The following is a 144,179-nucleotide window of genomic DNA, read 5'->3' as shown; positions in this document are numbered from 1 at the left end:
TTCAGGCGTTGACTTCTGAGGCCGCAGCTATTCGATGTGGTGGAAGAACGCCATAGAGTGAAGCCTAGGTTGCCCGAAACGTAGAAATGACCATAACTTTCATACTGGTTGCAATTATTCGTTTTATATGATGGAAGATCTGTTGTATTTATATTGTATTTTATGCTGCTGGCGTTCACTTCTTAGGCCCTAACAATTCGATCTGGTGGAACAACGCCCTAGAGTGATGCCTAGGTTGCCTGGAACGTACAAATGACCATCACATTCACAAGGGTTGCAATTATTCCTGTTATAGGATGGAAAGACTGTTGTATTTTTATTGTATTTTATGCTTCTGGCGTTGACTTCTAAGGCCCTAACTATTCTATCTGGTGGATCAACGCCCTAGTGTGAAGCCTAGGTTGCCCGGAACGTAGAAGTGACCATAACTTTCACAATGGTTGCTATTATTCGTTCTATAGTTGGAAAAACTGTTATATTTATATTGTATCTTATGCTTCTGGCGTTGACTTCTTAGGCCCTAACAATTCGATCAGGTGGAACAACGCCCTAGAGTGAAGCCTAGGTTGCCTGGAACGTACAAATGACCATCACTTACACACGGGTTGCAATTATTCCTGTTATAGGACGGAAAGACTGTTGTATTTTTATTGTATTTTATGCTTCTGGCGTTGACTTCTAAGGCCCTAACTATTCTATCTGGTGGATCAACGCCCTAGTGTGAAGCCTAGGTTGCCCGGAACGTAGAAGTGACCATAACTTTCACAATGGTTGCTATTATTCGTTCTATAGTTGGAAAAACTGTTATATTTATATTGTATCTTACGCTTCTGGCGTTGACTTCTTAGGCCCTAACAATTCGATCAGGTGGCACAACGCCCTAGAGTGAAGCCTAGGTTGCCTGGAACGTACAAATGACCATCACTTACACACGGGTTGCAATTATTCCTGTTATAGGACGGAAAGACTGTTGTATTTTTATTGTATTTTATGCTTCAGGCGTTGACTTCTGAGGCCGTTGCTATTCGATGTAGTGGAAGAACGCCATAGAGTGAAGCCTAGGTTGCCCGGAACGTAGAAATCACCATAACTTTCATACTGGTTGCAATTATTCGTTTTATACGATGGAAAAACTGTTGTATTTATATTGTATTTTATGCTTCTGGCGTTGACTTCTAAGGCTCTAGCTATTCGATCTGGTGGAGCAACGCTCAAGAGTGAAGCCCAGGTTGCCCGGAACGTAGAAATGACCATCACTTTCAAACTGGTTGCAATTATTCCTGTTATAGGATGAAAAGACTGTTGTATTTTTACTGTATTTTATGCTTCAGGCGTTGACTTCTGAGGCCGCAGCTATTCGATGTGGTGGAAGAACGCCATAGAGTGAAGCCTAGGTTGCCCGAAACGTAGAAATGACCATAACTTTCATACTGGTTGCAATTACCCGTTTTATATGATGGAAGATCTGTTGTATTTATATTGTATTTTATGCTGCTGGCGTTCACTTCTTAGGCCCTAACTATTCGATCTGGTGGAACAACGCCCTGGGGTGAAGCCTAGGTTGCCGGAACGTAGAAATGATCATAACTTTCACACTGGTTGCCATTATTCGTTTTATACTATGGAAAAACTGTTCTATTTATTTTGTATTTTATGCTTCGGGCGTTGACTTCTAAGGAACTAACTGTTTGATCTGGTGGAGCAACGCCATAGAGTGAAGCCTAGGTTGCCCGGAACGTAGAAATGACCATAACTTTCATACTGGTTGCAATTATTCGTTTTATACGATGGAAAAACTGTTGTATTTATATTGTATTTTATGCTTCTGGCGTTGACTTCTAAGGCTCTAGCTATTCGATCTGGTGGAGCAATGCTCAAGAGTGAAACCCAGGTTGCCCGGAACGTAGAAATGACCATCACTTTCAAACTGGTTGCAATTATTCCTGTTATATGATGGAAAAACTGTTGTATTTATATTGTATTTTATGCTTCGGGCGTTGACTGCGAAGGCCCTAACTATTCAATCTGTTGGATCAACGGCCTAGAGTGAAGCCTAGGTTGCTCGGAATGTAGAAATGACCATAACATTCACACTGGTTGAAATTATTCGTTTAATACGATGGAAAAGCTGTTGCATCTTTATAGTATTTTATGATACTGGCGTTGTCTTCTAAGGCCCTAACTATTCGATCTGGTGGAGCAACGCCCTAGAGTGAAGACTAGGTTGCTCCGAATGTAGAAATGACCATAACATTCACACTGGTTGAAATTACTCGTTTTATACGATGGAAAAACTGTTATATTTATATTGTATTTTATGCTTCTGGCGTTGATTTCTTAGGCCCTAACTATTCAATCTGGTGGAACAACGCCCTAGAGTGAGGCCTAGGCTGCCCGGAACGTAGAAATGACCATCACTTCCATACTGGTAGCAATTATTCGTTTTATACGATGGAAAAACTGTTGTGCTTATATTGTATTTTACGCTTCTGGCGTTGACTTCTAAGGCACTAACTATTCGATCTGGTGGAGTACCGCCCTAGAGTGAAGCCTAGGTTCCCCGGAACGTAGAAATGACCATCACTTTCAAACTGGTTGCAATTGTTCCTGTTATAGGATGGAAAGACTGTTGTATTTTTATTGTATTTTATGCTTCAGGCGTTGACTTCTGAGGCCGTAGCTATTCGATGTGGTGGAAGAACGCCATAGAGTGAAGCCTGGGTTGCGCGGAACGTAGACATAACCATAACTTTCATACTGGTTGCAATTATTCGTTTTATATGATGGAAAAACTGTTGTATTTATATTGTATTTTATGCTTCTGGCGTTGACTTCTAAGGCACTAACTATTCGATCTGGTGGAGCAACGCTCTAGAGCGAAGCCTAGGTAGCTCGGAATGTAGAAATGACCATAACATTCACACTGGTTGTAATTATTCGTTTAATACGATGGAAAAGCTGTTGCATCTTTATTGTATTTTATGATTCTGGCGTTGACTTCTAAGGCCCTAGCTATTCAATCTGGTGGAACAACGCCCTAGAGTGAGGCCTAGCTTGCCCGGAACATAGAAATGACCATCACTTCCATACTGGTAGCAATTATTCGTTTTATACGATGGAAAAACTGTTGTGTTTATATTGTATTTTATGTTTCTGGCGTTGACTTCTAAGGCACTAACTATTCGATCTGGTGGAGCAACGCCCTAGAGTGAAGCCTAGGTTCCCCGGAACGTAGAAATGACCATCACTTTCAAACTGGTTGCAATTATTCCTGTTATAGGATGAAAAGACTGTTGTATTTTTACTGTATTTTATGCTTCAGGCGTTGACTTCTGAGGCCGCAGCTATTCGATGTGGTGGAAGAACGCCATAGAGTGAAGCCTAGGTTGCCCGAAACGTAGAAATGACCATAACTTTCATACTGGTTGCAATTATTCGTTTTATATGATGGAAGATCTGTTGTACTTATATTGTATTTTATGCTGCTGGCGTTCACTTCTTAGGCCCTAACTATTCGATCTGGTGGAACAACGCCCTGGGGTGAAGCCTAGGTTGCCGGAACGTAGAAATGATCATAACTTTCACACTGGTTGCCATTATTCGTTTTATACTATGGAAAAACTGTTCTATTTATTTTGTATTTTATGCTTCTGGCGTTGCCTTCTTAGGTCCTAACTGTTCGATCTGGTGGAACAACGCCCTAGAGTGAAGCCTAGGTTACACGGAACGTAGAAATGACCAGTACTTTCACACTGTTTACAGTTATTCCTGCTTTACGATGGAAAAACTGTTGCATCTTTATTGAATTTTATGCTTCTGGCGTTGACTTCTAAGGCCCTAACTATTCTATCTGGTGGATCAACGCCCTAGAGTGAAGCCTAGGTTGCTCCGAATGTAGAAATGACCATAACATTCACACTGGTTGAAATTACTCGTTTTATACGATGGAAAAACTGTTATATTTATATTGTATTTTATGCTTCTGGCGTTGATTTCTTAGGCCCTAACAATTCAATCTGGTGGAACAACGCCCTAGAGTGAGGCCTAGGTTGCCCGGAACGTAGAAATGACCATCACTTCCATACTGGTAGCAATTATTCGTTTTATACGATGGAAAAACTGTTGTGTTTATATTGTATTTTACGCTTCTGGCGTTGACTTCTAAGGCACTAACTATTCGATCTGGTGGAGTACCGCCCTAGAGTGAAGCCTAGGTTCCCCGGAACGTAGAAATGACCATCACTTTCAAACTGGTTGCAATTGTTCCTGTTATAGGATGGAAAGACTGTTGTATTTTTATTGTATTTTATGCTTCAGGCGTTGACTTCTGAGGCCGTAGCTATTCGATGTGGAGGAAGAACGCCATAGAGTGAAGCCTGGGTTGCGCGGAACGTAGACATAACCATAACTTTCATACTGGTTGCAATTATTCGTTTTATATGACGGAAAAACTGTTGTATTTATATTGTATTTTATGCTTCTGGCGTTGACTTCTAAGGCACTAACTATTCGATCTGGTGGAGCAACGCTCTAGAGTGAAGCCTAGGTTGCTCGGAATGTAGAAATGACCATAACATTCACACTGGTTGTAATTATTCGTTTAATACGATGGAAAAGCTGTTGCATCTTTATTGTATTTTATGATTCTGGTGTTGACTTCTAAGGCCCTAACTATTCAATCTGGTGGAACAACGCCCTAGAGTGAGGCCTAGGTTGCCCGGAACATAGAAATGACCATCACTTCCTTACTGGTAGCAATTATTCGTTTTATACGATGGAAAAACTGTTGTGTTTATATTGTATTTTATGTTTCTGGCGTTGACTTCTAAGGCACTAACTATTCGATCTGGTGGAGCAACGCCCTAGAGTGAAGCCTAGGTTCCCCGGAACGTAGAAATGACCATCACTTTCAAACTGGTTGCAATTATTCCTGTTATAGGATGAAAAGACTGTTGTATTTTTACTGTATTTTATGCTTCAGGCGTTGACTTCTGAGGCCGCAGCTATTCGATGTGGTGGAAGAACGCCATAGAGTGAAGCCTAGGTTGCCCGAAACGTAGAAATGACCATAACTTTCATACTGGTTGCAATTATTCGTTTTATATGATGGAAGATCTGTTGTATTTATATTGTATTTTATGCTGCTGGCGTTCACTTCTTAGGCCCTAACAATTCGATCTGGTGGAACAACGCCCTAGAGTGATGCCTAGGTTGCCTGGAACGTACAAATGACCATCACATTCACAAGGGTTGCAATTATTCCTGTTATAGGATGGAAAGACTGTTGTATTTTTATTGTATTTTATGCTTCTGGCGTTGACTTCTAAGGCCCTAACTATTCTATCTGGTGGATCAACGCCCTAGTGTGAAGCCTAGGTTGCCCGGAACGTAGAAGTGACCATAACTTTCACAATGGTTGCTATTATTCGTTCTATAGTTGGAAAAACTGTTATATTTATATTGTATCTTATGCTTCTGGCATTGACTTCTTAGGCCCTAACAATTCGATCAGGTGGAACAACGCCCTACAGTGAAGCCTAGGTTGCCTGGAACGTACAAATGACCATCACTTACACACGGGTTGCAATTATTCCTGTTATAGGACGGAAAGACTGTTGTATTTTTATTGTATTTTATGCATCAGGCGTTGACTTCTGAGGCCGTTGCTATTCGATGTAGTGGAAGAACGCCATAGAGTGAAGCCTAGGTTGCCCGGAACGTAGAAATCACCATAACTTTCATACTGGTTGCAATTATTCGTTTTATACGATGGAAAAACTGTTGTATTTATATTGTATTTTATGCTTCTGGCGTTGACTTCTAAGGCTCTAGCTATTCGATCTGGTGGAGCAACGCTCAAGAGTGAAGCCCAGCTTGCCCGGAACGTAGAAATGACCATCACTTTCAAACTGGTTGCAATTATTCCTGTTATATGATGGAAAAACTGTTGTATTTAAATTGTATTTTATGCTTCGGGCGTTGACTGCGAAGGCCCTAACTATTCAATCTGTTGGATCAACGCCCTAGAGTGAAGCCTAGGTTGCTCGGAATGTAGAAATGACCATAACATTCACATTGGTTGAAATTATTCGTTTAATACGATGGAAAGGCTGTTGCATCTTTATAGTATTTTATGATACTGGCGTTGACTTCTAAGGCCCTAACTATTCGATCTGGTGGAGCAACGCCCTAGAGTGAAGCCTAGGTTGCCCGGAACGTAGAAATGACGTTAACTTTCATACTGGTTGCAATTATTCGTTTTATATGATGGAAGAACTGTTGTACTTATATTGTATTTTATTCTGCTGGCGTTCACATCTTAGGTCCTAACTATTCGATCTGGTGGAACAACGCCCCGGGGTGAAGCCTAGGTTGCCGGAACGTAGAAATGATCATAACTTTCACACTGGTTGCTATTATTCGTTTTATGCGATGGAAAGACTGTTCTTTTTATTTTGTATTTTATGCTTCTGGCGTTGCCTTCTTAGGTCCTAACTGTTCGATCTGGTGGAACCACGCCCTAGAGTGAAGCCTAGGTTACACGGAACGTAGAAATGACCAGTACTTTCACACTGTTTACAGTTATTCCTGCTTTACGATGGAAAAACTGTTGCATCTTTATTGAATTTTATGCTTCTGGCGTTGACTTCTAAGGCCCTAACTATTCTATCTGGTGGATCAACGCCCTAGAGTGAAGCCTAGGTTGCTCGGAATGTAGAAATGACCATAACATTCACACTGGTTGTAATTATTCGTTTAATACGATGCAAAAGCTGTTGCATCTTTATTGTATTTTATGATTCTGGCGTTGACTTCTAAGGCCCTAACTATTCAATCTGGTGGAACAACGCCCTAGAGTGAGGCCTAGGTTGCCCGGAACATAGAAATGACCATCACTTCCATACTGGTAGCAATTATTCGTTTTATACGATGGAAAAACTGTTGTGTTTATATTGTATTTTATGTTTCTGGCGTTGACTTCTAAGGCACTAACTATTCGATCTGGTGGAGCAACGCCCTAGAGTGAAGCCTAGGTTCCCCGGAACGTAGAAATGACCATCACTTTCAAACTGGTTGCAATTATTCCTGTTATAGGATGAAAAGACTGTTGTATTTTTACTGTATTTTATGCTTCAGGCGTTGACTTCTGAGGCCGCAGCTATTCGATGTGGTGGAAGAACGCCATAGAGTGAAGCCTAGGTTGCCCGAAACGTAGAAATGACCATAACTTTCATACTGGTTGCAATTACTCGTTTTATATGATGGAAGATCTGTTGTATTTATATTGTATTTTATGCTGCTGGCGTTCACTTCTTAGGCCCTAACTATTCGATCTGGTGGAACAACGCCCTGGGGTGAAGCCTAGGTTGCCGGAACGTAGAAATGATCATAACTTTCACACTGGTTGCCATTATTCGTTTTATACTATGGAAAAACTGTTCTATTTATTTTGTATTTTATGCTTCGGGCGTTGACTTCTAAGGAACTGACTGTTTGATCTGGTGGAGCAACGCCATAGAGTGAAGCCTAGGTTGCCCGGAACGTAGAAATGACCATAACTTTCATACTGGTTGCAATTATTCGTTTTATACGATGGAAAAACTGTTGTATTTATATTGTATTTTATGCTTCTGGCGTTGACTTCTAAGGCTCTAGCTATTCGATCTGGTGGAGCAATGCTCAAGAGTGAAGCCCAGGTTGCCCGGAACGTAGAAATGACCATCACTTTCAAACTGGTTGCAATTATTCCTGTTATATGATGGAAAAACTGTTGTATTTATATTGTATTTTATGCTTCGGGCGTTGACTGCGAAGGCCCTAACTATTCAATCTGTTGGATCAACGCCCTAGAGTGAAGCCTAGGTTGCTCGGAATGTAGAAATGACCATAACATTCACACTGGTTGAAATTATTCGTTTAATACGATGGAAAAGATGTTGCATCTTTATAGTATTTTATGATACTGGCGTTGTCTTCTAAGGCCCTAACTATTCGATCTGGTGGAGCAACGCCCTAGAGTGAAGCCTAGGTTGCTCCGAATGTAGAAATGACCATAACATTCACACTGGTTGAAATTACTCGTTTTATACGATGGAAAAACTGTTATATTTATATTGTATTTTATGCTTCTGGCGTTGATTTCTTAGGCCCTAACTATTCAATCTGGTGGAACAACGCCCTAGAGTGAGGCCTAGGTTGCCCGGAACGTAGAAATGACCATAACTTTCATACTGGTTGCAATTATTCGTTTTATATGATGGAAGAACTGTTGTACTTATATTGTATTTTATTCTGCTGGCGTTCACATCTTAGGTCCTAACTATTCGATCTGGTGGAACAACGCCCCGGGGTGAAGCCTAGGTTGCCGGAACGTAGAAATGATCATAACTTTCACACTGGTTGCTATTATTCGTTTAATACGATGCAAAAGCTGTTGCATCTTTATTGTATTTTATGATTCTGGCGTTGACTTCTAAGGCCCTAACTATTCAATCTGGTGGAACAACGCCCTAGAGTGAGGCCTAGGTTGCCCGGAACATAGAAATGACCATCACTTCCATACTGGTAGCAATTATTCGTTTTATACGATGGAAAAACTGTTGTGTTTATATTGTATTTTATGTTTCTGGCGTTGACTTCTAAGGCACTAACTATTCGATCTGGTGGAGCAACGCCCTAGAGTGAAGCCTAGGTTCCCCGGAACGTAGAAATGACCATCACTTTCAAACTGGTTGCAATTATTCCTGTTATAGGATGAAAAGACTGTTGTATTTTTACTGTATTTTATGCTTCAGGCGTTGACTTCTGAGGCCGCAGCTATTCGATGTGGTGGAAGAACGCCATAGAGTGAAGCCTAGGTTGCCCGAAACGTAGAAATGACCATAACTTTCATACTGGTTGCAATTACTCGTTTTATATGATGGAAGATCTGTTGTATTTATATTGTATTTTATGCTGCTGGCGTTCACTTCTTAGGCCCTAACTATTCGATCTGGTGGAACAACGCCCTGGGGTGAAGCCTAGGTTGCCGGAACGTAGAAATGATCATAACTTTCACACTGGTTGCCATTATTCGTTTTATACTATGGAAAAACTGTTCTATTTATTTTGTATTTTATGCTTCGGGCGTTGACTTCTAAGGAACTGACTGTTTGATCTGGTGGAGCAACGCCATAGAGTGAAGCCTAGGTTGCCCGGAACGTAGAAATGACCATAACTTTCATACTGGTTGCAATTATTCGTTTTATACGATGGAAAAACTGTTGTATTTATATTGTATTTTATGCTTCTGGCGTTGACTTCTAAGGCTCTAGCTATTCGATCTGGTGGAGCAATGCTCAAGAGTGAAGCCCAGGTTGCCCGGAACGTAGAAATGACCATCACTTTCAAACTGGTTGCAATTATTCCTGTTATATGATGGAAAAACTGTTGTATTTATATTGTATTTTATGCTTCGGGCGTTGACTGCGAAGGCCCTAACTATTCAATCTGTTGGATCAACGCCCTAGAGTGAAGCCTAGGTTGCTCGGAATGTAGAAATGACCATAACATTCACACTGGTTGAAATTATTCGTTTAATACGATGGAAAAGATGTTGCATCTTTATAGTATTTTATGATACTGGCGTTGTCTTCTAAGGCCCTAACTATTCGATCTGGTGGAGCAACGCCCTAGAGTGAAGCCTAGGTTGCTCCGAATGTAGAAATGACCATAACATTCACACTGGTTGAAATTACTCGTTTTATACGATGGAAAAACTGTTATATTTATATTGTATTTTATGCTTCTGGCGTTGATTTCTTAGGCCCTAACTATTCAATCTGGTGGAACAACGCCCTAGAGTGAGGCCTAGGTTGCCCGGAACGTAGAAATGACCATAACTTTCATACTGGTTGCAATTATTCGTTTTATATGATGGAAGAACTGTTGTACTTATATTGTATTTTATTCTGCTGGCGTTCACATCTTAGGTCCTAACTATTCGATCTGGTGGAACAACGCCCCGGGGTGAAGCCTAGGTTGCCGGAACGTAGAAATGATCATAACTTTCACACTGGTTGCTATTATTCGTTTTATGCGATGGAAAGACTGTTCTTTTTATTTTGTATTTTATGCTTCTGGCGTTGCCTTCTTAGGTCCTAACTGTTCGATCTGGTGGAACCACGCCCTAGAGTGAAGCCTAGGTTACACGGAACGTAGAAATGACCAGTACTTTCACACTGTTTACAGTTATTCCTGCTTTACGATGGAAAAACTGTTGCATCTTTATTGAATTTTATGCTTCTGGCGTTGACTTCTAAGGCCCTAACTATTCTATCTGGTGGATCAACGCCCTAGAGTGAAGCCTAGGTTGCTCGGAATGTAGAAATGACCATAACATTCACACTGGTTGTAATTATTCGTTTAATACGATGCAAAAGCTGTTGCATCTTTATTGTATTTTATGATTCTGGCGTTGACTTCTAAGGCCCTAACTATTCAATCTGGTGGAACAACGCCCTAGAGTGAGGCCTAGGTTGCCCGGAACATAGAAATGACCATCACTTCCATACTGGTAGCAATTATTCGTTTTATACGATGGAAAAACTGTTGTGTTTATATTGTATTTTATGTTTCTGGCGTTGACTTCTAAGGCACTAACTATTCGATCTGGTGGAGCAACGCCCTAGAGTGAAGCCTAGGTTCCCCGGAACGTAGAAATGACCATCACTTTCAAACTGGTTGAAATTATTCCTGTTATAGGATGAAAAGACTGTTGTATTTTTACTGTATTTTATGCTTCAGGCGTTGACTTCTGAGGCCGCAGCTATTCGATGTGGTGGAAGAACGCCATAGAGTGAAGCCTAGGTTGCCCGAAACGTAGAAATGACCATAACTTTCATACTGGTTGCAATTACTCGTTTTATATGATGGAAGATCTGTTGTATTTATATTGTATTTTATGCTGCTGGCGTTCACTTCTTAGGCCCTAACTATTCGATCTGGTGGAACAACGCCCTGGGGTGAAGCCTAGGTTGCCGGAACGTAGAAATGATCATAACTTTCACACTGGTTGCCATTATTCGTTTTATACTATGGAAAAACTGTTCTATTTATTTTGTATTTTATGCTTCGGGCGTTGACTTCTAAGGAACTGACTGTTTGATCTGGTGGAGCAACGCCATAGAGTGAAGCCTAGGTTGCCCGGAACGTAGAAATGACCATAACTTTCATACTGGTTGCAATTATTCGTTTTATACGATGGAAAAACTGTTGTATTTATATTGTATTTTATGCTTCTGGCGTTGACTTCTAAGGCTCTAGCTATTCGATCTGGTGGAGCAATGCTCAAGAGTGAAGCCCAGGTTGCCCGGAACGTAGAAATGACCATCACTTTCAAACTGGTTGCAATTATTCCTGTTATATGATGGAAAAACTGTTGTATTTATATTGTATTTTATGCTTCGGGCGTTGACTGCGAAGGCCCTAACTATTCAATCTGTTGGATCAACGCCCTAGAGTGAAGCCTAGGTTGCTCGGAATGTAGAAATGACCATAACATTCACACTGGTTGAAATTATTCGTTTAATACGATGGAAAGGCTGTTGCATCTTTATAGTATTTTATGATACTGGCGTTGTCTTCTAAGGCCCTAACTATTCGATCTGGTGGAGCAACGCCCTAGAGTGAAGCCTAGGTAGCTCCGAATGTAGAAATGACCATAACATTCACACTGGTTGAAATTACTCGTTTTATACGATGGAAAAACTGTTATATTTATATTGTATTTTATGCTTCTGGCGTTGATTTCTTAGGCCCTAACTATTCAATCTGGTGGAACAACGCCCTAGAGTGAGGCCTAGGTTGCCCGGAACGTAGAAATGACCATAACTTTCATACTGGTTGCAATTATTCGTTTTATATGATGGAAGAACTGTTGTACTTATATTGTATTTTATTCTGCTGGCGTTCACATCTTAGGTCCTAACTATTCGATCTGGTGGAACAACGCCCCGGGGTGAAGCCTAGGTTGCCGGAACGTAGAAATGATCATAACTTTCACACTGGTTGCTATTATTCGTTTTATACGATGGAAAGACTGTTCTTTTTATTTTGTATTTTATGCTTCTGGCGTTGCCTTCTTAGGTCCTAACTGTTCGATCTGGTGGAACAACGCCCTAGAGTGAAGCCTAGGTTACACGGAACGTAGAAATGACCAGTACTTTCACACTGTTTACAGTTATTAGTGCTATACGATGGAAAAACTGTTGCATCTTTATTGAATTTTATGCTTCTGGCGTTGACTTCTAAGGCCCTAACTATTCTATCTGGTGGATCAACGCCCTAGAGTGAAGCCTAGGTTCCCCGGAACGTAGAAATGACCATCACTTTCACACGGGTTGCAATTATTCCTGTTATCTGACGGAAAGACTGTTGTATTTTTATTGTATTTTATGCTTCAGGCGTTGACTTCCCGAGGCCCTTGCTATTCGATGTAGTGGAAGAACGCCATAGAGTGAAGCCTAGGTTGCCCGGAACGTAGAAATGACCATAACTTTCATACTGGTTGCAATTATTCGCTTTATACGATGGAAAAACTGTTGTATTTATATTGTATTTTATGCTTCTGGCGTTGACTTCTAAGGCACTAACTATTCGATCTGGTGGAGCAACGCTCTAGAGTGAAGCCTAGGTTGCCCGGAAAGTAGAAATGACCACAACTTTCATACTGGTTGCAATTACTCGTTTTATATGATGGAAAAACTGTTGTATTTATTTTGTATTTTAAGCATCGGGCGTTGACTTCTAAGGCCCTCACTATTCGATCTGTTGGAGCAACGCCCTAGGGTGAAGCCTAGGTTGCCCGGAAAGTAGAAATGACGTTAACTTTCACACTGGTTGCTATTATTCGTTCTATACGATGGAAAAACTGTTATATTTATATTGTGTTTTATGCTTCGGGCGTTGACTTCTAAGGCCCTAGCTGTTTGATCTGGTGGAGCAACGCCCTAGAGTGAAGCCTAGGTTGCCCGGAACGTAGAAATGACCATAACTTTCACACTGGTTGCTATTATTCGTTTTATACAATGGAAAAACTGTTCTATTTATTTTGTATTTTATGCTTCGGGCGTTGACATCTAAGGCCCTAACTGTTTGATCTGGTGGAGCAACGCCCTAGTGTGAAGCCTATGTTGCCCGGAACGTAGAAGTGACCATAACTTTCACACTGGTTGCTATTATTCGTTCTATACGATGGAAAAACTGTTATATTTATATACTATCTTATGCTTCTGGCGTTGACTTCTTATGCCCTAACAATTCGATCTGGTGGAACAACGCCCTAGAGTGAAGCCTAGGTTGCCCGGAACGTAGAAATGACCATAACTTTCACACTGGTTGCAATTATTCGCTTTATACGATGGAAAAACTGTTGTATTTATATTGTATTTTATGCTTCTGGCGTTGACTTCTAAGGCACTAACTATTCGATCTGGTGGAGCAACGCTCTAGAGTGAAGCCTAGGTTGCCCGGAAAGTAGAAATGACCACAACTTTCATACTGGTTGCAATTACTCGTTTTATATGATGGAAAAACTGTTGTATTTATTTTGTATTTTAAGCATCGGGCGTTGACTTCTAAGGCCCTCACTATTCGATCTGTTGGAGCAACGCCCTAGGGTGAAGCCTAGGTTGCCCGGAAAGTAGAAATGACGTTAACTTTCACACTGGTTGCTATTATTCGTTCTATACGATGGAAAAACTGTTATATTTATATTGTGTTTTATGCTTCGGGCGTTGACTTCTAAGGCCCTAGCTGTTTGATCGGGTGGAGCAACGCCCTAGAGTGAAGCCTAGGTTGCCCGGAACGTAGAAATGACCATAACTTTCACACTGGTTGCTATTATTCGTTCTATACGATGGAAAAACTGTTATATTTATATACTATCTTATGCTTCTGGCGTTGACTTCTTATGCCCTAACAATTCGATCTTGTGGAACAACGCCCTAGAGTGAAGCCTAGGTTGCCCGGAACGTAGAAATGACCATAACTTTCACACTGGATGCTATTATTCATTTATACAATGGAAAAACTGTTCTATTTATTGTGTATTTTATGCCTCGGGCGTTGACTTCTAAGGGCCTAACTGTTTGATCTGGTGGAGCAACGCCCTAGTGTGAAGCCTAGGTTGCCCGGAACGTAGAAGTGACCATAACTTTCACACTGGTTGCTATTATTCGTTCTATACGATGGAAAAACTGTTATATTTATATACTATCTTATGCTTCTGGCGTTGACTTCTTAGGCCCTAACAATTCGTTCTGGTGGAACAACGCCCTAGAGTGAAGCCTAGGTTGCCTGGAACGTACAAATGACCATCACTTTCACACGGGTGGCAATTATTCCTGTTATAGTACGGAAAGACTGTTGTATTTTTATTGTATTTTATGCTTCAGGCGTTGACTTCTGAGGCCGCCGCTATTCGATGTGGTGGAAGAACGCCATAGAGTGAAGCCTAGGTTTCCCGGAACGTAGAAATGACCATAACTTTCATACTGGTTGCAATTATTCGTTTTATATGATGGAAGAACTGTTGTATTTATATTGTATTTTATGCTGCTGGCGTTCACTTCTTAGGCCCTAACTATTCGATCTGGTGGAACAACGACCTGGGGTGAAGCCTAGGTTGCCCGGAACGTAGAAATGACCATACTTTCATACTGGTTGCTATTATTCGTTTTATACGATGGAAAAACTGATATATTTATATTGTATTTTATGCTTCTGGCGTTGCCTTCTTAGGCCCTAACTGTTCGATCTGGTGGAACAACGCCCTAGAGTGAAGCGTAGGTTGCCCGGAACGAAGAAGTGACCATCACTTTCAAACTGGTTGCAATTAATCCTTTTATACGATGGAAAAACTGTTGTATTTTTATTGCATTTTATGCTTCGGGCATTAACTTCTAAGGCCCTAACTATTCAATCTGTAAGAGCAACGCCCTAGGGTGTAGCCTAGGTTGCCCGTAAAGTAGAAATGACCCTAGCTTTCATACTGGTTGCAATTATTCGTTTTGTATGATGGAAAAACTGTTGTATTTATATTGTATTTTATGCTTCTGGCGTTCACTTCTTAGGCCCTAACTGTTCGATCTGGTGGAATAACGACCTATGGTGAAGCCTAGGTTGACCGGAACGTAGAAATGACCATAACTTTCACACCGGTAGCAATTATTTGTTTTACACGATGGAAAAACTGTTCTATTTATTATGTATTTTATGCATCGGGCGTTGACTTCTAAGGCCCTAACTATTCAATCTGTTGGAGCAACGCCCTAGAGTGAAGCCTAGGTTGCCCGGAACGTAGAAATGACCATAACTTTCACACTGGTTGCTATTATTCGTTTTATACAATGGAAAAACGGCTCTATTTATTTTGTATTTTATGCTTCGGGCGTTGACTTCTAAGGCCCTAACTGTTTGATCTGGTGGAGCAACGCCCTAGAGTGAAGCCTATGACGACCGCAACGTAGAAATGACCATAACTTTCACACCGGCAGCAATTATTCGTTTTACACGATGGAAAAACTGTTCTATTTATTTTGTATTTTATGCATCGGGCGTTGTCTTCTTAGGCCCTAACAATTCGATCTGGTGGAACAGCGCCCTAGAGTGAAGCCTAGGTTGCCTGGAACGTACAAATGACCATCACTTTCACACGGGTTGCAATTTTCCCTGTTATAGGACGGAAAGACTGTTGTATTTTTATTGTATTTTATGCTTCAGGCATTGACTTCTGAGGCCGTTGCTATTCGATGTGGTGGAAGAACGCCCTAGAGTGAAGCCTGGGTTGCCCGGAACGTAGAAATGACCATCACTTTCACAAGGGTTGCAATTATTCCTGTTAAAGGACGGAAAGACTGTTGTATTTTTATTGTATTTTATGCTTCAGGCGTTGACTTCTGAGGCCGTAGCTATTCCATGTGGTGGAAGAACGCCATAGAGTGAAGCCTGGGTTGCCCGGAACGTAGAAATGACCATAACTTTCATACTGGTTGCAATTATTCGTTTTATATTATGGAAACACTGTTGTAATTATATTGTATTTTATGCTTCTGGCGTTGACTTCTAAGGCACTAACCATTTGATCTGGTGGAGCAACGCTCTAGAGTGAAGCCCAGGTTGCCCGGAACGTAGAAATGACCATCACTTTCACAAGGGTTGCCATTATTCCTGTTAAAGGACGGAAAGACTGTTGTATTTTTATTGTATTTTATGCTTCAGGCGTTGACTTCTGAGGCCGTAGCTATTCCATGTGGTGGAAGAACGCCATAGAGTGAAGCCTGGGTTGCCCGGAACGTAGAAATGACCATAACTTTCATACTGGTTGCAATTATTCGTTTTATATGATGGAAAAACAGTTGTATTTATATTGTATTTTATGCTTCTGGCGTTGACTTTTAAGGCACTAACTATTCGATCTGGTGGAGCAACGCTCTAGAGTGAAGCCTAGGTTGCCCGGAACGTAGAAATGACCATCACTTTCAAACTGGTTGCAATTATTCCTGTTATAGGATGGAAAGACTGTTGTATTTTTATTGTATTTTATGCTTCAGGCGTTGACTTCTAAGGCCGCAGCTATTCGATGTGGTGGAAGAACGCCATAGAGTGAAGCCTAGGTTGCCCGGAACGTAGAAATGACTATAACTTTCATACTGGTTGCAATTATTCGTTTTATATGATGGAAGAACTGTTGTATTTGTATTGTATTTTATTCTGCTGGCGTTCACTTCTTAGGCCCTAACTATTCGATCTGGTGGAACAACGCCCAGGGGTGAAGCCTAGGTTGCCGGAACGTAGAAATGACCATCACTTCCATACTGGTAGCAATTATTCGTTTTATACCATGGAAAAACTGTTGTGTTTATATTGTATTTTATGCTTCTGGCGCTGACTTCTAAGGTCCTACCTATTCAATCTGTTGGAGCAACGCGCTCGGGTGAAGCCTAGGTTGCGCGGAAAGTAGAAATGACAATAACTTTCACACTGGTTGCAATTATTCGTTTTATACGATGGAAAAGCTGTTGCATCTTTATTGTATTTTATGCTTCTGTCGTTGACGTCTAAGGCCGTAGCTATTAGATGTGGTGGAGCAACGCACTAGAGTAACGCCTCGGTTGCCCGGAACGTGGAATGACCATTACTTTCGCAATGTTTGCAATTATTCATTTTACACGATGGAAAAACTGTTGTACTTATATTGTATTTTATGCTTCTGGCGTTAACTTCTAAGGCCCTAACTATTCGATCTGGTGGAGCAACGCCCTAGAGTGAAGCGTAGGTTGCCCGGAACGAAGAAGTGACCATCACTTTCAAACTGGTTGGAATTAATCCTTTTATACGATGGAAAAACTGTTGTATTTTTATTGCATTTTATGCTTCGGGCATTAACTTCTAAGGCCCTAACTATTCAATCTGTAAGAGCAACGCCCTAGGGTGTAGCCTAGGTTGCCCGTAAAGTAGAAATGACCCTAGCTTTCATACTGGTTGCAATTATTCGTTTTGTATGATGGAAAAACTGTTGTATTTATATTGTATTTTATGCTTCTGGCGTTCACTTCTTAGGCCCTAACTGTTCGATCTGGTGGAATAACGACGTATGGTGAAGCCTAGGTTGACCGGAACGTAGAAATGACCATAACTTTCACACCGGTAGCAATTATTTGTTTTACACGATGGAAAAACTGTTCTATTTATTATGTATTTTATGCATCGGGCGTTGACTTCTAAGGCCCTAACTATTCAATCTGTTGGAGCAACGCCCTAGAGTGAAGCCTAGGTTGCCCGGAAAGTAGAAATGACCACAACTTTCATACTGGTTGCAATTACTCGTTTTATATGATGGAAAAACTGTTGTATTTATTTTGTATTTTAAGCATCGGGCGTTGACTTCTAAGGCCCTCACTATTCGATCTGTTGGAGCAACGCCCTAGGGTGAAGCCTAGGTTGCCCGGAAAGTAGAAATGACGTTAACTTTCACACTGGTTGCTATTATTCGTTCTATACGATGGAAAAACTGTTATATTTATATTGTGTTTTATGCTTCGGGCGTTGACTTCTAAGGCCCTAGCTGTTTGATCGGGTGGAGCAACGCCCTAGAGTGAAGCCTAGGTTGCCCGGAACGTAGAAATGACCATAACTTTCACACTGGTTGCTATTATTCGTTCTATACGATGGAAAAACTGTTATATTTTTATACTATCTTATGCTTCTGGCGTTGACTTCTTATGCCCTAACAATTCGATCTTGTGGAACAACGCCCTAGAGTGAAGCCTAGGTTGCCCGGAACGTAGAAATGACCATAACTTTCACACTGGATGCTATTATTCATTTATACAATGGAAAAACTGTTCTATTTATTTTGTATTTTATGCCTCGGGCGTTGACTTCTAAGGGCCTAACTGTTTGATCTGGTGGAGCAACGCCCTAGTGTGAAGCCTAGGTTGCCCGGAACGTAGAAGTGACCATAACTTTCACACTGGTTGCTATTATTCGTTCTATACGATGGAAAAACTGTTATATTTATATACTATCTTATGCTTCTGGCGTTGACTTCTTAGGCCCTAACAATTCGTTCTGGTGGAACAACGCCCTAGAGTGAAGCCTAGGTTGCCTGGAACGTACAAATGACCATCACTTTCACACGGGTGGCAATTATTCCTGTTATAGGACGGAAAGACTGTTGTATTTTTATTGTATTTTATGCTTCAGGCGTTGACTTCTGAGGCCGCCGCTATTCGATGTGGTGGAAGAACGCCATAGAGTGAAGCCTAGGTTTCCCGGAACGTAGAAATGACCATAACTTTCATACTGGTTGCAATTATTCGTTTTATATGATGGAAGAACTGTTGTATTTATATTGTATTTTATGCTGCTGGCGTTCTCTTCTTAGGCCCTAACTATTCGATCTGGTGGAACAACGACCTGGGGTGAAGCCTAGGTTGCCCGGAACGTAGAAATGACCATACTTTCATACTGGTTGCTATTATTCGTTTTATACGATGGAAAAACTGATATATTTATATTGTATTTTATGCTTCTGGCGTTGCCTTCTTAGGCCCTAACTGTTCGATCTGGTGGAACAACGCCCTAGACTGAAGCCTAGGTTACCCGGAACGTAGAAATGACCAGTACTTTCACACTGTTTGCAGTTATTCCTGCTATACGATGGAAAAACTGTTGCATCTTTATTGAATTTTATGCTTCTGGCGTTGACTTCTAAGGCCCTAACTATTCTATCTGGTGGATCAACGCCCTAGAGTGAAGCCTAGGTTGCTCGGAATATAGAAATGTCCATAACATTCACACTGGTTGAAATTATTCGTTTTATACGATGGAAAAACTGTTATATTTATATTGTATTTTATGCTTCTGGCGTTGATTTCTTAGGCCCTAACTATTCAATCTGGTGGAACAACGCCCTAGAGTGAGGCCTAGGTTGCCCGGAACGTAGAAATGACCATCACTTCCATACTGGTAGCAATTATTCGTTTTATACCATGGAAAAACTGTTGTGTTTATATTGTATTTTATGCTTCTGGCGCTGACTTCTAAGGTCCTACCTATTCAATCTGTTGGAGCAACGCGCTCGGGTGAAGCCTAGGTTGCGCGGAAAGTAGAAATGACAATAACTTTCACACTGGTTGCAATTATTCGTTTTATACGATGGAAAAGCTGTTGCATCTTTATTGTATTTTATGCTTCTGTCGTTGACGTCTAAGGCCGTAGCTATTAGATGTGGTGGAGCAACGCACTAGAGTAACGCCTCGGTTGCCCGGAACGTGGAATGACCATTACTTTCGCAATGTTTGCAATTATTCATTTTACACGATGGAAAAACTGTTGTACTTATATTGTATTTTATGCTTCTGGCGTTAACTTCTAAGGCCCTAACTATTCGATCTGGTGGAGCAACGCCCTAGAGTGAAGCGTAGGTTGCCCGGAACGAAGAAGTGACCATCACTTTCAAACTGGTTGCAATTAATCCTTTTATACGATGGAAAAACTGTTGTATTTTTATTGCATTTTATGCTTCGGGCATTAACTTCTAAGGCCCTAACTATTCAATCTGTAAGAGCAACGCCCTAGGGTGTAGCCTAGGTTGCCCGTAAAGTAGAAATGACCCTAGCTTTCATACTGGTTGCAATTATTCGTTTTGTATGATGGAAAAACTGTTGTATTTATATTGTATTTTATGCTTCTGGCGTTCACTTCTTAGGCCCTAACTGTTCGATCTGGTGGAATAACGACCTATGGTGAAGCCTAGGTTGACCGGAACGTAGAAATGACCATAACTTTCACACCGGTAGCAATTATTTGTTTTACACGATGGAAAAACTGTTCTATTTATTATGTATTTTATGCATCGGGCGTTGACTTCTAAGGCCCTAACTATTCAATCTGTTGGAGCAACGCCCTAGAGTGAAGCCTAGGTTGCCCGGAACGTAGAAATGACCATAACTTTCACACTGGTTGCTATTATTCGTTTTATACAATGGAAAAACGGCTCTATTTATTTTGTATTTTATGCTTCGGGCGTTGACTTCTAAGGCCCTAACTGTTTGATCTGGTGGAGCAACGCCCTAGAGTGAAGCCTATGACGACCGCAACGTAGAAATGACCATAACTTTCACACCGGCAGCAATTATTCGTTTTACACGATGGAAAAACTGTTCTATTTATTTTGTATTTTATGCATCGGGCGTTGTCTTCTTAGGCCCTAACAATTCGATCTGGTGGAACAGCGCCCTAGAGTGAAGCCTAGGTTGCCTGGAACGTACAAATGACCATCACTTTCACACGGGTTGCAATTTTCCCTGTTATAGGACGGAAAGACTGTTGTATTTTTATTGTATTTTATGCTTCAGGCATTGACTTCTGAGGCCGTTGCTATTCGATGTGGTGGAAGAACGCCCTAGAGTGAAGCCTGGGTTGCCCGGAACGTAGAAATGACCATCACTTTCACAAGGGTTGCAATTATTCCTGTTAAAGGACGGAAAGACTGTTGTATTTTTATTGTATTTTATGCTTCAGGCGTTGACTTCTGAGGCCGTAGCTATTCCATGTGGTGGAAGAACGCCATAGAGTGAAGCCTGGGTTGCCCGGAACGTAGAAATGACCATAACTTTCATACTGGTTGCAATTATTCGTTTTATATTATGGAAACACTGTTGTAATTATATTGTATTTTATGCTTCTGGCGTTGACTTCTAAGGCACTAACCATTTGATCTGGTGGAGCAACGCTCTAGAGTGAAGCCCAGGTTGCCCGGAACGTAGAAATGACCATCACTTTCACAAGGGTTGCCATTATTCCTGTTAAAGGACGGAAAGACTGTTGTATTTTTATTGTATTTTATGCTTCAGGCGTTGACTTCTGAGGCCGTAGCTATTCCATGTGGTGGAAGAACGCCATAGAGTGAAGCCTGGGTTGCCCGGAACGTAGAAATGACCATAACTTTCATACTGGTTGCAATTATTCGTTTTATATGATGGAAAAACAGTTGTATTTATATTGTATTTTATGCTTCTGGCGTTGACTTTTAAGGCACTAACTATTCGATCTGGTGGAGCAACGCTCTAGAGTGAAGCCTAGGTTGCCCGGAACGTAGAAATGACCATCACTTTCAAACTGGTTGCAATTATTCCTGTTATAGGATGGAAAGACTGTTGTATTTTTATTGTATTTTATGCTTCAGGCGTTGACTTCTGAGGCCGCAGCTATTCGATGTGGTGCAAGAACGCCATAGAGTGAAGCCTAGGTTGCCCGGAACGTAGAAATGACTATAACTTTCATACTGGTTGCAATTATTCGTTTTATATGATGGAAGAACTGTTGTATTTGTATTGTATTTTATTCTGCTGGCGTTCACTTCTTAGGCCCTAACTATTCGATCTGGTGGAACAACGCCCAGGGGTGAAGCCTAGGTTGCCGGAACGTAGAAATGATCATAACTTTCACACTGGTTGCTATTATTCGTTTTATACGATGGAAAGACTGTTCTATTTATTTTGTATTTTATGCTTCTGGCGTTGTCTTCTTAGGCTCTAACTGTTCGATCTGGTGGAACAACGCCCTAGAGTGAAGCCCAGGTTACCCGGAACGTAGAAATGACCAGTACTTTCACACTGTTTGCAGTTATTCCTGCTATACGATGGAAAAACTGATGCATCTTTATTGAATTTCATGCTTCTGGCGTTGATTTCTTAGGCCCTAACTATTCAATCTGGTGGAACAACGCCCTAGAGTGAAGCCTAGGTTGCTCCGAATGTAGAAATGACCATAACATTCACACTGGTTGAAATTATTCGTTTTATATGATGGAAAGACTGTTGTATTTATATTGTATTTTATGCTTCTGGCGTTGACTTCTAAGGCACTAACTATTCGATCTGGTGGAGCAACGCTCTAGGCGTGAAGCCTAGGTTGCCCGGAACGTAGAAATGACCATAATTTTCACACTGGTTGCTATTATTCTTTCTATACGATGGAATAACTGTTATATTTATATTGTATCTTATGCTTGTGGCGTTGACTTCTTAGGCCCTAACAATTCGATCTGGTGGAACAACGCCCTAGAGTGATGCCTAGGTTGCCTGGAACGTACAAATGACCGTCACTTTCACAAGGGTTGCAATTATTCCTGTTATAGGATGGAAAGACTGTTGTATTTTTACTGTATTTTATGCTTCAGGCGTTGACTTCTGAGGCCGCAGCTATTCGATGTGGTGGAAGAACGCCATAGAGTGAAGCCTAGGTTGCCCGGAACGTAGAAATGACCATAACTTTCATACTGGTTGCAATTATTCGTTTTATATGATGGAAGAACTGTTGTATTTATATTATATTTTATTCTGCTGGCGTTCACTTCTTAGGCCCTAACTATTCGATCTGGTGGAACAACGCCCTGGGGTGAAGCCTAGGTTGCCGGAACGTAGAAATGATCATAACTTTCACACTGGTTGCTATTATTCGTTTTATACGATCGAAAAGCTGTTCTATTTATTTTGTATTTTATGCTTCTGGCGTAGCCTTCTTAGGCCCTAACTGTTCGATCTGGTGGAACAACGCCCTAGAGTGAGGCCTAGGTTGCCCGGAACGTAGAAGTGACCATCACTTTCAAACTGGTTGCAATTAATCCTTTTATACGATGGAGAAACTGTTGTATTTTTATTGCATTTTATGCTTCCGGCGTTGACTTCTAAGGCGCTAACTATTCAATCTGTTGGAGCAACACCCTAGGGTGAAGCCTAGGTTGCCCGGAACGTATAAATGACTTTAACTTTCATACTGGTTGCAATTACTCGTTTTATACGATTGAAAAACTGTTGTATTTATATTCTATTTTATGCTTCTGGCGTTGACTTCTTATGCCCTAACTATTCGATCTGGTGGAACAACGCCCTGGGGTGAAGCCTAGGTTGCCGGAACGTAGAAATGATCATAACTTTCACACCGGTTGCCATTATTCGTTTTATACTATGGAGAAACTGTTCTATTTATTTTGTATTTTATGCTTCGGGCGTTGACTTCTAAGGAACTAACTGTTTGATCTGGTGAAGCAACGCCCTACAGTGAAGCCTAGGTTGCCCGGAACGTAGAAATGACCATAAGTTTCACACTGGATGCTATTATCCGTTCTATACGATGGAAAAACTGTTATATTTATATTGTATCTTATGCTTCTGGCGTTGACTTCTTAGGCCCTAACAATTCGATCTGGTGGAACAACGCCCTAGAGTGAAGCCTAGGTTGCCTGGAACGTACAAATGACCATCACTTTCATACGGGTTGCAATTATTCCAGTTATAGGATGGAAAGACTGTTGTATTTTTATTGTATTTTACGCTTCAGGCGTTGAATTCTGAGGCCGTAGCTATTCGATGTAGTGGAAGAACGCCATAGAGTGAAGCCTAGGTTGCCCGGAACGTAAAAATGACCATAACTTTCATACTGGTTGCAATTATCCGTTTTATATGATGGAAGAACTGTTGTATTTATATTGTATTTTATGCTGCTGGCGTTCACTTCTTAGGCCCTAACTATTCGGTCTGGTGGAACAACTACCTGGGGTGAAGCCTAGGTTGCCCGGAACGTAGAAATGACCGTAGCTTTCACACTGGTTGCTATTATTCGTTTTATACGATGGAAAAACTGTTATATTTATATTGTATTTTATGCTTGTGGCGTTGCCTTCTTAGGCCCTAACTGTTCCATCTGGTGGAACAACGCCCTAGAGTGAAGCCTAGGTTACCCGGAACGTAGAAATGACCAGTACTTTCACACTGTTTGCAGTTATTCCTGCTATACGATGGAAAAACTGTTGCATCTTTATTGAATTTTATGCTTCTGGCGTTGACTGCTAAGGCCCTAACTATTCAATCTGTTGGATCAACGCCCTAGAGTGAAGCCTAGGTTGCTCGGAATGTAGACATGACCATAACATTCACACTGGTTGAAATTATTCGTTTAATACGATGGAAAAGCTGTTGCATCTTTATTGTGTTTTATGATTCTGGCGTTGACTTCTAAGGCCCTAACTATTCGACCTGGTGGAGCAACGCCCTAGAGTGAAACCTAGGTTGCCCGGAACGTAGAAATGACGTTAACTTTCATACTGGTTGCAATTATTCGTTTTATACGATGGAAAAACAGTTCTATTTATTTTGTATTTTATGCTTCAGGCGTTGACATCTGAGGCCGCAGCTATTCGATGTGGTGGAAGAACGCCATAGAGTGAAGCCTAGGTTGCCCGGAACGTAGAAATGACCATAACTTTCATACTGGTTGCAATTATTCGCTTTATACGATGGAAAAACTGTTGTATTTATATTGTATTTTATGCTTCTGGCGTTGACTTCTAAGGCACTAACTATTCGATCTGGTGGAGCAACGCTCTAGAGTGAAGCCTAGGTTGCCCGGAACGTAGAAATGACCATCACTTTCAAACTGGTTGCAATTATTCCTGTTATATGATGGAAAAACTGTTGTATTTATATTGTATTTTATGCTTCGGGCGTTGACTGCTAAGGCCCTAACTATTCAATCTGTTGGAGCAACGACCTAGGGTGAAGCCTAGGTTGCCCGGAACGTAGAAATGACCATAACTTTCACACTGATTGCTATCATTCGTTTTATACGATGGAAAAACTGTTATATTTATATTGTATTTTATGCTTCTGGCGGTGCCTTCTTAGGCCCTAAGTGTTCGATCTGGAAGAACAACGCCCTAGAGTGAAGCCTACGTTGCCCGGAACGTAGAAATGACCATCACTTTCACACTGGTTGCAATTATTCGTTCTATACGATGGAAAAACTGTTATATTTATATTGTATCTTATGCTTCTGGCGTTGACTTCTTAGGCCCTAACAATTCGATCTGGTGGAACAACGCCCTAGAGTGATACCTAGGTTGCCTGGAACGTACAAATGACCATCACTTTCACAAGGGTTGCAATTATTCCTGTTATAGGATGGAAAGACTGTTGTATTTTTATTGTATTTTATGCTTCTGGCGTTGACTTCTAAGGCCCTAACTATTCTATCTGGTGGATCAACGCCCTAGTGTGAAGCCTAGGTTGCCCGGAACGTAGTTAGTGACCATAACTTTCACACTGGTTGCTATTATTCGTTCTATAGATGGAAAAACTGTTATATTTATATTGTATCTTATGCTTCTGGCATTGACTTCTTAGGCCCTAACAATTCGATCTGGTGGAACAACGCCCTAGAGTGGAGCCTAGGTTGCCTGGAACGTACAAATGACCATCACTTACACACGGGTTGCAATTATTCCTGTTATAGGACGGAAAGACTGTTGTATTTTTATTGTATTTTATGCTTCAGGCGTTGACTTCTGAGGCCGTTGCTATTCGATGTAGTGGAAGAACGCCATAGAGTGAAGCCTAGGTTGCCCGGAACGTAGAAATGACCATAACTTTCATACTGGTTGCAATTATTCGTTTTATACGATGGAAAAACTGTTGTATTTATATTGTATTTTATGCTTCTGGCGTTGGCTTCTAAGGCACTAGCTATTCGATCTGGTGGAGCAACGCTCAAGAGTGAAGCCCAGGTTGCCCGGAACGTAGAAATGACCATCACTTTCAAACTGGTTGCAATTATTCCTGTTATATGATGGAAAAACTGTTGTATTTATATTGTATTTTATGCTTCGGGCGTTGACTCCGAAGGCCCTAACTATTCAATCTGTTGGATCAACGCCCTAGAGTGAAGCCTAGGTTGCTCGGAATGTAGAAATGACCATAACATTCACACTGGTTGAAATTATTCGTTTAATACGATGGAAAAGCTGTTGCATCTTTATAGTATTTTATGATACTGACGTTGACTTCTAAGGCCCTAACTATTCGATCTGGTGGAGCAACGCCCTAGAGTGAAGCCTAGGCTGCCCGGAACGTAGAAATGACGTTAACTTTCATACTGGTTGCAATTATTCGTTTTATACGATGGAAAAACAGTTCCATTTATTTTGTATTTTATGCTTCAGGCGTTGACTTCTGAGGCCGCAGCTATTCGATGTGGTGGAAGAACGCCATGGAGTGAAGCCTAGGTTGCCGGAACGTAGAAATGATCATAACTTTCACACTGGTTGCTATTATTCGTTTTATACGATGGAAAGACTGTTCTTTTTATTTTGTATTTTATGCTTCTGGCGTTGCCTTCTTAGGTCCTAACTGTTCGATCTGGTGGAACAACGCCCTAGAGTGAAGCCTAGGTTACACGGAACGTAGAAATGACCAGTACTTTCACACTGTTTACAGTTATTAGTGCTATACGATGGAAAAACTGTTGCATCTTTATTGAATTTTATGCTTCTGGCGTTGACTTCTAAGGCCCTAACTATTCTATCTGGTGGATCAACGCCCTAGAGTGAAGCCTAGGTTGCTCCGAATGTAGAAATGACCATAACATTCACACTGGTTGAAATTACTCGTTTTATACGATGGAAAAACTGTTATATTTATATTGTATTTTATGCTTCTGGCGTTGATTTCTTAGGCCCTATCAATTCAATCTGGTGGAACAACGCCCTAGAGTGAGGCCTAGGTTGCCCGGAACGTAGAAATGACCATCACTTCCATACTGGTAGCAATTATTCGTTTTATACGAAGGAAAAACTGTTGTGTTTATATTGTATTTTACGTTTCTGGCGTTGACTTCTAAGGCACTAACTATTCGATCTGGTGGAGTACCGCCCTAGAGTGAAGCCTAGGTTCCCCGGAACGTAGAAATGACCATCGCTTTCAAACTGGTTGCAATTGTTCCTGTTATAGGATGGAAAGACTGTTGTATTTTTATTGTATTTTATGCTTCAGGCGTTGACTTCTGAGGCCGTAGCTATTCGATGTGGAGGAAGAACGCCATAGAGTGAAGCCTGGGTTGCGCGGAACGTAGACATAACCATAACTTTCATACTGGTTGCAATTATTCGTTTTATATGATGGAAAAACTGTTGTATTTATAGTGTATTTTATGCTTCTGGCGTTGACTTCTAAGGCACTAACTATTCGATCTGGTGGAGCAACGCTCTAGAGTGAAGCCTAGGTTGCTCGGAATGTAGAAATGTCCATAACATTCACACTGGTTGTAATTATTCGTTTAATACGATGGAAAAGCTGTTGCATCTTTATTGTATTTTATGATTCTGGTGTTGACTTCTAAGGCCCTAACGATTCAATCTGGTGGAACAACGCCCTAGAGTGAGGCCTAGGTTGCCCGGAACATAGAAATGACCATCACTTCCTTACTGGTAGCAATTATTCGTTTTATACGATGGAAAAACTGTTGTGTTTATATTGTATTTTATGTTTCTGGCGTTGACTTCTAAGGCACTAACTATTCGATCTGGTGGAGCAACGCCCTAGAGTGAAGCCTAGGTTCCCGGGAACGTAGAAATGACCATCACTTTCAAACTGGTTGCAATTATTCCTGTTATAGGATGAAAAGACTGTTGTATTTTCACTGTATTTTATGCTTCAGGCGTTGACTTCTGAGGCCGCTGCTATTCGATGTGGTGGAAGAACGCCATAGAGTGAAGCCTAGGTTGCCCGAAACGTAGAAATGACCATAACTTTCATACTGGTTGCAATTATTCGTTTTATATGATGGAAGATCTGTTGTATTTATATTGTATTTTATGCTGCTGGCGTTCACTTCTTAGGCCCTAACTATTCGATCTGGTGGAACAACGCCCTGGGGTGAAGCCTAGGTTGCCGGAACGTAGAAATGATCATAACTTTCACACTGGTTGCCATTATTCGTTTTATACTATGGAAAAACTGTTCTATTTATTTTGTATTTTATGCTTCGGGCGTTGACTTCTAAGGAACTAACTGTTTGATCTTGTGGAGCAACGCCCTAGAGTGAAGCCTAGGTTACCCGGAACGTAGAAATGACCAGTACTTTCACACTGTTTGCAGTTATTCCTGCTATACGATGGAAAAACTGTTGCATCCTTATTGAATTTTATGCTTCTGGCGTTCACTTCTAAGGCCCTAACTATTCTATCTGGTGGATCAACGCCCTAGTGTGAAGCCTAGGTTGCCCGGAGCGTAGAAATGACGTTAACTTTCATACTGGTTGCAATTATTCGTTTTATACGACGGAAAAACAGTTCTATTTATTTTGTATTTTATGCTTCGGCCGTGGACTTCTAAGGCACTAACTATTCGATCTGTTGTAGCAACGCCCTAGGGTGTAGCCTGGGTTGCCCGGAAAGTAGAAATGACCACAACTTTCGTACTGGTTGCAATTACTCGTTTTATATGATGGAAAAACTGTTGTATTTATATTGTATTTTATGCTTCAGGCGTTGACTTCTGAGGCCGTTGCTATTCGATGTAGTGGAAGAACGCCATAGAGTGATGCCTAGGTTGCCTGGAACGTACAAATGACCATCATCTTCACACGGGTTGCAATTATTCCAGTTATAGGATGGAAAGACTGTTGTATTTTTATTGTATACTATGCTTCAGGCGTTGACTTCTGAGGCCCTAACGATTCTATCTGGTGGATCAACGCCCTAGTGTGAAGCCTAGGTTGCCCGGAACGTAGAAATGACGTTAACTTTCATACCGGTTGCAATTATTCGTTTTATACGACGGAAAAACAGTTCTATTTATTTTGTATTTTATGCTTCAGCCGTGGACTTCTAAGGCACTAACTATTCGATCTGTTGGAGCAACGCCCTAGGGTGTAGCCTGGGTTGCCCGGAAAGTAGAAATGACCACAACTTTCATACTGGTTGCAATTACTCGTTTTATATGATGGAAAAACTGTTGTATTTATATTGTATTTTATGCTTCTGGCGTTGACTTCTTAGGCCCTAACAATTCGATCTGGTGGAACAACGCCCTAGAGTGAAGCCTAGGTTGCCTGGAACGTACAAATGACCATCACTTTCACACGGGTTGCAATTATTCCAGTTATAGGATGGAAAGACTGTTGAATTTTTATTGTATTCTATGCTTCAGGCGTTGACTTCTGAGGCCGTAGCTATTCGATGTGGTGGAAGAACGCCATAGAGTGAAGCCTAGGTTGCTCGGAATATAGAAATGGCCATAACATTCACACTGGTTGAAATTATTCGTTTTATACGATGGAAAAACTGTTATATTTATATTGTATTTTATGCTTCTGGCGTTGATTTCTTAGGCCCTAACTATTCAATCTGGTGGAACAACGCCCTAGAGTGAGGCCTAGGTTGCCCGGAACGTAGAAATGACCATCACTTCCATACTGTTTGCAGTTATTCCTGCCATACGATGGAAAAACTGTTGCATCTTTATTGAATTTTATGCTTCTGGCGTTGACTTCTAAGGCCCTAACTATTCTATCTAGTGGATCAACGCCCTAGAGTGAAGCCTAGGTTGCTCCGAATGTAGAAATGACCATAACATTCACACTGGTTGAAATTATTCGTTTTATACGATGGAAAAACTGTTATATTTATATTGTATTTTATGCTTCTGGCGTTGATTTCTTAGGCCCTAACCATTCAATCTGGTGGAACAACGCCCTAGAGTGAGGCATAGGTTGCCCGGAACGTAGAAATGACCATCACTTCCATACTGGTAGCAATTATTCGTTTTATACGATGGAAAAACTGTTGTGTTTAAATTGTATTTTATGCTTCTGGCGTTGACTTCTAAGGCACTAACTATTCGATCTGGTGGAGCAACGCCCTAGAGTGAGGCCTAGGTTCCCCGGAACGTAGAAATGACCATCACTTTCAAACTGGTTGCTATTATTCCTGTTATAGGATGGAAAGACTGTTGTATTTTTATTGTATTCTAGGCTTCAGGCGTTGACTTCTGAGGCCGTAGCTATTCGATGTGGTGGAAGAACGCCACAGAGTGAAGCCTGGGTTGCCCGGAACGTAGAAATGACCATAACTTTCATACTGGTTGCAATTATTCGTTTTATATGATGGAAGAACTGTTGTATTTATATTGTATTTTATGCTACTGGCGTTCACTTCTTAGGCCCTAACTATTCGATCTGGTGCAAGAACGACCTGGGGTGAAGCCTAGGTTGCCCGGAACGTAGAAATGACCATAACTGTCACACTGGATGCTATTATTCGTTCTATACGATGGAAAAACTGTTATATTTATATCGTATTTTATGCTTCTGGCGTTGCCTTCTTAGGCCCTAACTGTTCGATCTGGTGGAACAACGCCCTAGACTGAAGCCTACGTTGCCCGGAACGTAGAAATGACCATCACTTTCACACTGGTTGCAATTATTCGTTCTATACGATGGAAAAACTGTTATATTTATATTGTATCTTATGCTTCTGGCGTTGACTTCTTAGGCCCTAACAATTCGATCTGGTGGAACAACGCCCTAGAGTGATACCTAGGTTGCCTGGAACGTACAAATGACCATCACTTTCACAAGGGTTGCAATTATTCCTGTTATAGGATGGAAAGACTGTTGTATTTTTATTGTATTTTATGCTTCTGGCGTTGACTTCTAAGGCCCTAACTATTCTATCTGGTGGATCAACGCCCTAGTGTGAAGCCTAGGTTGCCCGGAACGTAGTTAGTGACCATAACTTTCACACTGGTTGCTATTATTCGTTCTATAGATGGAAAAACTGTTATATTTATATTATATCTTATGCTTCTGGCATTGACTTCTTAGGCCCTAACAATTCGATCTGGTGGAACAACGCCCTAGAGTGGAGCCTAGGTTGCCTGGAACGTACAAATGACCATCACTTACACACGGGTTGCAATTATTCCTGTTATAGGACGGAAAGACTGTTGTATTTTTATTGTATTTTATGCTTCAGGCGTTGACTTCTGAGGCCGTTGCTATTCGATGTAGTGGAAGAACGCCATAGAGTGAAGCCTAGGTTGCCCGGAACGTAGAAATGACCATAACTTTCATACTGGTTGCAATTATTCGTTTTATACGATGGAAAAACTGTTGTATTTATATTGTATTTTATGCTTCTGGCGTTGGCTTCTAAGGCACTAGCTATTCGATCTGGTGGAGCAACGCTCAAGAGTGAAGCCCAGGTTGCCCGGAACGTAGAAATGACCATCACTTTCAAACTGGTTGCAATTATTCCTGTTATATGATGGAAAAACTGTTGTATTTATATTGTATTTTATGCTTCGGGCGTTGACTGCGAAGGCCCTAACTATTCAATCTGTTGGATCAACGCCCTAGAGTGAAGCCTAGGTTGCTCGGAATGTAGAAATGACCATAACATTCACACTGGTTGAAATTATTCGTTTAATACGATGGAAAAGCTGTTGCATCTTTATAGTATTTTATGATACTGACGTTGACTTCTAAGGCCCTAACTATTCGATCTGGTGGAGCAACGCCCTAGAGTGAAGCCTAGGCTGCCCGGAACGTAGAAATGACGTTAACTTTCATACTGGTTGCAATTATTCGTTTTATACGATGGAAAAACAGTTCCATTTATTTTGTATTTTATGCTTCAGGCGTTGACTTCTGAGGCCGCAGCTATTCGATGTGGTGGAAGAACGCCATGGAGTGAAGCCTAGGTTGCCGGAACGTAGAAATGATCATAACTTTCACACTGGTTGCTATTATTCGTTTTATACGATGGAAAGACTGTTCTTTTTATTTTGTATTTTATGCTTCTGGCGTTGCCTTCTTAGGTCCTAACTGTTCGATCTGGTGGAACAACGCCCTAGAGTGAAGCCTAGGTTACACGGAACGTAGAAATGACCAGTACTTTCACACTGTTTACAGTTATTAGTGCTATACGATGGAAAAACTGTTGCATCTTTATTGAATTTTATGCTTCTGGCGTTGACTTCTAAGGCCCTAACTATTCTATATGGTGGATCAACGCCCTAGAGTGAAGCCTAGGTTGCTCCGAATGTAGAAATGACCATAACATTCACACTGGTTGAAATTACTCGTTTTATACGATGGAAAAACTGTTATATTTATATTGTATTTTATGCTTCTGGCGTTGATTTCTTAGGCCCTATCAATTCAATCTGGTGGAACAACGCCCTAGAGTGAGGCCTAGGTTGCCCGGAACGTAGAAATGACCATCACTTCCATACTGGTAGCAATTATTCGTTTTATACGAAGGAAAAACTGTTGTGTTTATATTGTATTTTACGTTTCTGGCGTTGACTTCTAAGGCACTAACTATTCGATCTGGTGGAGTACCGCCCTAGAGTGAAGCCTAGGTTCCCCGGAACGTAGAAATGACCATCGCTTTCAAACTGGTTGCAATTGTTCCTGTTATAGGATGGAAAGACTGTTGTATTTTTATTGTATTTTATGCTTCAGGCGTTGACTTCTGAGGCCGTAGCTATTCGATGTGGAGGAAGAACGCCATAGAGTGAAGCCTGGGTTGCGCGGAACGTAGACATAACCATAACTTTCATACTGGTTGCAATTATTCGTTTTATATGATGGAGAAACTGTTGTATTTATATTGTATTTTATGCTTCTGGCGTTGACTTCTAAGGCACTAACTATTCGATCTGGTGGAGCAACGCTCTAGAGTGAAGCCTAGGTTGCTCGGAATGTAGAAATGTCCATAACATTCACACTGGTTGTAATTATTCGTTTAATACGATGGAAAAGCTGTTGCATCTTTATTGTATTTTATGATTCTGGTGTTGACTTCTAAGGCCCTAACGATTCAATCTGGTGGAGCAACGCCCTAGAGTGAGGCCTAGGTTGCCCGGAACATAGAAATGACCATCACTTCCTTACTGGTAGCAATTATTCGTTTTATACGATGGAAAAACTGTTGTGTTTATATTGTATTTTATGTTTCTGGCGTTGACTTCTAAGGCACTAACTATTCGATCTGGTGGAGCAACGCCCTAGAGTGAAGCCTAGGTTCCCGGGAACGTAGAAATGACCATCACTTTCAAACTGGTTGCAATTATTCCTGTTATAGGATGAAAAGACTGTTGTATTTTCACTGTATTTTATGCTTCAGGCGTTGACTTCTGAGGCCGCTGCTATTCGATGTGGTGGAAGAACGCCATAGAGTGAAGCCTAGGTTGCCCGAAACGTAGAAATGACCATAACTTTCATACTGGTTGCAATTATTCGTTTTATATGATGGAAGATCTGTTGTATTTATATTGTATTTTATGCTGCTGGCGTTCACTTCTTAGGCCCTAACTATTCGATCTGGTGGAACAACGCCCTGGGGTGAAGCCTAGGTTGCCGGAACGTAGAAATGATCATAACTTTCACACTGGTTGCCATTATTCGTTTTATACTATGGAAAAACTGTTCTATTTATTTTGTATTTTATGCTTCGGGCGTTGACTTCTAAGGAACTAACTGTTTGATCTTGTGGAGCAACGCCCTAGAGTGAAGCCTAGGTTACCCGGAACGTAGAAATGACCAGTACTTTCACACTGTTTGCAGTTATTCCTGCTATACGATGGAAAAACTGTTGCATCCTTATTGAATTTTATGCTTCTGGCGTTCACTTCTAAGGCCCTAACTATTCTATCTGGTGGATCAACGCCCTAGTGTGAAGCCTAGGTTGCCCGGAGCGTAGAAATGACGTTAACTTTCATACTGGTTGCAATTATTCGTTTTATACGACGGAAAAACAGTTCTATTTATTTTGTATTTTATGCTTCGGCCGTCGACTTCTAAGGCACTAACTATTCGATCTGTTGTAGCAACGCCCCAGGGTGTAGCCTGGGTTGCCCGGAAAGTAGAAATGACCACAACTTTCATACTGGTTGCAATTACTCGTTTTATATGATGGAAAAACTGTTGTATTTATATTGTATTTTATGCTTCTGGCGTTGACTTCTTAGGCCCAGCAATTCGATCTGGTGGAACAACGCCCTAGAGTGAAGCCTAGGTTGCCTGGAACGTACAAATGACCATCACTTTCACACGGGTTGCAATTATTCCAGTTATAGGATGGAAAGACTGTTGAATTTTTATTGTATTCTATGCTTCAGGCGTTGACTTCTGAGGCCGTAGCTATTCGATGTGGTGGAAGAACGCCATAGAGTGAAGCCTAGGTTGCTCGGAATATAGAAATGACCATAACATTCACACTGGTTGAAATTATTCGTTTTATACGATGGAAAAACTGTTATATTTATATTGTATTTTATGCTTCTGGCGTTGATTTCTTAGGCCCTAACTATTCAATCTGGTGGAACAACGCCCTAGAGTGAGGCCTAGGTTGCCCGGAACGTAGAAATGACCATCACTTCCATACTGTTTGCAGTTATTCCTGCCATACGATGGAAAAACTGTTGCATCTTTATTGAATTTTATGCTTCTGGCGTTGACTTCTAAGGCCCTAACTATTCTATCTAGTGGATCAACGCCCTAGAGTGAAGCCTAGGTTGCTCCGAATGTAGAAATCACCATAACATTCACACTGGTTGAAATTATTCGTTTTATACGATGGAAAAACTGTTATATTTATATTGTATTTTATGCTTCTGGCGTTGATTTCTTAGGCCCTAACCATTCAATCTGGTGGAACAACGCCCTAGAGTGAGGCATAGGTTGCCCGGAACGTAGAAATGACCATCACTTCCATACTGGTAGCAATTATTCGTTTTATACGATGGAAAAACTGTTGTGTTTAAATTGTATTTTATGCTTCTGGCGTTGACTTCTAAGGCACTAACTATTCGATCTGGTGGAGCAACGCCCTAGAGTGAGGCCTAGGTTCCCCGGAACGTAGAAATGACCATAACTGTCACACTGGATGCTATTATTCGTTCTATACGATGGAAAAACTGTTATATTTATATTGTATCTTATGCTTCTGGCGTTGACTTCTTAGGCCCTAACAATTCGATCTGGTGGAACAACATCCTAGAGTGAAGCCTAGGTTGCCTGGAACGTACAAATGACCATCACTTTCACACGGGTTGCAATTATTCCTGTTATGGGATGGAAAGACTGTTGTATTTTTATTGTATTTTATGCTTCAGGCATAGACTTCTGAGGCCGCCGCTATTCGATGTGGTGGAAGAACGCCATAGAGTGAAGCCTAGGTTTCCCGGAACGTAGAAATGACCATAACTTTCATACTGGTTGCAATTATTCGTTTTATATGATGGAAGAAGTGTTGTATTTATATTGTATTTTATGCTGCTGGCGTTCACTTCTTAGGCCCTAACTATTCGATCTGGTGGAACAACGACCTGGGGTGAAGCCTAGGTTGCCCGGAACGTAGAAATGACCATAACTTTCATACTGGTTGCTATTATTCGTTTTATACGATGGAAAAACTGATATATTTATATTGTATTTTATGCTTCTGGCGTTGCCTTCTTAGGCCCTAACTGTTCGATCTGGTGGAACAACGCCCTAGACTGAAGCCTAGGTTACCCGGAACGTAGAAATGACCAGTACTTTCACACTGTTTGCAGTTATTCCTGCTATACGATGGAAAAACTGTTGCATCTTTATTGAATTTTATGCTTCTGGCGTTGACTTCTAAGGCCCTAACTATTCTATCTGGTGGATCAACTCCCTAGAGTGAAGCCTAGGTTGCTCGGAATATAGAAATGACCATAACATTCACACTGGTTGAAATTATTCGTTTTATACGATGGAAAAACTGTTATATTTATATTGTATTTTATGCTTCTGGCGTTGATTTCTTAGGCCCTAACTATTGAATCTGGTGGAACAACGCCCTAGAGTGAGGCCTAGGTTGCCCGGAACGTAGAAATGACCATCACTTCCATACTGGTAGCAATTATTCGTTTTATACCATGGAAAAACTGTTGTGTTTATATTGTATTTTATGCTTCTGGCGCTGACTTCTAAGGTCCTACCTATTCAATCTGTTGGAGCAACGCGCTAGGGTGAAGCCTAGGTTGCGCGGAAAGTAGAAATGACAATAACTTTCACACTGGGTGCAATTATTCGTTTTATACGATGGAAAAGCTGTTGCATCTTTATTGTATTTTATGCTTCTGTCGTTGACGTCTAAGGCCGTAGCTATTAGATGTGGTGGAGCAACGCACTAGAGTAACGCCTCGGTTGCCCGGAACGTGGAATGACCATTACTTTCGCAATGTTTGCAATTATTCATTTTATACGATGGAAAAACTGTTGTACTTATATTGTATTTTATGCTTCTGGCGTTAACTTCTAAGGCCCTAACTATTCGATCTGGTGGAGCAACGCCCTAGAGTGAAGCGTAGGTTGCCCGGAACGAAGAGGTGACCATCACTTTCAAACTGGTTGCAATTAATCCTTTTATACGATGGAAAAACTGTTGTATTTTTATTGCATTTTATGCTTCGGGCATTAACTTCTAAGGCCCTAACTATTCAATCTGTAAGAGCAACGCCCTAGGGTGTAGCCTAGGTTGCCCGTAAAGTAGAAATGACCCTGGCTTTCATACTGGTTGCAATTATTCGTTTTGTATGATGGAAAAACTGTTGTATTTATATTGTATTTTATGCTTCTGGCGTTCACTTCTTAGGCCCTAACTATTCGATCTGGTGGAATAACGACCTATGCTGAAGCCTAGGTTGATCGGAACGTAGAAATGACCATAACTTTCACACCGGTAGCAATCATTTGTTTTACACGATGGAAATACTGTTCTATTTATAATGTATTTTATGCATCGGGCGTTGACTTCTAAGGCCCTAACTATTCTATCTGTTGGAGCAACGCCCTAGAGTGAAGCCTAGGTTGCCCGGAACGTAGAAATGACCATAACTTTCATAGTGGTTGCAATTATTCGTTTTATATGATGGAAGAACTGTTGTACTTATATTGTATTTTATTCTGCTGGCGTTCACATCTTAGGTCCTAACAATTCGATCTGGTGGAACAACGCTCTAGAGTGAGGCCTAGGTTGCCCGGAACGTAGAAATGACCATCACTTCCATACTGGAAGCAATTATTCGTTTTATACGATGGAAAAACTGTTATATTTATATTGTATCTTATGCTTCTGGCGTTGACTTCTTAGGCCCTAACAATTCGATCTGGTGGAAGAACGCCATAGAGTGAAGCCTAGGTTGCCCGGAACGTAGAAATGACCATAACTTTCATACTGGTTGCAATTATTCGTTTTATATGATGGAAGAACTGTTGTACTTATATTGTATTTTATTCTGCTGGCGTTCACATCTTAGGTCCTAACTATTCGATCTGGTGGAACAACGCCCCGGGGTGAAGACTAGGTTGCCGGAACGTAGAAATGATCATAACTTTCACACTGGTTGCTATTATTCGTTTTATACGATGGAAAGACTGTTCTTTTTATTTTGTATTTTATGCTTCTGGCGTTGCCTTCTTAGGTCCTAACTGTTCGATCTGGTGGAACAACGCCCTAGAGTGAAGCCTAGGTTACACGGAACGTAGAAATGACCAGTACTTTCACACTGTTTACAGTTATTAGTGCTATACGATGGAAAAACTGTTGCATCTTTATTGAATTTTATGCTTCTGGCGTTGACTTCTAAGGCCCTAACTATTCTATCTGGTTGATCAACGCCCTAGAGTGAAGCCTAGGTTGCTCCGAATGTAGAAATGACCATAACATTCACACTGGTTGAAATTACTCGTTTTATACGATGGAAAAACTGTTATATTTATATTGTATTTTATGCTTCTGGCGTTGATTTCTTAGGCCCTATCAATTCAATCTGGTGGAACAACGCCCTAGAGTGAGGCCTAGGTTGCCCGGAACGTAGAAATGACCATCACTTCCATACTGGTAGCAATTATTCGTTTTATACGATGGAAAAACTGTTGTGTTTATATTGTATTTTACGTTTCTGGCGTTGACTTCTAAGGCACTACCTATTCGATCTGGTGGAGTACCGCCCTAGAGTGAAGCCTAGGTTCCCCGGAACGTAGAAATGACCATCACTTTCGAACTGGTTGCAATTGTTCCTGTTATAGGATGGAAAGACTGTTGTATTTTTATTGTATTTTATGCTTCAGGCGTTGACTTCTGTGGCCGTAGCTATTCGATGTGGAGGAAGAACGCCATAGAGTGAAGCCTGGGATGCGCGGAACGTAGACATAACCATAACTTTCATACTGGTTGCAATTATTCGTTTTATATGATGGAAAAACTGTTGTATTTATATTGTATTTTATGCTTCTGGCGTTGACTTCTAAGGCACTAACTATTCGATCTGGTGGAGCAACGCCCTGGGGTGAAGCCTAGGTTGCCCGGAACGTAGAAGTGACCATAACTTTCACAATGGTTGCTATTATTCGTTCTATAGTTGGAAAAACTGTTATATTCATATTGTATCTTATGCTTCTGGCGTTGATTTCTTAGGCCCTAACAATTCGATCAGGTGGAACAACGCCCTAGAGTGAAGCCTAGGTTGCCTGGAACGTACAAATGACCATCACTTACACACGGGTTGCAATTATTCCTGTTATAGGACGGAAAGACTGTTGTATTTTTATTGTATTTTATGCTTCAGGCGTTGACTTCTGAGGCCGTTGCTATTCGATGTAGTGGAAGAACGCCATAGAGTGAAGCCTAGGTTGCCCGGAACGTAGAAATGACCATAACTTTCATACTGGTTGCAATTATTCGTTTTATACGATGGAAAAACTGTTGTATTTATATTGTATTTTGTGCTTCTGGCGTTGACTTCTAAGGCTCTAGCTATTCGATCTGGTGGAGCAACGCTCAAGAGTGAAGCCCAGGTTGCCCGGAACGTAGAAATGACCATCACTTTCAAACTGGTTGCAATTATTCCTGTTATATGATGGAAGAACTGTTGTATTTATATTGTATTTTATGCTTCGGGCGTTGACTGCGAAGGCCCTAACTATTCAATCTGGTGGAACAACGCCCTAGAGTGAGGCCTACGTTGCCCGGAACATAGAAATGACCATCACTTCCATACTGGTAGCAATTATTCGTTTTATACAATGGAAAAACTGTTGTGTTTATATTGTATTTTATGTTTCTGGCGTTGACTTCTAAGGCACTAACTGTTTGATCTGGTGGAGCAACGCCATAGAGTGAAGCCTAGGTTGCCCGGAACGTAGAAATGACCATAACTTTCACACTGGTTGCAATTATTCGTTTTATACGATGGAAAAACTGTTGTATTTATATTGTACTTTATGCTTCTGGCGTTGACTTCTAAGGCTCTAGCTATTCGATCTGGTGGAGCAATGCTCAAGAGTGAAGCCCAGGTTGCCCGGAACGTAGAAATGACCATCACTTTCAAACTGGTTGCAATTATTCCTGTTATATGATGGAAAAACTGTTGTATTTATATTGTATTTTATGCTTCGGGCGTTGACTGCGAAGGCCCTAACTATTCAATCTGTTGGATCAACGCCCTAGAGTGAAGCCTAGGTTGCCCGGAACGTAGAAATGACGTTAACTTTCATACTGGTTGCAATTATTCGTTTTATATGATGGAAGAACTGTTGTACTTATATTGTATTTTATGCTGCTGGCGTTCACTTCTTAGGCCCTAACTATTCGATCTGGTGGAACAACGCCCTGGGGTGAAGCCTAGGTTGCCGGAACGTAGAAATGATCATAACTTTCACACTGGTTGCCATTATTCGTTTTATACTATGGAAAAACTGTTCTATTTATTTTGTATTTTATGCTTCGGGCGTTGACTTCTAAGGAACTAACTGTTTGATCTGGTGGAGCAACGCCATAGAGTGAAGCCTAGGTTGCCCGGAACGTAGAAATGACCATAACTTTCACACTGGTTGCAATTATTCGTTTTATACGATGGAAAAACTGTTGTATTTATATTGTACTTTATGCTTCTGGCGTTGACTTCTAAGGCTCTAGCTATTCGATCTGGTGGAGCAATGCTCAAGAGTGAATCCCAGGTTGCCCGGAACGTAGAAATGACCATCACTTTCAAACTGGTTGCAATTATTCCTGTTATATGATGGAAAAACTGTTGTATTTATATTGTATTTTATGCTTCGGGCGTTGACTGCGAAGGCCCTAACTATTCAATCTGTTGGATCAACGCCCTAGAGTGAAGCCTAGGTTGCTCGGAATGTAGAAATGACCATAACATTCACACTGGTTGAAATTATTCGTTTAATACGATGGAAAAGCTGTTGCATCTTTATAGTATTTTATGATACTGGCGTTGTCTTCTAAGGCCCTAACTATTCGATCTGGTGGAGCAACGCCCTAGAGTGAAGCCTAGGTTGCCCGGAACGTAGAAATGACGTTAACTTTCATACTGGTTGCAATTATTCGTTTTATATGATGGATGAACTGTTGTACTTATATTGTATTTTATTCTGCTGGCGTTCACATCTTAGGTCCTAACTATTCGATCTGGTGGAACAACGCCCCGGGGTGAAGCCTAGGTTGCCGGAACGTAGAAATGATCATAACTTTCACACTGGTTGCTATTATACGTTTTATGCGATGGAAAGACTGTTCTTTTTATTTTGTATTTTATGCTTCTGGCGTTGCCTTCTTAGGTCCTAACTGTTCGATCTGGTGGAACAACACCCTAGAGTGAAGCCTAGGTTACACGGAACGTAGAAATGACCAGTACTTTCACACTGTTTACAGTTATTCCTGCTTTACGATGGAAAAACTGTTGCATCTTTATTGAATTTTATGCTTCTGGCGTTGACTTCTAAGGCCCTAACTATACTATCTGGTGGATCAACGCCCTAGAGTGAAGCCTAGGTTGCTCCAAATGTAGAAATGACCATAACATTCACACTGGTTGAAATTACTCGTTTTATACGATGGAAAAACTGTTATACTTATATTGTATTTTATGCTTCTGGCGTTGATTTCTTAGGTCCTAACTATTCAATCTGGTGGAACAACGCCGTAGAGTGAGGCCTAGGTTGCCCGGAACGTAGAAATGACCATCACTTCCATACTGGTAGCAATTATTCGTTTTATACGATGGAAAAACTGTTGTGCTTATATTGTATTTTACGCTTCTGGCGTTGACTTCTAAGGCACTAACTATTCGATCTGGTGGAGTACCGCCCTAGAGTGAAGCCTAGGTTCCACGGAACGTAGAAATGACCATCACTTTCAAACTGGTTGCAATTGTTCCTGTTATAGGATGGAAAGACTGTTGTATTTTTATTGTATTTTATGCTTCAGGCGTTGACTTCTGAGGCCGTAGCTATTCGATGTGGTGGAAGAACGCCATAGAGTGAAGCCTGGGTTGCGCGGAACGTAGACATAACCATAACTTTCATACTGGTTGCAATTATTCGTTTTATATGATGGAAAAACTGTTGTATTTATATTGTATTTTATGCTTCTGGCGTTGACTTCTAAGGCACTAACTATTCGATCTGGTGGAGCAACGCTCTAGAGTGAAGCCTAGGTTGCTCGGAATGTAGAAATGACCATAACATTCACACTGGTTGTAATTATTCGTTTAATACGATGGAAAAGCTGTTGCATCTTTATTGTATTTTATGATTCTGGCGTTGACTTCTAAGGCCCTAACTATTCAATCTGGTGGAACAACGCCCTAGAGTGAGGCCTAGGTTGCCCGGAACATAGAAATGACCATCACATCCATACTGGTAGCAATTATTCGTTTTATACGATGGAAAAACTGTTGTGTTTATATTGTATTTTATGTTTCTGGCGTTGACTTCTAAGGCACTAACTATTCGATCTGGTGGAGCAACGCCCTAGAGTGAAGCCTAGGTTCCCGGAACGTAGAAATGACCATCACTTTCAAACTGGTTGCAATTATTCCTGTTATAGGATGAAAAGACTGTTGTATTTTTACTGTATTTTATGCTTCAGGTGTTGACTTCTGAGGCCGCAGCTATTCGATGTGGTGGAAGAACGCCATAGAGTGAAGCCTAGGTTGCCCGAAACGTAGAAATGACCATAACTTTCATACTGGTTGCAATTATTCGTTTTATATGATGGAAGATCTGTTGTATTTATATTGTATTTTATGCTGCTGGCGTTCACTTCTTAGGCCCTAACTATTCGATCTGGTGGAACAACGCCCTGGGGTGAAGCCTAGGTTGCCGGAACGTAGAAATGATCATAACTTTCACACTGGTTGCCATTATTCGTTTTATACTATGGAAAAACTGTTCTATTTATTTTGTATTTTATGATTCGGGCGTTGACTTCTAAGGAACTAACTGTTTGATCTGGTGGAGCAACGCCCTAGAGTGAAGTCTAGGTTGCCCGGAACGTAGATATGACCATAACTTTCACACTGGATGCTATTATTCGTTCTATACGATGGAATAACTGTTATATTTATATTGTATCTTATGCTTCTGGCGTTGACTTCTTAGGCCCTAACAATTCGATCTGGTGGAACAACGCCCTAGAGTGAAGCCTAGGTTGCCTGGAACGTACAAATGACCATCACTTTCACACGGGTTGCAATTATTCCAGTTATAGGATGGAAAGACTGTTGTATTTTTATTGTATTTTATGCTTCAGGCGTTGACTTCTGAGGCCGTAGCTATTCGATGTGGTGGAAGAACGCCATAGAGTGAAGCCTAGGTTGCCCGGAACGTAAAAATGACCATAACTTTCATACTGGTTGCAATTATCCGTTTTATATGATGGAAGAACTGTTGTATTTATATTGTATTTTATGCTGCTGGCGTTCACTTCTTAGGCCCTAACTATTCGATCTGGTGGAACAACTACCTGGGGTGAAGCCTAGGTTGCCCGGAACGTAGAAATGACCATAACTTTCACACTGGTTGCTATTATTCGTTTTATACGATGGAAAAACTGTTATATTTATATTGTATTTTATGCTTCTGGCGTTGCCTTCTTAGGCCCTAACTGTTCGATCTGGTGGAACAACGCCCTAGAGTGAAGCCTAGGTTACCCAGAACGTAGAAATGACCAGTACTTTCACACTGTTTGCAGTTATTCCTGCTATACGATGGAAAAACTGTTGCATCCTTATTGAATTTTATGCTTCTGGCGTTGACTTCTAAGGCCCTAACTATTCTATCTGGTGGATCAACGCCCTAGAGTGAAGCCTAGGTTGCTCGGAATGTAGAAATGACCATAACATTCACACTGGTTGTAATTATTCGTTTAATACGATGCAAAAGCTGTTGCATCTTTATTGTATTTTATGATTCTGGCGTTGATTTCTAAGGCCCTAACTATTCAATCTGGTGGAACAACGCCCTAGAGTGAGGCCTAGGTTGCCCGGAACATAGAAATGACCATCACTTCCATACTGGTAGCAATTATTCGTTTTATACGATGGAAAAACTGTTGTGTTTATATTGTATTTTATGTTTCTGGCGTTGACTTCTAAGGCACTAACTATTCGATCTGGTGGAGCAACGCCCTAGAGTGAAGCCTAGGTTCCCCGGAACGTAGAAATGACCATCACTTTCAAACTGGTTGCAATTATTCCTGTTATAGGATGAAAAGACTGTTGTATTTTTACTGTATTTTATGCTTCAGGCGTTGACTTCTGAGGCCGCAGCTATTCGATGTGGTGGAAGAACGCCATAGAGTGAAGCCTAGGTTGCCCGAAACGTAGAAATGACCATAACTTTCATACTGGTTGCAATTACTCGTTTTATATGATGGAAGATCTGTTGTATTTATATTGTATTTTATGCTGCTGGCGTTCACTTCTTAGGCCCTAACTATTCGATCTGGTGGAACAACGCCCTGGGGTGAAGCCTAGGTTGCCGGAACGTAGAAATGATCATAACTTTCACACTGGTTGCCATTATTCGTTTTATACTATGGAAAAACTGTTCTATTTATTTTGTATTTTATGCTTCGGGCGTTGACTTCTAAGGAACTAACTGTTTGATCTGGTGGAGCAACGCCATAGAGTGAAGCCTAGGTTGCCCGGAACGTAGAAGTGACCATAACTTTCATACTGGTTGCAATTATTCGTTTTATACGATGGAAAAACTGTTGTATTTATATTGTATTTTATGCCTCTGGCGTTGACTTCTAAGGCTCTAGCTATTCGATCTGGTGGAGCAACGCTCAAGAGTGAAGCCCAGGTTGCCCGGAACGTAGAAATGACCATCACTTTCAAACTGGTTGCAATTATTCCTGTTATATGATGGAAAAACTGTTGTATTTATATTGTATTTTATGCTTCGGGCGTTGACTGCGAAGGCCCTAACTATTCAATCTGTTGGATCAACGCCCTAGAGCGAAGCCTAGGTTGCTCGGAATGTAGAAATGACCATAACATTCACACTGGTTGAAATTATTCGTTTAATACGATGGAAAAGCTGTTGCATCTTTATAGTATTTTATGATACTGGCGTTGTCTTCTAAGGCCCTAACTATTCGATCTGGTGGAGCAACGCCCTAGAGTGAAGCCTAGGTTGCCCGGAACGTAGAAATGACGTTAACTTTCATACTGGTTGCAATTATTCGTTTTATATGATGGAAGAACTGTTGTACTTATATTGTATTTTATTCTGCTGGCGTTCACATCTTAGGCCCTAACTATTCGATCTGGTGGAACAACGCCCCGGGGTGAAGCCTAGGATGCCGGAACGTAGAAATGATCATAACTTTCACACTGGTTGCTATTATTCGTTTTATGCGATGGAAAGACTGTTCTTTTTATTTTGTATTTTATGCTTCTGGCGTTGCCTTCTTAGGTCCTAACTGTTCGATCTGGTGGAACAACGCCCTAGAGTGAAGCCTAGGTTACACGGAACGTAGAAATGACCAGTACTTTCACACTGTTTACAGTTATTCCTGCTTTACGATGGAAAAACTGTTGCATCTTTATTGAATTTTATGCTTCTGGCGTTGACTTCTAAGGCCCTAACTATTCTATCTGGTGGATCAACGCCCTAGTGTGAAGCCTAGGTTGCCCGGAACGTAGAAGTGACCATAACTTTCACACTGGTTGCTATTATTCGTTCTATAGGTGGAAAAACTGTTATATTTATATTGTATCTTATGCTTCTGGCGTTGACTTCTTAGGCCCTAACAATTCGATCTGGTGGAACAACGCCCTAGAGTGAAGCCTAGGTTGCCTGGAACGTACAAATGACCATCACTTACACACGGGTTGCAATTATTCCTGTTATAGGACGGAAAGACTGTTGTATTTTTATTGTATTTTATGCTTCAGGCGTTGACTTCTGAGGCCGTAGCTATTCGATGTGGTGGAAGAACGCCATAGAGTGAAGCCTGGGTTGCGCGGAACGTAGACATAACCATAACTTTCATAGTGGTTGCAATTATTCGTTTTATATGATGGAAAAACTGTTGTATTTATATTGTATTTTATGCTTCTGGCGTTGACTTCTAAGGCACTAACTATTCGATCTGGTGGAGCAACGCCCTAGAGTGAAGCCTAGGTTACACGGAACGTAGAAATGACCAGTACTTTCACACTGTTTACAGTTATTCCTGCTTTACGATGGAAAAACTGTTGCATCTTTATTGAATTTTATGCTTCTGGCATTGACTTCTAAGGCCCTAACAATTCTATCTGGTGGATCAACGCCCTAGAGTGAAGCCTAGGTTGCTCGGAATGTAGAAATGACCATAACATTCACACTGGTTGTAATTATTCGTTTAATACGATGCAAAAGCTGTTGCATCTTTATTGTATTTTATGATTCTGGCGTTGACTTCTAAGGCCCTAACTATTCAATCTGGTGGAACAACGCCCTAGAGTGAGGCCTAGGTTGCCCGGAACATAGAAATGACCATCACTTCCATACTGGTAGCAATTATTCGTTTTATACGATGGAAAAACTGTTGTGTTTATATTGTATTTTATGTTTCTGGCGTTGACTTCTAAGGCACTAACTATTCGATCTGGTGGAGCAACGCCCTAGAGTGAAGCCTAGGTTCCCCGGAACGTAGAAATGACCATCACTTTCAAACTGGTTGCAATTATTCCTGTTATAGGATGAAAAGACTGTTGTATTTTTACTGTATTTTATGCTTCAGGCGTTGACTTCTGAGGCCGCAGCTATTCGATGTGGTGGAAGAACGCCATAGAGTGAAGCCTAGGTTGCCCGAAACGTAGAAATGACCATAACTTTCATACTGGTTGCAATTACTCGTTTCATATGATGGAAGATCTGTTGTATTTATAGTGTATTTTATGCTGCTGGCGTTCACTTCTTAGGCCCTAACTATTCGATCTGGTGGAACAACGCCCTGGGGTGAAGCCTAGGTTGCCGGAACGTAGAAATGATCATAACTTTCGCACTGGTTGCCATTATTCGTTTTATACTATGGAAAAACTGTTCTATTTATTTTGTATTTTATGCTTCGGGCGTTGACTTCTAAGGAACTAACTGTTTGATCTGGTGGAGCAACGCCATAGAGTGAAGCCTAGGTTGCCCGGAACGTAGAAATGACCATAACTTTCATACTGGTTGCAATTATTCGTTTTATACGATGGAAAAACTGTTGTATTTATATTGTATTTTATGCTTCTGGCGTTGACTTCTAAGGCTCTAGCTATTCGATCTGGTGGAGCAACGCTCAAGAGTGAAGCCCAGGTTGTCCGGAACGTAGAAATGACCATCACTTTCAAACTGGTTGCAATTAATCCTTTTATACGATGGAAAAACTGTTGCATTTTTATTGTATTTTATGCTTCGGGCGTTGACTTCTAATGCCCTAACTATTCAATCTGTTGGAGCAACGCCCTAGGGTGAAGCCTAGGTTGCCCGGAACTTAGAAATGACCATAAGTTTCATACTGGCTGCAATTATTCGTTTTATACAATGGAAAAACTGTTGTATTTATATTGTATTTTACGCTTCTGGCGTTGACTTCTAAGGCCCTAGCTATTCGACCTAGTGGAGCAACGCCCTAGAGTGAAGCCTAGGTTGCCCGGAAAGGAGAAATGACCATTACTTTCAAACTGGTTGCAATTAATCCTGTTATACGATGGAAAAACTGTTGTATTTTTATTGCATTTTACGCTTCTGGCGTTCACTTCTTAGGCCCTAACTATTCGATCTGGTGGACCAACGCCCTAGAGTGAAGCCTAGGCTGCCCGGAACGTAGAAATGACCATAACTTTCACACTGGTTGCTATTATTCGTTCTATACGATGGGAAAGCTGTTATATTTATATTGAATCTTATGCTTCTGGAGTTGACTTCTTAGGCCCTAACAATTCGATCTGGTGGAACAACGCCCTAGAGTGAAGCCTAGGTTGCCTGGAACTTACAAATGACCATCACTTTCAAACTGGTTGCAATTATTCCTGTTATAGGATGGAAAGACTGTTGTATTGTTATTGTATTTTATGCTTCAGGCGTTGACTTCTGAGGCCGTAGCAATTCGATGTGGTGGAAGAACGCCATAGAGTGAAGCCTAGGTTGCCCGGAACGTAGAAATGACCATAACTTTCATACTGGTTGCAATTATTCGTTTTATATGATGGAAAAACTGTTGTATTCATATTGTATTTTATGCTGCTGCCGTTCACTCCTTAGGCCCTAATTATTCAGTCTGGTGGAACAACGCGCTAGAGTGAGGCCTAGGTTGCCCGGAACTTAGAAATGACCATAAGTTTCATACTGGTTGCAATTATTCGTTTTATACAATGGAAAAACTGTTGTATTTATATTGTATTTAATGCTTCTGGCGTTGACTTCTAAGGCCCTAGCTATTTGACCTAGTGGAGCAACGACCTAGAGTGAAGCCTAGGTTGCCCGGAAAGAAGAAATGACCATCACTTTCAAACTGGTTGCAATTAATCCTGTTATACGATGGAAAAACTGTTGTATTTTTATTGCATTTTACGCTTCTGGCGTTCACTTCTTAGGCCCTAACTATTCGATCTGGTGGAGCAACGCCCTAGAGTGAAGCCTACGTTGCCCGGAACGTAGAAATGACCATCACTTTCACACTGGCTGCTATCATTCCTGATATACGATGGAAAAACTCTTGTATATTTATTGTATTTTATGCTTCGGGCGTAGACTTCTATGGCCCTACCTATTCAATCTGGTGGAGCAACACCCTACAGTGAAGCCAAGCTTGCCCGGAACGTAGATATGACCATAACCTTCACACAGGTTGCAATTATCCGTTTTCTACGATGGAAAAGCTGTTGTATTTATATTGTATTTTATGCTTCTGGCGTTGACTTCTAAGGCCCTAACTATTCGATCTGGTGGAGCAACGCCCTAGAGTGAAGCCTAGGTTGCCCGGAACGTTGAAATGACCATCACTTCCAAAGTGGTTGCAATTAATCCTTTTATACGATGGAAAAACTGTTGTATTTTTATTGCATTTTATGCTTCGGGCATTAACTTCTAAGGCCCTAACTATTCAGTCTGTAAGAGCAACGCCCTAGGGTGAAGCCTAGGTTGACCGGAACGTAGAAATGACCATAATTTTCATACCGGTAGCAATTATTCGTTTTACACGATGGAAAAACTGTTCTATTTATTCTGTATTTTATGCATCGGGCGTTGACTTCTAAGGCCCTAACTATTCAATCTGTTGGAGCAGCGCCCTAGGGTGAAGCCTAGGTTGCCCGGAAAGTAGAAATGACGTTAACTTTCACACTGGTTGCTATTATTCGTTCTATACGATGGAAAAACTGTTATATTTATATTCTTTTTTATGCTTCGGGCGTTGACTTCTAAGGCCCTAGCTGTTGGATCTGTTGGAGCAACGCCCTAGAGTGAAGCCCAGGTTGCCCGAACGTAGAAATGACCATAACTTTCACACTGGTTGCTATTATTCGTTTTATACGATGGAAAAACTGTTGTATTTATATTGTATTTTATGCTTCTGGCGTTGACTTCTAAGGCCCGAACTATTCGATCTGGTGGAGCAACGCCCTAGAGTGAAGCCTAGGTTGCCTGGAACGTAGAAATGACCATCACTTTCAAACTGGTTGCAAGTAATCCTTTTGTACGATGGAAAAACTGTTGTATTTTTATTGCATTTTATGCTTCCGGCGTTGACTTCTAAGGCCCTAACTATTCAATCTGTTGAAGCAACGCCCTAGGGTGTAGCCTAGGTTGCCCGGAAAGTAGAAATGACCACAACTTTCATACTGGTTGCAATTACTCGTTTTATATGATAGAAAAACTGTTGTACTTATATCGTCTTTTATGCTTCTGGCGTTGACTTCTTATGCCCTAACTATTCCATCTGGTGGAACAACGCCCTAGGGTGAAGCCTAGGTTGCCCGGAACGTAGAAGTGGAAATAACTTTCACACCGGTAGCAATTAGTCGTTTTATACGATGGAAAAACAGCTCTATTTATTTTGTATTTTATGCTTCGGCCGCTGACTTCTAAGGCACTAACTATTCGATCTGTTGGAGCAACGCCCTAGGGTGAAGCCTAGGTTGCCCGGAACGTAGAAGTGACCATAACTCTCACACTGGTTGCTATTATTCGTTTTATACAATGGAAAATCTGTTCTATTTATTTTGTATTTTATGCTTCGGGCGTTGACTTCTAAGGCCCTAACTATTCGATCTGGTGGAGCACCGCCCTAGAGTGAAGCCTAGGTTGCCCGGTACGTAGAAATGACCATCACTTTCAAACTGGTTGCAATTATTCCTGTTATATGATGGAAAAACTGTTGTATTTTTATTGCATTTTATGCTTCGGGCATTGACTTCTAAGGTCCTAGCTATTCAATCTGTTGGAGCAACGCCCTAGAGTGAAGCCTAGGTTGCGCGGAAAGTAGAAATCACCTTAACTTTCACACTGGGTGCAATTATTCGTTTTATACGATGGAAAAGCTGTTGCATCTTTATTGTATTTTATGCTTCTGTCGTTGACGTCTAAGGCCGTAGCTGTTAGATGTGGTGGAGCAACGCACTAGAGTGACGCCTAGGTTGCCCGGAACGTGGAATGACCATTACTTTCGCAATGTTTGCAATTATTCATTTTATACGATGGAAAAACTGTTCTACTTATATTGTATTTTATGCTTCTGGCGTTGACTTCTAAGGCCCTAACTATTCGATCTGGTGGAGCAACGCCCTAGAGTGAAGCCTAGGTTGCCCGGAACGTTGAAATGACCATAATTTTCACACCGGTAGCAATTATTCGTTTTACACGATGGAAAAACTGTTCTATTTATTCTGTATTTTATGCATCGGGCGTTGACTTCTAAGGCCCTAACTATTCAATTTGTTGGAGCAGCGCCCTAGGGTGAAGCCTAGGTTGCCCGGAAAGTAGAAATGACGTTAACTTTCACACTGGTTGCTATTATTCGTTCTATACGATGGAAAAACTGTTATATTTATATTGTATTTTATGCTTCGGGCGTTGACTTCTAAGGCCCTAGCTGTTTGATCTGTTGGAGGAACGCCCTAGAGTGAAGCCCAGGTTGCCCGAACGTAGAAATGACCATAACTTTCACACTGGTTGCTATTATTCGTTTTATACAATGGAAAAACTGTTCTATTTATTTTGTATTTTATGCTTCGGTCGTTGACTTCTGAGGCCCTAACTATTCAATCTGTTGGAGCAGCGCCCTAGAATGAAGCCTAGGTTGCCCGGAACGTAGAAGTGACCATAACTTTCACACTGGTTGCTATTATTCGTTCTATACGATGGAAAAACTGTTACCATTATATTGTATCATATGCTTCTGGCGTTGACTTCTTAGGCCCTAACAATTCGATCTGGTGGAACAACGCCCTAGAGTGAAGATTAGGTTGCCTGGAACGTCCAAATGACCATCACTTTCACACGGGTTGCAATCATTCCTGTTATAGGACGGAAAGTCTGTTGTATCTTTATTGTATTTTATGCTTCAGGCGTTGACTTCTGTGGCCGTTGCTATTCGATGTAGTGGAAGAACGCCATAGAGTGAAGTCTAGGTTGCCCCGAACGTAGAAATGACCATAAATTTCATACTGGTTGCAATTATTCGTTTTATACGTTGGAAAAACTGTTGTATTTATATTGTATTTTATGCTTCGGGCGTTGACTTCTAAGGCCCTAGCTGTTTGATCTGGTGGAGCAACGCCCTAGAGTGAAGCCCAGGTTGCCCGAACGTAGAAATGACCATAACTTTCACACTGGTTGCTATTATTCGTTTTATACGATGGAAAAGCTGATGTATTTTTATTGCATTTTATGCTTCCGGCGTTGACTTCTAAGGCCCTAACTATTCCATCTGGTGGAACAACGCCCTATGGTAAAGCCTAGGTTGCCCGCAACGTATAAATGACCATAACTTTCACACCGGTAGCAATTATTCGTTTTATACGATGGAAAAACTGTTCTATTTATTTTGTATTTTATGCTTCGGGCGTTGACTTCTAAGGCCCTAAATATTCAATCTGTTGAAGCCACGCCCTAGGGTGAAGCCTAGGTTGCCCGGAAAGTAGAAATGACGTTATCTTTCATACTGGTTGCAATTATTCGTTTTATACGAAGGAAAAACTGTTGTATTTATATTGTATTTTATGCTTCTGGCATTGACTTCTAAGGCACTAACTATTCGATCTGGTGGAGCAACGCCCTAGAGTTAAGCCTAAGTTGCCCGGAACGTAGCAAATACCATCACTTTCAAACTGGTTGCAAATACTCCTGTTATATGATGGAAAAACTGTTGTATTTTTATTGCATTTTATGCTTCGGGCATTGACTTCTGAGGCCCTAACTATTCAATCTGTAGGAGCAACGCCCTAGGGTGTAGTCTAGGTTGCCCGTAAAGTAGGAATGACCATAGCTTTCATACTGGTTGCAATTATTCGTTTTATATGATGGAAAAAATGTTGTATTTATATTGTATTTTATGCTTCTGTCGTTGACGTCTAAGGCCGTAGCTATTAGATGTGGTGGAGCAACGCACTAGAGTGACGCCTAGGTTGCCCGGAACGTAGAAATGACCATTACTTTCGCGATGTTTGCAATTATACATTTTATACGATGGAAAAGCTGTTGTATTTATACCGTATTTAATGCTTCTGGCGTTGACTTCTTATGGCCCAGCTATTCCATCTGGTGGAACAACGCCCTAGGGTGAAGCCTAGGTTGCCCGGAACGTAGAAATGACCATCACTTTCACACTGGTTGCAATTATTCCTGATATACGATGGAAAAACTCTTGTATATTTATTGTATTTTATGCTTCTGGCGTTGACTTCTAAGGCCGTAGCTATTCGATGTGGTGGAGCAGCGCCCTAGAGTGAAGCCTAGGTTGTCCGGAACGTAGAAATGCCCATTACTTTCACACTGGTTGAAATTATTAGTTTTATACGATGGAAAAACAATTCTATTTATTTTGTATTTTATACTTGGGGCGTCGACTTCTAAGGCCCTAACTATTCCATCTGGTGGAACAACGACCTAGGGTGAAGCCTAGGTTGCCCGGAACGTAGAAATGACCATAACTTTCACAACGGTAGCAATTATACGTTTTATACATTGGAAAAACTGTACTATTTATTTTGTATTTTATGCTTCGGGCGTTGACTTCTAAGGCCCTAGCTATTCGGCCTGGTGGAGCAACGCCCTAGAGTGAAGCCTAGGTTGCCCGGTACGTAGAAGTGACCATCACTTTCAAACTGGTTGCAAATATACCTGTTATATGATGGAAAAACTGTTGTATTTTTATTGCATTTGATGCTTCGGGCATTGACTTCTAAGGCCCTAACTATTCAATCTGTTGGATCAACGCCCTAGAGTGAAGCCTAGGTTGCTCGGAATGTAGAAATGACAATAACATTCACACTGGTTGAAATTATTCGTTTAATACGATGGAAAAGCTGTTGCATCTTTATTGTATTTTATGCTTCTGGCGTTGACTTCTAAGGCCCCAACTATTCGATCTGGTGGAGCAACGCCCTAGAGTGAAGCCTAGGTTGCCTGGAACGTAGAAATGACCATCACTTTCAAACTGGTTGCAAGTAATCCTTTTGTACGATGGAAAAACTGTTGTATTTTTATTGCATTTTATGCTTCCGGCGTTGACTTCTAAGGCCCTAACTATTCAATCTGTTGAAGCAACGCCCTAGGGTGTGGCCTAGGTTGCCCGGAAAGTAGAAATGACCACAACTTTCATACTGGTTGCAATTACTCGTTTTATATGATAGAAAAACTGTTGTACTTATATCGTCTTTTATGCTTCTGGCGTTGACTTCTTATGCCCCAACTATTCCATCTGGTGGAACAACGCCCTAGGGTGAAGCCTAGGTTGCCCGGAACGTAGAAGTGGAAATAACTTTCACACCGGTAGCAATTAGTCGTTTTATACGATGGAAAAACAGCTCTATTTATTTTGTATTTTATGCATCGGCCGCTGACTTCTAAGGCACTAACTATTCGATCTGTTGGAGCAACGCCCTAAGGTGAAGCCTAGGTTGCCCGGAACGTAGAAGTGACCATAACTCTCACACTGGTTGCTATTATTCGTTTTATACAATGGAAAATCTGTTCTATTTATTTTGTATTTTATGCTTCGGGCGTTGACTTCTAAGGCCCTAACTGTTTTATCTGGTGGAGCAACGCCCTAGAGTGAAGCCTAGGTTGCCCGGAACGTAGAAGTGACCATAACTTTCACACCGGTTGCTATTATCCGTTCTATACGATGGAAAAACTGTTATATTTATATTGTATCTTATGCTTCTGGCGTTCACATCTTAGGCCCTAACAATTCTATCTGGTTGAACAACGCCCTAGAGTGAAGCCTAGGTTGCCCGGAACGTAGAAATGACCATAACTTTCATACTGGTTGAAATTATTCGTTTTATACGATGGAAAAACTGTTGTGTTTAAATTGTATTTTAAGCTTCTGGCGTTGACTTCTGTGGCCGTAGCTATTCGATGTGGTGGAAGAACGCCATAGAGTGAAGCCTGGGTTGCCCGGAACGTAGAAATTGCCATAACTTTCATACTGGTTGCAATTATTCGTTTTATATGATGGAAGAACTGTTGTATTTATATTGTATTTTATGCTGCTGGCGTTAACTTCCTAGGCCCTAACTATTCGATCTGGTGGAACAACGACCTCGGGTGAAGCCTAGGTTGCCCGGAACGTAGAAATGACCATAACTTTCACACTGGTTGCTATTATTCGTTTTATACGATGGAAAAGCTGTTGTATTTATATCGTATTTTATGCTTCTGGCGTAGACTTCTTAGGCCGTAACTTTTCGATCTGGTGGAGCAACGCCCTGGAGTAAAGCCTAGGTTGCGCGGAACGTAGAAATGATCATCACTTTCAAACTGGTTGCAATTAATCCTTTTATACGATGGAAAAACTGTTGCATTTTTATTGCATTTTATGCGTCGGGGTTGACTTCGTATGCGCTAACAGCTCCATCTGGCTGAACAACGCCCTAGGGTGAAGCCTAGGTTGCCCGAACGTAGAAATGACCATAACTTTCACACTGGTTGCTATTATTCGTTTTATACGATGGAAAAGCTGATGTATTTTTATTGCATTTTATGCTTCCGGCGTTGACTTCTAAGGCCCTAACTATTCCATCTGGTGGAACAACGCCCTATGGTAAAGCCTAGGTTGCCCGCAACGAATAAATGACCATAACTTTCACACCGGTAGCAATTGTTCGTTTTATACGATGGAAAAACTGTTCTATTTATTTTGTATTTTATGCTTCGGGCGTTGACTTCTAAGGCCCTAAATATTCAATCTGTTGAAGCCACGCCCTAGGGTGATGCCTAGGTTGCACGGAAAGTAGAAATGACGTTATCTTTCATACTGGTTGCAATCATTCGTTTTATACGATGGAAAAAATGTTGTATTTATATTGTATTTTATGCTTCTGGCATTGACTTCTAAGGCACTAACTATTCGATCTGGTGGAGCAACGCCCTAGAGTTAAGCCTAAGTTGCCCGGAACGTAGCAAATACCATCACTTTCAAACTGGTTGCAAATACTCCTGTTATATGATGGAAAAACTGTTGTATTTTTATTGCATTTTATGCTTCGGGCATTGACTTCTGAGGCCCTAACTATTCAATCTGTAGGAGCAACGCCCTAGGGTGTAGTCTAGGTTGCCCGTAAAGTAGAAATGACCATAGCTTTCATACTGGTTGCAATTATTCGTTTTATATGATGGAAAAAATGTTGTATTTATATTGTATTTTATGCTTCTGTCGTTGACGTCTAAGGCCGTAGCTATTAGATGTGGTGGAGCAACGCACTAGAGTGACGCGTAGGTTGCCCGGAACGTAGAAATGACCATTACTTTCGCAATGTTTGCAACTATACATTTTATACGATGGAAAAGCTGTTGTATTTATACCGTATTTAATGCTTCTGGCGTTGACTTCTAAGGCCGTAGCTATTCGATGTGGTGGAGCAGCGACCTAGAGTGAAGCCTAGGTTGTCCGGAACGTAGAAATGCCCATTACTTTCACACTGGTTGAAATTATTAGTTTTATACGATGGAAAAACTGTTCTATTTATTTTGTATTTTATGCTTCGGGCGTTGACTTCTAAGGCCCTAAATATTCAATCTGTTGAAGCCACGCCCTAGGGTGATGCCTAGGTTGCCCGGAAAGTAGAAATGACGTTATCTATCATACTGGTTGCAATTATTCGTTTTATACGATGGAAAAACTGTTGTATTTATATTGTATTTTATGCTTCTGGCATTGACTTCTAAGGCACTAACTATTCGATCTGGTGGAGCAACGCCCTAGAGTTAAGCCTAAGTTGCCCGGAACGTAGCAAATACCATCACTTTCAAACTGGTTGCAATTAATCCTTTTATACGATGGAAAAACTGTTGCATTTTTATTGCATTTTATGTGTCGGGCGTTGACTTCTAAGGCCCTAACTATTCAATCTGTTGGAGCGACGCCCTAGGGTGAAGCCTAGGCTGCCCGGAACTTAGAAATGACCATAACTTTCACACTGATTGCTATTATTCGTTTTATACGATGGAAAAACTGTAATATTTATATTGTATTTTATGCTTCTGGCGGTGCCTTCTTAGGCCCTAAGTGTTCGATCTGTTGGAACAACGCCCTAGAGTGAAGCCTACGTTGCCCGGAACGTAGAAATGACCATCACTTTCACACTGGTTGCAATTATTCCTGATATACGATGGAAAAACTCTTGTATATTTATTGTATTTTATGCTTCTGGCGTTGACTTCTAAGGCCGTAGCTATTCGATGTGGTGGAGCAGCGCCCTAGAGTGAAGCCTAGGTTGTCCGGAACGTAGAAATGCCCATTACTTTCACACTGGTTGAAATTATTAGTTTTACACGATGGAAAAACAATTCTATTTATTTTGTATTTTATACTTCGGGCGTCGACTTCTAAGGCCCTAACTATTCCATCTGGTGGAACAACGACCTAGGGTGAAGCCTAGGTTGCCCGGAACGTAGAAATGACCATAACTTTCACACCGGTAGCAATTATACGTTTTATACAATGGAAAAACTGTACTACTTATTTTGTATTTTATGCTTCGGGCGTTGACTTCTAAGGCCCTAGCTATTCGACCTGGTGGAGCTACGCCCTAGAGTGAAGCCTAGGTTGCCCGGTACGTAGAAGTGACCATCACTTTCAAACTGGTTGCAAATATTCCTGTTATATGATGGAAAAACTGTTGTATTTTTATTGCATTTGATGCTTCGGGCATTGACTTCTAAGGCCCTAACTATTCAATCTGTAGGAGGAACGCCCTAGCGTGTAGCCTAGGTTGCCCGTAAAGTAGAAATAACCATAGCTTTCATACTGGTTGCAATTATTCGTTTTATACGATGGAAAAACTGTTATATTTATATTGTATTTTATGCTTCTGGCGTTGATTTATTAGGCCCTAACTATTCAATCTGGTGGAACAACGCCCTAGAGTGAGGCCTAGGTTGCCCGGAACGTAGAAATGACCATCACTTCCATACTGGTAGCAATTATTCGTTTTATACGATGGAAAAACTGTTGTGTTTATATTGTATTTTATGCTTCTGGCGTTGACTTCTAAGGCCCTAACTATTCAATCTGTTGGAGCAACGCCCTAGGGTGTAGCCTAGGTTGCCCGGAAAGTAGAAATGACCACAACCTACATACTGGTGGCAATTACTCGTTTTATATGATAGAAAAACTGTTGTATTTATATTGTACTTTATGCTTCTGGCGTTGACTTCTAAGGCCCTAACTATTCGATCTGGTGGGGCAACGCCCTAGAGTGAAGCCTAGGTTGCCCGGAACGTAGAAATGACCATCACTTTCAAGCTGGTTGCAACTAATCCTTTTATACGATGGAAAAACTGTTGCATTTTTATTGCATTTTATGCTTCGGCCATTCACTTCTAAGGCCCTAACTATTCAATCTGTTGGAGCAACGCCCTAGGGTGTAGCCTAGGTTGCCCGGAAAGTAGAAATGACCACAACCTTCATACTGGTTGCAATTACTCGTTTTATATGATCGAAAAACTGTTGTATTTATATTGTACTTTATGCTTCTGGCGTTGACTTCTAACGCCCTAACTATTCAATCTGTTGGAGCAACGCCCTAGGGTGTAGCCTAGGTTGCCCGGAAAGTAGAAATGACCACAAACTTCATACTGGTGGCAATTACTCGTTTTATATGATAGAAAAACTGTTGTATTTATGCTGTATTTTATGCTTCTGGCGTTGACTTCTAAGGCCGTAGCTATTCGACGTGGTGGAGCAGCGCCCTAGACTGAAGCCTAGGTTGTCCGGAACGTAGAAATGCCCATTACTTTCACACTGGTTGAAATTATTAGTTTTATACGATGGAAAAACAATTCTATTTATTTTGTATTTTATACTTCGGGCGTCGACTTCTAAGGCCCTAACTATTCCATCTGGTGGAACAACGACCTAGGGTGAAGCCTAGGTTGCCCGAAACGTAGAAATGACCATAACTTTCACACCGGTAGCAATTATACGTTTTATACAATGGAAAAACTGTACTATTTATTTTGTATTTTATGCTTCGGGCGTTGACTTCTAAGGCCCTAGCTATTCGATCTGGTGGAGCAACGCCCTAGAGTGAAGCCTAGGTTGCCCGGAACGTAGAAGTGACCATCACTTTCAAACTGGTTGCAAATATTCCTGTTATATGATGGAAAAACTGTTGTATTTTTATTGCATTTGATGCTTCGGGCATTGACTTCTAAGGCCCTAACTATTCAATCTGTAGGAACAGCGCCCTAGCGTGTAGCCTAGGTTGCCCGTAAAGTAGAAATGACCATAGCTTTCATACTGGTTGCAATTATTCGTTTTATATGATGGAAAAACTGTTGCATCTTTATTGAATTTTATGCTTCTGGCGTTGACTTCTAAGGCCCACACTATTCTATCTGGTGGATCAACGACCTAGAGTGAAGCCTAGGTTGCTCGGAATGTAGAAATGACCATAACATTCACACTGGTTGAAATTATTCGTTTTACACGATGGAAATACAGTTATATTTATATTGTATTTTATGCTTCTGCCGTTGATTTCTTAGGCCCTAACTATTCAATCTGGAGGAACAACGCCCTAGAGTAAAGCCTAGGTTGCCCGGAACGTAGAAGTGACCATCACTTTCAAACTGTTTGCAATTAATCCTTTTATACGATGGAAAAACTGATGTATTATTATTGCATTTTATGCTTCCGGCGTTGACTTCTAAGGCCCTAACTATTCAATCTGTTGGAGCAACGCCCTAGGGTGAAGCCTAGGTTGCGCGGAAAGTAGAAATGACAATAACTTTCACACTGGGTGCAATTATTCGTTTTATACGATGGAAAAGCTGTTGCATCTTTATTGTATTTTATGCTTCTGTCGTTGACGTCTAAGGCCGTAGCTGTTAGATGTTGTGGAGCAACGCACTAGAGTGACGCCTAGGTTGCCCGGAACGTAGAAATGACCATTACTTACGCAATGTTTGCAATTATACATTTTATACGATGGAAAAGCTGTTGTATTTATACCGTATTTTATGCTTCTGGCGTTGACTTCTGATGGCCTAGCTATTCCATCTGGTGGAACAACGCCCTAGGGTGAAGCCTAGGTTGCCCGGAACGTAGAAATGACCATCACTTTCAAACTGGTTGCAATTAATCCTTTTATACGATGGAAAAACTGTTGTATTTTTATTGCATTTTATGCTTCGGGCATTGACTTCTAAGGCCCTAACTATTCAATCTGTTGGAGTAACGCCCTAGGGTGTAGCCTAGGTTGCCCGTAAAGTAGAAATGACCCTAGCTTTCATACTGGTTGCAATTATTCGTTTTGTATGATGGAAAAACTGTTGTATTTATATTGTATTTTATGCTTCTGGGGTCCACTTCTTAGGCCCTAACTATTCGATCTGGTGGAGTAACGCCCTATGGTGAAGCCTAGGTTGACCGGGACGTAGAAATGACCATCATTTTCACACCGGTATCAATTATTCGTTTTACACGATGGAAAAACTGTCCTATTTATTTTGTATTTTATGCATCGGGCGTTGACTTCTAAGGCCCTAACTATTCAATCTGTTGGAGCAACGCCCTAGGGTGAAGCCTAGGTTGCCCTGAAAGTAGAAATGACGTTAACTTTCACACTGGTTGCTATTATTCGTTCTATACGATGGAAAAACTGTTATATTTATATTGTATTTTATGCTTCGGGCGTTGACTTCTATGGCCCTAGCTGTTTGGTCTGGTGGAGCAACGCCCTAGAGTGAAGCCCAGGTTGCCCGAACGTAGAAATGACCATAACTTTCACACTGGTTGCTATTATTCGTTTTATACAATGGAAAAACTGTTCTATTTATTTTGTATTTTATGCTTCGGTCGTTGACTGCTAAGGCCCTAACTGTTTGATCTGGTGGAGCAACGCCCTAGAGTGAAGCCTAAGTTGCCCGGAACGTAGCAAATACCATCACTGTCAAACAGGTTGCAAATACTCCTGTTATATGATGGAAAAACTGTTGTATTTCTATTGCATTTTATGCTTCGGGCATTGCCTTCTAAGGCCCTAACTATTCAATCTGTAGGAGCAACGCCCTAGGGTGTAGCCTAGGTTGCCCGTAAAGTAGAAATGACCATAGCTTTCATACTGGTTGCAATTATTCGTTTTATATGATGGAAAAAATGTTGTATTTATATTGTATTTTATGCTTCTGTCGTTGACGTCTAAGGCCGTAGCTATTAGATGTGGTGGAGCAACGCACTCGAGTGACGCCTAGGTTGCCCGGAACGTAGAAATGATCATTACTTACGCAATGTTTGCAATTATACATTTTATACGATGGAAAAGCTGTTGTATTTATACCGTATTTTATGCTTCTGGCGTTTACTTCTTATGGCCTAGCTATTCCATCTGGTGGAACAACGCCCTAGGGTGAAGCCTAGGTTGCCCGGAACGTAGAAATGACCATCACTTTCAAACTGGTTGCAATTAATCCTTTTATACGATGGAAAAACTGTTGTATTTTTATTGCATTTTATGCTTCGGGCATTGACTTCTAAGGCCCTAACTATTCAATCTGTTGGAGTAACGCCCTAGGGTGTAGCCTAGCTTGCCCGGAAAGCAGAAATGACCACAACTTTCATACTGGTTGCAATTACTCGTTTTATATGATAGAAAAACTGTTGTATTTATATTTTATTTTATGCTTCTGGCGTTCACTTCTTAGGCCCTAACTATTCGATCTGGTGGAACAACGCCCTGGGGTGAAGGCTAGGTTGCCGGAACGTAGAAATGACCATAACTTTCACACTGGTTGCTATTATTCGTTTTATACGATGGAAAAACTGTTCTATTTATTTTGTATTTTATGCTTCGGGCGTTGACTTCTAAGGAACTAACTGTTTGATCTGGTGGAGTAACGCCCTATGGTGAAGCCTAGGTTGACCGGAACGTAGAAATGAGCATCACTTCCATACTGGTAGCAATCATTCGTTTTATACGATGGAAAAACTGTTGTATTTATATTGTATTTTATGCTTCTGGCGTTGACTTCTAAGGCACTAACTATTCGATCTCGTGGAGCAACGCCCTAGAGTGAAGCCTAGGTTGCCCGGAACGTAGAAATGACCATCACTTTCAAACTGGTTGCAATTATTCCTGTTATATGATGGAAAAACTGTTATATTTATATTGTATTTTATGCTTCGGGCGTAGACTCCTAAGGCCCTAACTATTCAATCTGTTGGATCGGCGCCCTAGAGTGAAGCCTAGGTTGCTCGGAATGTAGAAATGACAATAACATTCACACTGGTTGAAATTGTTCGTTTAATACGATGGAAAAGCTGTTGCATCTTTATTGTATTTTATGCTTCTGGCGTTGACTTCTAAGGCCCCAACTATTCGATCTGGTGGTGCAACGCCCTAGAGAGAAGCCTAGGTTGCCCGGAACGTAGAAATGACCATCACTTTCAAACTGGTTGCAATTAATCCTTTTGTACGATGGAAAAACTGTTGTATTTTTATTGCATTTTATGCTTCCGGCGTTGACTTCTAAGGCCCTAACTATACAATCTGTTGGAGCAACGCGCAAGTGTGAAGCCTAGGTTGCCCGGAAAGTAGAAATGACGTTAACTTTCATACTGGTTGCAATTATTCGTTTTATACGATGGAAAAACTGTTGCATCTTTATTGTATTTTATGCTTCTGGCGTTGACTTCTAAGGCCCCAACTATTCGATCTGGTGGAGCAACGCCCTAGAGAGAAGCCTAGGTTGCCCGGAACGTAGAAATGACCATCACTTTCAAACTGGTTGCAATTAATCCTTTTATACGATGGAAAAACTGTTGTATTTTTATTGCATTTTATGCTTCGGGCCTTGATTTCTAAGGCCCTAACTAATCAAACTGCTGGAGCAACGCCCTATGGTGTAGCCTAGGTTGCCCGGAAAGTAGAAATGACCATAACTTTCATACTGGTTGCAATTATTCGTTTTATATGATGGAAAAACTGTTGTATTTATATTGCATTTTATGCTGCTGGCGTTCACTTCTTAGGCCCTAACTATTCGATCTGGTGGAACAACGCCCTGTGGTGAACCCTAGGTTGCCCGGAACGTAGAAATGACCATAACTTTCACACTGGTTGCTATTATTCGTTTTGTACGATGGAAAAACTGTTCTATTTATTTTGTATTTTATGCTTCGGGCGTTGACTTCTAAGGAACTAACTGTTTGATCTGGTGGAGCAACGCCCTAGAGTGAAGCCTATGTTGCCCGGAACGTAGAAATGACCATAACTTTCACACTGGATGCTATTATTCGTCCTATACGATGGAAAAACTGCTACATTTATATTGTATCTTATGCTTCTGACGTTGACTTCTTAGGCCCTAACAATTCGATCTGGTGGAACAACGCCCTAGAGTGAAGCCTAGGTTGCCTGGAACGTACAAATGACCATCACTTCCACACGGGTTGCAATTATTCCTGTTATAGGATGGAAAGACTGTTGTATTTTTATCGTATTTTATGCTTCTGGCGTTGACTTCTGAGGCACTAACTATTCGATCTGGTGGAGCAACGCCCTAGAGTGAAGCCTAGGTTGCCCGGAACGTAGAAATGACCATCACTTTCAAACTGGTTGCAATTATTCCTGTTATATGATGGAAAAACTGTTGTATTTATACTGTATTTTATGCTTCGGCGTTGACTGCTAAGGCCCTAACTATTCAATCTGTTGGATCAACGCCCTAGAGTGAAGCCTAGGTAGCTCGGAATGTAGGAATGACCATAACATTCACACTGGTTGAAATTATTCGTTTAATACGATGGAAAAGCTGTTGCATCTTCATTGTATTTTATGATTCTGGCGTTGACTCCTAAGGCCCTAACTATTCGATCTGGTGGAGCAACGCCCTAGAGTGAAGCCTAGGTTGCCCGGAACGTAGAAATGACCATCACTTTCAAGCTGGTTGCAACTAATCCTTTTATACGATGGAAAAACTGTTGCATTTTTATTACATTTTATGCTTCGGCCATTCACTTCTAAGGCCCTAACTATTCAATCTGTTGGAGCAACGCCCTAGGGTGTAGCCTAGGTTGCCCGGAAAGTAGAAATGACCACAACCTTCATACTGGCTGCAATTACTCGTTTTATATGATAGAAAAACTGTTGTATTTATATTGTATTTTATGCTTCTGGCGTTGACTTCTAAGGCCCTAACTATTCAATCTGTTGGAACAGAGCCCTGGGGTGAAGCCTAGGTTGTCCGGAACGTAGAAGTGACCATCACTTTCAAACTGTTTGCAATTAATCCTTTTATACGATGGAAAAACTCTTGTATTTTTATTGCATTTTATGCTTCCGGCGTTGACTTCTAAGGCCCTAACTATTCAATCTGGTGGAACAACGCCCTAGAGTGAGGCCTAGGTTGCCCGGAACGTAGAAATGACCATCACTTTCACACTGGTTGCAATTATTCCTGATATACGATGGAAAAACTCTTGTATATTTATTGTATTTTATGCTTCTGGCGTTGACTTCTAAGGCCGTAGCTATTCGATGTGGTGGAGCAACGCCCTAGAGTGAAGCCTAGGTTGTCCGGAACGTAGAAATGCCCATTACTTTCACACTGGTTGAAATTATTAGTTTTATACGATGAAAAAACTGTTCTATTTATTTTGTATTTTATACTTCGGGCGTTGACTTCTAAGGCCCTAACTATTCCTTCTGGTGGAACAACGACCTAGGGTGAAGCCTAGGTTGCCCGGAACGTAGAAATGACCACAACTTTCACACTGGTTGCTATTAATCGTTTTATACGATGGAAAAACTGTTCTATTTATTTTGTATTTTATGCTTCGGGCGTCGACTTCTAAGGAACTAACCGTTTGATCTGGTGGAGTAACGCCCTATGGTGAAGCCTAGGTTGAACGGAACGTAGAAATGACCATAATTTTCACACCGGTAGCAATTATTCGTTTTACACGATGGAAAAACTGTTCTATTTATTTTGTATTTTATGCTTCGGTCGTTGACTTCTGAGGCACTAACTATTCGATCTGTTGGAGCAACGCCCTAGGGTGAAGCCTAGGTTGCCCGGAACGTAGAAATGACCATAACTTTCACACTGGTTGCAATTATTCGTTTTATACGATGGAAAAACTGTTGCATCTTTATCGTATTTTATGCTTCTGGCGTTGACTTCTTAGGCCGTAACTATTCGATCTGGTGGAACAACACCCTAGAGTGAAGCCTAGGTTGCCTGGAACGTAGAAATGGAAATAACTTTCACACCGGTAGCAATTATTCGTTTTATACGATGGAAAAACAGTTCTATTTATTTTGTATTTTATGCTTCGGCTGTTGACTTCTAAGGCACTAACTATTCGATCTGGTGGAACAACGCCGTAGAGTGTAGCCTAGGTTGCCCGGAACGTAGAAATGACCATACCTTTCACACTGGTTGCTATTATTCGTTTTATACAATGGAAAAACTGTTGTATTTATATCTTATTTTATGCTTCTGGCGTTCACTTCTTAGGCCCTAACTATTCGATCTGGTGGAACAACGCCCTGGGGTGAAGCCTAGTTTGCCGGAACGTAGAAATGACCATAACTTTCACACTGGTTGCTATTATTCGTTTTATACGATGGAAAAACTGTTGCATTTTTATTGCATTTTATGCGTCGGGCATTGACTTCTGAGGCCCTAACTATTCAATCGTTGGAGCAACGCCCTAGGGTGAAGCCTAGGTTGCCCGGAAAGTAGAAATGACGTTAACTTTCACACTGGTTGCTATTATTCGTTCTAGACGATGGAAAAACTGTTCTATTTATTTTGTATTTTATGCTTCGGGCGTTGACTTCTAAGGAACTAACTGTTTGACCTGGTGGAGTAACGCCCTATGCTGAAGCATAGGTTGACCGGAACGTAGAAATGACCATAATTTTCACACCGGTAGCAATTATTCGTTTTACACGATGGAAAAGCTGTTCTATTTATTTTGTATTCTATGCATCGGGCGTTGACTTCTAAGGCCCTAACTATTCAATCTGTTGGAGCAACGCCCTAGGGTGAAGCCTAGGTTGCCCGGAAAGTAGAAATGACGTTAACTTTCACACTGGTTGCTATTATTCGTTCTATACGATGGAAAAACTGTTATATTTATAATGTATTTTATGCTTCGGGCGTTGACTTCTAAGGCCCTAGCTGTTTGATCTGGTGGAGCAACGCCCTAGAGTGAAGCCCAGGTTGCCGAACGTAGAAATGACCATAACCTTCACACTGGTTGCTATTATTCGTTTTATACAATGGAAAAAATGTTCTATTTATTTTGTATTTTATGCTTCGGTCGTTGACTTCTGAGGCACTAACTATTCGATCTGGTGGAACACCGCCGTAGAGTGTAGCCTAGGTTGCCCGGAACGTAGAAATGCCCATAACTTTCACACTGGTTGCTATTATACGTTTTGTACGATGGAAAAGCTGTTGTATTTATACCGTATTTTATGCTTCTGGCGTTGACTTCTTATGCCCTAACTATTCCATCTGGTGGAACAACGCCCCAGGGTGAATCCTAGGTTGCCCGGAACGTAGAAATGACCATAACTTTCACACCGGTAGCAATTATACGTTTTATACAATGGAAAAACTGTACTATTTATTTTGTATTTTGTGTTTCGGGCGTTGACTTCTAAGGCCCTAGCTATTCGATCTGGTGGAGCAACGCCCTAGAGTGAAGGCTAGGTTGCCCGGAACGTAGAAATGACCATCACTTTCAAACTGTTTGCAATTAATCCTTTTATACGATGGAAAAGCTGTTGTATTTTTATTGCATTTTATGCTTCGGGCATTAACTTCTAAGGCCCTAACTATTCAATCTGTAAGAGCAACGCCCTAGGGTGTAGCCTAGGTTGCCCGTAAAGTAGAAATGACCCTAGCTTTCGTACTGGTTGCAATTATTCGTTTTGTATGATGAAAAAACTGTTGTATTTATATTGTATTTTACGCTTCTGGGGTTCACATCTTAGGCCCTAACTATTCGATCTGGTGGAGTAACGCCCTATGGTGAAGCCTAGGTTGACCGGAACGTAGAAATGACCATAATTTTCACACCGGTAGCAATTATTCGTTTTACACGATGGAAAAGCTGTTCTATTTATTTTGTATTTTATGCATCGGGCGTTGACTTCTAAGGCCCTAACTATTCAATCTGTTGGAGCAACGCCCTAGGGTGAAGCCTAGGTTGACCGGAAAGTAGAAATGACGTTAACTTTCACACTGGTTGCTATTATTCGTTCTATACGATGGAAAAACTGTTCTATTTATAGTGTATTTTATGCATCGGGCGTTGACTTCTAAGGCCCTAACTATTCAATCTGCTGGAGCAACGCACTAGGGTGAAGCCTAGGTTGCCCAGAAAGTAGAAATGACGTTAACTTTCACACTGGTTGCTATTATTCGTTCTATACGATGGAAAAACTGTTATATTTATATTGCATTTTATGCTTCGGGCGTTGACCTCTAAGGCCCTAGCTGTTTGATCTGGTGGAGCAACGCCCTAGGGTGAAGCCTAGGTTGCCCGGAACGTAGAAATGACCATAACTTTCACACTGGTTGCTATTATTCGTTTTATACAATGGAAAAACTGTTGTATTTATATTTTATTTTATGCTTCTGGCGTTCACTTCTTAGGCCCTAACTATTCGATCTGGTGGAACACCGCCCTGGGGTGAAGCCTAGTTTGCCGGAACGTAGAAATGACCATAACTTTCACACTGGTTGCTATTATTCGTTTTATACGATGGAAAAACTGTTCTATTTATTTTGTATTTTATGCTTCGGGCGTTGACTTCTAAGGAACTAGCTGTTTGATCTGGTGGAGTAACGCCCTATGGTGAAGCCTAGGTTGACCGGAACGTAGAAATGACCATAATTTTCACACCGGTAGCAATTATTCGTTTTACACGATGGAAAAACTGTTCTATTTATTTTGTATTTTATGCATCGGGCGTTGACTTCTAAGGCCCTAACTATTCAATCTGTTGGAGCAACGCCCTAGGGTGAAGCCTAGGTTGCCCGGAAAGTAGAAATGACGTTAACTTTCACACTGGTTGCTATTATTCGTTCTATACGAATGAAAAGCTGTTATATTTATATTGTATATTATGCTTCGGGCGTTGACTTCTAAGGCCCTAGCTGTTTGATCTGGTGGAGCAACGCCCTAGAGTGAAGCGCAGGTTGCCCGAACGTAGAAATGACCATAACTTTCACACTGGTTTCTATTATTCGTTTTATACAATGGAAAAACTGTTCTATTTATTTTGTATTTTATGCTTCGGTCGTTGACTTCTAAGGCACTAACTATTCGATCTGGTGGAGCAACGCCCTAGAGTGAAGCCTAGGTATCCCGGAACGTAGAAATGACCATCACTTTCAAACTGGTTGCAATTATTCCTGTTATACGATGGAAAAGCTGTTGTATTTATATTGTATTTTATGCTTCGGGCGTTGACTGCTAAGGCCCTAACTATTCAATCTGTTGGATCAACGCCCTAGAGTGAAGCCTAGGTTGCTCGGAATGTAGAAATGACCATAACATTCACACTGGTTGAAATTATTCGTGTAATACGATGGAAAAGGTGTTGCATCTTCATTGTATTTTATGATTCTGGCGTTTACTTCTAAGGCCCTAACTATTCGATCTGGTGGAGCAACGCCCTAGAGTGAGCCTAGGTTGCCCGGAACGTAGAAATGAACATCACTTTCAAACTGGTTGCAATTAATCCTTTTATACGATGGAAAAGCTGTTGTATTTTTATTGCATTTTATGCTTCGGGCATTGACTTCTAAGGCCCTAACTATTCAATCTGTTGGAGCAACGCCCTAGGGTGAAGCCTAGGTTGCCCGGAAAGTAGAAATGACGTTAACTTTCACACTGGTTGCTATTATTCGTTCTATACGATGGAAAAACCGTTCTATATATTTTGTATTTTATGCTTCGGGCGTTGACTTCTAAGGAACTAACTGTTTGACCTGGTGGAGTAACGCCCTATGCTGAAGCCTAGGTTGACCGGAACGTAGAAATGACCATAATTTTCACACCGGTAGCAATTATTCGTTTTACACTTTGGAAAAGCTGTTCTATTTATTTTGTATTCTATGCATCGGGCGTTGACTTCTAAGGCCCTAACTATTCAATCTGTTGGAGCAACGCCCTAGGGTGAAGCCTAGGTTGCCCGGAAAGTAGAAATGACGTTAACTTTCACACTGGTTGCTATTATTCGTTCTATACGATGGAAAAACTGTTATATTTATTTTGTATTTTATGCTTCGGTTGTTGACTTCTGAGGCACTAACTATTCGATCTGTTGGAGCAACGCCCTAGGGTGAAGCCTAGGTTGCCCGGAACGTAGAAATGACCACAACTTTCACGCTGGCTGCTATTATTCGTTTTATACGATGGAAAAACTGTTATATTTATATTGTATTTTATGCTTCTGGCGCTGACTTCTTATGCCCTAACTATTCCATCTGGTGGAACAACGCCCTAGGGTGAAGCCTAGGTTGCCCGGAACGTAGAAATGGAAATAACTTTCACACCGGTAGCAATTATTCGTTTTATACGATGGAAAAACAGTTCTATTTATTTTGTATTTTATGCTTCGGCCGTTGACTTCTAAGGCACTAACTATTCGATCTGGTGGAACAACGCCGTAGAGTGTAGCCTAGGTTGCCCGGAACGTAGAAATGACCATCACTTTCACACTGGTGGCTATTATACGTTTTATACGATGGAAAGCTGTTGTATTTATACCGTATTTTATGCTTCTGGCGTTGACTTCTTATGCCCTAACTATTCCATCTGGTTGAACAACGCCCTAGGGTGTAGCCTAGGTTGCCCGGAACGTAGAAATGACCATCACTTTCAAACTGGTTGCAATTAATCCTTTTTTACGATGGAAAAACTGTTGCATTTTTATTGCATTTTATGCGTCGGGGGTTGACTTCTTATGCCCTAACTACTCCATCTGGCGGAACAACGCCCTAGGGTGAAGCCTAGGTTGCCCGGAACGTAGAAATGACCATCACTTTCAAACTGGTTGCAATTAATCCTTTTATACGATGGAAAAACTGTTGCATTTTTAGTGCATTTTATGCGTCGGGCGTTGACTTCTAAGGCCATAACTATTCAATCTGTTGGAGCGACGCCCTAGGGTGAAGCCTAGGTTGCCCGGAACTTAGAAATGACCATAACTTTCACACTGATTGCTATTATTCGTTTTATACGATGGAAAAACTGTTATATTTATATTGTATTTTATGCTTCTGGCGGTGCCTTCTTAGGCCCTAAGTGTTCGATCTGTTGGAACAACGCCCTAGAGTGAAGCCTACGTTGCCCGGAACGTAGAAATGACCATCACTTTCACACTGGTTGCAATTATTCCTGATATACGATGGAAAAACTCTTGTATATTTATTGTATCTTATGCTTCTGGCGTTGACTTCTAAGGCCGTAGCTATTCGATGTGGTGGAGCAACGCCCTAGAGTGAAGCCTAGGTTGTCCGGAACGTAGAAATGCCCATTACTTTCACACTGGTTGATATTATTAGTTTTATACGATGGAGAAACTGTTCTATTTATTTTGTATTTTATACTTCGGGCGTTGACTTCTAAGGCCCTAACTATTCCATCAGGTGGAACAACGACCTAGGGTGAAGCCTAGGTTGCCTGGAACGTACAAATGACCATCACTTCCACGCGGGTTGCAATTATTCCTGTTATAGGATGGAAAAAATGTTGTATTTATATTGTATTTTATGCTTCTGTCGTTGACGTCTAAGGCGGTAGCTATTAGATGTGGTGGAGCAACGCACTAGAGTGACGCCTAGGTTGCCCGGAACGTAGAAATGACCATTACTTTCGCAATGTTTGCAATTATACATTTTATACGATGGAAAGCTGTTGTATTTATACCGTATTTTATGCCTCTGGCGTTGACTTCTTATGGCCTAGCTACTCCATCTGGTGGAACAACGCCCTAGGGTGAAGCCTAGGTCGCCCGGAACGTAGAAATGACCATCACTTTCATACTGGTTGCAATTAATCCTTTTATACGATGGAAAAACTGTTGCATTTTTATTGCATTTTATGCGTCGGGGTTTACTTCTTATGCCCTAACTACTCCATCTGGCGGAACAACGCCCTAGGGTGAAGCCTAGGTTGCCCGGAACGTAGAAATGACCATCACTTTCAAACTGGTTGCAATTAATCCTTTTATACGATGGAAAAACTGTTGCATTTTTATTGCATTTTATGCGTCGGGCGTTGACTTCTAAGGCCCTAACTATTCAATCTGTTGGAGCGACGCCCTAGGGTGAAGCCTAGGTTGCCCGGAACTTAGAAATGACCATAACTTTCACACTGATTGCTATTATTCGTTTTATACGATGGAAAAACTGTTATATTTATATTGTATTTTATGCTTCTGGCGGTGCCTTCTTAGGCCCTAAGTGTTCGATCTGTTGGAACAACGCCCTAGAGTGAAGCCTACGTTGCCCGGAACGTAGAAATGACCATCACTTTCACACTGGTTGCAATTATTCCTGATATACGATGGAAAAACTCTTGTATATTTATTGTATTTTATGCTTCTGGCGTTGACTTCTAAGGCCGTAGCTATTCGATGTGGCGGAGCAACGCCCTAGAGTGAAGCCTAGGTTGACCGGAACGTAGAAATGACCATAACTTTCACACCGGTAGCAATTATACGTTTTATACAATGGAAAAACTGTACTATTTATTTTGTATTTTATGCTTCGGGCGTTGACTTCTAAGGCCCTAGCTATTCGATCTGGTGGAGCAACGCCCTAGCGTGAAGCCTACGTTGCCCGGAACGTAGAAGTGACCATCACTTTCAAACTGGTTGCAAATATTCCTGTTATATGATGGAAAAACTGTTGTTTTTTTATTGCATTTGATGCTTCGGGCATTGACTTCTAAGGCCCTAACTATTCTATCTGTAGGAGCAACGCCCTAGGGTGTAGCCTAGGTTGCCCGTAAAGTAGAAATGACCATAGCTTTCATACTGGTTGCAATTATTCGTCTTATATGATGGAAAAACTGTTGCATCTTTATTGAATTTTATGCTTCTGGCGTTGACTTCTAAGGCCCTCACTATTCAATCTGTAGGAGCAACGCCCTAGGGTGTAGCCTAGGTTGCCCGTAAAGTAGAAATGACCATAGCTTTCATACTGGTTGCAATTATTCGTTTTATATGATGGAAAAAATGTTGTATTTATATTGTATTTTATGCTTCTGTCGTTGACGTCTAAGGCCCTAGCTATTAGATGTGGTGGAGCAACGCACTAGAGTGACGCCTAGGTTGCCCGGAACGTAGAAATGACCATTACTTTCGCAATGTTTGCAATTATACATTTTATACGATGGAAAGCTGTTGTATTTATACCGTATTTTATGCCTCTGGCGTTGACTTCTTATGGCCTGGCTATTCCATCTGGTGGAACAACGCCCTAGGGTGAAGCCTAGGTATCCCGGAACGTAGAAATGACCATCACTTTCAAACTGGTTGCAATTATTCCTGTTATACGATGGAAAAGCTGTTGTATTTATATTGTATTTTATGCTTCGGGCGTTGACTGCTAAGGCCCTAACTATTCAATCTGTTGGATCAACGCCCTAGAGTGAAGCCTAGGTTGCTCGGAATGTAGAAATGACCATAACATTCACACTGGTTGAAATTATTCGTTTAATACGATGGAAAAGGTGTTGCATCTTCATTGTATTTTATGATTCTGGCGTTTACTTCTAAGGCCCTAACTATTCGATCTGGTGGAGCAACGCCCTAGATGAGCCTAGGTTGCCCGGAACGTAGAAATGACCATCACTTTCAAACTGGTTGCAATTAATCCTTTTATACGATGGAAAAGCTGTTGTATTTTTATTGCATTTTATGCTTCGGGCATTGACTTCTAAGGCCCTAACTATTCAATCTGTTGGAGCAACGCCCTAGGGTGAAGCCTAGGTTGCCCGGAAAGTAGAAATGACGTTAACTTTCACACTGGTTGCTATTATTCGTTCTATACGATGGAAAAACTGTTCTATTTATTTTGTATTTTATGCTTCGGGCGTTGACTTCTAAGGAACTAACTGTTTGACCTGGTGGAGTAACGCCCTATGCTGAAGCCTAGGTTGACCGGAACGTAGAAATGACCATAATTTTCACACCGGTAGCAATTATTCGTTTTACACGATGGAAAAGCTGTTCTATTTATTTTGTATTCTATGCATCGGGCGTTGACTTCTAAGGCCCTAACTATTCAATCTGTTGGAGCAACGCCCTAGGGTGAAGCCTAGGTTGCCCGGAAAGTAGAAATGACGTTAACTTTCACACTGGTTGCTATTATTCGTTCTATACGATGGAAAAACTGTTATATTTATAACGTATTTTATGCTTCGGGCGTTGACTTCTAAGGCCCTAGCTGTTTGATCTGGTGGAGCAACGCCCTAGAGTGAAGCCCAGGTTGCCCGAACGTAGAAATGACCATAACTTTCACACTGGTTGCTATTATTCGTTTTATACAATGGAAAAACTGTTCTATTTATTTTGTATTTTATGCTTCGGTCGTTGACTTCTGAGGCACTAACTATTCGATCTGGTGGAACAACGCCGTAGAGTGTAGCCTAGGTTGCCCGGAACGTAGAAATGCCCATAACTTTCACACTGGTTGCTATTATACGTTTTATACGATGGAAAAGCTGTTGTATTTATACCGTATTTTATGCTTCTGGCGTTGACTTCTTATGCCCTAACTATTCCGTCTGGTGGAACAACGCCATAGGGTGAAGCCTAGGTTGCCCGGAACGTAGAAATGACCATCACTTTCAAACTGGTTGCAATTAATCCTTTTATACGATGGAAAAACTGTTGCATTTTTATTGCATTTTATGCGTCGGGGGTTGACTTCTTATGCCCTAACTACTCCATCTGGCGGCACAACGCCCTAGGGTGAAGCCTAGGTTGCCCGGAACGTAGAAATGACCATCACTTTCAAACTGGTTGCAATTAATCCTTTTATACGATGGATAATCGGTTGCATTTTTATTGCATTTTATGCATCGGGCGTTGACTTCTAAGGCCCTAACTATTCAATCTGTTGGCGCAACGCCCTAGGGTGAAGCCTAGGTTGCCCAGAAAGTAGAAATGACGTTAACTTTCACACTGGTTGCTATTATTCGTTCTATACGATGGAAAAACTGTTATATTTATATTGTATTTTATGCTTCGGGCGTTGACCTCTAAGGCCCTAGCTGTTTGATCTGGTGGAGCAACGCCCTAGAGTGAAGCCCAGGTTGCCCGGAACGTAGAAATGACCATAACTATCACACTGGATGCTATTATTCGTTCTATACGATGGAAAAACTGTTATATTTATATTGTATCTTATGCTTCTGGCGTTGACTTCTTAGGCCCTAACAATTCGATCTGGTGGAACAACGCCCTAGAGTGAAGCCTAGGTTGCCTGGAACGTACAAGTGACCATCACTTCCACGCGGGTTGCAATTATTCCTGTTATAGGATGGAAAAAATGTTGTATTTATATTGTATTTTATGCTTCTGTCGTTGACGTCTAAGGCCGTAGCTATTAGATGTGGTGGAGCAACGCACTAGAGTGACGCCTAGGTTGCCCGGAACGTAGAAATGACCATTACTTTCGCAATGTTTGCAATTATACATTTTATACGATGGAAAGCTGTTGTATTTATACCGTATTTTATGCCTCTGGCGTTGACTTCTTATGGCCTAGCTACTCCATCTGGTGGAACAACGCCCTAGGGTGAAGCCTAGGTCGCCCGGAACGTAGAAATGACCATCACTTTCATACTGGTTGCAATTAATCCTTTTATACGATGGAAAAACTGTTGCATTTTTATTGCATTTTATGCGTCGGGGTTTACTTCTTATGCCCTAACTACTCCATCTGGCGGAACAACGCCCTAGGGTGAAGCCTAGGTTGCCCGGAACGTAGAAATGACCATCACTTTCAAACTGGTTGCAATTAATCCTTTTATACGATGGAAAAACTGTTGCATTTTTATTGCATTTTATTCGTCGGGCGTTGACTTCTAAGGCCCTAACTATTCAATCTGTTGGAGCGACGCCCTAGGGTGAAGCCTAGGTTGCCCGGAACTTAGAAATGACCATAACTTTCACACTGATTGCTATTATTCGTTTTATACGATGGAAAAACTGTTATATTTATATTGTATTTTATGCTTCTGGCGGTGCCTTCTTAGGCCCTAAGTGTTCGATCTGTTGGAACAACGCCCTAGAGTGAAGCCTACGTTGCCCGGAACGTAGAAATGACCATCACTTTCACACTGGTTGCAATTATTCCTGATATACGATGGAAAAACTCTTGTATATTTATTGTATTTTATGCTTCTGGCGTTGACTTCTAAGGCCGTAGCTATTCGATGTGGCGGAGCAACGCCCTAGAGTGAAGCCTAGGTTGACCGGAACGTAGAAATGACCATATCTTTCACACCGGTAGCAATTATACGTTTTATACAATGGAAAAACTGTTATATTTATATTGTATTTTATGCTTCTGGCGTTGCCATCTTAGGCCCTAACTGTTCGATCTGGTGGAACAACGCACTGGAGTGACGCCTAGGTTGCCCGGAACGTAGAAATGACCATTACTTTCGCAATGTTTGCAATTATACATTTTATACGATGGAAAGCTGTTGTATTTATACCGTATTTTATGCCTCTGGCGTTGACTTCTTATGGCCTAGCTACTCCATCTGGTGGAACAACGCCCTAGGGTGAAGCCTAGGTCGCCCGGAACGTAGAAATGACCATCACTTTCATACTGGTTGCAATTAATCCTTTTATACGATGGAAAAACTGTTGCATTTTTATTGCATTTTATGCGTCGGGGTTTACTTCTTATGCCCTAACTACTCCATCTGGCGGAACAACGCCCTAGGGTGAAGTCTAGGTTGCCCGGAACGTAGAAATGACCATCACTTTCAAACTGGTTGCAATTAATCCTTTTATACGATGGAAAAACTGTAGCATTTTTATTGCATTTTATGCGTCGGGCGTTGACTTCTAAGGCCCTAACTATTCAATCTGTTGGAGCGACGCCCTAGGTTGAAGCCTAGGATGCCCGGAACTTAGAAATGACCATAACTTTCACACTGATTGCTATTATTCGTTTTATACGATGGAAAAACTGTTATATTTATATTGTATTTTATGCTTCTGGCGGTGCCTTCTTAGGCCCTAAGTGTTCGATCTGTCGGAACAACGCCCTAGAGTGAAGCCTACGTTGCCCGGAACGTAGAAATGACCATCACTTTCACACTGGTTGCAATTATTCCTGATATACGATGGAAAAACTCTTATATATTTATTGTATTTTATGCTTCTGGCGTTGACTTCTAAGGCCGTAGCTATTCGATGTGGCGGAGCAACACCCTAGAGTGAAGCCTAGGTTGACCGGAACGTAGAAATGCCCATTACTTTCACACTGGTTGAAATTATTAGTTTTATACGATGGAAAAACTGTTCTATTTATTTTGTATTTTATACTTCGGGCGTTGACTTCTAAGGCCCTAACTATTCCATCTGGTGGAACAACGACCTAGGGTGAAGCCTAGGTTGCCCGGAACGTAGAAATGACCATAACTTTCACACCGGTAGCAATTATACGTTTTATACAATGGAAAAACTGTACTATTTATTTTGTATTTTATGCTTCGGGCGTTGACTTCTAAGGCCCTAGCTATTCGATCTGGTGGAGCAACGCCCTAGCGTGAAGCCTAGGTTGCCCGGAACGTAGAAGTGACCAGCACTTTCAAACTGGTTGCAAATATTCCTGTTATATGATGGAAAAACTGTTGTTTTTTTATTGCATTTGATGCTTCGGGCATTGACTTCTAAGGCCCTAACTATTCTATCTGTAGGAGCAACGCCCTAGGGTGTAGCCTAGGTTGCCCGTAAAGTAGAAATGACCATAGCTTCCATACTGGTTGCAATTATTCGTCTTATATGATGGAAAAACTGTTGCATCTTTATTGAATTTTATGCTTCTGGCGTTGACTTCTTAGGCCCTCACTATTCAATCTGTAGGAGCAACGCCCTAGGGTGTAGCCTAGGTTGCCCGTAAAGTAGAAATGACCATAGCTTTCATACTGGTTGCAATTATTCGTTTTATATGATGGAAAAAATGTTGTATTTATATTCTATTTTATGCTTCTGTCGTTGACGTCTAAGGCCGTAGCTATTAGATGTGGTGGAGCAACGCACTAGAGTGACGCCTAGGTTGCCCGGAACGTAGAAATGACCATTACTTTCGCAATGTTTGCAATTATACATTTTATACGATGGAAAGCTGTTGTATTTATACCGTATTTTATGCCTCTGGCGTTGACTTCTTATGGCCTAGCTATTCCATCTGGTGGAACAACGCCCTAGGGTGAAGCCTAGGTCGCCCGGAACGTAGAAATGACCATCACTTTCAAACTGGTTGCAATTAATCCTTTTATACGATGGAAAAACTGTTGCATTTTTATTGCATTTTATGCGTCGCGGTTTACTTCTTATGCCCTAACTACTCCATCTGGCGGAACAACGCCCTAGGGTGAAGCCTAGGTTGCCCGGAACGTAGAAATGACCATCACTTTCAAACTGGTTGCAATTAATCCTTTTATACGATGGAAAAACTGTTGCATTTTTATTGCATTTTATGCGTCGGGCGTTGACTTCTAAGGCCCTAACTATTCAATCTGTTGGAGCGACGCCCTAGGGTGAAGCCTAGGTTGCCCGGAACTTAGAAATGACCATAACTTTCACACTGATTGCTATTATTCGTTTTATACGATGGAAAAACTGTTATATTTATATTGTATTTTATGCTTCTGGCGGTGCCTTCTTAGGCCCTAAGTGTTCGATCTGTTGGAACAACGCCCTAGAGTGAAGCCTACGTTGCCCGGAACGTAGAAATGACCATCACTTTCACACTGGTTGCAATTATTCCTGATATACGATGGAAAAACTCTTGTATATTTATTGTATTTTATGCTTCTGGCGTTGACTTCTAAGGACGTAGCTATTCGATGTGGTGGAGCAACGCCCTAGAGTGAAGCCTAGGTTGACCGGAACGTAGAAATGCCCATTACTTTCACACTGGTTGAAATTATTAGCTTTATACGATGGAAAAACTGTTCTATTTATTTTGTATTTTATACTTCGGGCGTTGACTTCTAAGGCCCTAACTATTCCATCTGGTGGAACAACGACCTAGGGTGAAGCCTAGGTTGCCCGGAACGTAGAAATGACCATAACTTTCACACCGGTAGCAATTATACGTTTTATACAATGGAAAAACTGTACTATTTATTTTGTATTTTATGCTTCGGGCGTTGACTTCTAAGGCCCTAGCTATTCGATCTGGTGGAGCAACGCCCTAGCGTGAAGCCTAGGTTGCCCGGAACGTAGAAGTGACCATCACTTTCAAACTGGTTGCAAATATTCCTGTTATATGATGGAAAAACTGTTGTTTTTTTATTGCATTTGATGCTTCGGGCATTGACTTCTAAGGCCCTAACTATTCTATCTGTAGGAGCAACGCCCTAGGGTGTAGCCTAGGTTGCCCGTAAAGTAGAAATGACCATAGCTTTCATACTGGTTGCAATTATTCGTCTTATATGATGGAAAAACTGTTGCATCTTTATTGAATTTTATGCTTCTGGCGTTGACTTCTAAGGCCCTCACTATTCAATCTGTAGGAGCAACGCCCTAGGGTGTAGCCTAGGTTGCCCGTAAAGTAGAAATGACCATAGCTTTCATACTGGTTGCAATTATTCGTTTTATATGATGGAAAAAATGTTGTATTTATATTCTATTTTATGCTTCTGTCGTTGACGTCTAAGGCCGTAGCTATTAGATGTGGTGGAGCAACGCACTAGAGTGACGCCTAGGTTGCCCGGAACGTAGAAATGACCATTACTTTCGCAATGTTTGCAATTATACATTTTATACGATGGAAAGTTGTTGTATTTATACCGTATTTTATGCCTCTGGCGTTGACTTCTTATGGCCTAGCTATTCCATCTGGTGGAACAACGCCCTAGGGTGAAGCCTAGGTCGCCCGGAACGTAGAAATGACCATCACTTTCAAACTGGTTGCAATTAATCCTTTTATACGATGGAAAAACTGTTGCATTTTTATTGCATTTTATGCGTCGGGGTTTACTTCTTATGCCCTAACTACTCCATCTGGCGGAACAACGCCCTAGGGTGAAGCCTAGGTTGCCCGGAACGTAGAAATGACCATCACTTTCAAACTGGTTGCAATTAATCCTTTTATACGATGGAAAAACTGTTGCATTTTTATTGCATTTTATGCGTCGGGCGTTGACTTCTAAGGCCCTAACTATTCAATCTGTTGGAGCGACGCCCTAGGGTGAAGCCTAGGTTGCCCGGAACTTAGAAATGACCATAACTTTCACACTGATTGCTATTATTCGTTTTATACGATGGAAAAACTGTTATATTTATATTGTATTTTATGCTTCTGGCGGTGCCTTCTTAGGCCCTAAGTGTTCGATCTGTTGGAACAACGCCCTAGAGTGAAGCCTACGTTGCCCGGAACGTAGAAATGACCATCACTTTCACACTGGTTGCAATTATTCCTGATATACGATGGAAAAACTCTTGTATATTTATTGTATTTTATGCTTCTGGCGTTGACTTCTAAGGACGTAGCTATTCGATGTGGTGGAGCAACGCCCTAGAGTGAAGCCTAGGTTGACCGGAACGTAGAAATGCCCATTACTTTCACACTGGTTGAAATTATTAGTTTTATACGATGGAAAAACTGTTCTATTTATTTTGTATTTTATACTTCGGGCGTTGACTTCTAAGGCCCTAACTATTCCATCTGGTGGAACAACGACCTAGGGTGAAGCCTAGGATGCCCGGAACGTAGAAATAACCATAACTTTCACACCGGTAGCAATTATACGTTTTATACAATGGAAAAACTGTACTATTTATTTTGTATTTTATGCTTCGGGCGTTGACTTCTAAGGCCCTAGCAATTCGATCTGGTGGAGCAACGCCCTAGCGTGAAGCCTAGGTTGCCCGGAACGTAGAAGTGACCATCACTTTCAAACTGGTTGCAAATATTCCTGTTATGTGATGGAAAAACTGTTGTTTTTTTATTGCATTTGATGCTTCGGGCATTGACTTCTAAGGACCTAACTATTCTATCTGTAGGAGCAGCGCCCTAGGGTGTAGCCTAGGTTGTCCGTAAAGTAGAAATGACCATAGCTTTCATACTGGTTGCAATTATTCGTCTTATATGATGGAAAAACTGTTGCATCTTTATTGAATTTTATGCTTCTGGCGTTGACTTCTAAGGCCCTCACTATTCTATCTGGTGGTTCAACGCCCTAGAGTGAAGCCTAGGTTGCACGGAATGTAGAAATGACAATAACATTCACACTGGTTGAAATTATTCGTTTAATACGATGGAAAAGCTGTTGCATCTTTATTGTATTTTATGCTTCTGGCGTTGACTTCTTATGCCCTAACTATTCCATCTGGTGGAAGAACGCCCTACGGTGAAGCCTAGGTTGCCCGGAACGTAGAAATGGAAATAACTTTCACACCGGTAGCAATTATTCGTTTTATACGATGGAAAAGCAGTTCTATTTATTTTGTATTTTATGCTTCGGCCGTTGACTTCTAAGGCACTAACTATTCGATCTGTTGGAGCAACGCCCTAGGGTAAAGCCTAGGTTGCCCGGAACGTAGAAATGACCATAGCTTTCATACTGGTTGCAATTATTCGTTTTATATGATGGAAAAGATGTTGTATTTATATTGTATTTTATGCTTCTGTCGTTGAGGTCTAAGGCCGTAGCTTTTAGATGTGGTGGAGCAACGCACTAGAGTGACGCCTAGGTTGCCCGGAACGTAGAAATGACCATTACTTTCGCAATCTTTGCAATTATACATTTTATACGATGGAAAAGCTGTTGTATTTATACCGTATTTTATGCTTCTGGCGTTGACTTCTTATGGCCTAGCTATTCCATCTGGTGGAACAACGCCCTAGGGTGAAGTCTAGGTTGCCCGGAACGTAGAAATGACCATCACTTTCAAACTGGTTGCAATTAATCCTTTTATACGATGGAAAAAATGTTGTATTTATATTGTATTTTATGCTTCTGTCGTTGAGGTCTAAGGCTGTAGCTTTTAGATGTGGTGGAGCAACGCACTAGAGTGACGCCTAGGTTGCCCGGAACGTAGAAATGACCGTTACTTTCGCAATGTTTGCAATTATACATTTTATACGATGGAAAAGCTGTTGTATTTATACCGTATTTTATGCTTCTGGCGTTGACTTCTTATGGCCTAGCTATTCCATCTGGTGGAACAACGCCCTAGGGTGAAGTCTAGGTTGCCCGGAACGTAGAAATGACCATCACTTTCAAACTGGTTGCAATTAATCCTTTTATACGATGGAAAAACTGTTGCATTTTTATTGCATTTTATGCGTCGGGGTTGACTTCTTATGCCCTAACTACTCCATCTGGCGGAACAACGCCCTAGGGTGAAGCCTAGGTTGCCCGGAACGTAGAAGTGACCATCACTTTCAAACTGGTTGCAAATATTCCTGTTATATGATGGAAAAACTGTTGTTTTTTTATTGCATTTGATGCTTCGGGCATTGACTTCTAAGGACCTAACTATTCTATCTGTAGGAGCAGCGCCCTAGGGTGTAGCCTAGGTTGCCCGTAAAGTAGAAATGACCATAGCTTTCATACTGGTTGCAATTATTCGTCTTATATGATGGAAAAACTGTTGCATCTTTATTGAATTTTATGCTTCTGGCGTTGACTTCTAAGGCCCTCACTATTCTATCTGGTGGTTCAACGCCCTAGAGTGAAGCCTAGGTTGCACGGAATGTAGAAATGACAATAACATTCACACTGGTTGAAATTATTCGTTTAATACGATGGAAAAGCTGTTGCATCTTTATTGTATTTTATGCTTCTGGCGTTGACTTCTTATGCCCTAACTATTCCATCTGGTGGAAGAACGCCCTACGGTGAAGCCTAGGTTGCCCGGAACGTAGAAATGGAAATAACTTTCACACCGGTAGCAATTATTCGTTTTATACGATGGAAAAGCAGTTCTATTTATTTTGTATTTTATGCTTCGGCCGTTGACTTCTAAGGCACTAACTATTCGATCTGTTGGAGCAACGCCCTAGGGTAAAGCCTAGGTTGCCCGGAACGTAGAAATGACCATAGCTTTCATACTGGTTGCAATTATTCGTTTTATATGATGGAAAAGATGTTGTATTTATATTGTATTTTATGCTTCTGTCGTTGAGGTCTAAGGCCGTAGCTTTTAGATGTGGTGGAGCAACGCACTAGAGTGACGCCTAGGTTGCCCGGAACGTAGAAATGACCATTACTTTCGCAATCTTTGCAATTATACATTTTATACGATGGAAAAGCTGTTGTATTTATACCGTATTTTATGCTTCTGGCGTTGACTTCTTATGGCCTAGCTATTCCATCTGGTGGAACAACGCCCTAGGGTGAAGTCTAGGTTGCCCGGAACGTAGAAATGACCATCACTTTCAAACTGGTTGCAATTAATCCTTTTATACGATGGAAAAAATGTTGTATTTATATTGTATTTTATGCTTCTGTCGTTGAGGTCTAAGGCTGTAGCTTTTAGATGTGGTGGAGCAACGCACTAGAGTGACGCCTAGGTTGCCCGGAACGTAGAAATGACCGTTACTTTCGCAATGTTTGCAATTATACATTTTATACGATGGAAAAGCTGTTGTATTTATACCGTATTTTATGCTTCTGGCGTTGACTTCTTATGGCCTAGCTATTCCATCTGGTGGAACAACGCCCTAGGGTGAAGTCTAGGTTGCCCGGAACGTAGAAATGACCATCACTTTCAAACTGGTTGCAATTAATCCTTTTATACGATGGAAAAACTGTTGCATTTTTATTGCATTTTATGCGTCGGGGTTGACTTCTTATGCCCTAACTACTCCATCTGGCGGAACAACGCCCTAGGGTGAAGCCTAGGTTGCCCGGAACGTAGAAGTGACCATCACTTTCAAACTGGTTGTAAATATTCCTATTATATGATGGAAAAACTGTTGTATTTTTATTGCATTTGATGCTTCGGGCATTGACTTCTAAGGCCCTAACTATTCTATCTGTAGGAGCAACGCCCTAGGGTGTAGCCTGGGTTGCCCGTAAAGTAGAAATGACCATAGCTTTCATACTGGTTGCAATTATTCGTTTTATATGATGGAAAAACTGTTGCATCTTTATTGAATTTTATGCTTCTGGCGTTGACTTCTAAGGCCCTCACTATTCTATCTGGTGGATCAACGAACTAGAGTGAAGCCTAGGTTGCTCGGAATGTAGAAATGACCATAACATTCACACTGGTTGCAATTATTCGTTTTATACGATGGAAAAACTGTTATATTTATATTGTATTTTATGCTTCTGGTGGTGCCTTCTTAGGCCCTAAGTGTTCGATCTGTTGGAACAACGCCCTAGAGTGAAGCCTACGTTGCCCGGAACGTAGAAATGACCATCACTTTCACACTGGTTGCAATTATTCCTGATATACGATGGAAAAACTCTTGTATATTTATTGTATTTTATGCTTCTGGCGTTGACTTCTAAGGCCGTAGCTATTCGATGTGGTGGAGCAACGCCCTAGAGTGAAGCCTAGGTTGTCCGGAACGTAGAAATGACCATTACTTTCATACTGGTTGCAATTATTCGTTTTATACGTTGGAAAAACTGTTGTATTTATATTGTATTTTATGCTTCTGGCGTTGACTTCTAAGGCCCTAACTATTCGATCTGGTGGAGCAACGCCCTAGAGTGAAGCCTAGGTTGCCCGGAACGTAGAAATGACCATCACTTTCAAACTGGTTGCAATTAATCCGTTTATACGATGGAAAAACTGTTGTATTTTTATTGCATTTTATGCTTCGGGCATTGACTTCTAAAGCACTAACTATTCAATCTGTTGGAGCAACGCCCTAGGGTGTAGCCTAGGTTGCCCGGAAAGTAGAAATGACCACAACTTTCATTCTGGATGCAATTACTCGTTTTATATGATAGAAAGACTGTTGTATTTATATTTTATTTTATGCTTCTGGCGTTCACTTCTTACGCCCTAACTATTCGATCTGGTGGAACAACGCCCTGGGGTGAAGCCTAGGTTGCTGGAACGTAGAAATGACCATAACTTTCACACTGGTTGCTATTATTCCTGCTATACGATGGAAAAACTGTTGCATCTTTATTGAATTTCATGCTTCTGGCGTTGACTTCTAAGGCCCTAACTATTCTCTCTGGTGGATCAACGCCCTAGAGTGTAGCCTAGGTTGCTCGGAATATAGAAATGACCATAACATTCACACTGGTTGAAATTATTCGTTTTATACGATGGAAAAACTGTTATATTTATATTGTATTGTATGCTTCTGGCGTTGATTTCTTAGGCCCTAACTATTCAATCTGGTGGAACAACGCCCTAGAGTGAGGCCTAGGTTGCCCGGAACGTAGAAATGACCATCACTTCCATACTGGTAGCAATTATTCGTTTTATACGATGGAAAAACTGTTGTGTTTATATTGTATTTTATGCTTCTGGCGTTGCCTTCTTATGCCCTAACTGTTCGATCTGGTGGAACAACGCCCTAGAGTGAAGCCTAGGTTACCCGGAACGTAGAAATGACCAGTGCTTTCACACTGTTTGCAATTATTCCTGCTATACGATGGAAAAACTGTTGCATCTTTATTGAATTTTATGCTTCTGGCGTTGACTTCTAAGGCCCTAACAACTCTCTCTGGTGGACCAACGCCCTAGAGTGTAGCCTAGGTTGCTCGGAATGTAGAAATGACCATAACATTCGCACTGGTAGAAATTATTCGTTTTATACGATGGAAAAACTGTTATATTTATATTGTATTTTATGCTTCTGGCGTTGATTTCTTAGGCCCTAACGATTCAATCTGGTGGAACAACGCCCTAGAGTGAAGCCTAGGTTGCCTGGAACGTACAAATGACCATCACTTCCACGCGGGTTGCAATTATTCCTGTTATAGGATGGAAAGACTGTTGTATTTTTATTGTACTTTATGCTTCAGGCGTTGACTTCTAAGGCCGTAGCTATTCGATGTGGTGGAGCAACGCCCTAGAGTGAAGCCTAGGTTGTCCGGAACGTAGAAATGACCATTACTTTCATACTGGTTGCAATTATTCGTTTTATACGTTGGAAAAACTGTTGTATTTATATTGTATTTTATGCTTCTGGCGTTGACTTCTAAGGCCCTAACTATTCGATCTGGTGGTGCAACGCCCTAGAGTGAAGCCTAGGTTGCCCGGAACGTAGAAATGACCATCACTTTCAAACTGGTTGCAATTAATCCGTTTATACGATGGAAAAACTGTTGTATTTTTATTGCATTTTATGCTTCGGGCATTGACTTCTAAAGCCCTAACTATTCAATCTGTTGGAGCAACGCCCTAGGGTGTAGCCTAGGTTGCCCGGAAAGTAGAAATGACCATCACTTCCATACTGATAGCAATTATTCGTTTTATACGATGGAAAAACTGTTGTGTTTATATTGTATTTTATGCTTCTGGCGTTGGATTCTAAGGCACTAACTATCCGATCTGGTGGAGCAACGCCCTAGAGTAAAGCCTAGGTTGCCCGGAACGTAGAAGTGACCATCACTTTCAAACTGTTTGCAATTAATCCTTTTATACGATGGAAAATCTGATGTATTATTATTGCATTTTATGCTTCCGGCGTTGACTTCTAAGGCCCTAACTATTCAATCTGTTGGAGCAACGCCCTAGGGTGTAGCCTAGGTTGCCCGTCAAGTAGAAATGACCATAGCTTTCATACTGGTTGCAATTTTTCGTTTTATATGATGGAAAAACTGTTGCATCTTTATTGAATTTTGTGCTTCTGGCGTTGACTTCTATGGCCCTAACTATTCTCTCTGGTGGATCAACGCCCTAGAGTGTAGCCTAGGTTGCTCGGAATATAGAAATGACCATAACATTCACACTGGTTGAAATTATTCGTTTTATACGATGGAAAAACTGTTATATTTATATTGTATTGTATGCTTCTGGCGTTGATTTCTTAGGCCCTAACTATTCAATCTGGTGGAACAACGCCCTAGAGTGAGGCCTAGGTTGCCCGGAACGTAGAAATGACCATCACTTCCATACTGGTAGCAATTATTCGTTTTATACGATGGAAAAACTGTTGTGTTTATATTGTATTTTATGCTTCTGGCGTTGCCTTCTTATGCCCTAACTGTTCGATCTGGTGGAACAACGCCCTAGAGTGAAGCCTAGGTTACCCGGAACGTAGAAATGACCAGTGCTTTCACACTGTTTGCAATTATTCCTGCTATACGATGGAAAAACTGTTGCATCTTTATTGAATTTTATGCTTCTGGCGTTGACTTCTAAGGCCCTAACAATTCTCTCTGGTGGACCAACGCCCTAGAGTGTAGCCTAGGTTGCTCGGAATGTAGAAATGACCATAACATTCACACTGGTTGAAATTATTCGTTTTATACGATGGAAAAACTGTTATATTTATATTGTATTTTATGCTTCTGGCGTTGATTTCTTAGGCCCTAACTATTCAATCTGGTGGAACAACGCCCTAGAGTGAAGCCTAGGTTGCCTGGAACGTACAAATGACCATCACTTCCACGCGGGTTGCAATTATTCCTGTTATAGGATGGAAAGACTGTTATATTTTTATTGTACTTTATGCTTCAGGCGTTGACTTCTGAGGCCGTAGCTATTCGATGTGGTGGAAGAACGCCATAGAGTGAAGCCTAGGTTGCCTGGAACGTACAAATGACCATACCATTCACACTGGTTGAAATTATTCGTTTTATACGATGGAAAAACTGTTATATTTATATTGTATTTTATGCTTCTGGCGTTGATTTCTTAGGCCCTAACTATTCAATCTGGTGGAACAACGCCCTAGAGTGAGGCCTAGGTTGCCCGGAACGTAGAAATGACCATCACTTCCATACAGGTAGCAATTATTCGTTTTATACGATGGAAAAACTGTTGTGTTTATATTGTATTTTATGCTTCTGGCGTTGACTTCTAAGGCACTAACTATTCGATCTGGTGGAGCAACGCCCTAGAGTAAAGCCTAGGTTGCCCGGAACGTAGAAGTGACCATCACTTTCAAACTGTTTGCGATTAATCCTTTTATACGATGGAAAAACTGATGTATTTTTATTGCATTTTATGCTTCCGGCGTTGACTTCTAAGGCCCTAACTACTCAATCTGTTGGAGCAACGCCCTAGGGTGAAGCCTAGGTTGTCCGGAACGTAGAAATGACGTTAACTTTCGTACTGGTTGCAATTACTCGTTTTATTCGATTGATAAACTGTTGTATTTATATTGTATTTTATGCTTCTGGCGTTGACTTCTTATGCCCTAACTATTCCATCTGGTGGAACAACGCCCTATGGTAAAGCCTAGGTTGCCCGGAACGTATAAATGACCATAACCTTCACACCGGTAGCAATTATTCGTTTTACACAATGGAAAAACTGTTCTATTTATTTTGTATTTTATGCTTCTGACGTTGACTTCTAAGGCCCTAAATATTCAATCTGTTGAAGCAACGCCCTAGGGTGATGCCTAGGTTGCCCGGAAAGTAGAAATGACGTTATCATTCATACTGGTTGCAATTATTCGTTTTATACGATGGAAAAACTGTTGTATTTATATTGTATTTTATGCTTCTGGCATTGACTTCTAAGGCACTAACTATTCGATCTGGTGGAGCAACGCCCTAGAGTGAAGCCTAAGTTGCCCGGAACGTAGCAAGTTCCATCACTTTCAAACTGGTGGCAAATACTCCTGTTATATGATGGAAAAACTGTTGTATTTTTATTGCATTTTATGCTGCTGGCGTTCACTTCTTAGGCCCTAACTATTCAAACTGCTGGAGCAACGCCCTATTGTGTAGCGTAGGTTGCCCGGAAAGAAGAAATGACCATAACTTTCATACTGGTTGCAATTATTCGTTTTATACGATGGAAAAACTGTTATATTTATATTGTATTTTATGCTTCTGGCGGTGCCTTCTTAGGCCATAAGTGTTCGATCTGTTGGAACAACGCCCTAGAGTGAAGCCTACGTTGCCCGGAACGTAGAAATGACCATCACTTTCACACTGGTTGCAATTATTCCTGATATACGATGGAAAAACTCTTGTATATTTATTGTATTTTATGCTTCTGGCGTTGACTTCTAAGGCCGTAGCTATTCGATGTGGTGGAGCAACGCCCTAGAGTGAAGCCTAGGTTGTCCGGAACGTAGAAATGACCATTACTTTCATACTGGTTGCAATTATTCGTTTTATACGTTGGAAAAACTGTTGTATTTATATTGTATTTTATGCTTCTGGCGTTGACTTCTAAGGCCCTCACTATTCTATCTGGTGGTTCAACGCCCTAGAGTGAAGCCTAGGTTGCTCGGAATGTAGAAATGACAATAACATTCACACTGGTTGAAATTATTCGTTTAATACGATGGAAAAGCTGTTGCATCTTTATTGTATTTTATGCTTCTGGCGTTGACTTCTTATGCCCTAACTATTCCATCTGGTGGAAGAACGCCCTACGGTGAAGCCTAGGTTGCCCGGAACGTAGAAATGGAAATAACTTTCACACCGGTAGCAATTATTCGTTTTATACGATGGAAAAACAGTTCTATTTATTTTGTATTTTATGCTTCGGCCGTTGACTTCTAAGGCACTAACTATTCGATCTGTTGGAGCAACGCCCTAGGGTAAAGCCTAGGTTGCCCGGAACGTAGAAATGACCATAGCTTTCATACTGGTTGCAATTATTCGTTTTATATGATGGAAAAGATGTTGTATTTATATTGTATTTTATGCTTCTGTCGTTGAGGTCTAAGGCCGTAGCTTTTAGATGTGATGGAGCAACGCACTAGAGTGACGCCTAGGTTGCCCGGAACGTAGAAATGACCATTACTTTCGCAATCTTTGCAATTATACATTTTATACGATGGAAAAGCTGTTGTATTTATACCGTATTTTATGCTTCTGGCGTTGACTTCTTATGGCCTAGCTATTCCATCTGGTGGAACAACGCCCTAGGGTGAAGTCTAGGTTGCCCGGAACGTAGAAATGACCATCACTTTCAAACTGGTTGCAATTAATCCTTTTATACGATGGAAAAAATGTTGTATTTATATTGTATTTTATGCTTCTGTCGTTGAGGTCTAAGGCTGTAGCTTTTAGATGTGGTGGAGCAACGCACTAGAGTGACGCCTAGGTTGCCCGGAACGTAGAAATGACCGTTACTTTCGCAATGTTTGCAATTATACATTTTATACGATGGAAAAGCTGTTGTATTTATACCGTATTTTATGCTTCTGGCGTTGACTTCTAATGGCCTAGCTATTCCATCTGGTGGAACAACGCCCTAGGGTGAAGTCTAGGTTGCCCGGAACGTAGAAATGACCATCACTTTCAAACTGGTTGCAATTAATCCTTTTACACGATGGAAAAACTGTTGCATTTTTATTGCATTTTATGCGTCGGGGTTGACTTCTTATGCCCTAACTACTCCATCTGGCGGAACAACGCCCTAGGGTGAAGCCTAGGTTGCCCGGAACGTAGAAGTGACCATCACTTTCAAACTGGTTGTAAATATTCCTATTATATGATGGAAAAAATGTTGTATTTTTATTGCATTTGATGCTTCGGGCATTGACTTCTAAGGCCCTAACTATTCTATCTGTAGGAGCAACGCCCTAGGGTGTAGCCTGGGTTGCCCGTAAAGTAGAAATGACCATAGCTTTCATACTGGTTGCAATTATTCGTTTTATATGATGGAAAAACTGTTGCATCTTTATTGAATTTTATGCTTCTGGCGTTGACTTCTAAGGCCCTCACTATTCTATCTGGTGGATCAACGAACTAGAGTGAAGCCTAGGTTGCTCGGAATGTAGAAATGACCATAACATTCACACTGGTTGCAATTATTCGTTTTATACGATGGAAAAACTGTTATATTTATATTGTATTTTATGCTTCTGGCGGTGCCTTCTTAGGCCCTAAGTGTTCGATCTGTTGGAACAACGCCCTAGAGTGAAGCCTACGTTGCCCGGAACGTAGAAATGACCATCACTTTCACACTGGTTGCAATTATTCCTGATATACGATGGAAAAACTCTTGTATATTTATTGTATTTTATGCTTCTGGCGTTGACTTCTAAGGCCGTAGCTATTCGATGTGGTGGAGCAACGCCCTAGAGTGAAGCCTAGGTTGTCCGGAACGTAGAAATGACCATTACTTTCATACTGGTTGCAATTATTCGTTTTATACGTTGGAAAAACTGTTGTATTTATATTGTATTTTATGCTTCTGGCGTTGACTTCTAAGGCCCTAACTATTCGATCTGGTGGAGCAACGCCCTAGAGTGAAGCCTAGGTTGCCCGGAACGTAGAAATGACCATCACTTTCAAACTGGTTGCAATTAATCCGTTTATACGATGGAAAAACTGTTGTATTTTTATTGCATTTTATGCTTCGGGCATTGACTTCTAAAGCAATAACTATTCAATCTGTTGGAGCAACGCCCTAGGGTGTAGCCTAGGTTGCCCGGAAAGTAGAAATGACCACAACTTTCATTCTGGATGCAATTACTCGTTTTATATGATAGAAAGACTGTTGTATTTATATTTTATTTTATGCTTCTGGCGTTCACTTCTTACGCCCTAACTATTCGATCTGGTGGAACAACGCCCTGGGGTGAAGCCTAGGTTGCTGGAACGTAGAAATGACCATAACTTTCACACTGGTTGCTATTATTCCTGCTATACGATGGAAAAACTGTTGCATCTTTATTGAATTTCATGCTTCTGGCGTTGACTTCTAAGGCCCTAACTATTCTCTCTGGTGGATCAACGCCCTAGAGTGTAGCCTAGGTTGCTCGGAATATAGAAATGACCATAACATTCACACTGGTTGAAATTATTCGTTTTATACGATGGAAAAACTGTTATATTTATATTGTATTGTATGCTTCTGGCGTTGATTTCTTAGGCCCTAACTATTCAATCTGGTGGAACAACGCCCTAGAGTGAGGCCTAGGTTGCCCGGAACGTAGAAATGACCATCACTTCCATACTGGTAGCAATTATTCGTTTTATACGATGGAAAAACTGTTGTGTTTATATTGTATTTTATGCTTCTGGCGTTGCCTTCTTATGCCCTAACTGTTCGATCTGGTGGAACAACGCCCTAGAGTGAAGCCTAGGTTACCCGGAACGTAGAAATGACCAGTGCTTTCACACTGTTTGCAATTATTCCTGCTATACGATGGAAAAACTGTTGCATCTTTATTGAATTTTATGCTTCTGGCGTTGACTTCTAAGGCCCTAACAACTCTCTCTGGTGGACCAACGCCCTAGAGTGTAGCCTAGGTTGCTCGGAATGTAGAAATGACCATAACATTCACACTGGTAGCAATTATTCGTTTTATACGATGGAAAAACTGTTATATTTATATTGTATTTTATGCTTCTGGCGTTGATTTCTTAGGCCCTAACGATTCAATCTGGTGGAACAACGCCCTAGAGTGAAGCCTAGGTTGCCTGGAACGTACAAATGACCATCACTTCCACGCGGGTTGCAATTATTCCTGTTATAGGATGGAAAGACTGTTGTATTTTTATTGTACTTTATGCTTCAGGCGTTGACTTCTGAGGCCGTAGCTATTCGATGTGGTGGAAGAACGCCACAGAGTGAAGCCTAGGTTGCCTGGAACGTACAAATGACCATACCATTCACACTGGTTGAAATTATTCGTTTTATACGATGGAAAAACTGTTATATTTATATTGTATTTTATGCTTCTGGCATTGACTTCTAAGGCACTAACTATTCGATCTGGTGGAGCAACGCCCTAGAGTGAAGCCTAAGTTGCCCGGAACGTAGCAAGTTCCATCACTTTCAAACTGGTGGCAAATACTCCTGTTATATGATGGAAAAACTGTTGTATTTTCATTGCATTTTATCCTTCGGGCATTGACTTCTAAGGCCCTAACTATTCAATCTGTAGAAGCAACGCCCTAGGGTGTAGCCTAGGTTGCCCGTAAAGTAGAAATGACCATAACATTCACACTGGTTGAAATTATTCGTTTTACACGATGGAAAAACAGGTATATTTATATTGTATTTTATGCTTCTGCCGTTGATTTCTTAGGCCCTAACTATTCAATCTGGAGGAACAACGCCCTAGAGTGAGGCCTAGGTTGCCCGGAACGTAGAAATGAGCATCACTTCCATACTGGTAGCAATTATTCGTTTTATACGATGGAAAAACTGTTGTATTTATATTGTATTTTATGCTTCTGGCGTTGACTTCTAAGGCACTAACTATTCGATCTCGTGGAGCAACGCCCTAGAGTGAAGCCTAGGTTGCCCGGAACGTAGAAATGACCATCACTTTCAAACTGGTTGCAATTATTCCTGTTATATGATGGAGAACTCTTGCATTTATATTGTATTTTATGCTTCGGGCGTTGACTCCTAAGGCCCTAACTGTTCAATCTGTTGGATCAACGCCCTAGAGTGAAGCCTAGGTTGCTCGGAATGTAGAAATGACAATAACATTCACACTGGTTGAAATTATTCGTTTAATACGATGGAAAAGCTGTTGCATCTTTATTGTATTTTATGCTTCTGGCGTTGACTTCTAAGGCCCCAACTATTCGATCTGGTGGAGCAACGCCCTAGAGTGAAGCCGAGGTTTCCCGGAACGTAGAAATGACCTTCACTTTCAAACTGGTTGCAATTATTCCTGTTATATGATGGAAAAACTGTTGTATTTTTATTGCATTTTATGCTGCTGGCGTTCACTTCTTAGGCCCTAACTATTCAAACTGCTGGAGCAACGCCCTATTGTGTAGCGTAGGTTGCCCGGAAAGAAGAAATGACCATAACTTTCATACTGGTTGCAATTATTCGTTTTATACGATGGAAAAACTGTTATATTTATATTGTATTTTATGCTTCTGGCGGTGCCTTCTTAGGCCCTAAGTGTTCGATCTGTTGGAACAACGCCCTAGAGTGAAGCCTACGTTGCCCGGAACGTAGAAATGACCATCACTTTCACACTGGTTGCAATTATTCCTGATATACGATGGAAAAACTCTTGTATATTTATTGTATTTTATGCTTCTGGCGTTGACTTCTAAGGCCGTAGCTATTCGATGTGGTGGAGCAACGCCCTAGAGTGAAGCCTAGGTTGTCCGGAACGTAGAAATGACCATTACTTTCATACTGGTTGCAATTATTCGTTTTATACGTTGGAAAAACTGTTGTATTTATATTGTATTTTATGCTTCTGGCGTTGACTTCTAAGGCCCTAACTATTCGATCTGGTGGTGCAACGCCCTAGAGTGAAGCCTAGGTTGCCCGGAACGTAGAAATGACCATCACTTTCAAACTGGTTGCAATTATTCCTGTTATATGATGGAAAAACTGTTGTATTTTTATTGCATTTTATGCTGCTGGCGTTCACTTCTTAGGCCCTAACTATTCAAACTGCTGGAGCAACGCCCTATTGTGTAGCGTAGGTTGCCCGGAAAGAAGAAATGACCATAACTTTCATACTGGTTGCAATTATTCGTTTTATACGATGGAAAAACTGTTATATTTATATTGTATTTTATGCTTCTGGCGGTGCCTTCTTAGGCCCTAAGTGTTCGATCTGTTGGAACAACGCCCTAGAGTGAAGCCTACGTTGCCCGGAACGTAGAAATGACCATCACTTTCACACTGGTTGCAATTATTCCTGATATACGATGGAAAAACTCTTGTATATTTATTGTATTTTATGCTTCTGGCGTTGACTTCTAAGGCCGTAGCTATTCGATGTGGTGGAGCAACGCCCTAGAGTGAAGCCTAGGTTGTCCGGAACGTAGAAATGACCATTACTTTCATACTGGTTGCAATTATTCGTTTTATACGTTGGAAAAACTGTTGTATTTATATTGTATTTTATGCTTCTGGCGTTGACTTCTAAGGCCCTAACTATTCGATCTGGTGGTGCAACGCCCTAGAGTGAAGCCTAGGTTGCCCGGAACGTAGAAATGACCATCACTTTCAAACTGGTTGCAATTAATCCGTTTATACGATGGAAAAACTGTTGTATTTTTATTGCATTTTATGCTTCGGGCATTGACTTCTAAAGCCCTAACTATTCAATCTGTTGGAGCAACGCCCTAGGGTATAGCCTAGGTTGCCCGGAAAGTAGAAATGACCATCACTTCCATACTGATAGCAATTATTCGTTTTATACGATGGAAAAACTGTTGTGTTTATATTGTATTTTATGCTTCTGGCGTTGGATTCTAAGGCACTAACTATCCGATCTGGTGGAGCAACGCCCTAGAGTAAAGCCTAGGTTGCCCGGAACGTAGAAGTGACCATCACTTTCAAACTGTTTGCAATTAATCCTTTTATACGATGGAAAAACTGATGTATTATTATTGCATTTTATGCTTCCGGCGTTGACTTCTAAGGCCCTAACTATTCAATCTGTTGGAGCAACGCCCTAGGGTGTAGCCTAGGTTGCCCGTCAAGTAGAAATGACCATAGCTTTCATACTGGTTGCAATTATTCGTTTTATATGATGGAAAAACTGTTGCATCTTTATTGAATTTTGTGCTTCTGGCGTTGACTTCTATGGCCCTAACTATTCTCTCTGGTGGATCAACGCCCTAGAGTGTAGCCTAGGTTGCTCGGAATATAGAAATGACCATAACATTCACACTGGTTGAAATTATTCGTTTTATACGATGGAAAAACTGTTATATTTATATTGTATTGTATGCTTCTGGCGTTGATTTCTTAGGCCCTAACTATTCAATCTGGTGGAACAACGCCCTAGAGTGAGGCCTAGGTTGCCCGGAACGTAGAAATGACCATCACTTCCATACTGGTAGCAATTATTCGTTTTATACGATGGAAAAACTGTTGTGTTTATATTGTATTTTATGCTTCTGGCGTTGCCTTCTTATGCCCTAACTGTTCGATCTGGTGGAACAACGCCCTAGAGTGAAGCCTAGGTTACCCGGAACGTAGAAATGACCAGTGCTTTCACACTGTTTGCAATTATTCCTGCTATACGATGGAAAAACTGTTGCATCTTTATTGAATTTTATGCTTCTGGCGTTGACTTCTAAGGCCCTAACAATTCTCTCTGGTGGACCAACGCCCTAGAGTGTAGCCTAGGTTGCTCGGAATGTAGAAATGACCATAACATTCACACTGGTTGAAATTATTCGTTTTATACGATGGAAAAACTGTTATATTTATATTGTATTTTATGCTTCTGGCGTTGATTTCTTAGGCCCTAACTATTCAATCTGGTGGAACAACGCCCTAGAGTGAAGCCTAGGTTGCCTGGAACGTACAAATGACCATCACTTCCACGCGGGTTGCAATTATTCCTGTTATAGGATGGAAAGACTGTTATATTTTTATTGTACTTTATGCTTCAGGCGTTGACTTCTGAGGCCGTAGCTATTCGATGTGGTGGAAGAACGCCATAGAGTGAAGCCTAGGTTGCCTGGAACGTACAAATGACCATACCATTCACACTGGTTGAAATTATTCGTTTTATACGATGGAAAAACTGTTATATTTATATTGTATTTTATGCTTCTGGCGTTGATTTCTTAGGCCCTAACTATTCAATCTGGTGGAACAACGCCCTAGAGTGAGGCCTAGGTTGCCCGGAACGTAGAAATGACCATCACTTCCATACAGGTAGCAATTATTCGTTTTATACGATGGAAAAACTGTTGTGTTTATATTGTATTTTATGCTTCTGGCGTTGACTTCTAAGGCACTAACTATTCGATCTGGTGGAGCAACGCCCTAGAGTAAAGCCTAGGTTGCCCGGAACGTAGAAGTGACCATCACTTTCAAACTGTTTGCGATTGATCCTTTTATACGATGGAAAAACTGATGTATTTTTATTGCATTTTATGCTTCCGGCGTTGACTTCTAAGGCCCTAACTACTCAATCTGTTGGAGCAACGCCCTAGGGTGAAGCCTAGGTTGTCCGGAACGTAGAAATGACGTTAACTTTCGTACTGGTTGCAATTACTCGTTTTATTCGATTGTTAAACTGTTGTATTTATATTGTATTTTATGCTTCTGGCGTTGACTTCTTATGCCCTAACTATTCCATCTGGTGGAACAACGCCCTATGGTAAAGCCTAGGTTGCCCGGAACGTATAAATGACCATAACTTTCACACCGGTAGCAATTATTCGTTTTACACAATGGAAAAACTGTTCTATTTATTTTGTATTTTATGCTTCGGACGTTGACTTCTAAGGCCCTAAATATTCAATCTGTTGAAGCAACGCCCTAGGGTGATGCCTAGGTTGCCCGGAAAGTAGAAATGACGTTATCATTCATACTGGTTGCAATTATTCGTTTTATACGATGGAAAAACTGTTGTATTTATATTGTATTTTATGCTTCTGGCATTGACTTCTAAGGCACTAACTATTCGATCTGGTAGAGCAACGCCCTAGAGTGAAGCCTAAGTTGCCCGGAACGTAGCAAGTTCCATCACTTTCAAACTGGTGGCAAATACTCCTGTTATATGATGGAAAAACTGTTGTATTTTTATTGCATTTTATGCTGCTGGCGTTCACTTCTTAGGCCCTAACTATTCAAACTGCTGGAGCAACGCCCTATTGTGTAGCGTAGGTTGCCCGGAAAGAAGAAATGACCATAACTTTCATACTGGTTGCAATTATTCGTTTTATACGATGGAAAAACTGTTATATTTATATTGTATTTTATGCTTCTGGCGGTGCCTTCTTAGGCCATAAGTGTTCGATCTGTTGGAACAACGCCCTAGAGTGAAGCCTACGTTGCCCGGAACGTAGAAATGACCATCACTTTCACACTGGTTGCAATTATTCCTGATATACGATTGAAAAACTCTTGTATATTTATTGTATTTTATGCTTCTGGCGTTGACTTCTAAGGCCGTAGCTATTCGATGTGGTGGAGCAACGCCCTAGAGTGAAGCCTAGGTTGTCCGGAACGTAGAAATGACCATTACTTTCATACTGGTTGCAATTATTCGTTTTATACGTTGGAAAAACTGTTGTATTTATATTGTATTTTATGCTTCTGGCGTTGACTTCTAAGGCCCTAACTATTCGATCTGGTGGAGCAACGCCCTAGAGTGAAGCCTAGGTTGCCCGGAACGTAGAAATGACCATCACTTTCAAACTGTTTGCAATTAATCCTTTTATACGATGGAAAAACTGATGTATTATTATTGCATTTTATGCTTCCGGCGTTGACTTCTAAGGCCCTAACTATTCAATCTGTTGGAGCAACGCCCTAGGGTGTAGCCTAGGTTGCCCGTCAAGTAGAAATGACCATAGCTTTCATACTGGTTGCAATTATTCGTTTTATATGATGGAAAAACTGTTGCATCTTTATTGAATTTTGTGCTTCTGGCGTTGACTTCTATGGCCCTAACTATTCTCTCTGGTGGATCAACGCCCTAGAGTGTAGCCTAGGTTGCTCGGAATATAGAAATGACCATAACATTCACACTGGTTGAAATTATTCGTTTTATACGATGGAAAAACTGTTATATTTATATTGTATTGTATGCTTCTGGCGTTGATTTCTTAGGCCCTAACTATTCAATCTGGTGGAACAACGCCCTAGAGTGAGGCCTAGGTTGCCCGGAACGTAGAAATGACCATCACTTCCATACTGGTAGCAATTATTCGTTTTATACGATGGAAAAACTGTTGTGTTTATATTGTATTTTATGCTTCTGGCGTTGCCTTCTTATGCCCTAACTGTTCGATCTGGTGGAACAACGCCCTTGAGTGAAGCCTAGGTTACCCGGAACGTAGAAATGACCAGTGCTTTCACACTGTTTGCAATTATTCCTGCTATACGATGGAAAAACTGTTGCATCTTTATTGAATTTTATGCTTCTGGCGTTGACTTCTAAGGCCCTAACAATTCTCTCTGGTGGACCAACGCCCTAGAGTGTAGCCTAGGTTGCTCGGAATGTAGAAATGACCATAACATTCACACTGGTTGAAATTATTCGTTTTATACGATGGAAAAACTGTTATATTTATATTGTATTTTATGCTTCTGGCGTTGATTTCTTAGGCCCTAACTATTCAATCTGGTGGAACAACGCCCTAGAGTGAAGCCTAGGTTGCCTGGAACGTACAAATGACCATCACTTCCACGCGGGTTGCAATTATTCCTGTTATAGGATGGAAAGACTGTTATATTTTTATTGTACTTTATGCTTCAGGCGTTGACTTCTGAGGCCGTAGCTATTCGATGTGGTGGAAGAACGCCATAGAGTGAAGCCTAGGTTGCCTGGAACGTACAAATGACCATACCATTCACACTGGTTGAAATTATTCGTTTTATACGATGGAAAAACTGTTATATTTATATTGTATTTTATGCTTCTGGCGTTGATTTCTTAGGCCCTAACTATTCAATCTGGTGGAACAACGCCCTAGAGTGAGGCCTAGGTTGCCCGGAACGTAGAAATGACCATCACTTCCATACAGGTAGCAATTATTCGTTTTATACGATGGAAAAACTGTTGTGTTTATATTGTATTTTATGCTTCTGGCGTTGACTTCTAAGGCACTAACTATTCGATCTGGTGGAGCAACGCCCTAGAGTAAAGCCTAGGTTGCCCGGAACGTAGAAGTGACCATCACTTTCAAACTGTTTGCGATTGATCCTTTTATACGATGGAAAAACTGATGTATTTTTATTGCATTTTATGCTTCCGGCGTTGACTTCTAAGGCCCTAACTACTCAATCTGTTGGAGCAACGCCCTAGGGTGAAGCCTAGGTTGTCCGGAACGTAGAAATGACGTTAACTTTCGTACTGGTTGCAATTACTCGTTTTATTCGATTGTTAAACTGTTGTATTTATATTGTATTTTATGCTTCTGGCGTTGACTTCTTATGCCCTAACTATTCCATCTGGTGGAACAACGCCCTATGGTAAAGCCTAGGTTGCCCGGAACGTATAAATGACCATAACTTTCACACCGGTAGCAATTATTCGTTTTACACAATGGAAAAACTGTTCTATTTATTTTGTATTTTATGCTTCGGACGTTGACTTCTAAGGCCCTAAATATTCAATCTGTTGAAGCAACGCCCTAGGGTGATGCCTAGGTTGCCCGGAAAGTAGAAATGACGTTATCATTCATACTGGTTGCAATTATTCGTTTTATACGATGGAAAAACTGTTGTATTTATATTGTATTTTATGCTTCTGGCATTGACTTCTAAGGCACTAACTATTCGATCTGGTAGAGCAACGCCCTAGAGTGAAGCCTAAGTTGCCCGGAACGTAGCAAGTTCCATCACTTTCAAACTGGTGGCAAATACTCCTGTTATATGATGGAAAAACTGTTGTATTTTTATTGCATTTTATGCTGCTGGCGTTCACTTCTTAGGCCCTAACTATTCAAACTGCTGGAGCAACGCCCTATTGTGTAGCGTAGGTTGCCCGGAAAGAAGAAATGACCATAACTTTCATACTGGTTGCAATTATTCGTTTTATACGATGGAAAAACTGTTATATTTATATTGTATTTTATGCTTCTGGCGGTGCCTTCTTAGGCCATAAGTGTTCGATCTGTTGGAACAACGCCCTAGAGTGAAGCCTACGTTGCCCGGAACGTAGAAATGACCATCACTTTCACACTGGTTGCAATTATTCCTGATATACGATTGAAAAACTCTTGTATATTTATTGTATTTTATGCTTCTGGCGTTGACTTCTAAGGCCGTAGCTATTCGATGTGGTGGAGCAACGCCCTAGAGTGAAGCCTAGGTTGTCCGGAACGTAGAAATGACCATTACTTTCATACTGGTTGCAATTATTCGTTTTATACGTTGGAAAAACTGTTGTATTTATATTGTATTTTATGCTTCTGGCGTTGACTTCTAAGGCCCTAACTATTCGATCTGGTGGAGCAACGCCCTAGAGTGAAGCCTAGGTTGCCCGGAACGTAGAAATGACCATCACTTTCAAACTGGTTGCAATTAATCCGTTTATACGATGGAAAAACTGTTGTATTTTTATTGCATTTTATGCTTCGGGCATTGACTTCTAAAGCCCTAACTATTCAATCTGTTGGAGCAACGCCCTAGGGTGTAGCCTAGGTTGCCCGGAAAGTAGAAATGACCACAACTTTCATTCTGGATGCAATTACTCGTTTTATATGATAGAAAAACTGTTGTATTTATATTTTATTTTATGCTTCTGGCGTTCACTTCTTACGCCCTAACTATTCGATCTGGTGGAACAACGCCCTGGGGTGAAGCCTAGGTTGCCGGAACGTAGAAATGACCATAACTTTCACACTGGTTGCTATTATTCCTGCTATACGATGGAAAAACTGTTGCATCTTTATTGAATTTCATGCTTCTGGCGTTGACTTCTAAGGCCCTAACTATTCTCTCTGGTGGATCAACGCCCTAGTGTGTAGCCTAGGTTGCTCGGAATATAGAAATGACCATAACATTCACACTGGTTGAAATTATTCGTTTTATACGATGGAAAAACTGTTATATTTATATTGTATTTTATGCTTTTGGTGTTGATTTCTTAGGCCCTAACTATTCAATGTGGTGAAAGAACGCCCTAGAGTGAGGCCTAGGTTGCCCGGAACGTAGAAATGACCATCACTTCCATACTGGTAGCAATTATTCGTTTTATACGATGGAAAAACTGTTGTGTTTATATTGTATTTTATGCTTCTGGCGTTGCATTCTTATGCCCTAACTGTTCGATCTGGTGGAACAGCGCCCTAGAGTGAAGCCTAGGTTACCCGGAACGTAGAAATGACCAGTACTTTCACACTGTTTGCAATTATTCCTGCTATACGATGGAAAAACTGTTGCATCTTTATTGAATTTTATGCTTCTGGCGTTGACTTCTAAGGCCCTAACTTTTCTCTTTGGTGGACCAACGCCCTAGAGTGTAGCCTAGGTTGCTCGGCATGTAGAAATGACCATAACATTCACACTGGTTGAAATTATTCGTTTTATACGATGGAAAAACTGTTATATTTATATTGTATTTAATGCTTCTGGCGTTGATTTCTTAGGCCCTAACTATTCAATCTGGTGGAACAACGCCCTAGAGTGAGGCCTAGGTTGCCCGGAACGTAGAAATGACCATCACTTCCATACTGATAGCAATTATTCGTTTTATACGATGGAAAAACTGTTGTGTTTATATTGTATTTTATGCTTCTGGCGTTGGATTCTAAGGCACTAACTATCCGATCTGGTGGAGCAACGCCCTAGAGTAAAGCCTAGGTTGCCCGGAACGTAGAAGTGACCATCACTTTCAAACTGTTTGCAATTAATCCTTTTATACGATGGAAAAACTGATGTATTATTATTGCATTTTATGCTTCCGGCGTTGACTTCTAAGGCCCTAACTATTCAATCTGTTGGAGCAACGCCCTAGGGTGTAGCCTAGGTTGCCCGTCAAGTAGAAATGACCATAGCTTTCATACTGGTTGCAATTATTCGTTTTATATGATGGAAAAACTGTTGCATCTTTATTGAATTTTGTGCTTCTGGCGTTGACTTCTATGGCCCTAACTATTCTCTGTGGTGGATCAACGCCCTAGAGTGTAGCCTAGGTTGCTCGGAATATAGAAATGACCATAACATTCACACTGGTTGAAATTATTCGTTTTATACGATGGAAAAACTGTTATATTTATATTGTATTGTATGCTTCTGGCGTTGATTTCTTAGGCCCTAACTATTCAATCTGGTGGAACAACGCCCTAGAGTGAGGCCTAGGTTGCCCGGAACGTAGAAATGACCATCACTTCCATACTGGTAGCAATTATTCGTTTTATACGATGGAAAAACTGTTGTGTTTATATTGTATTTTATCCTTCTGGCGTTGCCTTCTTATGCCCTAACTGTTCGATCTGGTGGAACAACGCCCTAGAGTGAAGCCTAGGTTACCCGGAACGTAGAAATGACCAGTGCTTTCACACTGTTTGCAATTATTCCTGCTATACGATGGAAAAACTGTTGCATCTTTATTGAATTTTATGCTTCTGGCGTTGACTTCTAAGGCCCTAACAATTCTCTCTGGTGGACCAACGCCCTAGAGTGTAGCCTAGGTTGCTCGGAATGTAGAAATGACCATAACATTCACACTGGTTGAAATTATTCGTTTTATACGATGGAAAAACTGTTATATTTACATTGTATTTTATGCTTCTGGCGTTGATTTCTTAGGCCCTAACTATTCAATCTGGTGGAACAACGCCCTAGAGTGAAGCCTAGGTTGCCTGGAACGTACAAATGACCATCACTTCCACGCGGGTTGCAATTATTCCTGTTATAGGATGGAAAGACTGTTATATTTTTATTGTACTTTATGCTTCAGGCGTTGACTTCTGAGGCCGTAGCTATTCGATGTGGTGGAAGAACGCCATAGAGTGAAGCCTAGGTTGCCTGGAACGTACAAATGACCATACCATTCACACTGGTTGAAATTATTCGTTTTATACGATGGAAAAACTGTTATATTTATATTGTATTTTATGCTTCTGGCGTTGATTTCTTAGGCCCTAACTATTCAATCTGGTGGAACAACGCCCTAGAGTGAAGCCTACGTTGCCCAGAACGTAGAAATGACCATCACTTCCATACAGGTAGCAATTATTCGTTTTATACGATGGAAAAACTGTTGCATCTTTATTGAATTTTATGCTTCTGGCGTTGACTTCTAAGGCCCTAACTTTTCTCTTTGGTGGACCAACGCCCTAGAGTGTAGCCTAGGTTGCTCGGCATGTAGAAATGACCATAACATTCACACTGGTTGAAATTATTCGTTTTATACGATGGAAAAACTGTTATATTTATATTGTATTTAATGCTTCTGGCGTTGATTTCTTAGGCCCTAACTATTCAATCTGGTGGAACAACGCCCTAGAGTGAGGCCTAGGTTGCCCGGAACGTAGAAATGACCATCACTTCCATACTGATAGCAATTATTCGTTTTATACGATGGAAAAACTGTTGTGTTTATATTGTATTTTATGCTTCTGGCGTTGGATTCTAAGGCACTAACTATCCGATCTGGTGGAGCAACGCCCTAGAGTAAAGCCTAGGTTGCCCGGAACGTAGAAGTGACCATCACTTTCAAACTGTTTGCAATTAATCCTTTTATACGATGGAAAAACTGATGTATTATTATTGCATTTTATGCTTCCGGCGTTGACTTCTAAGGCCCTAACTATTCAATCTGTTGGAGCAACGCCCTAGGGTGTAGCCTAGGTTGCCCGTCAAGTAGAAATGACCATAGCTTTCATACTGGTTGCAATTATTCGTTTTATATGATGGAAAAACTGTTGCATCTTTATTGAATTTTGTGCTTCTGGCGTTGACTTCTATGGCCCTAACTATTCTCTGTGGTGGATCAACGCCCTAGAGTGTAGCCTAGGTTGCTCGGAATATAGAAATGACCATAACATTCACACTGGTTGAAATTATTCGTTTTATACGATGGAAAAACTGTTATATTTATATTGTATTGTATGCTTCTGGCGTTGATTTCTTAGGCCCTAACTATTCAATCTGGTGGAACAACGCCCTAGAGTGAGGCCTAGGTTGCCCGGAACGTAGAAATGACCATCACTTCCATACTGGTAGCAATTATTCGTTTTATACGATGGAAAAACTGTTGTGTTTATATTGTATTTTATCCTTCTGGCGTTGCCTTCTTAGGCCCTAACTGTTCGATCTGGTGGAACAACGCCCTAGAGTGAAGCCTAGGTTACCCGGAACGTAGAAATGACCAGTGCTTTCACACTGTTTGCAATTATTCCTGCTATACGATGGAAAAACTGTTGCATCTTTATTGAATTTTATGCTTCTGGCGTTGACTTCTAAGGCCCTAACAATTCTCTCTGGTGGACCAACGCCCTAGAGTGTAGCCTAGGTTGCTCGGAATGTAGAAATGACCATAACATTCACACTGGTTGAAATTATTCGTTTTATACGATGGAAAAACTGTTATATTTACATTGTATTTTATGCTTCTGGCGTTGATTTCTTAGGCCCTAACTATTCAATCTGGTGGAACAACGCCCTAGAGTGAAGCCTAGGTTGCCTGGAACGTACAAATGACCATCACTTCCACGCGGGTTGCAATTATTCCTGTTATAGGATGGAAAGACTGTTATATTTTTATTGTACTTTATGTTTCAGGCGTTGACTTCTGAGGCCGTAGCTATTCGATGTGGTGGAAGAACGCCATAGAGTGAAGCCTAGGTTGCCTGGAACGTACAAATGACCATACCATTCACACTGGTTGAAATTATTCGTTTTATACGATGGAAAAACTGTTATATTTATATTGTATTTTATGCTTCTGGCGTTGATTTCTTAGGCCCTAACTATTCAATCTGGTGGAACAACGCCCTAGAGTGAGGCCTAGGTTGCCCGGAACGTAGAAATGACCATCACTTCCATACAGGTAGCAATTATTCGTTTTACACGATGGAAAAACTGTTGTGTTTATAGTGTATTTTATGCTTCTGGCGTTGACTTCTAAGGCACTAACTATTCGATCTGGTGGAGCAACGCCCTAGAGTAAAGCCTAGGTTGCCCGGAACGTAGAAGTGACCATCACTTTCAAACTGTTTGCGATTAATCCTTTTATATGATGGAAAAACTGATGTATTTTTATTGCATTTTATGCTTCCGGCGTTGACTTCTAAGGCCCTAAATATTCAATCTGTTGAAGCAACGCCCTAGGGTGATGCCTAGGTTGCCCGGAAAGTAGAAATGACGTTATCATTCATACTGGTTGCAATTATTCGTTTTATACGATGGAAAAACTGTTGTATTTATATTGTATTTTATGCTTCTGGCATTGACTTCTAAGGCACTAACTATTCGATCTGGTGGAGCAACGCCCTAGAGTGAAGCCTAAGTTGCCCGGAACGTAGCAAGTTCCATCACTTTCAAACTGGTGGCAAATACTCCTGTTATATGATGGAAAAACTGTTGTATTTTTATTGCATTTTATCCTTCGGGCATTGACTTCTAAGGCCCTAACTATTCAATCTGTAGAAGCAACGCCCTAGGGTGTAGCCTAGGTTGCCCGTAAAGTAGAAATGACCATAGCTTTCATACTGGTTGCAATTATTCGTTTTATATGATGGAAAAAATGTTGTATTTATATTGTATTTTATGCTTCTGTCGTTGACGTCTAAGGCCGTAGCTATTAGATGTGTTGGAGCAACGCACTAGAGTGACGCCTAGGTTGCCCGGAACGTAGAAATGACCATTACTTTCGCAATGTTTGCAATTATACATTTTATACGATGGAAAGTTGTTGTATTTATACCGTATTTTATGCCTCTGGCGTTGACTTCTTATGGCCTAGCAATTCCATCTGGTGGAACAACGCCCTAGGGTGAAGCCTAGGTCGCCCGGAACGTAGAAATGACCATCACTTTCAAACTGGTTGCAATTAATCCTTTTATACGATAGAAAAACTGTTGCATTTTTATTGCATTTTATGCGTCGGGGTTTACTTCTTATGCCCTAACTACTCCATCTGGCGGAACAACGCCCTAGGGTGAAGCCTAGGTTGCCCGGAACGTAGAAATGACCATCACTTTCAAACTGGTTGCAATTAATCCTTTTATACGATGGAAAAACTGTTGCATTTTTATAGCATTTTATGCGTCGGGCGTTGCCTTCTAAGGCCCTAACTATTCAATCTGTTGGAGCGACGCCCTAGGGTGAAGCCTAGGTTGCCCGGAACTTAGAAATGACCATAACTTTCACACTGATTGCTATTATTCGTTTTATACGATGGAAAAACTGTTATATTTATATTGTATTTTATGCTTCTGGCGGTGCCTCCTTAGGCCCTAAGTGTTCGATCTGTTGGAACAACGCCCTAGAGTGGAGCCTACGTTGCCCGGAACGTAGAAATGACCATCACTTTCACACTGGTTGCAATTATTCCTGATATACGATGGAAAAACTCTTGTATATTTATTGTATTTTATGCTTCTGGCGTTGACTTCTAAGGCCGTAGCTATTCGATGTGGCGGAGCAACGCCCTAGAGTGAAGCCTAGGTTGACCGGAACGTAGAAATGCCCATTACTTTCACACTGGTTGAAATTATTAGTTTTATACGATGGAAAAACTGTTCTATTTATTTTGTATTTTATACTTCGGGCGTTGACTTCTAAGGCCCTAACTATTCCATCTGGTGGAACAACGACCTAGGGTGAAGCCTAGGTTGCCCGGAACGTAGAAATGACCATAACTTTCACACCGGTAGCAATTATACGTTTTATACAATGGAAAAACTGTACTATTTATTTTGTATTTTATGCTTCGGGCGTTGTCTTCTAAGGCCATAGCTATTCGATCTGGTTGAGCAACGCCCTAGCGTGAAGGCTAGGTTGCCCGGAACGTAGAAGTGACCATCACTTTCAAACTGGTTGCAAATATTCCTGTTATATGATGGAAAAACTGTTGTTTTTTTATTGCATTTGATGCTTCGGACATTGACACCTGAGGCTCTAACTATTCTATCTGTAGGAGCAACGCCCTAGGGCGTAGCCTAGGTTGCCCGTAAAGTAGAAATGACCATAGCTTTCATACTGGTTGCAATTATTCGTCTTATATGATGGAAAAACTGTTGCATCTTTATTGAATTTTATGCTTCTGGCGTTGACTTCTAAGGCCCTCACTGTTCAATCTGTAGGAGCAACGCCCTAGGGTGTAGCCTAGGTTGCCCGTAAAGTAGAAATGACCATAGCTTTCATACTGGTTGCAATTATTCGTTTTATATGATGGAAAAAATGTTGTATTTATATTGTATTTTATGCTTCTGTCGTTGACGTCTAAGGCCGTAGCTATTAGATGTGGTGGAGCAACGCACTAGAGTGACGCTTAGGTTGCCCGGAACGTAGAAATGACCATTACTTTCGCAATGTTTGCAATTATACATTTTATACGATGGAAAGCTGTTGTATTTATACCGTATTTTATGCCTCTGGCGTTGACTTCTTATGGCCTAGCTATTCCATATGGTGGAACAACGCCCTAGGGTGAAGCCTAGGTCGCCCGGAACGTAGAAATGACCATCACTTTCAAACTGGTTGCAATTAATCCTTTTATACGATGGAAAAACTGTTGCATTTTTATTGCATTTTATGCGTCGGGGTTTACTTCTTATGCCCTAACTACTCCATCTGGCGGAACAACGCCCTAGGGTGAAGCCTAGGTTGCCCGGAACGTAGAAATGACCATCACTTTCAAACTGGTTGCAATTAATCCTTTTATACGATGGAAAAACTTTTGCATTTTTATTGCATTTTATGCGTCGGGCGTTGACTTCTAAGGCCCTAACTATTCAATCTGTTGGAGCGACGCCCTAGGGTGAAGCCTAGGTTGCCCGGAACTTAGAAATGACCATAACTTTCACACTGATTGCTATTATTCGTTTTATGCGATGGAAAAACTGTTATATTTATATTGTATTTTATGCTTCTGGCGGCGCCTTCTTAGGCCCTAAGTGTTCGATCTGTTGGAACAACGCCCTAGAGTGAAGCCTACGTTGCCCGGAACGTAGAAATGACCATCACTTTCACACTGGTTGCAATTATTCCTGATATACGATGGAAAAACTCTTGTATATTTATTGTATTTTATGCTTCTGGCGTTGACTTCTAAGGCCGTAGCTATTCGATGTGGTGGAGCAACGCCCTAGAGTGAAGCCTAGGTTGAGCGGAACGTAGAAATGCCCATTACTTTCACACTGGTTGAAATTATTAGTTTTATACGATGGAAAAACTGTTCTATTTATTTTGTATTTTATACTTCGGGCGTTGACTTCTAAGGCCCTAACTATTCCATCTGGTGGAACAACGACCTAGGGTGAAGCCTAGGTTGCCCGGAACGTAGAAATGACCATAACTTTCACACCGGTAGCAATTATGCGTTTTATACAATGGAAAAGCTGTACTATTTATTTTGTATTTTATGCTTCGGGCGTTGACTTCTAAGGCCCTAGCTATTCGATCTGGTGGAGCAACGCCCTAGCGTGAAGCCTAGGTTGCCCGGAACGTAGAAGTGACCATCACTTTCAAACTGGTTGCAAATATTCCTGTTATATGATGGAAAAACTGTTGTTTTTTTATTGCATTTGATCCTTCGGGCATTGACTTCTAAGGCCCTACCTATTCTATCTGTAGGAGCAACCCCCTGGGGTGTAGCCTAGGTTGCCCGTAAAGTAGAAATGACCATAGCTTTCATACTGGTTGCAATTATTCGTCTTATATGATGGAAAAACTGTTGCATCTTTATTGAATTTTATGCTTCTGGCGTTGACTTCTAAGGCCCTCACTATTCTATCTGGTGGATCAACGCCCTAGAGTGAAGCCTAGGTTGCTCGGAATGTAGAAATGACAATAACATTCACACTGGTTGAAATTATTCGTTTAATACGATGGAAAAGCTGTTGCATCTTTATTGTATTTTATGCTTCTGGCGTTGACTTCTTATGCCCTAACTATTCCATCTGGTGGAAGAACGCCCTACGGTGAAGCCTAGGGTGCCCGGAACGTACAAATGGAAATAACTTTCACACCGGTAGCAATTATTCGTTTTATACGATGGAAAAACAGTTCTATTTATTTTGTATTTTATGCTTCGGCCGTTGACTTCTAAGGCACTAACTATTCGATCTGTTGGAGCAACGCCCTAGGGTGAAGCCTAGGTTGCCCGGAACGTAGAAATGACCATAGCTTTCATACTGGTTGCAATTATTCGTTTTATATGATGGAAAAAATGTTGTATTTATATTGTATTTTATGCTTCTGTCGTTGACGTCTAAGGCCGTAGCTTTTAGATGTGGTGGAGCAACGCACTAGAGTGACGCCTAGGTTGCCCGGAACGTAGAAATGACCATTACTTTCGCAATGTTTGCAATTATACATTTTATACCATGGAAAAGCTGTTGCATTTATACCGTATTTTATGCTTCTGGCGTTGACTTCTTATGGCCTAGCTATTCCATCTGGTGGAACAACGCCCTAGGGTGAAGTCTAGGTTGCCCGGAACGTAGAAATGATCATCACTTTCAAACTGGTTGCAATTAATCCTTTTATACGATGGAAAAACTGTTGCATTTTTATTGCATTTTATGCGTCGGGGTTGACTTCTTATGCCCTAACTACTCCATCTGGCGGAACAACGCCCTAGGGTGAAGCCTAGGTTGCCCGGAACGTAGAAGTGACCATCACTTTCAAACTGGTTGCAAATATTCCTATTATATGATGGAAAAACTGTTGTATTTTTATTGCATTTGATGCTTCGGGCATTGACTTCTAAGGCCCTAACTATTCTATCTGTAGGAGCAACGCCCTAGGGTGTAGCCTAGGTTGCCCGTAAAGTAGAAATGACCATAGCTTTCATACTGGTTGCAATTATTCGTTTTATATGATGGAAAAACTGTTGCATCTTTATTGAATTTTATGCTTCTGGCGTTGACTACTAAGGCCCTCACTATTCTATCTGGTGGATCAACGACCTACAGTGAAGCCTAGGTTGCTCGGAATGTAGAAATGACCATAACATTCACACTGGTTGAAATTATTCGTTTTACACGATGGAAAAACAGGTATATTTATATTGTATTTTATGCTTCTGCCGTTGATTTCTTAGGCCCTAACTATTCAATCTGGAGGACCAACGCCCTAGAGTGAGGCCTAGGTTGCCCGGTACGTAGAAATGAGCATCGCTTCCATACTGGTAGCAATTATTCGTTTTATACGATGGAAAAACTGTTGTATTTATATAGTATCTTATGCTTCTGGCGTTGACTTCTTAGGCCCTAACAATTCGATCTGGTGGAACAACGCCCTAGAGTGAAGCCTAGGTTGCCTGGAACGTACAAATGACCATCACTTCCACACGGGTTGCAATTATTCCTGTTATAGGATGGAAAGACTGTTGTATTTTTATCGTATTTTATGCTTCAGGCGTTGACTTCTGAGGCCGTAGCTATTCGATGTGGTGGAAGAACGCCATAGAGTGAAGCCTAGGTTACCCGGAACGTAGAAATGGCCATAACTTTTATACTGGTTGCAATTATTCGTTTTATACGATAGAAAAACTGTTGTAGTTATATTGTATTTTATGCATCTGGCGTTGACGTCTAAGGCCGTAGCTATTCGATCTGGTGGAGCAACGCCCTCGAGTGAAGCCTAGGTTGCCCGGAAAGTAGAAATGACCATCACTTTCAAACTGGTTGCAATTAATCCTTTTATACGATGGAAAAACTGTTGTATTTTTATTGCATTTTATGCTTCCGGCGTTGACTTCTAAGGCCGTAACTATTCAGTCTGTTGGAGCGACGCCCTAGGGTGATGCCTAGGTTGCCCGGAACTTAGAATTGACCATAACTTTCACACTGATTGCTATTATTCGTTTTATACGATGGAAAAACTGTTATATTTATATTGTATTTTATGCTTCTGGCGGTGCCTTCTCAGGCCCTAAGTGTTCGATCTGTTGGAACAACGCCCTAGAGTGAAGCCTACGTTGCCCTGAACGTAGAAATGACCATCACTTTCACACTGGTTACAATTATTCCTGATATACGATGGAAAAACTCTTGTATATTTATTGTATTTTATGCTTCTGGCGTTGACTTCTAAGGCCGTAGCTATTCGATGTGGTGGAGCAACGCCCTAGAGTGAAGCCTAGGTTGTCCGGAACGTAGAAATGACCATTACTTTCATACTGGTTGCAATTATTCGTTTTATACGTTGGAAAAACTGTTGTATTTATATTGTATTTTATGCTTCTGGCGTTGACTTCTAAGGCCCTAACTATTCGATCTGGTGGAGCAACGCCCTAGAGTGAAGCCTAGGTTGCCCGGAACGTAGAAATGACCATAACTTTCAAACTGGTTGCAATTAATCCGTTTATACGATGGAAAAATTGTTGTATTTTTATTGCATTTTATGCTTCGGGCATTGACTTCTAAAGCCCTAACTATTCAATCTGTTGGAGCAACGCCCTAGGGTGTAGCCTAGGTTGCCCGGAAAGCAGAAATGACCACAACTTTCATTCTGGTTGCAATTACTCGTTTTATATGATAGAAAAACTGTTGTATTTATATTTTATTTTATGCTTCTGGCGTTCACTTCTTACGCCCTAACTATTCGATCTGGTGGAACAACGCCCTGGGGTGAAGCCTAGGTTGCCGGAACGTAGAAATGCCCATAACTTTCACACTGGTTGCTATTATTCCTGCTATACGATGGAAAAACTGTTGCATCTTTATTGAATTTCATGCTTCTGGCGTTGACTTCTAAGGCCCTAACTATTCTCTCTGGTGGATCAACGCCCTAGAGTGTAGCCTAGGTTGCTCGGTATATAGAAATGACCATAACATTCACACTGGTTGAAATTATTCGTTTTATACGATGGAAAAACTGTTATATTTATATTGTATTTTATGCTTCTGGTGTTGATTTCTTAGGCCCTAACTATTCAATCTGGTGGAAGAACGCCCTAGAGTGAGGCCTAGGTTGCCCGGAACGTAGAAATGACCATCACTTCCATACTGGTAGCAATAATTCGTTTTATACGATGGAAAAACTGTTGTGTTTATATTGTATTTTATGCTTCTGGCGTTGCCTTCTTATGCCCTAACTGTTCGATCTGGTGGAACAGCGCCCTAGAGTGAAGCCTAGGTTACCCGGAACGTAGAAATGACCAGTACTTTCACACTGTTTGCAATTATTCCTGCTATACGATGGAAAAACTGTTGCATCTTTATTGAATTTTATGCTTCTGGCGTTGACTTCTAAGGCCCTAACTTTTCTCTTTGGTGGACCAACGCCCTAGAGTGTAGCCTAGGTTGCTCGGAATGTAGAAATGACCATAACATTCATACTGGTTGAAATTATTCGTTTTATACGATGGAAAAACTGTTATATTTATATTTTATTTTATGCTTCTGGCGTTCACTTCTTACGCCCTAACTATTCGATCTGGTGGAACAACGCCCTGGGGTGAAGCCTAGGTTGCCGGAACGTAGAAATGCCCATAACTTTCACACTGGTTGCTATTATTCCTGCTATACGATGGAAAAACTGTTGCATCTTTATTGAATTTCATGCTTCTGGCGTTCACTTGTTAGGCCCTAACTATTCGATCTGGTGGCACAACGCCCTGTGGTGAACCCTAGGTTGCCCGGAACGTAGAAATGACCATAACTATCACACTGGTTGAAATTATTCGTTTTACACGATGGAAAAACAGGTATATTTATATTGTATTTTATGCTTCTGCCGTTGATTTCTTAGGCCCTAACTATTCAATCTGGAGGAGCAACGCCCTAGAGTGAGGCCTAGGTTGCCCGGAACGTAGAAATGAGCATCACTTCCATACTGGTAGCAATTATACGTTTTATACGATGGAAAAACTGTTGTATTTATATTGTATTTTATGCTTCTGGCGTTGACTTCTAAGGCACTAACTATTCGATCTCGTGGAGCAACGCCCTAGAGTGAAGCCTAGGTTGCCCGGAACGTAGAAATGACCATCACCTTCAAACTGGTTGCAATTAATCCTTTTATACGATGGAAAAACTGTCGTATTTTTAATGCATTTTATGCTTCCGGCGTTGACTTCTAAGGCCCTAACTATTCAATATGGTGGATCAACGACCTAGAGTGAAGCCTAGGTTGCTCGGAATGTAGAAATGACCATAACATTCACACTGGTTGAAATTATTCGTTTTACACGATGGAAAAACAGGTATATTTATATTGTATTTTATGCTTCTGCCGTTGATTTCTTAGGCCCTAACTATTCAATCTGGAGGAACAACGCCCTAGAGTGAGGCACAGGTTGCCCGGAACGTAGAAATGAGCATCTCTTCCATACTGGTAGCAATTATTCGTTTTATACGATGGAAAAACTGTTGTATTTATATTGTATTTTATGCTTCTGGCGTTGACTTCTAATGCACTAACTATTCGATCTGGCGGAGCAACGCCCTAGAGTGAAGCCGAGGTTTCCCGGAACGTTGAAATGACCAGTACTTTCACACTGTTTGCAATTATTCCTGCTATACGATGGAAAAACTGTTGCATCTTTATTGAATTTTATGCTTCTGGCGTTGACTTCTAAGGCCCTAACTATTCTCTCTGGTGGACCAACGCCCTAGAGTGTAGCCTAGGTTGCTCGGAATGTAGAAATGACCATAACATTCACACTGGATGAAATTATTCGTTTTATACGATGGAAAAACTGTTATATTTATATTGTATTTTATGCTTCTGGCGTTGATTTCTTAGGCCCTAACTATTCAGACTGGTGGAACAACGCCCTAGAGTGAGGCCTAGGTTGCCCGGAACGTAGAAATGACCATCACTTCCATACTGGTAGCAATTATTCGTTTTATACGATGGAAAAACTGTTGTGTTTATATTGTATTTTATGCTTCTGGCGTTGTCTTCTAAGGCACTAACTATTCGATCTGGTGTAGCAACGCCCTAGAGTAAAGCCTAGGTTGCCCGGAACGTAGAAGTGACCATCACTTTCAAACTGTTTGCAATTAATCCTTTTATACGATGGAAAAACTGATGTATTATTATTGCATTTTATGCTTCGGGCGTTGGCTTCTAAGGCCCTAACTATTCAATCTGTTGGAGCAACGCCCTAGGGTGAAGCCTAGGTTGTCCGGAACGTAGAAATGACGTTAACTTTCGTACTGGTTGCAATTACTCGTTTTATACGATTGAAAAACTGTTGTATTTATATTGTATTTTATGCTTCTGGCGTTGACTTCTAAGGCCCTAACTATTCAATCTGTTGGAGCAACGCCCTAGGTGATGCCTAGGTTGCCCAGAAAGTAGAAATGACGTTATCTTTCATACTGGTTGCAATTATTCGTTTTATATGATGGAAAAACTGTTGTATTTATATTGTATTTTATGCTTCTGTCGTTGACGTCTAAGGCCGTAGCTATTAGATGTGGTGGAGCAACGCACTAGAGTGACGCCTAGGTTGCCCGGAACGTAGAAATGACCATTACCTTCGCAATGTTTGCAATTATACATTTTATACGATGGAAAAACTGTTGTACTTATATCGTCTTTTATGCTTCTGGCGTTGACTTCTTATGCCCTAACTATTCCATCTGGTGGAACAACGCCCTAGGGTGAAGCCTAGGTTGTCCGGAACGTAGAAATGGAAATAACATTCACACCGGTAGCAATTATTCGTTTTATACGATGGAAAAACAGTTCTATTTATATTGTATTTTATGCTTCTGGCGCTGACTTCTTAGGCCCTAACTATTCGATCTGGTGGATCAACGCCGTAGAGTGAAGCCTAGGTTGCTCGGAACGTAGAAATGCCCATAACTTTCACACTGGTTGCTATTATACGTTTTATACGATGGAAAAGCTGTTGTATTTATACCGTATTTTATGCTTCTAGCGTTGACTTCTTATGCCCTAACTATTCCATCTGGTGGAACAACGCCCTAGGGTGAAGCCTAGGTTGCCCGGAACGTAGAATTGACCATCACTTTCAAACTGGTTGCAATTAATCCTTTCATACGATGGAAAAACGGTTGCATTTTTATTGCATTTTATTCGTCGGGGGTTGACTTCTTATGCCCTAACTACTCCATCTGGCGGAACAACGCCCTAGGGTGAAGCCTAAGTTGCCCGGAACGTAGAAATGACCATCACTTTCAAACTGGTTGCAATTAATCCTTTTATACGATGGAAAACGTGTTGCATTTTTATTGCATTTTATGCGTCGGGTGTTGACTTCTATGGCCCTAACTATTCAATCTGTTGGAGCGACGCCCTAGGGTGAAGCCTAGGTTGCCCGGAACTTAGAAATGACCATAACTTTCACACCGGTAGCAATTATACGTTTTATACAATGGAAAAACTGTACTATTTATTTTGTATTTTATACTTCGGGCGTTGACTTCTAAGGCCCTAACTATTCAATCTGTTGGAGCAACGCCCTTGGGTGAAGCCTAGGTTGCCCGGAAAGTAGAAATGACGTTAACTTTCACACTGGTTGCTATTATTCGTTCTATACGATGGAAAAACTGTTACCTTTATATTGTATCTTATGCTTCTGGCGTTGACATCTTAGACCCTAACAATTCGATCTGGTGGAACACCGCCCTAGAGTGAAGATTAGGTTGCCTGGAACGTCCAAATGACCATCACTTTCACACGGGTTGCAATTATTCCTGCTATAGGACGGAAAGACTGTTGTATTTTTATTGTATTTTATGCTTCAGGCGTTGACTTCTGAGGCCGTTGCTATTCGATGTAGTGGAAGAACGCCATAGAGTGAAGCCTAGGTTGCCTCGAACGTAGAAATGACCATAACTTTCATACTGGTTGCAATTATTCGTTTTATACTTTGGAAAAGCTGTTGTATTTATATTGTATTTTATGCTTCTGGCGTTGACTTCTAAGGCACTAACTATTCCATCTGGTGGAGCAACGCCCTAGAGTGAAGCCTAGGATGCCCGGAACGTAGAAATGACCATCACTTTCAAACTGGTTGCAATTATTCCTGTTATATGATGGAAGAACTGTTGTATTTATATTGTATTTTATGCTTCGGGCGTTGACTGCTAAGGCACTAACTATTCAATCTGTTGGATCAACGCCCTAGAGTGAAGCCTAGGTTGCTCGGAATGTAGAAATGACCATAACATTCACACTGGTTGAAATTATCCGTTTTATACGATGGAAAAGCTGTTGCATCTTCATTGTATTTTATGATACTGGCGTTGACTTCTAAGGCCCTAACTATTCGATCTGGTGGAGCAACGCCCTAGAGTGAAGCCTAGGTTGCTCGGAATGTAGAAATGACCATAACATTCACACTGGTTGAAATTATTCGTTTTATACGATGGAAAAACTGTTATATTTATATTGTATTTTATGCTTCTGGCGTTGATTTCTTAGGCCCTAACTATTCAATCTGGTGGAACAACGCCCTAGAGTGAGGCCTAGGTTGCCCGGAACGTAGAAATGACCATCACTTTCAAACTGTTTGCAATTAATCCTTTTATACGATGGAAAAACTGATGTATTATTATTGCATTTTATGCTTCGGGCGTTGGCTTCTAAGGCCCTAACTATTCAATCTGTTGGAGCAACGCCCTAGGGTGAAGCCTAGGTTGTCCGGAACGTAGAAATGACGTTAACTTTCGTACTGGTTGCAATTACTCGTTTTATACGATTGAAAAACTGTTGTATTTATATTGTATTTTATGCTTCTGGCGTTGACTTCTAAGGCCCTAACTATTCAATCTGTTGGAGCAACGCCCTAGGTGATGCCTAGGTTGCCCAGAAAGTAGAAATGACGTTATCCTTCATACTGGTTGCAATTATTCGTTTTATATGATGGAAAAACTGTTGTATTTATATTGTATTTTATGCTTCTGGCGTTGACTTCTAAGGCCCTAACTATTCGATCTGGTGGAGCAACGCCCTAGAGTGAAGCCTAGGTTGCCCGGAACGTAGAAATGACCATCACTTTCAAACTGGTTGCAATTAATCCGTTTATACGATGGAAAAATTGTTGTATTTTTATTGCATTTTATGCTTCGGGCATTGACTTCTAAAGCCCTAACTATTCAATCTGTTGGAGCAACGCCCTAGGGTGTAGCCTAGGTTGCCCGGAAAGCAGAAATGACCACAACTTTCATTCTGGTTGCAATTACTCGTTTTATATGATAGAAAAACTGTTGTATTTATATTTTATTTTATGCTTCTGGCGTTCACTTCTTACGCCCTAACTATTCGATCTGGTGGAACAACGCCCTGGGGTGAAGCCTAGGTTGCCGGAACGTAGAAATGCCCATAACTTTCACACTGGTTGCTATTATTCCTGCTATACGATGGAAAAACTGTTGCATCTTTATTGAATTTCATGCTTCTGGCGTTGACTTCTAAGGCCCTAACTATTCTCTCTGGTGGATCAACGCCCTAGAGTGTAGCCTAGGTTGCTCGGAATATAGAAATGACCATAACATTCACACTGGCTGAAATTATTCGTTTTATACGATGGAAAAACTGTTATATTTATATTGTATTTTATGCTTCTGGTGTTGATTTCTTAGGCCCTAACTATTCAATCTGGTGGAAGAACGCCCTAGAGTGAGGCCTAGGTTGCCCGGAACGTAGAAATGACCATCACTTCCATACTGGTAGCAATTATTCGTTTTATACGATGGAAAAGCTGTTGTGTTTATATTGTATTTTATGCTTCTGGCGTTGCCTTCTTATGCCCTAACTGTTCGATCTGGTGGAACAGCGCCCTAGAGTGAAGCCTAGGTTACCCGGAACGTAGAAATGACCAGTACTTTCACACTGTTTGCAATTATTCCTGCTATACGATGGAAAAACTGTTGCATCTTTATTGAATTTTATGCTTCTGGCGTTGACTTCTAAGGCCCTAACTATTCTCTCTGGTGGACCAACGCCCTAGAGTGTAGCCTAGGTTGCTCGGAATGTAGAAATGACCATATCATTCACACTGGTTGAAATTATTCGTTTTATACGATGGAAAAACTGTTATATTTATATTGTATTTTATGCTTCTGGCGTTGATTTCTTAGGCCCTAACTATTCAATCTGGTGGAACAACGCCCTAGAGTGAGGCCTAGGTTGCCCGGAACGTAGAAATGACCATCACTTCCATACTGGTAGCAATTATTCGTTTTATACGATGGAAAAACTGTTGTGTTTATATTGTATTTTATGCTTCTGGCGTTGACTTCTAAGGCACTAACTATTCGATCTGGTGGAGCAACGCCCTAGAGTAAAGCCTAGGTTGCCCGGAACGTAGAAGTGACCATCACTTTCAAACTGTTTGCAATTAATCCTTTTATACGATGGAAAAACTGATGTATTATTATTGCATTTTATGCTTCCGGCGTTGACTTCTAAGGCCCTAACTATTCAATTTGTTGGAGCAACGCCCTAGGGTGTAGCCTAGGTTGCCCGTAAAGTAGAAATGACCATAGCTTTCATACTGGTTGCAATTATTCGTTTTATATGATGGAAAAACTGTTGCATCTTTATTGAATTTTATGCTTCTGGCGTTGACTTCTAAGGCCCTCACTATTCTATCTGGTGGATCAACGACCTAGATGGAAGCCTAGGTTGTTCGGAATTTAGAAATGACCATAACATTCACACTGGTTGAAATTATTCGTTTTACACGATGGAAAAACAGTTATATTTATATTGTATTTTATGCTTCTGCCGATGATTTCTTAGGCCCTAACTATTCAATCTGGAGGAACAACGCCCTAGAGTGAGGCCTAGGTTGCCCCGAACGTAGAAATGACCATAACTTTCATACTGGTTGCAATTATTCGTTTTACACGATGGAAAAACAGGTATATTTATATTGTATTTTATGCTTCTGCCGTTGATTTCTTAGGCCCTAACTATTCAATCTGGAGGAGCAACGCCCTAGAGTGAGGCCTAGGTTGCCCGGAACGTAGAAATGAGCATCACTTCCATACTGGTAGCAATTATACGTTTTATACGATGGAAAAACTGTTGTATTTATATTGTATTTTATGCTTCTGGCGTTGACTTCTAATGCACTAACTATTCGATCTGGCGGAGCAACGCCCTAGAGTGAAGCCGAGGTTTCCCGGAACGTAGAAATGACCATCACCTGCAAACTGGTTGCAATTAATCCTTTTATACGATGGAAAAACTGTCGTATTTTTAATGCATTTTATGCTTCCGGCGTTGACTTCTAAGGCCCTAACTATTCAATATGGTGGATCAACGACCTACAGTGAAGCCTAGGTTGCTCGGAATGTAGAAATGACCATAACATTCACACTGTTTGCAATTATTCCTGCTATACGATGGAAAAACTGTTGCATCTTTATTGAATTTTATGCTTCTGGCGTTGACTTCTAAGGCCCTAACTAATCTCTCTGGTGGACCAACGCCCTAGAGTGTAGCCTAGGTTGCTCGGATTGTAGAAATGACCATAACATTCACACTGGATGAAATTATTCGTTTTATACGATGGAAAAACTGTTATATTTATATTGTATTTTATGCTTCTGGCGTTGATTTCTTAGGCCCTAACTATTCAGTCTGGTGGAACAACGCGCTAGAGTGAGGCCTAGGTTGCCCGGAACGTAGAAATGACCATCACTTCCATACTGGTAGCAATTATTCGTTTTATACGATGGAAAAACTGTTGTGTTTATATTGTATTTTATGCTTCTGGCGTTGTCTTCTAAGGCACTAACTATTCGATCTGGTGTAGCAACGCCCTAGAGTAAAGCCTAGGTTGCCCGGAACGTAGAAGTGACCATCACTTTCAAACTGTTTGCAATTAATCCTTTTATACGATGGAAAAACTGATGTATTATTATTGCATTTTATGCTTCGGGCGTTGGCTTCTAAGGCCCTAACTATTCAATCTGTTGGAGCAACGCCCTAGGGTGAAGCCTAGGTTGTCCGGAACGTAGAAATGACGTTAACTTTCGTACTGGTTGCAATTACTCGTTTTATACGATTGAAAAACTGTTGTATTTATATTGTATTTTATGCTTCTGGCGTTGACTTCTAAGGCCCTAACTATTCAATCTGTTGGAGCAACGCCCTAGGTGATGCCTAGGTTGCCCAGAAAGTAGAAATGACGTTATCTTTCATACTGGTTGCAATTATTCGTTTTATATGATGGAAAAACTGTTGTATTTATATTGTATTTTATGCTTCTGTCGTTGACGTCTAAGGCCGTAGCTATTAGATGTGGTGGAGCAACGCACTAGAGTGACGCCTAGGTTGCCCGGAACGTAGAAATGCCCATAACTTTCACACTGGTTGCTATTATACGTTTTATACGATGGAAAAGCTGTTGTATTTATACCGTATTTTATGCTTCTAGCGTTGACTTCTTATGCCCTAACTATTCCATCTGGTGGAACAACGCACTAGGGTGAAGCCTAGGTTGCCCGGAACGTAGAATTGACCATCACTTTCAAACTGGTTGCAATTAATCCTTTTATACGATGGAAAACGTGTTGCATTTTTATTGCATTTTATGCGTCGGGTGTTGACTTCTAAGGCCCTAACTATTCAATCTGTTGGAGCGACGCCCTAGGGTGAAGCCTAGGTTGCCCGTTACTTAGAAATGACCATAACTTTCACACCGGTAGCAATTATACGTTTTATACAATGGAAAAACTGTACTATTTATTTTGTATTTTATGCTTCGGTCGTTGACTGCTAAGGCCCTAACTGTTTGATCTGGTGGAGCAACGCCCTAGAGTGAAGCCTAGGTTCCCCGGAACGTAGAAGTGACCATAACTTTCACACTGGTTGCTATTATTCGTTCTATACGATGGAAAAACTGTTACCTTTATATTGTATCTTATGCTTCTGGCGTTGACTTCTTAGACCCTAACAATTCGATCTGGTGGAACACCGCCCTAGAGTGAAGATTAGGTTGCTGGAACGTCCAAATGACCATCACTTTCACACGGGTTGCAATTATTCCTGTTATAGGACGGAAAGACTGTTGTATTTATATTGTATTTTATGCTTCAGGCGTTGACTTCTGAGGCCGTTGCTATTCGATGTAGTGGAAGAACGCCATAGAGTGAAGCCCAGGTTGCCCCGAACGTAGAAATGACCATAACTTTCATACTGGTTGCAATTATTCGTTTTATACGATGGAAAAACTGTTGTATTTTTATTGCATTTTATGCTTCGGGCATTGACTTCTAAGGCCCTAACTATTCAATCTGTTGGAGCAACGACCTAGGGTGTAGCCTAGGTAGCCCGGAAAGTAGAAATGACCACACCTTTCATACTGGTTGCAATTACTCGTTTTATATGATAGAAAAACTGTTGTATTTATATTTTATTTTATGCTTCTGGCGTTCACTTCTTACGCCCTAACTATTCGATCTGGTGGAACAACGCCCTGGGGTGAAGCCTAGGTTGCCGGAACGTAGAAATGACCATAACTTTCACACTGGTTGCTTTTATTCGTTTTATACGATAGAAAAACTGTTCTATTTATTTTGTATTTTATGCTTCGGGCGTTGACTTCTAAGGAACTAACTGTTTGACCTGGTGGAGTAACGCCCTATGGTGAAGCCTAGGTTGACCGGAACGTAGAAATGACCATAATTTTCACACCGGTAGCAATTATTCGTTTTATACGATGGAAAAGCTGTTCTATTTATTTTGTATTTTATGCATCGGGCGTTGACTTCTAAGGCCCTAACTATTCAATCTGTTGGAGCAACGCCCTAGGGTGATGCCTAGGTTGCCCGGAAAGTAGAAATGACGTTAACTTTCACACTGGTTGCTATTATTCGTTCTATACGATGGAAAAACTGTTATATTTATATTGTATTTTATGCTTCGGGCGCTGACTTCTAAGGCCCTAGCTGTTTGATCTGGTGGAGCAACGCCCTAGAGTGAAGCCCAGGTTGCCCGAACGTAGAAATGACCATAACTTTCACACTGGTTGCTATTATTCGTTTTATACAATGGAAAAACTGTTCTATTTATTCTGTATTTTATGCTTCGGTCGTTGACTTCTGAGGCACTAACTATTCGATCTGTTGGAGCAACGCCCTAGGGTGAAGCCTAGGTTGCCCGGAACGTAGAAATGACCAACACTTTCAAACTGGTTGCAATTAATCCTTTTATACGATGGAAAAACTGTTATATTTATATTGTATTTTATGCTTCTGGCGCTGACTTCTTAGGCCCTAACTATTCGATCTGGTGGAACAACGCCGTAGAGTGTAGCCCAGGTTGCCCGGAACGTAGAAATGACCATCACTTTCACACTGGTTGCTATTATACGTTTTATACGATGGAAAAGCTGTTGTATTTATACCGTATTTTATGCTTCTGGCGTTGACTTCTTATGCCCTAACTATTCCATCTGGTTGAACAACGCCCTAGGGTGAAGCCTAGGTTGCCCGGAACATAGAAATGACCATCACTTTCAAACTGGTTGCTATTAATCCTTTTATACGATGGAAAAACTGTTGCATTTTTATTGCATTTTATGCGTCGGGGGTTGACTTCTTATGCCCTAACTACTCCATCTGGCGGAACAACGCCCTAGGGTGAAGCCTAGGTTGCCCGGAACGTAGAAATGACCATCACTTTCAAACTGGTTGCAATTAATCCTTTTATACGATGGAAAAACTGTTGCATTTTTATTGCATTTTATGCGTCGGGCGTTGACTTCTAATGCCCTAACTATTCAATCTGTTGGAGCGACGCCCTAGGGTGAAGCCTAGGTTGCCCGGAACTTAGAAATGACCATAACTTTCACACTGATTGCTATTATTCGTTTTACACGATGGAAAAGCTGTTCTATTTATTTTGTATTTTATGCATCGGGCGTTGACTTCTAAGGCCCTAACTATTCAATCTGTTGGAGCAACGCCCTAGGGTGAAGCCTAGGTTGCCCGGAAAGTAGAAATGACGTTAACTTTCACACTGGTTGCTATTATTCGTTCTATACGATGGAAAAACTGTTATATTTATATTGTATTTTATGCTTCGGGCGTTGACTTCTAAGGCCCCAGCTGTTTGATCTGGTGGAGCAACGCCCTAGAGTGAAGCCCAGGTTGCCCGAACGTAGAAATGACCATAACTTTCACACTGGTTGCTATTATTCGTTTTATACAATGGAAAAACTGTTCTATTTATTTTGTATTTTATGCTTCGGTCGTTGACTTCTGAGGCACTAACTATTCCAACTGGTGGAACAACGTCCTAGAGTGAAGCCTAGGTTGCCCGGAATGTAGAAATGACCATAACTTTCACACCGGTAGCAATTATACGTTTTATACAATGGAAAAACTGTACTCTTTATTTTGTATTTTATGATTCGGGCGTTGACTTCTAAGGCCCTAGCTATTCGATCTGGTGGAGCAACGCCCTAGAGTGAAGGCTAGGTTGCCCGCAACGTTGAAATGACCATCACTTTCAAACTGGTTGCAATTAATCCTTTTATACGATGGAAAAACTGTTGTATTTTTATTGCATTTTATGCTTCGGGCACTAACTTCTAAGGCCCTAACTATTCAATCTGTAAGAGCAACGCCCTAGGGTGCAGCCTAGGTTGCCCGTAAAGTAGAAATGACCCTAGCTTTCATACTGGTTGCAATTATTCGTTTTGTATGATGGAAAAACTGTTGTATTTATATTGTATTTTATGCTTCTGGGGTTCACATCTTAGGCCCTAACTATTCGATCTGGTGGAGTAACGCCCTATGGTGAAGCCTAGGTTGACCGGAACGTAGAAATGACCATAATTTTCACACCGGTAGCAATTATTCGTTTTATACGATGGAAAAGCTGTTCTATTTATTTTGTATTTTATGCATCGGGCGTTGACTTCTAAGGCCCTAACTATTCAATCTGTTGGAGCAACGCCCTAGGGTGAAGCCTAGGTTGCCCGGAAAGTAGAAATGACGTTAACTTTCACACTGGTTGCTATTATTCGTTCTATACGATGGAAAAACTGTTATATTTATATTGTGTTTTATGCTTCGGGCGTTGACTTCTAAGGCCCCAGCTGTTTGATCTGGTGGAGCAACGCCCTAGAGTGAAGCCCAGGTTGCCCGAACGTAGAAATGACCATAACTTTCACACTGGTTGCTATTATTCGTTTTATACAATGGAAAAACTGTTCTATTTATTTTGTATTTTATGCTTCGGTCGTTGACTTCTGAGGCACTAACTATTCGATCTGGTGGAACACCGCCCTAAAGTGAAGATTAGGTTGCCTGGAACGTCCAAATGACCATCACTTTCACACCGGTTGCAATTATTCCTGTTATAGGACGGAAAGACTGTTGTATTTTTATTGTATTTTATGCTTCAGGCGTTGACTTCTGAGGCCGTTGCTATTCGATGTAGTGGAAGAACGCCATAGAGTGAAGCCTAGGTTGCCTCGAACGTAGAAATGACCATAACTTTCATACTGGTTGCAATTATTCGTTTTATACTTTGGAAAAGCTGTTGTATTTATATTGTATTTTATGCTTCTGGCGTTGACTTCTAAGGCACTAACTATTCCATCTGGTGGAGCAACGCCCTAGAGTGAAGCCTAGGATGCCCGGAACGTAAAAATGACCATCACTTTCAAACTGGTTGCAATTATTCCTGTTATATGATGGAAGAACTGTTGTATTTATATTGTATTTTATGCTTCGGGCGTTGACTGCTAAGGCACTAACTATTCAATCTGTTGGATCAACGCCCTAGAGTGAAGCCTAGGTTGCTCGGAATGTAGAAATGACCATAACATTCACACTGGTTGAAATTATCCGTTTAATACGATGGAAAAGCTGTTGCATCTTCATTGTATTTTATGATACTGGCGTTGACTTCTAAGGCCCTAACTATTCGATCTGGTGGAGCAACGCCCTAGAGTGAAGCCTAGGTTGCCCGGAACGTAGAAATGACCAGTACTTTCACACTGTTTGCAATTATTCCTGCTGTACGATGGAAAAACTGTTGCATCTTTATTGAATTTTATGCTTCTGGCCTTGACTTCTAAGGCCCTAACTATTCAATATGGTGGATCAACGACCTAGAGTGAAGCCTAGGTTGCTCGGAATGTAGAAATGACCATAACATTCACACTGGTTGAAATTATTCGTTTTATACGATGGAAAAACTGTTATATTTATATTGTATTTTATGCTTCTGGCGTTGATTTCTTAGGCCCTAACTATTCAATCTGTTGGAGCAACGCCCTTGGGTGAAGCCTAGGTTGCCCGGAAAGTAGAAATGACGTTAACTTTCACACTGGTTGCTATTATTCGTTCTATACGATGGAAAAACTGTTACCTTTATATTGTATCTTATGCTTCTGGCGTTGACATCTTAGACCCTAACAATTCGATCTGGTGGAACACCGCCCTAGAGTGAAGATTAGGTTGCCTGGAACGTCCAAATGACCATCACTTTCACACGGGTTGCAATTATTCCTGCTATAGGACGGAAAGACTGTTGTATTTTTATTGTATTTTATGCTTCAGGCGTTGACTTCTGAGGCCGTTGCTATTCGATGTAGTGGAAGAACGCCATAGAGTGAAGCCTAGGTTGCCTCGAACGTAGAAATGACCATAACTTTCATACTGGTTGCAATTATTCGTTTTATACTTTGGAAAAGCTGTTGTATTTATATTGTATTTTATGCTTCTGGCGTTGACTTCTAAGGCACTAACTATTCCATCTGGTGGAGCAACGCCCTAGAGTGAAGCCTAGGATGCCCGGAACGTAGAAATGACCATCACTTTCAAACTGGTTGCAATTATTCCTGTTATATGATGGAAGAACTGTTGTATTTATATTGTATTTTATGCTTCGGGCGTTGACTGCTAAGGCACTAACTATTCAATCTGTTGGATCAACGCCCTAGAGTGAAGCCTAGGTTGCTCGGAATGTAGAAATGACCATAACATTCACACTGGTTGAAATTATCCGTTTTATACGATGGAAAAGCTGTTGCATCTTCATTGTATTTTATGATACTGGCGTTGACTTCTAAGGCCCTAACTATTCGATCTGGTGGAGCAACGCCCTAGAGTGAAGCCTAGGTTGCTCGGAATGTAGAAATGACCATAACATTCACACTGGTTGAAATTATTCGTTTTATACGATGGAAAAACTGTTATATTTATATTGTATTTTATGCTTCTGGCGTTGATTTCTTAGGCCCTAACTATTCAATCTGGTGGAACAACGCCCTAGAGTGAGGCCTAGGTTGCCCGGAACGTAGAAATGACCATCACTTCCATACTGGTAGCAATTATTCGTTTTATACGATGGAAAAACTGTTGTGTTTATATTGTATTTTATGCTTCTGGCGTAGCCTTCTTATGCCCTAACTGTTCGATCTGGTGGAGCAACGCCCTAGAGTGAAGCCTAGGTTACCCTGAACGTTGAAATGACCAGTACTTTCACACTGTTTGCAATTATTCCTGCTATACGATGGAAAAACTGTTGCATCTTTATTGAATTTTATGCTTCTGGCGTTGACTTCTAAGGCCCTAACTATTCTCTCTGGTGGACCAACGACCTAGAGTGAAGCCTAGGTTGCTCGGAATGTAGAAATGACCATAACATTCACACTGGTTGAAATTATTCGTTTTATACGATGGAAAAACTGTTATATTTATATTGTATTTTATGCTTCTGGCGTTGATTTCTTAGGCCCTAACTATTCAATCTGGTGGAACAACGCCCTAGAGTGAGGCCTAGGTTGCCCGGAACGTAGAAATGACCATCACTTTCAAACTGTTTGCAATTAATCCTTTTATACGATGGAAAAACTGATGTATTATTATTGCATTTTATGCTTCGGGCGTTGGCTTCTAAGGCCCTAACTATTCAATCTGTTGGAGCAACGCCCTAGGGTGAAGCCTAGGTTGTCCGGAACGTAGAAATGACGTTAACTTTCGTACTGGTTGCAATTACTCGTTTTATACGATTGAAAAACTGTTGTATTTATATTGTATTTTATGCTTCTGGCGTTGACTTCTAAGGCCCTAACTATTCAATCTGTTGGAGCAACGCCCTAGGTGATGCCTAGGTTGCCCAGAAAGTAGAAATGACGTTATCCTTCATACTGGTTGCAATTATTCGTTTTATATGATGGAAAAACTGTTGTATTTATATTGTATTTTATGCTTCTGGCGTTGACTTCTAAGGCCCTAACTATTCGATCTGGTGGAGCAACGCCCTAGGGTGAAGCCTAGGTTGCCCGGAACGTAGAAATGACCATCACTTTCAAACTGGTTGCAATTAATCCGTTTATACGATGGAAAAATTGTTGTATTTTTATTGCATTTTATGCTTCGGGCATTGACTTCTAAAGCCCTAACTATTCAATCTGTTGGAGCAACGCCCTAGGGTGTAGCCTAGGTTGCCCGGAAAGCAGAAATGACCACAACTTTCATTCTGGTTGCAATTACTCGTTTTATATGATAGAAAAACTGTTGTATTTATATTTTATTTTATGCTTCTGGCGTTCACTTCTTACGCCCTAACTATTCGATCTGGTGGAACAACGCCCTGGGGTGAAGCCTAGGTTGCCGGAACGTAGAAATGCCCATAACTTTCACACTGGTTGCTATTATTCCTGCTATACGATGGAAAAACTGTTGCATCTTTATTGAATTTCATGCTTCTGGCGTTGACTTCTAAGGCCCTAACTATTCTCTCTGGTGGATCAACGCCCTAGAGTGTAGCCTAGGTTGCTCGGAATATAGAAATGACCATAACATTCACACTGGCTGAAATTATTCGTTTTATACGATGGAAAAACTGTTATATTTATATTGTATTTTATGCTTCTGGTGTTGATTTCTTAGGCCCTAACTATTCAATCTGGTGGAAGAACGCCCTAGAGTGAGGCCTAGGTTGCCCGGAACGTAGAAATGACCATCACTTCCATAATGGTAGCAATTATTCGTTTTATACGATGGAAAAACTGTTGTGTTTATATTGTATTTTATGCTTCTGGCGTTGCCTTCTTATGCCCTAACTGTTCGATCTGGTGGAACAGCGCCCTAGAGTGAAGCCTAGGTTACCCGGAACGTAGAAATGACCAGTACTTTCACACTGTTTGCAATTATTCCTGCTATACGATGGAAAAACTGTTGCATCTTTATTGAATTTTATGCTTCTGGCGTTGACTTCTAAGGCCCTAACTATTCTCTCTGGTGGACCAACGCCCTAGAGTGTTGCCTAGGTTGCTCGGAATGTAGAAATGACCATATCATTCACACTGGTTGAAATTATTCGTTTTATACGATGGAAAAACTGTTATATTTATATTGTATTTTATGCTTCTGGCGTTGATTTCTTAGGCCCTAACTATTCAATCTGGTGGAACAACGCCCTAGAGTGAGGCCTAGGTTGCCCGGAACGTAGAAATGACCATCACTTCCATACTGGTAGCAATTATTCGTTTTATACGATGGAAAAACTGTTGTGTTTATATTGTATTTTATGCTTCTGGCGTTGACTTCTAAGGCACTAACTATTCGATCTGGTGGAGCAACGCCCTAGAGTAAAGCCTAGGTTGCCCGGAACGTAGAAGTGACCATCACTTTCAAACTGGTTGCAATTAATCCTTTTATACGATGGAAAAACTGTTGCATTTTTATTGCATTTTATGCGTCGGGCGTTGACTTCTAATGCCCTAACTATTCAATCTGTTGGAGCGACGCCCTAGGGTGAAGCCTAGGTTGCCCGGAACTTAGAAATGACCATAACTTTCACACTGATTGCTATTATTCGTTTTACACGATGGAAAAGCTGTTCTATTTATTTTGTATTTTATGCATCGGGCGTTGACTTCTAAGGCCCTAACTATTCAATCTGTTGGAGCAACGCCCTAGGGTGAAGCCTAGGTTGCCCGGAAAGTAGAAATGACGTTAACTTTCACACTGGTTGCTATTATTCGTTCTATACGATGGAAAAACTGTTATATTTATATTGTATTTTATGCTTCGGGCGTTGACTTCTAAGGCCCCAGCTGTTTGATCTGGTGGAGCAACGCCCTAGAGTGAAGCCCAGGTTGCCCGAACGTAGAAATGACCATAACTTTCACACTGGTTGCTTTTATTCGTTTTATACAATGGAAAAACTGTTCTATTTATTTTGTATTTTATGCTTCGGTCGTTGACTTCTGAGGCACTAACTATTCCAACTGGTGGAACAACGTCCTAGAGTGAAGCCTAGGTTGCCCGGAATGTAGAAATGACCATAACTTTCACACCGGTAGCAATTATACGTTTTATACAATGGAAAAACTGTACTCTTTATTTTGTATTTTATGCTTCGGGCGTTGACTTCTAAGGCCCTAGCTATTCGATCTGGTGGAGCAACGCCCTAGAGTGAAGGCTAGGTTGCCCGGAACGTAGAAATGACCATCACTTTCAAACTGGTTGCAATTAATCCTTTTATACGATGGAACAACTGTTGTATTTTTATTGCATTTTATGCTTCGGGCATTAACTTCTAACGCCCTAACTATTCAATATGTAAGAGCAACGCCCTAGGGTGTAGCCTAGGTTGTCCGTAAGGTAGAAATGACCCTAGCTTTCATACTGGTTGCAATTATTCGTTTTGTATGATGGAAAAACTGTTGTATTTATATTGTATTTTATGCTTCTGGGGTTCACATCCTAGGCCCTAACTATTCGATCTGGTGGAGTAACGCCCTCTGGTGAAGCCTAGGTTGACCGGAACGTAGAAATGACCATAATTTTCACACCGGTAGCAATTATTCGTTTTACACGATGGAAAAGCTGTTCTATTTATTTTGTATTTTATGCATCGGGCGTTGACTTCTAAGGCCCTAACTATTCAATCTGTTGGAGCAACGCCCTACGGTGAAGCCTAGGTTGCCCGGAAAGTAGAAATGACGTTAACTTTCACACTGGTTGCTATTATTCGTTCTATACGATGGAAAAACTGTTATATTTATATTGTGTTTTATGCTTCGGGCGTTGACTTCTAAGGCCCCAGCTGTTTGATCTGGTGGAGCAACGCCCTAGAGTGAAGCCCAGGTTGCCCGAACGTAGAAATGACCATAACTTTCACACTGGTTGCTATTATTCGTTTTATACGATGGAAAATCTGTTACATTTATATTGTATTTTATGCTTCTGGCGCTGACTTCTTAGGCCCTAACTATTCCATCTGGTTGAACAACGCCCTAGGGTGAAGCCTAGGTTGCCCGGAACGTAGAAATGACCATCACTTTCAAACTGGTTGCAATTAATCCTTTTATACGATGGAAAAACTGTTGCATTTTTATTGCATTTTATGCGTCGGGGGTTGACTTCTTATGCCCTAACTACTCCATCTGGCGGAACAACGCCCTAGGGTGAAGCCTAGGTTGCCCGGAACGTAGAAATGGCCATCACTTTCAAACTGGTTGCAATTAATCCTTTTATACGATGGAAAAACTGTTGCATTTTTATTGCATTTTACGCGTCGGGCGTTGACTTCTAATGCCCTAACTACTCAATCTGTTGGAGCGACGCCCTAGGGTGAAGCCTAGGTTGCCCGGAACTTAGAAATGACCATAACTTTCACACTGATTGCTATTATTCGTTTTATACGATGGAAAAACTGTTATATTTATATTGTATTTTATGCTTCTGGCGGTGCCTTCTTAGGCCCTAAGTGTTCGATCTGTTGGAACAACGCCCTAGAGTGAAGCCTACGTTGCCCGGAACGTAGAAATGACCATCACTTTCACACTGGTTGCAATTATTCCTGATATACGATGGAAAAACTCTTGTATATTTATTGTATTTTATGCTTCTGGCGTTGACTTCTAAGGCCGTAGCTATTCGATGTGGTGGAGCAATGCCCTAGAGTGAAGCCTAGGTTGTCCGGAACGTAGAAATGGCCATTACTTTCACACTGGTTGAAATTATTAGTTTTATACGATGGAAAAACTGTTCTATGTATTTTGTATTTTATACTTCGGGCGTTGACTTCTATCGCCCTAACTATTCCATCTGGTGGAACAACGACCTAGGGTGAAGCCTAGGTTGCCCGGAACATAGAAATGACCATAACTTTCACATCGGTAGCAATTATACGTTTTATACAATGGAAAAACTGTACTATTTATTTTGTATTTTATGCTTCGGGCGTTCACTTCTTAGGCCCTAACTATTCGATCTGGTGGCACAACGCCCTGTGGTGAACCCTAGGCTGCCCGGAACGTAGAAATGACCATAACTATCACACTGGTTGCTATTATTCGTTTTATACGATGGAAAAACTGTTCTATTTATTTTGTATTTTATGCTTCGGTCGTTGACTGCTAAGGCCCTAACTGTTTGATCTGGTGCAGCAACGCCCTAGAGTGAAGCCTAGGTTGCCCGGAACGTAGAAGTGACCATAACTTTCACACTGGTTGCTATTATTCGTTCTATACGATGGAAAAACTGTTACCTTTATATTGTACCTTATGCTTCTGCCGTTGACTTCTTAGGCCCTAAAAATTCGATCTGGTGGAACAACGCCATAGAGAGAAGATTAGGTTGCCTGGAACGTCCAAATGACCATCACTTTCACACGGGTTGCAATTATTCCTGTTATAGGACGGAAAGACTGTTGTATTTTTATTGTATTTTATGCTTCAGGCGTTGACTTCTGAGGCCGTTGCTATTCGATGTAGTGGAAGAACGCCATAGAGTGAAGCCTAGGTTGCCCCGAACGTAGAAATGACCATAACTTTCATACTGGTTGCAATTATTCGTTTTATGCGTTGGAAAAACTGTTGCATTTATATTGTATTTTATGCTTCTGGCGTTGACTTCTGAGGCACTAACTATTCGATCTGGTGGAGCAACGCCCTAGAGTGAAGCCTAGGTTGCCCGGAACGTAGAAATGACCATAACTTTCAAACTGGTTGCAATTATTCCTGTTATAGGATGGAAAAACTGTTGTATTTATATTGTATTTTATGCTTAGGGCGTTGACTGCTAAGGCCCTAACTATTCAATCTGTTGGATCAACGCCCTAGAGTGAAGCCTAGGTTGCTCGGAACGTAGAAATGACCATGACTTTCACACTGGTTGTTATTACTCGTTTTATACGATGGAAAAACTGTTCTATTTATTCTGTATTTTATGCTTCGGGCGTTGACTTCTAAGGAACTAACTGTTTGATCTGGTGGAGCAACGCCCTAGAGTGAAACCTAGGTTGCCCGGAACGTAGAAATGACCACAACTTTCACACTGGATGCTATTATTCGTTCTATACGATGGAAAAACTATTATATTTATATTGTATCTTATGCTTCTGGCGTTGACATCTTAGGCCCTAACAATTCGATCTGGTGGAACAACGCCCTAGAGTGAAGCCTAGGTTGCCTGGAACGTACAAATGACCATCACTTCCACACGGGTTGCAATTATTCCTGTTATATGATGGAAAAACTGTTGCATCTTTATTGAATTTTATGCTTCTGGCGTTGACTTCTAAGGCCCTCACTATTCTATCTGGTGGATCAACGACCTAGGGTGAAGCCTAGGTTGCTCGGAATGTAGAAATGGCCATAACATTCACACTGGTTGAAATTATTCGTTTTACACGATGGAAAAACGGTTATATTTATATTGTATTTTATGCTTCTGCCGTTGATTTCTTAGGCACTAACTATTCAATCTGGAGGAACAACGCCCTAGAGTGTGGCCTAGGTTGCCCGGAACGTAGAAATGACCATCACTTCCATACTGGTAGCAATTATTCGTTTTATACGATGGAAAAACTGTTGTATCTATATTGGTTTTTATGCTTCTGGCGTTGACTTCTAAAGCACTAACTATTCGATCTCGTGGAGCAACGCCCTAGAGTGAAGCCTAGGTTGCCCGGAACGTAGAAATGACCATCACTTTCAAACTGGTTGCAATTATTCCTGTTATATGATGGAAAAACTGTTATATGTATATTGTATTTTATGCTTCGAGCGTTGACTCCTAAGGCCCTAACTATTCAATCTGTTGGATCAACGCCCTAGAGTGAAGCCTAGGTTGCTCGGAATGTAGAAATAACAATAACATTCACACTGGTTGAAATTATTCGTTTAATACGATGGAAAAGCTGTTCTATTTATTTTGTATTTTATGCTTCGGTCGTTGACTGCTAAGGCCCTAACAATTCGATCTGGTGGAACAACGCCCTAGAGTGAAGCCTAGGTTGCCTGGAACGTACAAATGACCATCACTTCCACACGGGTTGCATTTATTCCTGTTATAGGATGGAAAGACTGTTGTATTTTTATTGTATTTTATGCTTCAGGCGTTGACTTCTGAGGCCGTAGCTATTCGATGTGGTGGAAGAACGCCATAGAGTGAAGCCTAGGTTGCCTGGAACGTACAAATGACCATAACATTCACACTGGTTGAAATTATTCGTTTTATACGATGGAAAAACTGTTATATTTATATTGTATTTTATGCTTCTGGCGTTGATTTCTTAGGCCCTAACTATTCAATCTGGTGGAACAACGCCCTAGAGTGAGGCCTAGGTTGCCCGGAACGTAGAAATGACCATCACTTCCATACAGGTAGCAATTATTCGTTTTATACGATGGAAAAACTGTTGTGTTTATATTGTATTTTATGCTTCTGGCGTTGACTTCTAAGACACTAACTATTCGATCTGGTGGAGCAACGCCCTAGGGTAAAGCCTAGGTTGTCCGGAACGTAGAAATGACGTTAACTTTCGTACTGATTGCAATTACTCGTTTTATACGATTGAAGAACTGTTGTATTTATATTGTATTTTATGCTTCTGGCGTTGACTTCTTATGCCCTAACTATTCCATCTGGTGGAACACCGCCCTATGGTAAAGCCTAGGTTGCCCGGAACGGATAAATGACCATAACTTTCACACCGGTAGCAATTATTCGTTTTATACGATGGAAAAACTGTTCTATTTATTTTGTATTTTATGCTTCGGGCGTTGACTTCTAACGCCCTAAATATTCAATCTGTTGAAGCAACGCCCTAGGGTGATGCCTAGGTTGCCCGGAAAGTAGAAATGACGTTATCTTTCACACCGGTAGCAATTATACGTTTTATACAATGGAAAAACTGTACTATTTATTTTGTATTTTATGCTTCGGGCGTTGACTTCTAAGGCCCTAGCTATTCGATCTGGTGGAGCAACGCCCTAGAGTGAAGCCTAGGTTGCCCGGAACGTACAAGTGACCATCACTTTCAAACTGGTTGCAAATATTCCTGTTATATGATGGAAAAACTGTTGTATTTTTGTTGCATTTAATGCTTCGGGCATTGACTAGCTAAGGCCCTAACTATTCAATCTGTAGGAGCAACGCCCTAGGGTGTAGCCTAGGTTGGCCGTAAAGTAGAAATGACCATAGCTTTCATGCTGGTTGCAATTATTCGGTTTATATGATGGAAAAACTGTTGCATCTTTATTGAATTTTATGCTTCTGGCGTTGACTTCTAAGGCCCTCACTATTCTATCTGGTGGATCAACGACCTAGGGTGAAGCCTAGGTTGCTCGGAATGTAGAAATGACCATAACATTCACACTGGTTGAAATTATTCGTTTTACACGATGGAAAAACAGTTATATTTATATTGTATTTTATGCTTCTGCCGTTGATTTCTTAGGCCCTAAATATTCAATCTGGAGGAACAACGCCCTAGAGGGAGGCCTAGGTTGCCCGGAACGTAGAAATGACCATCACTTCCATACTGGTAGCAATTATTCGTTTTATACGATGGAAAAACTGTTGTATCTATATTGTATTTTATGCTTCTGGCGTTGACTTCTAAGGCACTAACTATTCGATCTCGTGGAGCAACGCCCTAGAGTGAAGCCTAGGTTGCCCGCAACGTAGAAGTGACCATCACTTTCAAACCTGTTGCAATTATTCCTGTTATATGATGGAAAAACTGTTATATTTATATTGTATTTTATGCTTCGAGCGTTGACTCCTAAGGCCCTAACTATTCAATCTGTTGGATCAACGCCCTAGAGTGAAGCCTAGGTTGCTCGGAATGTAGAAATGACAATAACATTCACACTCGTTGAAATTATTCGTTTAATACGATGGAAAAAGCTGTTGCATCTTTATTGTATTTTATGCTTCTGGCGTTGACTTCTAAGGCACTAACTATTCGATCTGGTGGAGCAACGCCCTAGAGTAAAGCCTAGGTTGCCCGGAACGTAGAAGTGACCATCACTTTCAAACTGTTTGCAATTAATCCTTTTATACGATGGAAAAACTGATGTATTTTTATTGCATTTTATGCTTCCGGCGTTGACTTCTAAGGCCCTAACTATTTAATCTGTTGGAACAACGCCCTGGGGTGAAGCCTAGGTTGCCGGAACGTAGAAATGACCATAACTTTCACACTGGTTGCTATTATTCGTTCTATACGATGGAAAAACTGTTCTACTTATTTTGTATTTTATGCTTCGGGCGTTGACTTCTAAGGCCCTAGCTATTCAATCTGTTGGACCAACGCCCTAGGTGATGCCTAGGTTGCCCGGAAAGTAGAAATGACGTTATCTTTCATACTGGTTGCAATTATTCGTTTTATACGATGGAAAAACTGTTGTATTTATATTGTATTTTATGCTTCTGGCATTGACTTCTAAGGCACTAACTATTCGATCTGGTGGAGCAACGCCCTAGGGGGAAGCCTAAGTTGCCCGGAACGTAGCAATTATCATAACTTTCACACTGGTTGTTATTATTCGTTTTATACGATCGAAAAACTGTTCTATTTATTTTGTATTTTATGCTTCGGGCGTTGACTTCTAAGGAACTAAGTGTTTGATCTGGTGGAGCAACGCCCTAGAGTGAAGCCTAGGTTGCCCGGAAAGTAGAAATGACGTTAACTATCACACTGGTTGCTATTATTCGTTCCATACGATGGAAAAAGTGTTATATTTATATTGTATTTTATGATTCTGGCATTGACTTCTAAGGCCCTAACTATTCGATCTGGTGGAGCAACGCCCTAGAGTGAAGCCTAGGTTGCCCGGAACGTAGAAATGACCATCACTTTCAAGCTGGTTGAAACTAATCCTTTTATACGATGGAAAAACTGTTGCATTTTTATTGCATTTTATGCTTCGGCCATTCACTTCTAAGGCACTAACTATTCAATCTGTTGGAGCAACGCCCTAGGGTGTAGCCTAGGTTGCCCGGAAAGTAGAAATGACCACAACCTTCATACTGGTTGCAATTACTCGTTTTATATGATAGAAAAACTGTTGTATTTATATTGTATTTTATGCTTCTGGCGTTCACTTCTTAGGCCCTAACTATTCGATCTGGTGGAACAACGCCCGGGGCTGAAGCCTAGGTTGCCGGAACGTAGAAATGACCATAACTTTCACACTGGTTGTTATTATTCGTTTTATACGATGGAAAAACTGTTCTATTTATTTTGTATTTTATGCTTCGGGCGTTGACTTCTAAGGAACTAACTGTTTGATCTGGTGGAACAACGCCCTAGAGTGAAGCCTAGGTTGCCTGGAACGTACAAATGACCATCACTTCCACACGGGTTGCAATTATTCCTGTTATATGATGGAAAAACTGTTATATTTATATTGTATTTTATGCTTCGAGCGTTGACTCCTAAGGCCCTAACTATTCAATCTGTTGGATCAACGCCCTAGAGTGAAGCCTAGGTTTCTCGGAATGTAGAAATGACAATAACATTCACACTGGTTGAAATTATTCGTTTAATACGATGGAAAAAGCTGTTGCATCTTTATTGTATTTTATGCTTCGGGCGTTGACTTCTAAGGCCCTAGCTATTCGATCTGCTGGAGCAACGCCCTAGAGTGAAGCCTAGGTTGCCTGGAACGTACAAGTGACCATCACTTTCAAACTGGTTGCAAATATTCCTGTTATATGATGGAAAAACTGTTGTATTTTTGTTGCATTTAATGCTTCGGGCATTGACTAGCTAAGGCCCTAACTATTCAATCAGTAGGAGCAACGCCCTAGGGTGTAGCCTAGGTTGCCCGTAAAGTAGAAATGACCATAGCTTTCATGCTGGTTGCAATTATTCGGTTTATATGATGGAAAAACTGTTGCATCTTTATTGAATTTTATGCTTCTGGCGTTGACTTGTAAGGCCCTCACTATTCTATCTGGTGGATCAACGACCTAGGGTGAAGCCTAGGTTGCTCGGAATGTAGAAATGACCATAACATTCACACTGGTTGAAATTATTCGTTTTACACGATGGAAAAACAGTTATATTTATATTGTATTTTATGCTTCTGCCGCTGATTTCTTAGGCCCTAAATATTCAATCTGGAGGAATAACGCCCTAGAGTGAGGCCTAGGTTGCCCGGAACGTAGAAATGACCATCACTTCCATACTGGTAGCAATTATTCGTTTTATACGATGGAAGAACTGTTGTATCTATATTGTATTTTATGCTTCTGGCGTTGACTTCTAAGGCACTAACTATTCGATCTCGTGGAGCAACGCCCTAGAGTGAAGCCTAGGTTGCCCGGAACGTAGAAATGACCATCACTTTCAAACTGGTTGCAATTATTCCTGCTATATGATGGAAAAACTGTTATACTTATATTGTATTTTATGCTTCGAGCGTTGACTCCTAAGGCCCTAACTATTCAATCTGTTGGATCAACGCCCTAGAGTGAAGCCTAGGTTGCTCGGAATGTAGAAATGACAATAACATTCACACTGGTTGAAATTATTCGTTTAATACGATGGAAAAACTGTTGTATTTATATTGTATTTTATGCTTAGGGCGTTGACTGCTAAGGCCCTAACTATTCAATCTGTTGGATCAACGCCCTAGAGTGAAGCCTAGGTTGCTCGGAACGTAGAAATGACCATGACTTTCACACTGGTTGTTATTACTCGTTTTATACGATGGAAAAACTGTTCTATTTATTCTGTATTTTATGCTTCGGGCGTTGACTTCTAAGGAACTAACTGTTTGATCTGGTGGAGCAACGCCCTAGAGTGAAACCTAGGTTGCCCGGAACGTAGAAATGACCACAACTTTCACACTGGATGCTATTATTCGTTCTATACGATGGAAAAACTATTATATTTATATTGTATCTTATGCTTCTGGCGTTGACATCTTAGGCCCTAACAATTCGATCTGGTGGAACAACGCCCTAGAGTGAAGCCTAGGTTGCCTGGAACGTACAAATGACCATCACTTCCACACGGGTTGCAATTATTCCTGTTATATGATGGAAAAACTGTTGCATCTTTATTGAATTTTATGCTTCTGGCGTTGACTTCTAAGGCCCTCACTATTCTATCTGGTGGATCAACGACCTAGGGTGAAGCCTAGGTTGCTCGGAATGTAGAAATGGCCATAACATTCACACTGGTTGAAATTATTCGTTTTACACGATGGAAAAACGGTTATATTTATATTGTATTTTATGCTTCTGCCGTTGATTTCTTAGGCACTAACTATTCAATCTGGAGGAACAACGCCCTAGAGTGTGGCCTAGGTTGCCCGGAACGTAGAAATGACCATCACTTCCATACTGGTAGCAATTATTCGTTTTATACGATGGAAAAACTGTTGTATCTATATTGGTTTTTATGCTTCTGGCGTTGACTTCTAAAGCACTAACTATTCGATCTCGTGGAGCAACGCCCTAGAGTGAAGCCTAGGTTGCCCGGAACGTAGAAATGACCATCACTTTCAAACTGGTTGCAATTATTCCTGTTATATGATGGAAAAACTGTTATATGTATATTGTATTTTATGCTTCGAGCGTTGACTCCTAAGGCCCTAACTATTCAATCTGTTGGATCAACGCCCTAGAGTGAAGCCTAGGTTGCTCGGAATGTAGAAATAACAATAACATTCACACTGGTTGAAATTATTCGTTTAATACGATGGAAAAGCTGTTCTATTTATTTTGTATTTTATGCTTCGGTCGTTGACTGCTAAGGCCCTAACAATTCGATCTGGTGGAACAACGCCCTAGAGTGAAGCCTAGGTTGCCTGGAACGTACAAATGACCATCACTTCCACACGGGTTGCATTTATTCCTGTTATAGGATGGAAAGACTGTTGTATTTTTATTGTATTTTATGCTTCAGGCGTTGACTTCTGAGGCCGTAGCTATTCGATGTGGTGGAAGAACGCCATAGAGTGAAGCCTAGGTTGCCTGGAACGTACAAATGACCATAACATTCACACTGGTTGAAATTATTCGTTTTATACGATGGAAAAACTGTTATATTTATATTGTATTTTATGCTTCTGGCGTTGATTTCTTAGGCCCTAACTATTCAATCTGGTGGAACAACGCCCTAGAGTGAGGCCTAGGTTGCCCGGAACGTAGAAATGACCATCACTTCCATACAGGTAGCAATTATTCGTTTTATACGATGGAAAAACTGTTGTGTTTATATTGTATTTTATGCTTCTGGCGTTGACTTCTAAGACACTAACTATTCGATCTGGTGGAGCAACGCCCTAGGGTAAAGCCTAGGTTGTCCGGAACGTAGAAATGACGTTAACTTTCGTACTGATTGCAATTACTCGTTTTATACGATTGAAGAACTGTTGTATTTATATTGTATTTTATGCTTCTGGCGTTGACTTCTTATGCCCTAACTATTCCATCTGGTGGAACACCGCCCTATGGTAAAGCCTAGGTTGCCCGGAACGGATAAATGACCATAACTTTCACACCGGTAGCAATTATTCGTTTTATACGATGGAAAAACTGTTCTATTTATTTTGTATTTTATGCTTCGGGCGTTGACTTCTAACGCCCTAAATATTCAATCTGTTGAAGCAACGCCCTAGGGTGATGCCTAGGTTGCCCGGAAAGTAGAAATGACGTTATCTTTCACACCGGTAGCAATTATACGTTTTATACAATGGAAAAACTGTACTATTTATTTTGTATTTTATGCTTCGGGCGTTGACTTCTAAGGCCCTAGCTATTCGATCTGGTGGAGCAACGCCCTAGAGTGAAGCCTAGGTTGCCCGGAACGTACAAGTGACCATCACTTTCAAACTGGTTGCAAATATTCCTGTTATATGATGGAAAAACTGTTGTATTTTTGTTGCATTTAATGCTTCGGGCATTGACTAGCTAAGGCCCTAACTATTCAATCTGTAGGAGCAACGCCCTAGGGTGTAGCCTAGGTTGCCCGTAAAGTAGAAATGACCATAGCTTTCATGCTGGTTGCAATTATTCGGTTTATATGATGGAAAAACTGTTGCATCTTTATTGAATTTTATGCTTCTGGCGTTGACTTCTAAGGCCCTCACTATTCTATCTGGTGGATCAACGACCTAGGGTGAAGCCTAGGTTGCTCGGAATGTAGAAATGACCATAACATTCACACTGGTTGAAATTATTCGTTTTACACGATGGAAAAACAGTTATATTTATATTGTATTTTATGCTTCTGCCGTTGATTTCTTAGGCCCTAAATATTCAATCTGGAGGAACAACGCCCTAGAGGGAGGCCTAGGTTGCCCGGAACGTAGAAATGACCATCACTTCCATACTGGTAGCAATTATTCGTTTTATACGATGGAAAAACTGTTGTATCTATATTGTATTTTATGCTTCTGGCGTTGACTTCTAAGGCACTAACTATTCGATCTCGTGGAGCAACGCCCTAGAGTGAAGCCTAGGTTGCCCGCAACGTAGAAGTGACCATCACTTTCAAACCTGTTGCAATTATTCCTGTTATATGATGGAAAAACTGTTATATTTATATTGTATTTTATGCTTCGAGCGTTGACTCCTAAGGCCCTAACTATTCAATCTGTTGGATCAACGCCCTAGAGTGAAGCCTAGGTTGCTCGGAATGTAGAAATGACAATAACATTCACACTCGTTGAAATTATTCGTTTAATACGATGGAAAAAGCTGTTGCATCTTTATTGTATTTTATGCTTCTGGCGTTGACTTCTAAGGCACTAACTATTCGATCTGGTGGAGCAACGCCCTAGAGTAAAGCCTAGGTTGACCGGAACGTAGAAGTGACCATCACTTTCAAACTGTTTGCAATTAATCCTTTTATACGATGGAAAAACTGATGTATTTTTATTGCATTTTATGCTTCCGGCGTTGACTTCTAAGGCCCTAACTATTTAATCTGTTGGAACAACGCCCTGGGGTGAAGCCTAGGTTGCCGGAACGTAGAAATGACCATAACTTTCACACTGGTTGCTATTATTCGTTCTATACGATGGAAAAACTGTTCTACTTATTTTGTATTTTATGCTTCGGGCGTTGACTTCTAAGGCCCTAGCTATTCAATCTGTTGGACCAACGCCCTAGGTGATGCCTAGGTTGCCCGGAAAGTAGAAATGACGTTATCTTTCATACTGGTTGCAATTATTCGTTTTATACGATGGAAAAACTGTTGTATTTATATTGTATTTTATGCTTCTGGCATTGACTTCTAAGGCACTAACTATTCGATCTGGTGGAGCAACGCCCTAGGGGGAAGCCTAAGTTGCCCGGAACGTAGCAATTATCATAACTTTCACACTGGTTGTTATTATTCGTTTTATACGATCGAAAAACTGTTCTATTTATTTTGTATTTTATGCTTCGGGCGTTGACTTCTAAGGAACTAAGTGTTTGATCTGGTGGAGCAACGCCCTAGAGTGAAGCCTAGGTTGCCCGGAAAGTAGAAATGACGTTAACTATCACACTGGTTGCTATTATTCGTTCCATACGATGGAAAAAGTGTTATATTTATATTGTATTTTATGATTCTGGCATTGACTTCTAAGGCCCTAACTATTCGATCTGGTGGAGCAACGCCCTAGAGTGAAGCCTAGGTTGCCCGGAACGTAGAAATGACCATCACTTTCAAGCTGGTTGAAACTAATCCTTTTATACGATGGAAAAACTGTTGCATTTTTATTGCATTTTATGCTTCGGCCATTCACTTCTAAGGCACTAACTATTCAATCTGTTGGAGCAACGCCCTAGGGTGTAGCCTAGGTTGCCCGGAAAGTAGAAATGACCACAACCTTCATACTGGTTGCAATTACTCGTTTTATATGATAGAAAAACTGTTGTATTTATATTGTATTTTATGCTTCTGGCGTTCACTTCTTAGGCCCTAACTATTCGATCTCGTGGAACAACGCCCGGGGCTGAAGCCTAGGTTGCCGGAACGTAGAAATGACCATAACTTTCACACTGGTTGTTATTATTCGTTTTATACGATGGAAAAACTGTTCTATTTATTTTGTATTTTATGCTTCGGGCGTTGACTTCTAAGGAACTAACTGTTTGATCTGGTGGAACAACGCCCTAGAGTGAAGCCTAGGTTGCCTGGAACGTACAAATGACCATCACTTCCACACGGGTTGCAATTATTCCTGTTATATGATGGAAAAACTGTTATATTTATATTGTATTTTATGCTTCGAGCGTTGACTCCTAAGGCCCTAACTATTCAATCTGTTGGATCAACGCCCTAGAGTGAAGCCTAGGTTTCTCGGAATGTAGAAATGACAATAACATTCACACTGGTTGAAATTATTCGTTTAATACGATGGAAAAAGCTGTTGCATCTTTATTGTATTTTATGCTTCGGGCGTTGACTTCTAAGGCCCTAGCTATTCGATCTGCTGGAGCAACGCCCTAGAGTGAAGCCTAGGTTGCCTGGAACGTACAAGTGACCATCACTTTCAAACTGGTTGCAAATATTCCTGTTATATGATGGAAAAACTGTTGTATTTTTGTTGCATTTAATGCTTCGGGCATTGACTAGCTAAGGCCCTAACTATTCAATCAGTAGGAGCAACGCCCTAGGGTGTAGCCTAGGTTGCCCGTAAAGTAGAAATGACCATAGCTTTCATGCTGGTTGCAATTATTCGGTTTATATGATGGAAAAACTGTTGCATCTTTATTGAATTTTATGCTTCTGGCGTTGACTTGTAAGGCCCTCACTATTCTATCTGGTGGATCAACGACCTAGGGTGAAGCCTAGGTTGCTCGGAATGTAGAAATGACCATAACATTCACACTGGTTGAAATTATTCGTTTTACACGATGGAAAAACAGTTATATTTATATTGTATTTTATGCTTCTGCCGCTGATTTCTTAGGCCCTAAATATTCAATCTGGAGGAATAACGCCCTAGAGTGAGGCCTAGGTTGCCCGGAACGTAGAAATGACCATCACTTCCATACTGGTAGCAATTATTCGTTTTATACGATGGAAGAACTGTTGTATCTATATTGTATTTTATGCTTCTGGCGTTGACTTCTAAGGCACTAACTATTCGATCTCGTGGAGCAACGCCCTAGAGTGAAGCCTAGGTTGCCCGGAACGTAGAAATGACCATCACTTTCAAACTGGTTGCAATTATTCCTGCTATATGATGGAAAAACTGTTATACTTATATTGTATTTTATGCTTCGAGCGTTGACTCCTAAGGCCCTAACTATTCAATCTGTTGGATCAACGCCCTAGAGTGAAGCCTAGGTTGCTCGGAATGTAGAAATGACAATAACATTCACACTGGTTGAAATTATTCGTTTAATACGATGGAAAAGCTGTTGCATCTTTATTGTATTTTATGCTTCTGGCGTTGACTTCTAAGGCCCCAACTATTCGATCTGGTGGAGCAACGCCCTAGAGTGAAGCCTAGGTTGCCCGGAACGTAGAAATGACCATCACTTTCAAACTGGTTGCAAATATTCCTGTTATATGATGGAAAAACTGTTGTATTTTTGTTGCATTTAATGCTTCGGGCATTGACTAGCTAAGGCCCTAACTATTCAATCTGTAGGAGCAACGCCCTAGGGTGTAGCCTAGGTTGCCCGTAAAGTAGAAATGACCATAGCTTTCATGCTGGTTGAATTTATTCGGTTTATATGATGGAAAAACTGTTGCATCTTTATTGAATTTTATGCTTCTGGCGTTGACTTCTAAGGCCCTCACTATTCTATCTGGTGGATCAACGACCTAGGGTGAAGCCTAGGTTGCTCGGAATGTAGAAATGACCATAACATTCACACTGGTTGAAATTATTCGTTTTACACGATGGAAAAACAGTTATATTTATATTGTATTTTATGCTTCTGCCGTTGATTTCTTAGGCCCTAAATATTCAATCTGGAGGAACAACGCCCTAGAGGGAGGCCTAGGTTGCCCGGAACGTAGAAATGACCATCACTTCCATACTGGTAGCAATTATTCGTTTTATGCGATGGAAAAACTGTTGTATCTATATTGTATTTTATGCTTCTGGCGTTGACTTCTAAGGCACTAACTATTCGATCTCGTGGAGCAACGCCCTAGAGTGAAGCCTAGGTTGCCCGGAACGTAGAAATGACCATCACTTTCAAACTGGTTGCAATTATTCCTGTTATATGATGGAAAAACTGTTATATTTACATTGTATTTTATGCTTCGAGCGTTGACTCCTAAGGCCCTAACTATTCAATCTGTTGGATCAACGCCCTAGAGTGAAGCCTAGGTTGCTCGGAATGTAGAAATGACAATAACATTCACACTGGTTGAAATTATTCGTTTAATACGATGGAAAAAGCTGTTGCATCTTTATTGTATTTTATGCTTCTGGCGTTGACTTCTAAGGCCCCAACTATTCGATCTGGTGGAGCAACGCCCTAGAGTGAAGCCTGGGTTGCCCGGAACGTAGAAATGACCATCACTTTCAAACTGGTTGCAATTAATCCTTTTATACGATGGAAAAACTGTTGTATTTTTATTGCATTTTATGCTTCGGGCATTGACTTCTAAGGCCCTAACTATTCAATCTGTAGGAGCAACGCCCTAGGGTGTAGCCTAGGTTGCCCGTAAAGTAGAAATGACCATAGCTTTCATGCTGGTTGCAATTATTCGGTTTATATGATGGAAAAACTGTTGCATCTTTATTGAATTTTATGCTTCTGGCGTTGACTT

This window comes from Calliopsis andreniformis, unplaced genomic scaffold (genome assembly GCF_051401765.1).
Source record: "Calliopsis andreniformis isolate RMS-2024a unplaced genomic scaffold, iyCalAndr_principal scaffold0002, whole genome shotgun sequence".
Classification (NCBI taxonomy): domain Eukaryota; kingdom Metazoa; phylum Arthropoda; class Insecta; order Hymenoptera; family Andrenidae; genus Calliopsis; species Calliopsis andreniformis.
This window is presented reverse-complemented; position numbering follows the sequence as displayed.